Source organism: Globicephala melas, chromosome 1 (assembly GCF_963455315.2).
Source record: "Globicephala melas chromosome 1, mGloMel1.2, whole genome shotgun sequence".
Classification (NCBI taxonomy): Eukaryota; Metazoa; Chordata; class Mammalia; order Artiodactyla; family Delphinidae; genus Globicephala; species Globicephala melas.
Genome location: NC_083314.1, coordinates 80,308,810 through 80,432,114, shown reverse-complemented (window position 1 = coordinate 80,432,114; position 123,305 = coordinate 80,308,810). Strand labels below are relative to the sequence as shown.

The 123,305-nt window shown below is 43.8% G+C and overlaps 8 protein-coding genes and 1 long non-coding RNA gene across 13 annotated transcripts; 3 read left to right on the top strand and 6 right to left on the bottom strand.

The window, feature by feature from the left end:
- Window positions 1–8,558: 8,558 nt before the first annotated feature.
- Window positions 8,559–10,830, bottom strand: H2BC21 (H2B clustered histone 21). Its single transcript, XM_030846512.2, has one exon. It carries the CDS (start codon window positions 10,807–10,809, stop codon window positions 10,429–10,431), a length of 381 nt encoding a protein of 126 aa, XP_030702372.1. The 5' UTR covers window positions 10,810–10,830; the 3' UTR covers window positions 8,559–10,428.
- Window positions 10,831–11,135: 305 nt separating this feature from the next.
- LOC115847038 (histone H2A type 2-C) lies at window positions 11,136–11,810 on the top strand. The gene has a single exon (XM_060300048.1). The coding sequence runs from the start codon at window positions 11,136–11,138 to the stop codon at window positions 11,523–11,525; it is 390 nt and encodes a 129-aa protein (XP_060156031.1). The 3' UTR covers window positions 11,526–11,810.
- On the bottom strand, window positions 11,631–12,213 carry H2AC21 (H2A clustered histone 21). Its single transcript, XM_030846510.2, has one exon. The coding sequence runs from the start codon at window positions 12,077–12,079 to the stop codon at window positions 11,687–11,689; it is 393 nt and encodes a 130-aa protein (XP_030702370.1). The 5' UTR covers window positions 12,080–12,213; the 3' UTR covers window positions 11,631–11,686.
- Window positions 12,065–24,826, top strand: BOLA1 (bolA family member 1). The gene is made up of 3 exons (XM_060300027.2): window positions 12,065–12,286; window positions 22,148–22,365; window positions 22,735–24,826. Exons 2-3 carry the CDS (start codon window positions 22,333–22,335, stop codon window positions 23,149–23,151), a joined length of 450 nt encoding a protein of 149 aa, XP_060156010.1. The 5' UTR covers window positions 12,065–12,286; window positions 22,148–22,332; the 3' UTR covers window positions 23,152–24,826.
- Window positions 24,827–25,630: 804 nt separating this feature from the next.
- Window positions 25,631–39,811, bottom strand: SV2A (synaptic vesicle glycoprotein 2A). Its single transcript, XM_030846477.2, has 13 exons — window positions 39,667–39,811; window positions 35,001–35,970; window positions 33,515–33,695; window positions 32,541–32,692; window positions 32,295–32,428; window positions 31,540–31,629; window positions 31,190–31,300; window positions 30,913–31,001; window positions 30,069–30,233; window positions 29,725–29,858; window positions 28,656–28,862; window positions 27,904–28,063; window positions 25,631–27,484 (listed from the first exon to the last, which is right to left on the bottom strand). The coding sequence occupies exons 2-13, from the start codon at window positions 35,620–35,622 to the stop codon at window positions 27,301–27,303; spliced, it is 2,229 nt and encodes a 742-aa protein (XP_030702337.1). The 5' UTR covers window positions 35,623–35,970; window positions 39,667–39,811; the 3' UTR covers window positions 25,631–27,300.
- Window positions 39,812–47,993: 8,182 nt separating this feature from the next.
- SF3B4 (splicing factor 3b subunit 4) lies at window positions 47,994–52,559 on the bottom strand. The gene is made up of 6 exons (XM_030846382.3): window positions 52,464–52,559; window positions 51,861–51,989; window positions 51,065–51,607; window positions 50,291–50,497; window positions 48,601–48,774; window positions 47,994–48,397 (listed from the first exon to the last, which is right to left on the bottom strand). Exons 1-6 carry the CDS (start codon window positions 52,495–52,497, stop codon window positions 48,210–48,212), a joined length of 1,275 nt encoding a protein of 424 aa, XP_030702242.1. The 5' UTR covers window positions 52,498–52,559; the 3' UTR covers window positions 47,994–48,209.
- Window positions 52,560–53,362: 803 nt separating this feature from the next.
- On the bottom strand, window positions 53,363–61,611 carry MTMR11 (myotubularin related protein 11). 2 transcript variants are annotated; one of them, XM_030846378.2, is made up of 17 exons: window positions 61,286–61,611; window positions 60,834–60,924; window positions 60,270–60,391; window positions 59,975–60,035; window positions 59,218–59,360; window positions 58,668–58,746; window positions 58,404–58,539; window positions 58,066–58,153; window positions 57,818–57,906; window positions 57,608–57,732; window positions 57,084–57,150; window positions 56,821–56,891; window positions 56,119–56,285; window positions 55,649–55,822; window positions 55,071–55,253; window positions 54,343–54,636; window positions 53,363–54,040 (listed from the first exon to the last, which is right to left on the bottom strand). In XM_030846378.2, the coding sequence occupies exons 1-17, from the start codon at window positions 61,349–61,351 to the stop codon at window positions 53,894–53,896; spliced, it is 2,103 nt and encodes a 700-aa protein (XP_030702238.1). In that variant the 5' UTR covers window positions 61,352–61,611; the 3' UTR covers window positions 53,363–53,893. The 2 variants fall into 2 exon arrangements, with proteins under 2 accessions (XP_030702238.1, XP_060155996.1); XM_060300013.1 differs by lacking the exon at window positions 61,286–61,611 and having other exon boundaries at window positions 60,834–61,022.
- On the top strand, window positions 61,372–72,205 carry LOC115846976 (uncharacterized). The gene is made up of 3 exons (XR_004037129.2): window positions 61,372–61,672; window positions 62,062–62,149; window positions 71,141–72,205. It is a non-coding gene; the product is annotated as an uncharacterized lncRNA (long non-coding RNA).
- On the bottom strand, window positions 62,560–118,789 carry OTUD7B (OTU deubiquitinase 7B). Of its 4 annotated transcripts, none has more exons than XM_030846375.2 (13): window positions 118,521–118,646; window positions 102,862–103,075; window positions 88,056–88,205; window positions 83,977–84,165; window positions 81,868–82,095; window positions 80,269–80,370; window positions 78,589–78,716; window positions 74,293–74,405; window positions 72,491–72,618; window positions 72,032–72,181; window positions 71,335–71,449; window positions 70,287–70,371; window positions 62,560–69,053 (listed from the first exon to the last, which is right to left on the bottom strand). In XM_030846375.2, the coding sequence occupies exons 3-13, from the start codon at window positions 88,138–88,140 to the stop codon at window positions 67,845–67,847; spliced, it is 2,532 nt and encodes an 843-aa protein (XP_030702235.1). In that variant the 5' UTR covers window positions 88,141–88,205; window positions 102,862–103,075; window positions 118,521–118,646; the 3' UTR covers window positions 62,560–67,844. The 4 variants fall into 4 exon arrangements, with proteins under 4 accessions (XP_030702235.1, XP_060155990.1, XP_030702237.1 ...); XM_060300007.2 differs by lacking the exon at window positions 118,521–118,646 and adding an exon at window positions 114,696–114,896; XM_030846377.2 differs by lacking the exon at window positions 102,862–103,075 and having other exon boundaries at window positions 118,521–118,789.
- Between the last annotated feature and the right edge of the window lie 4,516 nt (window positions 118,790–123,305).

Genomic DNA, 123,305 nt, shown 5'->3' with positions numbered 1-123,305 from the left:
AATGTTCCCTGGTCAGTGAAACTCTCCGGGGAGGGCATTTATGACAATTGAGTTCCTTTGGAGAATCTGTCCTTAAGCAGATAAGGGGAGTTCAAAGAAAGTCTGTCCCTGCATTTCCTGTTTTTCGAGTGCCTACAGCTCAAAATGATCAATATGCCAAAGTAGCATATTCTGGGATGGCATGTTCTATGACCCTTTCAGTACAGTAGAACAGACCTCTCCTGACCTCAACCCCCAGTAAGAAACACATTTTACATGGCCTCCTAGTCACATTCACAAAAGAATATAAATTGCAACAAGTTTCACAAAATGATACTTACTATTTGTGATATACTCTGATATTTTCTCTTCTCTTCTTCTTAAAAAAGGGGAGAAAAACGTGCTCTCTATCAAGTAAACCGATTTCATAACCCACTAATGAGTTACAACCTATAGTTAGAAAAACACTGGCTAGAGGAAACTACAAAGAATAAAGTAAAAATCATTGTACTTATTCTTTAAAGTCAATATTTCTCAGAACATGCCTTCTGAATCTTTCTGTTCTTGCACACATAACCTGATGCCTGTCTTTATGGGGAGGTGATACCCACATGAATAGCGAAAGTGGAAGGCCTATTGTAGTGGATGATAAAGAGAGTGCAGGTTGAGCTCTGTGGGAGCTGAGAGGGAAAGGTCAATTCCAGCTGAACAAACAAGGGAACCCTTCCTGTAGGAGGTGATATTTGAGGTGGGTTCTCAGGAATATCTAGAATCTGAGATACATTTAGATTGGGAGCTAAGGAAGGTGGTGTAACCCAGGCAGAAAGGAGAGTGAAAACAAAGAAGAATTGTTGTTGGACCACAGGTAGCCTGGACAAAGGGCAGTAATGAGAAATGAGCTTTTCATACTGGGGACATCAGGGACCAGTTTTAGGGGCCTCAAATGCCAAACTATGGAGTGGCTAGGTTTTACTCCATGAACAATGTTGGGAAAAGTCTATAAGTAAGCAATATACAGAAAAGCAAACACAGAAGCTATCAAACTCATGTACAGATGCTTGAACTCATTAATAATCAAAGAAATGAAAATGAAAGCAAAGATGAGATATCACTCTACACCAGATAATCTGGCCAAACTTAGAAAGTTGGATGACCCAAGCATTAACCTGGAAGTGGTCTCATGGGAGTCCTGATGCCTTGGTGTTGGAAGTCTGAGCCTACCATTCTGGAGGGGAGCCTGGTACTACTTCATTCAATAAAGAATAAATGGACCCTAGTATTGAGGGTTCTTATCCAAAAGATATTCTTACATAGGTCCATGAGGGAAATGCACAATGATGTTTATTTATAACAGCGTGTTTGTGATGATGGGGAATTGGAGCAAATATGGATGTCCGTCAGCAGGAGAGTGGGGGGTAAAATGTGGTGTTTGCACATCCTGGAGTTCAATGCAGCACTTTCAGTCAACAGACTGCATGTTCACATCACAACATGGAGAGCAAAAGAGAGATGCAGGTTTTTGTGGGAGTTGAGAGGGAAAGGCCAATTTTTAACATATACGTTAGAAAGGGGGAAAGTAAAAAATAGAATAAAATATAAAACACAATACCACTTACATGCATTCTGAGAAAGTAGACATTTGCTAGGACCGAGAAAGTAAAAAATCTGTTCTGCCATTCATCAGGCTGAGATGAACGTCAAAGAATTAGTCAAAAATTAGCAGGAAACACAAGTCCCAAGGACATGCTGTAGCTATAAAGAGTCAGAATCCCCTTCTTTGAGGGACCGCTGCTTTCTTATTCACTGAGAAACTTTGTTCTCTTAAAAATCGTAGATTATCAGAACTTTGGCTGTGTGAAATCGTATCAGTAAGAATGAAATATCCCCCTCCTGCCCAGAGGACCTAAATCACTCTGAGAAGCAACCTTGGTTTTCAACCCAGGTACAAAACTTCAAACAAGCGATTTCTAAACACAACATTCCACCTTCATCAATACTTTGTAGTTTCCAAGGAAACAGGACCCTGAATGCACTTGAAAGCCTAGTTCTGATGTCCATCTTTTCACACAGCCCTGCTTTGCTTTAAGCCCATCAAAACTCTATAGTTTATCCTTCCCCACAGCTTACTATTGTAAGCTATTGTATGTATTGTACTTACTATTGTATTGTATGTTTTTCTTTTGTTGGTGAGACACCTCACAGTTTTTTTGGTGTGTGCTCTCCCTCCTTGAAAACAAGTCAATAAACTGGGCTTGTTAGACTTAGTCTAACTACTAATTTTTTTTCCCTTAGAGTTGATATAACTTATTTCAGCATTCCTAAATTGTTGATTATTTCTAACATTGTTAACTGCTATAAATGCTGCATCAACATCTTGCTTCTTTGACATTAGTGATGTAGTACAGTGACTAAAAGGAGACTGAATTTTTATCTTGCCTTGGTCACTTGGCTGATAGGATATGATTCTTGCTGATATGACTGTGTGACTGTGGGCACATTACTTAACCTCTCTGTGGTTCCATGTCTACATCTGTAGAATGGAAATAATAATACTACCTACCTATAGGGTTATTGTGAGGATAAAATGATTTAATACATGTAAAGTGTTTAGAACATTGTCTGGTACCAAAGAAGAATATATAGGCAATAGGAACAGAAAAAGCATATGCCATTCTAGTTTAACTTTGCATCTATTTAGTTAGTAGTAAAGTATGTTCTGCAACTTTTTAAAATTTTTGTTTTGAAATAATAATAGATCCACAGGAAGTTGCAAAAATAGTAGAATCCCATGTACCCTTCACTCAGCTTCCCCCAATGGTGACATGATTTAGAGTTGTAGTACAATATCAAAACCAGGATAATGACATTGGTACATTACCATTAACTAGTCTATAGACCTGAATTACTTTTCATAGTTTCTTTAAACTTCATTCATATGTGTGTGCATGTAATCCTGTGCAATTTTATTCCATGTATAAATTCTTCTAACCACCACCACAATCAAGATACAGACCTGTTCAATCACCTCAAAAGAACTCCACAATTTACTCCCAACCACCTCCTACCTCACACCCACCCTCTGGAAACCACTAATCTGTTCATCTCAGTAGCTTTGCTATTTCGAGAATGGGTTGAATATATAGTATGCGAGGATAATTATTTTTAATGCATAGAAAGCAATACACTTTTTGCAGGAACACAAAGAAGCGAAATTAGAATGATTGTCTGAAAGGGAGCAAATAATGAACATAAAAAGGAATAAAAAGAACAGGGGAAATGGTTCTATTAAATGCATACAGCAAATATAGTAAGACATCCTCAGATTGTTTGTGATTTGCAAATTTTAGAAAAAAAATTTGAGTAAAATTCAGGAGCATCAATTTATCCTGCAAGTCTCAGTCAGAATAAAGATTTAAAGGTCAGAATAATCCTCCCAAAATACTGCTCCTGACTTACTCAGGAACCCACACCAACTCTCCCAGGCACGTTCTACGTATTGTCTTCTCCACCTGATTTTGTTTCGCTCCGTGACCCAGTCTCCTAGCCTGGCTGAGGACCAAATCTGTAGCCGAAGCCTTATCAGTGAAGTTGACCAGTCAGGAAAATCACTTCAGAGAATACCTTCTTTAAAGTGGATGTTCACAATTTAAAGTGATTGTTTATTTCACAGGATTGGGACTAGTGGAGTCCCAGCCCCAGAACTGTAGGTCAGCTCATAAATCCCAAGGACTTTTGGAGTTTGTTGTTGTTGTTTAGGTTATATTATTGAAGATTTTAAAAACTGTTTTTCACAATTAACTAAAACAAGTTAAGGATCTGCTGTGTGCCAGGCATTAGGATAGGTATCTGAAATACACTATTTTCACCAAAAATATTATCATATCACTCGGGCTTTTTTTATGGTCAATAATCCCACACTGCCCAAATAACTTACTTCTGCTGACAGTGTTTTTAAGTGCACATTGATCAAAAATTCAAATGATATTGAAAGATGTAAGGAAAAAGTAAAAGCCTCCTTCTGGACTAACCAAATTCCTCTCCTGATGAATAGCCACTATTATTAGCTTTAATATATGAAATTCCAGAAAAATGTTTTACTTACTTACCAGTGCAGACACACCAATGCATACACACATATCCTTTTTTACTTATACCAAAACGGATCCTACCACTTTCTTTTCACCTGCTAATAGATATCTAAGTAGTTTCTATGTGTTTATTATTAAAAATAATACTGCTTTCTCTTAATTCCAGCTAATAAAGGAGAAGTGCTAGAATATTATTTTGCAGCCCCTAGTGATTTAAAGGATCTAAGTATTAAGCATCGATAGGTGTTGTTATCACAAAAAGAGAAGCAATTAGCCATTATGTCCCCTGATATGAAAATATATATATGTGTGTGTGTGTATATATATATATGGCACTAGCTATGAAGTAGTCTGGCCAGGGAGTGGAAAAGTGAACCTAAATCTAATCAAGCCTCTGATCCAACTACTAATTTACAGGAAATACAGAGACAGAAGATCATGATAAACTACACCAAGAAGTAATTGGCAAAATCTGAATTGGGAAAACTCTACAGGGAAAACAACCCAGTTTCTTCAACAAAGAAATTACAAGAAATAAAGAGATGGATGGGAAACATACATTAGAGTTAAAAGGCATCAACCAACCACTATGTGTAGATTTATTTGGCTTCAGATTCAGATAAAGTACTTTTAAAACATATAGATTAGATTAGATAGGGAGATTAAAATTAAAAATTTGAGCACTAACTGGATATTTGATAAATTAAGGAACTATTGTTAATTATTTTAGACATGATTTGGTACTATGGTCCTTATCTTTTAGAGACACATAAGGAAATTTTTATGGATTAAATAATATGGTGCCTGGGATCTGCTTCAAAATGACACAGGATAGATGGCCTTGAGTTGATAACTGGTTTGAGTTGATAATTGTTGAAGTTGGATAAGGGGTACATTGGCATCTGTTTGTGTATATGTTTTAATTTCTCAATTATCAAAAATTAAAAATACTTTTTTTTAAAAGCTGCTATTTACAATCCCTGCACACATATCTTAGAGTGATTTTCTAAGGGGTTTTGTTTTGTATTCATATATGAAAAGAGAATTTTGATAGTTATTGTGAAATTACCCACTAAAAAGTTTGCACCAAATTCTTCTCTCACTACTAGTGTATGAGAATACCTCATTTCTCTAGCCCAACCAGCTCTGGGTATTGGCAAACCTTTGCATCTGGCCAATTATGAATCTCACAGTCCCCCTCAGAACCTCATGGTCCCCTCAGAGCATGATGGTGGCTGGCATCGGCCTGGATGGCCTGATGAAGCCATTTCCACATTAAGGGAAGCCACTGAAATGAATGGACACTCTTTCGAGGGTCAAGGTGTCATCCGCAGTAGAGGTTGCTTGAACGGGTACAGATGTTTCCACAGGCACGCTGGCCCAGAAGCTAATCGGGTTCTTTAAAGTCCGTTTCCATATGTCTGGGCCAATCCCTCAAGGTCTGGCTCTACCTGCCTACCTCCTCACCCTCTAAATACTACCCATACTAAATTTCTTGCAGTTCCTCCTACCTCCCTGAGCTTGCTGTCTTTCACTCTCCTTCAAGTCCTTCTTCAGAGACGCCTTCCTTAGCCCCATCCGTGTTAAGTTAGGCCTCCCTCCATTACACTCTCTGTATCTGTACTTCTCCCAACTTAACACATGTCACATTTTATTATAGTCACTTGTATAATATCTATCTTCCCTTCTAGACACTAAAAGTCCAGGAAGGCAGAAGCCATTCTGTTCCGTTTAACCTTAAACCAGATTGCCTGCTATCTAACAGATACTCAATAAATCACTGAATGAAAGAATGACTTAATTATATCATACCTAACAATGCTCAGGAGTCAGAGTGGTCCTAGAGAGCCTTTCTTACAGAACTTAATAATATTAATAGATACTTAATAATTATTTATTAAATTAGCAGATACAGATTTTCAATCACCCATATTAAATAAATGATTAAACCTAGTCTCCCGAACCACAGGGACGGTCTTCCAGTTAAGGGTCAGTGTCTGAAACCTGAACAGAGCTGCCCCTCAGGCTTCCTCCCTGTGCCACAACCACTGATTAGCCATATTGTGAGCTATGTTAGCCTCCCTTTTAAAGGAGCGGAGTTCCCCAGACCATGCTGTGAGACCAAATATGGTATAAGAACTGCTGATAGTTTTACATTTTTTACTCTCATGTTTTTCTTTTGAAGGCCAAACTGAGTCAGAGAGGTAGGCCACCGTCTGTGCTTTAGACGACTACTCTGGCCACAGGACATAAAATGGATTAGAGACGTTCTGAGCCTCGGAGAACAAAAGTGAAACCCTAATACTTTCTCCCACTTGAATAAGTATCTGTGTATATGGCTCATCCACCATCTGAGTTCCTTCCCAATTGAAGGCAGAAAGTTTATTGTGCTCATCTGTGGAACCAACACGACACAAAGTTGGAGTGCATTAAAAAGTGGAGGAAGGGGACTTCCCTGGCGGTCCAGTGGTTAAGACTCCACGCTTCCACTGCAGGGGGTGTGGGTTCAATCCCTGGTCGGGGAACTAAAATCTCTCATGCCATGTGGGCGCAGCCAAAAAAAAGAAAAAAAAACTGGAGGAAGGACTGGGGACAACACAACTATCGATCAACAAGTAACTGAATTACCAGTTGCGGCTATACAATGGTATACTACTCAGCAATAAAAAGGAATGAACTACTGATACATGCACCGAATTATATACGAATCTCAAAACAATTTTGCTGAGTGAAAGAAGCCAGATACAAATGATACATTGTATGATACAAACTACCTATAATGACATAAAGCAAACCAGTGGTTGCTTGAGGGCAAGGATGGGGCCAAAGGAGGACATTGGTGAAGGGAGCAGGGGGGAAGAATTATAAAGGGGCACTAGGGAACCCTTTTTTGGGGGGGTGGATGGATATGTCCATTATTTTTATTGTACTCATGTTCTCATAGGTATATATGTATGTCTAAACTTAAAGTATACTTTAAACATGTACAGTTTATTGTATGCCAATTATACTTCAGTAAAGTTTTTTTTGTTTTTGTTTGTTTGTTCAAAGAAGAGATGAGGGTGGTAGAGAAATTAGTTGAGAGGTGTCATTTGAGGTGGAAGATTATGGCCTTGGCTTGAAAGAAAGCTCTGGTCAGGCCAGAAAGAAGGGGCAGTCCAGTCTAGCCCTGAGAAAGAGCAAACGGGTTTAGGGGAAGGTGACTAGACCATGTTAACTAGAGCAGAAATCCTGTATAGCAGTAGGAGATAGAGCTGTGGAAGAAGGAAGAGGCAGATTATGGAGGGCCTTGAATATCAAGCTTTTTAAAAGTGTGCATTGGGTTGTAGTTCCACCATTTACTTCCTAAACAATCCTGGACAAGTTATTTAACTTTTCTGAAATTCAATCTCCTTTACCTATAAAATAAGGATGAAATCCATCTTAAGTGGTGGCTGTGAAGATTAAATGAGGCAATGCTTGTCAACCACTTAGCAGAGGACAAGGTAAATATTTATGTGCTCAAGAAGTAGAAGCAATTATTATTATAACAAATATTGTTATTAACTCCAACTTAAGCAAATGTATACAGATGTTTGAGAAGGAGAAAGATCAAAGAGGTTCTTTAGGAGGATAAACCTCACCATCATTAATCACCTCCCCTCCAGAGTTAAAATACCAAACTCTAACACCTCCTTCCCCTTTCTCACTCTGTAACTTCCCAGTAAACAGTGGAGGAGCCCACGGTCAGTAACCAATGCTCTCTCACGTTAGTAAAAGTATTTCAGCTGGTGAGCCCTACAACTATGGGGACAAATAAAACTGAGCTGAACTATGGTTTCTGGAATGGAGAATGAGAGCACCCCACCCAAGACTTTCAGCCACCACCATAGACTTATATCCAAGGTGCATGCTAAAAAAAAAAGCAGGCGGTATTTCTTTATATTTTAATTTTAAAGCATAAATATTTCCCCCCAAATCCAGGTTTTCGGAGAGGGATCTTACTTTCTCAGGTCCGTTAAACATTGAACCAAGAGTTTATTCTCTGGAGAGTTTCTGAGAAGCCGCCTTTCTGTGCCTCAGTTTCCTCATCTGTAAAATGGGACATAATAATGGTAACTATTTCATAAGGTTCTTGTGAGGATTAAATGAGTCATTATGTGTAAAGGACCTAGAACGTCATCTGGCATACAGTGAGTACTCTGCAGGTGTTATAAATTTTCTTAAGGACTTTATTTCTTCTATCTTGTTTATAGTGCTTCTTGTTTGTGGTGATTTTTGTTTGGTTTTGTGGTCATGTATTTTCCAATTACTGAGCATTAACAGTGTCCTCATAACAGGCTATTTCAGCCCCCGTGCACTTCTGGAGTAGAAGTAAGTTTGGCTGATGGTTTATAAATATTCATCTTCCAAGTCAGAGGCACTCAGCTTTTCCACAGACCCAGTAGTGGTTGTATCTGTTCATTTCATTTAGTTAAAAACTATATTGCAGATACAATAATCCAGCCAAGCTTTTAAATTAACTGGTAACTTTATTAATAACAATAGCATCTACACACATCTGAAAACACACATGTAAGAAACATAAGATTTATTCAGTCTCTGATAATGTCTGGAGCCCATTTGGATTCATGAAACCCCTGCAGTTAACTCCAGGATCCCTTATCCAAAAGCAGAGTTGAATAACTCATCAGACCATCAGTGTCTTTATCAGAAAAATCAAGGCTTGGACAGAAAGATTCAACATTCTGTAATTACACGAAGTAAAACTAAAATACAATTGTCCTCGCATCTGAGGATACAAAGGTGGACAAGGTTAGCTGCATGACCAGTGGACCAATCACTTCGCTTCTCTCAATCTCGTTTTTAAAGGGATATTAATCTTGTCTATCGTATAGGGTCTCCTGAAAAGCAAATGAGATGGTGAACATAAATTAAAAGCTCATCTCCGTGAGGAACAAAGGATCAGGATGGAAGGATGTCATAAATAGAGAAAGGAAAAGGATTTCCAGTGACCAATGTTTTGAATTTAATGAAAATCCAAGAGATTAGGCCAAACTGAGAAGTATAAAGGAGGGACAAAACTGCCACCTCCCCCTTAAAGAAAAAGAAAAAGAAAAAGAAAAAAATCTTAACAAAGTCCTCCTCCCAGCTGTTGCCCTGAGGTGACCACGGACAGACTTGGGGGAGGAGCTCCAAAAACATTTCCATTTTCATCACGTCTTCACATACATCTAATGAAAATGAACCGCACCCATCCATCCACGGAAGCGATTAAAAAAGGAGTGGGACAGAAAAATTAATTAAACAAATACTAATTCAATAAGTACTGAAGTGTCCACTGTGTGCCCAGTACTGGTTGGCACTGACGATATAGAGGAAAACCAGACCAGCAAAGTTTCTGTTAAGGGCTTGAGGAGAAAGACCGTAAACAAGAATATAAACGAACAAGACAATTTCAGACCGCTGCTAGGAGGAAGATAAAATAGAGTGAGGGCCCAGGACAGGCAGGAAGAAGAGGCGCAAACTCCTGAGTGGATGACTTGGGAAGGTTTCTGAGAGGTGACGTTTGAGCCCAGACTAAAATGACTAGTGCCTTACAGTTACTTGAGGCCGAAACATTCCAAGATAAGAGAATTAAATGCAAAAATGATCCACCAACCAAAAAATAACAGGGATTTCAAAGCACCAAAGTGAGCGGTGGAAACCAGAATCTATGAATTCTGGAGCGGCGCGAGATTTTGAATATTCATGTCGTCCAATCAGGGAAAGGCTGAGACCAGGCAGCGCGGGTTCCGTCCTAAATACCCCGAACTACTGGTATCCACAGGAGGTCACGTCGCAGGGCGTAACTGGTGACTGGGCACCCAAGCAGCCGCCAAACTCTCGGGAGAATTCTTCAGGGCTGTGATGCAGTGTTCACAGGACTCGGGCTTACTTACATCCTGGGGTCCTTTTTTAAATGATGATGGCCGAAATCACTCACTTCGTTTTAGAACACCGATGAAACATACCTAACAGAGCCACCAGGACACAACAGTCTACAAGCAGAGGGTGGGAAGGAGCAGTCTCAGAATCCTAATTTAGAACTGACTGACTCATAAGAAAACGAAGCAGCACAGTGAGGGGTTAAGACTCGGCCTAGATTCAAAAGCAATACCAGTCACGCGCCAAGAACCTCAAGTCATAAGGGCCTAAAAAGCTACGTGTGCCATTTGCCATTACTTTCATCCAACTACTGCAACTTACTTTGTGAGAAGAGACTGAGGGAAAACAAGTGAACAAAGCTCTTCTCTGGTGATAAGGTGGGTGGCTCTGAAAAGAGCCTTTGGAAAGTCAAGCGGCCCGGCGACTTTTGCGAGCGCCGCGTCCCGGCAGGGACTCACTTGGAGCTGGTGTACTTGGTGACCGCCTTGGTGCCCTCGGACACGGCGTGCTTGGCCAGCTCGCCGGGCAGCAGCAGGCGCACGGCCGTCTGGATCTCCCGGGAAGTGATGGTCGAGCGCTTGTTGTAATGCGCCAGGCGCGACGCTTCGCCCGCGATGCGCTCGAAGATGTCGTTGACGAACGAGTTCATGATGCCCATGGCCTTGGACGAGATGCCGGTATCCGGGTGCACCTGTTTCAGCACTTTGTACACGTAGATGGAATAGCTCTCCTTGCGACTGCGCTTGCGCTTTTTGCCGTCCTTTTTCTGAGCTTTGGTGACAGCTTTCTTCGAGCCCTTCTTGGGCGCGGGAGCGGATTTTGCCGGTTCAGGCATTGTAGAATACAACACCCGTTAGCAAGGAAAAGTAGCATGAGAATGGGCGGGCCTGATCCTTTTATAACCACCGTATGCAAATCAAGGCTCCAAAAGTCTTACGTTTCCATTGGGCCATGTAGAGACCTTGCGTTATCAGTAATAGCTACGTAACAACACCGACTCTTGACCTTATTGGCCATTTCTGGAGCCAATTTAGGACCAATGAAAAATTCGTTCCTGACCCCACCCCTAGGAAAGCTTATAAAAGCTTTCCAGTTGCTGATCTTTGAATCCTGTTTGTTGCGAGAATCTGAGCTCTAGGCCTTGTAGCATTATTTTCAGTTATGTCTGGCCGCGGAAAGCAAGGAGGCAAGGCCCGCGCCAAGGCCAAGTCGCGCTCGTCCCGCGCAGGTCTGCAGTTCCCGGTGGGGCGAGTGCACCGCCTGCTACGCAAAGGCAACTACGCCGAGCGGGTGGGGGCCGGCGCGCCTGTCTACATGGCGGCAGTCCTCGAGTACCTGACCGCCGAAATCCTGGAGCTGGCGGGCAACGCGGCCCGAGACAACAAGAAGACGCGCATCATCCCTCGTCACCTGCAGCTGGCCATCCGCAACGACGAGGAACTGAACAAGCTATTGGGCAAAGTCACCATCGCCCAGGGTGGCGTTTTGCCCAACATCCAGGCCGTTCTATTACCAAAGAAAACTGAAAGCCACAAAGCCAAAAGCAAATAAATCCAGACAAAGTGAACCAAAGACCAAAGGCTCTTTTTAGAGCCACCCAAGTTTTCAAAAAAAGAGCTAATGCGCTGTTTCATGATCAGCCCTTCATTTGACACTTTAGTGGCTCTTAAAAGAGCCTTTGGGGTGAGTGGGGTTGGTGTCAAGCCTCCTAATTACTTATTCTTGCCAGGCTTGTGACTCTCCGTTTTCTTGGGCAACAAGACTGCCTGGATATTGGGCAAGACGCCGCCCTGGGCAATTGTGACACCCCCGAGTAACTTGTTGAGCTCTTCATCATTTCTCACGGCTAGTTGCAAATGGCGAGGGATGATGCGCGTCTTCTTATTGTCTCGGGCCGCGTTGCCGGCCAGCTCCAGGATTTCCGCTGTCAGGTACTCCAGCACAGCCGCCAGGTACACCGGCGCGCCAGCCCCCACTCGCTCGGCGTAGTTGCCTTTGCGCAGCAGGCGGTGCACTCGCCCCACGGGGAACTGAAGGCCTGCGCGGGACGAGCGCGACTTGGCCTTGGCCCGAGCTTTGCCTCCCTGCTTTCCGCGTCCTGACATTACGGCTAAAAATGCAGTTACAGCTTCTTTTTCAAAGAGAAGAATGTGGCAAGGATAACCAATTTGATGTAATTTATAAGAGCTACCGGGAGGGGTGAAGCGAAGTGGTTTGATTGGCTAAAAGCTGAGTCCGATCGAACAGCCAATAGGAAAGCGAAAAGCAGACTCTTCGTTTGCATCTTGTACTACGAGGAAATGACGGCCTTGGTAAGTACCTACCAATCGCTGTGAACCACATTAAAGCCCCTTATTTGCATGCCAGGATTTTTAAAGCGAAGGTTTTCAAACAACACGCTGTTTTGTTTTTTTATTGAGTGGCAGTTTTTTTCCAACTTAAGAGTGGTAGGTTTTTTTTCGCCAAGGGAAATCCCAAGAAGGACCCAAAAGGACTGCAGAGAGCCTCTGGCAGATGTAGAGTTACTCCCACTCAAGGGTACCGAATTCTGAAGCTGATTACCCCCTTGAGCCCTAAATTACCCTCCAAGTCCCTCCCTTTGTGGCTCGTCAAAGCTAAACTTCTTAAAGAATATAGTACTACTAAGGCCTCCCCCTTTCAATTTACTCGTTGCCTGCAGTGTGGCTTAGCCCCATGCCAGCCGCCACTGCTCCTCGGACTCCAGTTTGACCGAGGCTAGCATAGAATTAGTCATCCTCCTCTTTACCTCCCGGCGGCGTCCAAAACCGCCTTGAACCTGAAGGCGGCTTTCCCTTGGCTTTCAAAATGTCGCCCTTCGTCTTTCCTCATCCTGCTTCTGTTCCTTTGCCCTTTTTTTTTACCTATTTATTTATTTAATTTTATTTCTCCCCACCCCCACCCCTCAACTCTGGCAACACCAAATTCCTCTGCCCGTCTTTAAATCCCGGTGTCCAGCTGGGCTCTGCCTCCCTACTCGCCCCTCCCCCACACTCCTCCATTCTTCACTCTCCCCGAAGAGTCTTACCCAACTCCATGCTTTCAACTAACACCTAAATTTGTTTCAGAAGCTCAGACCCATATACGTGATTGCTGACTGGATACTTCAACCTGTTTGTCCCAATAACTCGACCTATCCAAAAGCAAACTCATCCAAACACCACCCCCCCCCCCCCCGCCCTTTGCTCTCTTTACCTGAATGGCACCAACAATCTTCCAGGTACCTAAGCCAGAATCCACTGTTCCCTGCATCTCAACAGCATATCCAGTGTTACTTATTTAACTTCAGCCTTTTCCTCCATGATCCTCTTGTTTGCCTCTCTTAGACTTCAGCAACAGCCCCTAGAGACTCGTTTGTGTAATCCTCCACCTACCTTCCATAGAAATTTGTCCTGAAAGTTCCATTTCTTTCTCCTCAGCTTCCCATCCCTGGGAGTTCTACATCCCCACCCCATTTTCACCCTTTCCTGAATATCCCATAAAGCTGAAACCGCTGAAATGCGTCTGGGGGCTCCGAGGAGCTTCAGTTCTTTATGTCTCAGCGCAGAAAGAATTCAGCGAGAGGCAAAGTGACAGATAAGTGACTTATTAGAATAGGACACTTGTGAGACTTGAGACTTCCCAAGTGGCTGGGTGAGAGGGTGCCGTGCTCCTAGAACTTAGTGGGCTACAGTTTTATAATCAAAGGAAAAGTGGGGAGGGGGAAAAGACCACCTTCTTCCTCATTCTTGAGTAGACGTCAAACTTCCAGCATTAGCTCCTCCTCCACGTGGCGGGGAGGGGGAGAGGGAGGCTCTTGTCCCTACTTGGTCAAGTCGGGACTGTCATGGTGCAATGGAAATGAGCCAAAAGGCGCTCATTTTCTAAAAATGGTAAATGATCTCAGGTTTCAGTATAATGTCACCCTTTCCTTATATTTTTTTGTTTTTAGTGTGTGGAGAGAAGCATGCCCTTGGAATCAGCTTACTGAGCTCACTGGGCAGGATGTGGGTCTCATGCCACCATTGTTTTATTGTTTTGGGGCATGTCTCATGCTTCTGTTGCATAGTTTTGTTGCTACGCAGGCCTGCCTGATTGAGTGATCATTAACTTAGAGTGGTCTCCCATACCTTTTTCTTTACTTACAATCCCCAGTGGGATTAACTATTTAATTACCTACTTTGTCCCTTCACTATGTCCCTATCAAAGACAGGAGGTAGAATGCTATAGAGAAAAGAATAAACTTAAATTTTTTTCCCTGAGCTCTTTTCTAGTGTTCCTCTTTTATCCTCACCTTTGTTCCACTGACATTTATTGAGTACATGCTACCTATCAGGCAGTGGGTATACAGATAATTGAGACTAGTACAAAGAGGTCTGTAATGAGATGCCTCTAGAAAATAGAGGAAATCTGGTGAACTCTGTAAGTTAAAATTAGTTAACATCAGCTATCTGTAGAGCTTACCCCTGGTAAGATGCTGGTATAGATTTGTGAAACACCCAAGTACAGTCAAAAGTAATGGGAGTGTTTCCTCAATAGTAGGATGCAACTGAAGATAATTCTAGCCAAACTGATTATAGTATTTCAGAAGATGCACGTGTTAATAGAAAGATATGGTCCACATACCATCTAAATGGGGCAATTACAGTAGGAATGTGTTGTGCTTCTCTAACACTTAAGAGTATGTGTCTGCTAGACACAAAGGTTTAGGCTGTTATAGAAGGTTCCCTGGTGAAAGCATCAGCTTGTTCTCATAGTCTGGGTGAAATGTTTCTGAAGACTATCCAACCCTCTTAGCTCAGGTTCTGCTCTCAATTAACAACTTTCCAATTATTCTACTTTAGGATAAAAATATGAGACTGAAAAGGGGAGAACCAGTATGGGAAGATATATCTATCACTAGAAGTTAATTAATTTGAATTCTGACCTATTCATCAATTGCTTGTGTATTTTGTTAGTGTAACTCTCTCCCCAAGAAGCCAATCAGCTCTGGAAGTTCTAATAGTGTCAATTTTTCAGCCCTACAGAGCACAGAACAAAATACAGTAGTAGGGACCCCATGACAACTCTGGTACCCTTCGAGGCCCTGCTTGAGGGGCCAGCTGACCTCCTGATTTCTTTTTTACTTCTATCACAGTGACCCTGTGCTGTTAGGAAGGGTAAAGGGAAAAGAGATTATATTAAACCCTTATTAAGAGATAAGCCCTATGTTAGGGGCTACCTATGAAGTAGATATACAGTTGTACCTCGGTACCAGGACCCCCAGTGGATACTAAAATCCAAGGATGTTCAAGTCCCTTATATAAAATGGTGTAGTATTTGTGTATAACCTAAGCACATCCTCCCAGATGAAGTATCTCTAGATTACTTTTAATACCTAATACAATGTAAATGTTATGTAAATAGTTGTAAGTACAATGTAAAACTATGTAAATAGTTGCTAGGGCAGGGCAAATTCAAGTTTTGCTTTTTGGGGACTTTCCAGATTTTTTTTAGAATATTTTCCATCTACGGTTGATTGAATCCTCAGATTCAGAACCCATGGATACTGAAGGATGACTGTAATTGTTTCACAGATAAGGAAACCAAGGCTCAGAGACGTTTAAGCACTTGCTGAAGGTCACACAGCCACTTACAAAGACATGATTAGAACCAAGGTCTGCCTGACTCAAAGACTGTGCTCATCATCCCTCCAAGCACACTACTTCACTAACTAGATTATGGGTTTCATGAAGTCACTTAACTTACCCAACCTCGCTTCCTGCCTCTGTTACAGAGAGAGGGAGAGCTGGAGAGCAGGAGAGTTAGAGAGTGAGAGTGAGAGAGCATGAGAGAAGAATGGAATTAGACTTAATACTTTAAATTCCATCTAGCTATAAAACCTTATTAGATAAGTCCAGATAGGCCAATATCCTACAAATTTTATCAGGCTCAGTTACTATCTATTGCTCCCCAGACCTCCCTTCCCAGCATTCTTACCAGAGCTATTAAAATATATAACAGAGCAGGCCATTTGTAAAAGTCATACACCATCACAAACAGGCTGGATCTTATCTCCTTTAACACCTCTGGGATTTTTAACCAAAAGCAGCGGAGTTCCTAACCAGGCAATCTAGTTAATCAAACATTTAGGGCATTCTGGGTCCATTCTATCATTCCAACCATACTTCTCTCCCTTCCCCTTTTCTTCCACCATTCCTCAACTCCACCCCCAGCCCCCTCCGTACTGAGCTTCACGTCATTCATAAGAGGAGCAAGGCCTTTCCACAGCTCCCTGCCATTGCACATGACGTTGCCCTTGGCTAGAATGCTTTCAGCCTCCTCTGGACCTGCAAAATCCTCCTCATCCTTCCAGTTTCCACCCAGATATCACCTCCTCTTTCATGAAGCTTCCCTACTGTCACACACACAGCCTCAGTGTACCCACATCTCTTTGTTCATATCCTGCTGATAGCATTTAAGCACTCTGCCCTGTGTTTTGACCTTGGTCTCACTTCCTTTCTGTGACCACTTCAAGGGACAGACCATGTCTTCTTCACCTTTAAATCAGGAGTCCTTTATTCCTTCTACCTGGCTCTTAGTAGGGTAATTAAATGTTTTTTGCACAAACAAATAAAACTATACTCTTAGAGAATTAGCATCTTCTTCTCTAAAATATTTCTCTTTAGTCAACAAACCACTCTCCAAATGCTAGCTAGCTATCAACAGTAGACTGTGGTAGACAGAAAATACAACAGAAGCTCATCAATTAAATAAAAATCATATACCCTACCATAATAGAGTTGTTAGAATAAATGAGAATTAAATATAAAGAACCTAGTACAGAGGTGGAACCTGCGATGCCCAAATGCTGGATTAGGAGGCAGAATAGCTTAATGGTTAAGAGCTCAAATTCTGCAGCCTGACTCTCTGGGTTTGTTTACCAGATCTGTGACCATAGGTACATTACTTACCTAACCTCTAAGGGTCTCTGCTTCCTCAATGGTAAAGCGAGAGTAGTAACAGTAGCTACTTCATGGACTTGTTGCAAGAATTAAAAGAGTTTATAAATGTAAAACATTTAGCATAGTACCTGTCACCAACAAAGCAGGGGATCTCAAAAATTTGAACAAATTTGCCATTTCAGAAATAAACATTGAGTTTATCCTATGACCACTCCTGGATATACACCAAACAGAAAACAATGTTTACATCCAACGAAAAGCACGTACAAGGATGTAGTATATTCATATACTGCAATACCACACAATGAAAATGAACAAATCACTGCCCCACACACGGATGAATCTCACAGACAATGTTGAGCAAAAGACAAACACAAATGTATTCATACTATGTGATTCTATTTATAAGAAGTTCAAAAACAGGCAAAACTAATCTATGGTGCTAGAGGTTAGAATAATGATTAACTGTGGCAGGGTGGTATTGACTTCCCTGGGAGCCTTCCGAGGTGCTAGAAATTTTCTGTATCTTGATATAGTGTATTCCCATGTAAAATTAAGCTGTGCGCTTAAAAAGTGTGCATTTCTTATGTGTAAATTATACATCAGTAGGGACAAATCAATTTTTTTTTTTTTTTTTTTTTTTTGCAGTACGTGGGCCTCTCACTGTTGTGGCCTCTCCCGTTGCGGAGCACAGGCTCCGGACAGACGCGCAGGCTCAGCGGCCATGGCTCATGGGCCCAGCCGCTCTGCAGCATGTGGGATCTTCCTGGACCGAGGCACGAACCCGTGTCCCCTGCATCGGCAGGCGGACTCTCAACCACTGCACCACCAAGGAAGCCCCCAAATTAATTTTTTAATGAACAAATACTGAAGTAATCATCATAGGAAAAAGATGAATACTTTGTTGGGCATCTTACTCCTCACATTACACATTAGTGTTTATTAGTTTTCGTTTTGTTTTCTTTAATTACACGAGGCGGCCACCATAATGTCTCAGTGCTTAAAGCCTCTAAGACTCTTAATCTGTCCATGACAAAGCTTCACTAAGTAGTACATATTGTCATGACTATGTTTTTATTAGAAACAAAGACACTAAACTTGCCCTAGGGAGCTTGCAACTTACAAAGCTTTCATTTATTTTTGCAACAGGAATAATAATGTCGGCCCTCTCTATTCACATACTAGCTCACTATCCATTCGGTACATTTTACCGAACACCCAAGTATGCCAACAGTGAGCCTGGCATAACACATGCAGTGAATACATTGCCTCTGGCCAGATCTCTCTTTCCACATGATTGGTTTCCTCTAGTCATTCAAATCTCTGTTTAAATGTCCCCTCCACAGCAAGGCCTTCTCTGACCACAGCCTCCCACCATTCCCCACCACTGTCACTGGATTAGCAAATTACAAGGCCCTCACCTAAAACAAGTCCTTCTTAGAGAGTCCATCTCTTTAACAGCACTCAAGTTGATTTACTTCTCTCTAGCCTGTCTCCTGCCTTCACTCAGATTATCTTGCACCAGACTACTGCCAAAGGCTTTTCTCCTCTTCTCCCTGCTTCCGCTCTTCCCATTCCCTTAATATATTCCTCATACACTAGCCACAGTGACCTTCTAATAGAAAATCTGATTCTTTTCTCACTTTATTCTTTTTCCCAGGTCATTTCACTCCCCTCACCCACTTCCCCGCCTCCCCCCCCCCCCCCCCCGCCACGATCTCATTTCGTCTTCAGCGAGACTCTTGCCTCACATGCGCTTCTCAGATGCTAAAACTAGTAGACAAAAGCTTAATGAAAAACAGAATAGTACATCGACTCAAAGTATCTCCTACAACTACAAAGGGAAAAAGGAAAATTTTACAATTGAGAAACCTGAGAGATACCACCTTAATCAATTAATCAGAATTATCATTAACAATGAGACAAATTGAATTATATGCCCCCTATATGCTTCAGTGAAAGGATTCAATATCACTTCTGCAGTTTTCCTGCCAAAAATGTATATCCTAAATCTGAATCAGAGTGAAGCATTCGACAAACCCAAGTTGAGGGATATTTAACAAAATAAACGGTCTGTACTCCTCAAAAATGTCAAAGTCGTGAAAGACAAAAAGACAAATGAACTCTTCCAGATTAATGGAGACCAAAGAGACATAACAACTGAATACAGCATGTGATCCTAGATTGGATACTGGCCCAGAATTTTTTTTTTTTCATTTTATATAAAGGACATTATGGGACAACTGGCAAATTTTGCATAAGATCTGTACATTATAGTACTGAATTTGACAATTACATTGTGGTTATGTGAGAAAACGTCTTTTTTTTTTTTTTTTTTTTTTTTACTAAATACATATTAGCAAATATATATTAGTCAGAGCTCTTCAGAGAAATAGAACAATAGGATATATATGGAGAGGGCAAGAGCAAACGAGAGAGAGAGAGAGAGAGAGAAAAAGAGAGAGAGATTTATTATAAGGAATTGGCTCACATGACAATGGATGCTGACAAGTCCCGAGATCTGCAGGGTGAGTCAGCAAGCTGGAAACACAGGAGAGCTGATGGTGTAATTCCAGTCCAAGTCTGAAGGCTTGAGATCCAAGAGAAGCAATGCTGTAGTTCCAGTCAAAGACTAACAGGCTGGAGACCCAGAAAGAGCCAGTGTTTCAGTTCAAGTCTGAAGGCAGGAAAGAAGCCAATGTCCCAGTTCAAAGGCAGTCAGGCGGGAAAGAACTCTCTTTTTCCAGGAGGGTTAGCCTTTTTGTTTTATTCAGGCCTTCAACTGATGGGATGAGACCCAGCCACAATAGGGAGGGCAATCTGCTTTACTCAGTCTACCAATTTTAATGTTAATCTCATCAAAAACACCCTTACAGAAACACCCAGAATAATGTTTGACCAAATATATGGGCGCCCTGTGGCCCAGTCAAGTTGACACATAAAATTAACCATCACAGGTAGTTAGAGGTAAATGGACTTATGTCTGAAACTTACTCTCAAATGAGTCAGAAAAATAATTATATATGTGTAGTTAGATACATAAAAAGAAACAAAGCAAACATGATAACATGTCAATATTTGGATAATCTGGGTATCAGGGTGAGGGGTATGCAAGAATTATTTGTACTGTTTTTGTATTTCTATAACTCTGAAAGCACTTAAGAAAAAGTTAAAAATAAAATACACACACATAGAACCATACATCCAACATGACATCTGTTCTTCGATATCATAAAGACACTTCAGGATCAAGTCCAAAACAGAACTGGGCACCTAGTCTTTCCCTTCCCCACCCTTCCAAACCTGTGCTTCTTCCAATATTCTGTATCTTAGGGAACAAATGCCATCCATCCAGATGCACAAACCTGATAGTTATCCTTCATACTTTCCCTCCCGTAACTAGCCCATTACCACATCCTGTGGGTTTTACCCTCCCAATGTATATCTTACAGCCACAATTTATTTCCATCTTCACCTGCATGACCACCAGCGTGGTCCAAGTCATCATCATCCCTCACCTAGACTGCTACACTAACCTCCCAACTGGTCTCCCTGCTTGCACTCTTACCTCCTCTACAGTTCTCCATACTGCAGCCAGGGATCTTTGCAAAATAAAAATTTAAAGATGGCTAAATTCAATGCATGATCCTTGATTGGCTTTCGAAAAATAAAAAATTATAAAGGCAGTAATGAGACACCTGGGGAAATTTGAATGTCAACTATATATTAATAACAGTATTGAACAAATATTAAACGTCTTAGGCGTGGTAATAGTATTACGCTTATGTAGGAAAATATCCTTGTCTTAGGAGATACACGTTTAAGTATATAGCAATGAAATGTAAAGATTTTCGCAACTCTCAAATGGTTCAGCAAAAATGATAACAATATTTTTATTATATACACACATTCAAAGAGAGATTAGGGCTTCCCTGGTGGCGCAGTGGTTGAGAGTCCACCTGCCGGGGACTCACATGACATGGGGTCGTGCCCCGGTCCGGGAAGATCCCACGTGCCGCGGAGCGGCTGGGCCCATGAGCCATGGCCACTGAGCCTGTGGGTCTGGGGCCTGTGCTCTGCAACGGGAGAGACCACAACAGTGAGAGGCCCGCGTACCGGGAAAAAAAAAAAGGGAGATAAAAAGCAAATCTGGTAAAATGTCAGTAAATATAGGTGAAGAATAAATGGGGTGCTCATTGTACTAACCTTGCAATTGACATTATGTTAAATTTTTTGAGTGTGATAGGGTATTGTAGTTATTTAAGAGAATATCCTTCTTCTTAGGAGATACATACTGGAGTACCTAAGGGTGAAATGTCATGCTGTCTGCAACTTATTTTCAAATAAAGTATAGAAATACATTTTTAAAGTATATAAGTATACATAAAGTACTTAAACATAAAAGTATATATGTATAAGTATATAATATATATAAATGTAAAAAACAGTGAAAGGTAGAGGATGCTGTTTTGCGCTGTTCAACTTTTCTGCAGATTTGAAATTTTTCAAAATTAAAAGTTGGGGAAATACATATATGGAGAAATCGATAAAATATTAGGATACAAAATAAAATACTGGTTGAATTGACGAGTTACATATCATCTTGGAAAAATCTCATCCTGTTATATCCCCACTGAAAACCTTCCCTAGCTTCCTACTGCTCCTAGGATAAAAACAAAACTGCCTAACGAGGCCTTCTCCCCACAGGCCTATACATTCGCTCAGCTTCCCATCACCATCATCTCTGCCCCGTGGGCTCCAACTATATCTAACTACACCCAAAGGAACCACTCCCCCAAAGTTCTCTCTCCTCCTGGCCTTTGTGCGTGCAGCTACCACACTAGGAGGGGCTGAGAAAGGGATTTTTGTGCCTCTTGTAAACTGTTGCCTTAAGTTTTCTCTTCTCCCCCCAAGTCTGGACGACATGCCTCCTTAGCATCCTGCTCTTAGTCCCATCACAGCCCTTAGCACACAGTATTGCAACTGTCCACTCACTGGTCCATCTTCTCCAGTGTTCTGTAAACTGCCTGAGGACAGGGCCTGTCTTACCTCCCCAGCCTCCAGGACTGGTCTGGCACACAATAATTATGTATTCAATAAATGAAATGGACTTCCATTTTCTTGTATGTAAAATAAAGGTGTTGGGCTAGATAATCTACAAGATGTATTGTCAATAAAATGAATCGAATAATCTCAATATCAATTGCACAGAAGTTCCCGTTTTCTTTACAGTTCCTCAGGTTCAGAGCCTCCCACGACCTCACGAGTCGGGGGAAGTAGAGACTACAGTTCCCGAGAACCCTCAGGACACCACGTGGTGGCGGCCCGGTCTATCGCGTAGCGAGGACTCCATTTCCCAGCGTGCCTCAGGACGCGAAGTCTACGTTTCGCCCGGAACTTCAGGAGTCCGGCCCTGAATGGGAGCTGCGGTAGCGAAGACTGAGTGCAAGGTAGAAGGGGCCCAGCCTGGGGTTCAGAGGGGACACAGGGACATTGGCTCAACCAAAAGCCCGGAGTTGCACATACCCTACTCTTGCAACCTCCAGCTCATTCTTAGCGAATCCCCTTAGTAAGGAACGTGCCTCGCGCGCGGGCTCTCTCTAATCCACCGCCTCCCTTCAGCGGCTCGCGGCTGGAGGCCAGATTCCCCCACGTCACACAGAGGAAAGAGGCGGTGCCTCGCGTCTCACTGTCGCGTCTAGGCGGGCTCCCAGTGTGGACGTTGGCCGGGGGGCGGGGGCTGGGGTGGTTGAGAGACTGGTCTCTCACCAAGAGCGAGGCCCTGACCCTCACTGCTCCCGTCCTTGTCTCTGCCGTAGCTGATGCTGAGTGGGCAGCTGGTCGGAAGCCTGTTCTCCATGGCTGGCCGCGTCTGTGTGTCCCGGGGCGGCGCCAGATCAGGGGCCATCGGTCCCGTCGAGGCCGCCATTCGCACAAAGTTGGAGCAGGCGCTGAACCCCGAGGTCCTGGAGCTGCGTAATGAGAGCGGCGGCCACGCGGTCCCACCAGGCAGTGAAACCCATTTCCGCGTGGCCGTGGTGAGCTCTCGTTTCGAGGGACTGAGCCCCCTGCAACGGCATCGGCTGGTCCACGCGGCGCTGTCAGAAGAACTGGCTGGGCCGGTCCACGCCCTGGCCATACAAGCGCGGACCCCTGCCCAGTGGAGGGAGAACCCTCAACTGGACACGAGCCCCCCCTGCCTGGGCGGGAGCAAGAAAACTCGAGGAACTCCCTGAACCCTGAGAGAGAGGGAGGACCGGGATCGAAACGGGTTGGGTGAGAATAAACTACTGGGACCTTCTTCCCTTCAATACAGTCTGGTATTTGTAAGAGTTGAGGACCTGGGCCCCATTCAACCGGCATATACAGGTTCTCTGGAGACAGCAATTCATTTCACATCAAGGTCAACCTAAGGAAAGCAGACAATCACTCACTACTGCTCTTGCCCTGGACTATTAAGGAAAAGCTGCCCAGTTGTTTCGTGTTAAATTGTGACTTAAGGAACCACCAGACCTTATGAGTTGCAAGTAATCCTGTACATTAAAAGAGAAATTATCATATGAGGTGAATTGCTGTGTTGTTAAAGGCCTGTTGAACCAGTGCTACAGATGTTCTTGGGAGAAGAAAGATACTTGAGGCCTAGCATAGTCAGGAAGGGCTTCATTAAACCAGAAAGGAAAGGAAAGTTGTTGCAGGCAGGGGGAAGAACCCAAGCAAAGGCGTAGAAGCTGGACTGGGCAGAGAGTTATTGGACAAGACAGCAGTTACAGACACATTTGAACTTCAGACTTGGGGAATGTTTGGCTTTCTATCAACCTGTCCATTTCCAAAAGGATTTACATTTGTTCGTGAGAAAAAAAAACTTTAAAAAAAAAAAACCACTAAAGCAGTGAAAAGATTATAATCTGGGAAGTAAGTATAGAAGGGGGAGAAAACTTTACATAGCCCTTTTTCTTATGAGCCTTCCAAATGTCATAATTTTGAGGGAAGCTAAGGTAATGTCTAGATAAGCAGCTTTCTGATGATCTCAATATGGAGATGGAACTTAGACAGTAAAGAGAAAGCTTGGTTAACATGTATCAACTGTTTCTGGCTAAAGAGTTTAGACTGCATCTGGTTGGGCAGTAGGGAGTCATTGAAGGGTGTTGAGGAAAGGATGCCAAAGAGCATTTTGGGGCAGATTGATCTGGCAGTGATGTGTAAGTGGGTTGGCATAGGAAATAGGAGGCACAGAGATTAACCAATGGTGCAGGCAGAACCCTGACCTAGAGGTCAGCTGTTGAAATGGAAAGGAAGGAGTTGATTTGAGAGTGACCATTTTTAAAAAGTCAGAAAACGGCTTGATTAGAACAGAAATGGACTAGAGTGAGAGGAGCGTCAATGGTAAACCTCAGGCAGTACTTTTCAGATTTCCTCACAGATAAAAATTCCCACGGGAGCTTGTTTAAAATGTGGATTCTAGGTCAACTCTCTTCCAAAAAAAGATTCTGATTCCACAAGTCAGGAATGGAATCTGGAATCTACATTTTTAAAAAACACACAAGGATTTGGAGGAAAGTTGGTTCTATTCTCAAGAAATATTACTCCAAGTTTTTGTTTATTTGTATTCATTTTTGGAGTTCTTAGATTTTTTAAATGTTTTTGTAAATATTATTTTATTATGGCAAAAACTCTTGAGATCTGTCCTCTTAACAATTTTTTTTAAGTGTACAATCAATACATTATCACTGACTATAGGTACAATGTCATACAGCAGATCTCTAGAGCTTAATCATCTTGCTTAACTGAAGTTTTATGCCTGTTGATTGGCAACTCCCCATTCCCTTCTCCCCCAGCCCCTAGTAACCAACATACCACTCTGATTCTATTTGACTATTTTAGATAAAGTGGAATCATGCATATTTGTCTTTCTGTGACTGGCTTATTTCACTTAGCATAATGTCCTCATGGTTTATCATAGCAGAATTTCCTTCTTTTTTAAGGCTGGCAAGTATTCCATTGTTATGTACATACTATATTTTCTTTATCCATTCATTTGTCAATGGACATTTAGGTTGTTTCCACACCTTAGCCATTGTGATATTCTGCAATGAACATGAGAGTGCTAATACCTCTCCAAGATCCTGATTTCAGTTCTTTTGGATAAATACCCAGAAGTGAGATCGCTGGATCATATGGTAGTTCTATTTTTAATTTTTTGAGGAACTTCCATATTTTCCAGAGTGGCTGTATCATTTTGAATTCCCACCAACAATGTACAGGGGTTCCAGTTTCTCCACATCTTTGCCAACACTTTATATAATAGCTATCCTGAGAGGTATGAGGTGGTATCTCATTATGGTTTTGATTTGCACTTCCCTGATGATTAGTGACATTGAGCATTTTTTTATATATACCTATTGGTCATTTTATGTCTTATTTGGGAAAATGGCTATTCGAGTCCTTAGCCCATTTTTTAATTAGGTTATTAGTTTTTTTGCTATTGAGTTGTAGGACATTACCCCAAGTTTTCAAAACTAGGAGACTGAGGGGGTGCTCCATCTGTAGAAGTGGAAAGGTCAGGATAGAGAGGCCAACTCAGGAAGTAAATGTGATGCATCATGTTACTCTGGCCTTCAGTTTAGAGAGAGAGGAGTTGTTTTTCCATCTCACGTCTTCCCCTCCCAGGACTGTCTCAGAGTTGGACGTAGGTGGAGGCAAAGAAGCAGACATAGATTTTAAGGATTTGTTTCCTTTTTATTTTTCATCAATATTTTCATTTTTTACATCAACAGAGTTGGGTTTAGGGTTCCCCAGGAAAGTAAGGGAGATGGATGGGTCCCTCCAGGGGGTTGCAGGGGAGAGGGCTGCATCCAGCAAGTGAAGGGTGAGGGAAGAGGGCACACACTCGTACACTGGGCACTGGAGAAGGCAGTCCTTTGAGCACAGACATCAAAGAGTTAAACAGTTACCACCTGGTTCATTGTTACAAAATGGGAGTGACCATAGGATGGGGGGCACCAGACACGGCATGAGGAGGGTGAATTTGTATTTTCTTTTTTTATTGTTGTTTTCACTTTTTTCCTTTTAACTTTTTTTTAACATTTACAAACAGCTAAAAACTACGACACATCACAGCTACGGTGGGGGAAAGAGGGCACCAAAGAAAGCAGCCACACAGAGTAGGGTGGGGCAGGGGCAGCTTAGCCTACAGGGGCTGTCCTGTGGAAAGGGTGAGATGAGGAGACTGAGGCTTCTGGTCCCTGCATTAGGAGTCCCTGGCTTACTGCCTAACCTCTTCCCACTTTACAGGAGTTGCTGGGAAGGCCCCAGTTCCTGCCCCGCCCCAGCTCCTTGTGCTTTTGATCTGCTGGTTGGACCATATGACTGGTTTCTTTCCCTCCACTGCTCCCCTGCCTGTGAGGGGACAGGTTGGAGGTGGGAGGGCTTCTGTGCTGTGCCTGTCTGTGCTATAGTGGGTAGAGCCTCTCATTCCAGAGGAGGCCTGTGCTTCTTGAGAGGAGGGGAGGAGATGGACCTTGTCAGGTGCCCTCAGCTCTCCCTAGACTGTGGGATTCTTATCCCAGCCTGGCCTAGGGCTCCTCCCACCCAGGCCCAGCACAGAAACAAGATTAGGGGAGGTACTGGGGGAGGCAGGGTTGTGTGTGTGTCCACTGAAGTTACCCTTGGCTTGTATCTGAGGACAGCATAACGACACCCCCACCTCACAGCACGCACACACACACACATAAATGTACACAAGCACTCACACACACAGTCCTGCTGAGCTGCCTCAGAACTTAATATATAAATAAATAAGAATCAGAAAGCTAATTTCATAAAATTCAGGCTTCTTACTTGTAGCCCAAATTGAGAAGGAAATGGAGGCTAGGGGGCTGAGGTTTATTGCTACTCCCCCAGCATCCAACAGGAGGCATGAGAGGGCACTTTACGGGCTTACGACTCTAAGTTCTTTTGGTCCGTGGTCTACACTAGGCCCCTGCCGCCGGCATAGCCACACGCCTGTGCTTTCACCAGGGCCCAGGCAGAGGGAATGAGGGGGAAGGCAGGAAGCCTGTTCTAGAGTCCCAGGCGCCAGGAAGAGCAAGGGCCTCTCTCCAACACTGGGGAGAAGTGTGGGGCCAAGCCTTCTCTTGGGCAAAGTCACGGGTGGGAGGAAGTGGGGGACAGGGCTGCACCCCAAACCTGGGATGGAGGAGCCTTCCCTGTAGTCCCTGCCCACGGGGTCACGCACGTGCACACACATACACACGAATACACGGCTAAGACACCAAACAGGAGCGGGGAATGAGGGCTCTTTGTGGCCAGGATGGCAGGGCAGGGAAGGGGAAGAAGGAATTGTTGGTCTCACAGTGTGCCTGCCACCCCCGAAGCCCCAGAGACTCTCACTGCAGCACCTGCCCCCGCGTCTCGGGCAGCTTCAGGGCCAGAGAACTACCAAGGGCAAGAGCAGCTGAGGCAAAGAGGATGGGGGCGGCCTTGGTGATTCCCACAAAGGATGTGAAGATGCTGATCCCCAGCACAGCTGCCAGCTTACACAGAGCATTCAGGAAGCCGAAGGCTGTGGTCCTGCTCAGGAGTCCCCCAGCGCAGCACGCAGGATGCAGGGGCCCGGCCCAGGAGGGAGACAAAGGGAAGAGGCATGGGAGGGTTTGTGGGGGAAGGGTGGGTAGGTGGGAAAGTGAAGGAGAGACGGCAGGCAGTGTCCAAGAGGAAGAGGAAAGATGGAGAGATTAGAGAGGTGAGGGATGCACATCAGGGAATACAGATAAATTGGGAGGCAAGGGGGAAAGGACACCAAAAAATTAAGTTAAGACTTCAAGGAGTGAATATAAAAGCTACCAACTTGTAGAGGAGAAACTCAAGGGGAATATGTACCCTTTTACCCCTAAAGATGCCTTTCCCAATCAGCCCCCTTCCTCACCCCTTTTCTGTCCTGTCCTGTGAGCACTAAACCTGCTGCCCTGCCCCTACCACACTCCAACTACCTCTTGTCCGAGGGGTAGAGTTCAACAGTCAACACGTCCAGCGCGTTCCAGGATGCAATGCTGACCCCCCCAAAAAGGCAGAGCAGAGCAATCATGGCTGACTCGCTGTTCCCAAAAGACAGGAAGAAGCAGGAGACACAGGACATCACGCTGGAGCCAGCTAGAGCCGGGGAAGGAGAAAGCAGCATGAGCCTGGCCACAGCCCACACTGTCCTGTCGACCAGCGTTGAGCACAGCCCAGGATGAGACTCTCTTTTTGCCAAGGTACCCAAAAGAAAGGCTTTCCACTCATCCCCAACCTCCCTTAAAATTGTCTTATTAACAATTCAGTACCAGCCATTTCTTCAGTGCAGGCTATGGGCCAAGCAACTTGATGATTTACACGCATTGCTAATAAGGCAACCTCATGAGACAGGTACTATCATCACCGCCATGTTGCAGATGAGACAGCTGGGCTCATAGAGGTAAAGTGACTTGCCCAAGGTGGAGCTGAGATTCAAAACAGATGACCTCAAAGCCTGTGCCCTGAACTTGCTATTCTGCCTACCTCCTACCCCCAGAAGAGCTTCCCCACCAGACCCCTCCCTGTCCTGCAGCCACCCCCAAGCAGAAGACGTGAGAGACAGAACCTTCTATCTTAGCTTCTGGCTAAGCTTTCCACAGACTAAGCTGAGAAGCCCAGTGACAGCCTTCCCCTTCCTCCAGCCCCCTAAACAGTTCCGACACACCACCAGCCAGCCTCCCCGCCTTACCAAGCATCCGGAGCCTGCCAATCTTGTCCATGAGCAGGGCAGACACAATGTTCCCAGGAAGCACAGCCAGCGTCCCCAAGAAGCTGACGAAATACACCATGTAGGCGCCTTCACCTGTCCCTGTCACGTCCAGTGGGCAGCCCTCCTTGTTGTGCAGGAATGTGCTGTTCACCAGACGGCTGTTCACAAACTTGTACTCAAACAAGTCTGGGGGCAAAGGCCAAGACAGGCGGACAGGGCAGATGTGAGAGGGAGGCTGCTACTGCTTATGCCCAGGGCTCTGCCTTTGAGGGGTTTAGCTGGGATGGCTCTCAGAATCATTCAGGACACTCATGGGAAAGCATCAGATAACATCACCATATGAACTAGAACTCTTTACAGCACAAAATGACCATAGTCTACCAAATGAAACAGTGTGGCTGGCTGTTTCCCAGTTTTCTCATTAACAGTGTCTGCTTCTTTCCCATTCATTCTTTTTGTCTGCTCTAGCTGACTACAAGCAGTAGCAGTGCCATGAATTTAGGATAAATTAATGAGCAAAATATTAAAAATCATTAAAAATCCTATCTATTATTTTTTCCTGCAAGGTGGAAAAACTCACCCAGTACTCCATTTAGAGGTGGGAAACCTCAGTCTAGCTCACAAAACCAGCCTTTCATGTGCATACAGTTTGAGAATCACTATTAAAGAAATGGATTAAGGCACTGACTCCCTTTTCTCCACCAAATATCCCTTTTATTGTTTTTCTGTTTCCCAAGGACACTGTTTTGAATGATTTTTGCCCTCTTCAAAAATGCATTAATATCACCACACTGAGCTGTTTCAATTCTAGCCAAAGGCAAAGAAACCTGCTGTTTTTGTCAGATGTTCTATTTATCACAGAAAAATGTTCAATTTCCATTAGATTTTTGTAATTATTGGTAGTAGCTAATAGGCCCCCATACCACCTCCAAGGCTCCAGAGAGCTCAGCTTGAGAACAGTGAGTTAGGAAATGAAGAAGGCTCCTTTTCCCTGGCGCAAGATCCACCCAAACCTTTAGTCTGTCAGCCACTAGCCACCCCACCTTACCAGTGTTATAGAACACGGTGTTGATGAACGTGCAGTTGCGGAAGAAAGTGTTGCTGGATGTGACATCCTCAAAATAACACTCCTCAAATAGGGAGTCCTCAAAGGACACTGACTTCAGACGCAGCCCAATAAACCTGTAAGGCCAGGATGATGAGAGCCACTTTCCCCTCATCCTTAAACCCTCCTCCAAGACTCAGTTCCTTAGTGAAGTAACAGGAAGCTGCAGCGCTGAGGAGAACCACGGCTCCTTGCCCCCAAACACCTTGTCTCCAAATCCCCAGACTCACAAAGGAGGCAAAGGGTAGAAGGGGTGGAAGGAGTGAAGTGCAGAGGTCCCCACATACTTGTCATTGAAGTACTGTCCCCCTCGGTGGATCTGATTCTCCAGGGTGAAGTTAAAAGTCACATGCTCTACACGTTCCCCAGGGAACACTTTGGTGCGAGCTGCATAGTCCACTGCTTGGAGATGGCGGATCATGTCGGGAAACCAGACAGTCAGGCCATAGTAGCTGAAGAGTCAAGGGCAATGGAATCAGACAGGGCTCCAGCATCAGGGCCACGCAGTCCAGAAGGAGGGCGAAATAGAGGAGTCAGCTCATGTTAGGACCTTGCTCACCTCCCCAGCCTCATCTCCTACCTCATCTCATCTTTCACCAATTGCTGTGGTTCTGGGGGACTTCAGGTTCTTCTAACCCTCCCACCATATTATTTCTTACCTCCCAGGCATTTGCTCTTCCTTCTGTTTAAAACAGTCTCCCCATCCCACCCTCAGCCTATCTAACTCCTATTCATCCTTTAGGACTTAGATCCCCTCCCCAGCCCACCCCAGATCTGGGCTGGAAAGCCTGCTCATGTGTTCCAGAAGCACTTCCCCCACCGTGGCACCCATCACACTGCTTTACAGCTAGTTTTCTCTAGCTCCTGGACCAAAATGTAAACTCCATGAGGACTGGGACCACATCTATTCCATCGCATCAGAGTACCTGGCACAGAACAGAAATTAATACTGTTCAGCCTGTAATATAAGTTTGTTGGATTAATGAGTGAAGTATAGGGTGGAGGATAAGAGGGGCTCTGAAAAGCACCTTCCTCATTATTCATCCCCTTCACTTCCATTTTCTCCACCTCCCTCCCAACCCACAAACCATCACATCCCCCACATACCACCCGTCCCACCCACCTCCTCACCTGAACGACATGGTGAACCACACACCCATCATCATCAGAGTGATGCGGCGATATTCTGGACCAAAACAGGAGAGGAAATTCCCCCAAACCTAGGTGGAACAGGACAAAGCCAGACAGTGGCTGCCAGCCAGTAGTTTTAGCACCTAAAAATCCCCATTCTTCTGCCCTACCACCTCCCTTCAGTTCACGCATCACCCCCACACCCAGGCTCAAGCTCCGCCTTCCTCTCCATCTCTCCCACTTCCTTCTTTCTCTCCACCATCCCATACCCCATTACCTGCCCTCCCAGGCTCAAGGCCCGGACCCCCCAGCGCTGGTACCAGGTCCCTGTGTCTGACTGAATCTCAATCAACTCATCCTCCTGATGAATTGTCTTAATGTGGGTTACCTAGGGTCAAGAGAAGGAGCGAGCAGTCACACAGTCTGTACTTTCCACCCCTTCCAGGTACCTCAGTTTCTCCCGCAGTAGCAAAATGGGAGGCAGGAGGTGGACATGATACCCTGAGGGATCTCGCTGAGGGAGAGTGTGGCCAGAGCTGCCTAGGAAGGTGGGTGGGGACTGCAGGAGGTATCCAAAGAGGGGCCAGGTGGGGGCTTGGAGGACTGAGGGGGAGGACTGTGGCTTACTGAGAAGACTCGCTCAGGATGCCCCTTGGCTCGCATGTTGGTGTCATGGACCTGCTTCAGTACCATCCAGGCCTCATCATGTTTCCCGTTCTAGAGCCACAGACACAATCCCCACATCCAGGTTAGCCCCTCCCTGACCCAGGGTTATAGACCCCCTCCCTCAACCTGGCTTATGGAATCACAGGACACAAAAAGGCTCCTACCCCCAACCCCTATGTGCCCCTATGTGACCTATGGGCACATCCATCATCCACTCTGAAAGAGCCCAAGCGGGAGTACAGCAAGATATCATCAGACTTGGGTAAGAGTGGGGGAATCCAGGGTCCTAACCCAGGTCTTAGGGAATCCCCTGGTCCAATGGAAAGAGAAAACTGAAAACAAGGGAAATGATGATGGTGGGCAAGCATGTAGTCAGAGAAGGGGCAGCATCCTAACCCTGCTGGATCAAGATAAAGTTGGAGGGGGAAGGAGTAGGCAGTAGATCCTCTTTTGAACTGTAAAGTCAGGGCCAGGGCCAGGACCTCTGCCTGCAAAACCTTAAGCCACCCATGGTTGAGCAGGTCCCATGGTTTCTCCACCCACAGAACTCCTCTGGAAACACATTCTAAGACAAAGGAAGCAAGATAAAGTCCCCCAGACCTTGGACCCTGTGAGGAAGGAAAGCAGCCACATAGGACCAAACCAAACCCACAGTGGGTGTTTGAATACAGGAGCCCCTGCTGCCCTTCCCCCAGGCCAGCCCCCGCCGCATTCACCTCCAGGAAGAAACGGGGGCTCTCTGGCTGTGTGGTCAGAGCCCCAATGGCAAACACAGAAGGAAAGGCGCAGACGAGGACAAAGACCCTCCAGCTGTGGAACTGGTAAGCGGACCCCATCTGAAAGCTCCACCCTGGCAGGGACAGAGTCACAGCATCAGCAGAGAGGCCAGAGGCTGGAAGGTCCTACCACAGGGAGCACAGGAGAGGAGGGAGTCTGGGGTGCATCTTCTGGGGGCTGCTCACCGTAGTGGGGGATGATGGCCCAAGCCATAGCAGCTGCGTACACTCCACCAATCATCCAAAACATGCAGAGCCAGCTCAAATGCTCCCCACGTTTCTCCTGGGCCAGAAACTCCGAAAAATAGGAGAAGACGATGGGGATGGACCCTCCAATCCTGGAGGGCATTGCAAGAATCCAGCATTGGAAAATGGCCATATTCTTGATCCCCTCCCTGCCCCACTGCTCTGGATCCCCAAGTCCCTTTCATCTTCCGGACCTTTTAAAGAGACTCTTTCTCACACGTGCCCTATAAGCTCCCTCACCACCAGCCATCAAGCACTCATCCTTGGGAATCTGGAAGACAGGCAGGCAGGTCTCGGGGAATGGGAAGGAACAAACATTGAATGTTGAAGATGACTACAGAGTTGGAAGGGAGGGAATATAATTACAGAAAAGAAGGGAAATCCCCAAAGGAAAAAGAGCAAAGAGGCAACTGAGGGCACATATATGGGAGCAGGCCAGAAGAGAGCTTGGAGACAATGCAGAGAGTACATGCAGGTGGCTGAGGAAGTGTAGGAGTTGGGTGGGTCAGGACTTCAGAGTTCTGGCAGGTGGGGGTATTGACAAGGTCTGTTACTGAATGTAGGAAATATTTAGACTCTGGGAAGGGGATAACTCAAGGGTCTACAGGTACCCAGGGGTGAAGCTGAGACCCACTAGGCCTCTTCATGGAGCCAGGCTCAGAATGGAACTAAAGCATAGGGTGGAAGACTCAGGAGTGAACCACACATGGAATGGCATTCTGGACAGGCAGTAGACAGGTCCTGGACAGGGAGAAGCTGGCCTGAAGATGGTGGGAAGAGGAAGGAATTCATTCATTCAACTCACACATATTTGAGGTGCATCTGGTGTGCCTGGCACTGTGCTGGGCCCTAGAGATACAACAGTGACCAAGACCCAGCCCTGCTCTCCAGGGGCTTAGGAAGTGGACACTCACCCGACGCCAGAAAGGAGGCGGCAGAAAAGGAAAGTGCCATAACCCTGGACGAAAGATGAGAAAAAGGCGAAGACGCTGTTGACTGAGAGCGATATGAGCAGACATTGTCTTCGACCCAGCCGATCAGCCAGCCCTCCCCAGAGGAAGGCTCCCACCATCATGCCCAGGTAGACAATGAGGCCTGGAAGGAGGAAAACAGGGGCAGAAGGGGTATGAGCAGACACATTTCAATTCTTCCACTTGCCAAATATTTAAATGAGCTGAAACTGCAGGAGCATGGATGGAGGATCTGAAGGACCTCTAGAAGCTAAGTCTACCCAGAGATGAGAGCAAGTGAGAGAAGATGAATTATGTGAGCAAAAATGGAAGGCCATCTCTGCAGGCCAGGGGTTCAAAGGCAGGGATGCAGGTATGGGAGATCCCTAGAATTCTCCTCTTTCTTTCCCTCATTCCTTCTTGCTCGCTCTTACTTCTCACTCTCTTGCTGTCACGCACACACATGTACACGCACACACATACATGACACCCCCATCTCTGGCTTGCCTGGAATGAGGAATGGATCTGCCTAGATTCTCAAACCCTCCCAGGGTCCCCTCTATTCTCTCTGCCGTGATGCCCTCAAAGCAGCAAGAGGTGTCTCTTATGTTTCCTGGGAAAGAAGCTCCATTGCTTCAATCTTCCCAGGAAATCCCATGCACAAAATCCATCCTTTACTCTTTCCAGCTCCAATACTTCTGGTCCTAAAACTCTCCTGTTTCTTACTTCCTTCATAAAATCAGAGTTGGAATTGATCTTAAAAGTCATCTACTCCAAACTCTACATTTTACCCAGGCCCAAGCCAAGCCCCAGGGAGAAGGGAACTGCCCAAGATCTCATGGCAACTTGGCGACAGAGCAAGACCTGATCCCTTCTGAGTGAATCTAGGGGACTTCCTCCCTCTGGGTCCCCATCAGGAAGGGCCATTAAAGACCAATCGCTGGCCCCTGAACACTCCCAAGGCTAACCAAGAGCAAGTGTGACCAGCTTCTCTGGCTGAAGGCCGAGGATTCTTCCCCTCCCCCGACCACCCCAAACTGACTCTCCTCATGTAAACCAAGGAATTTGGATACTGACTTCTTGTTCCCCCCCAAAGGGGAATGGATCAGGATAACAAGAGGGAAGGCTCTGAAGAAACATTAAATGGGGGCCCATCCCACCATGGCCACCTCCTGCAGAACTAAGCAGACCACCACCCAACCACTGGCCCAAGCCCCAGCCCAGCTGCCCTCCCTCAGGCCTCTCTTGCATAAGCAACCTCACCATGACCCAACCCCCAGAGGAGGGGGTGGGGGTGGAGAGTTTGCAGAGGAACCCTGAACCCTCTGGGGACATCTTGGGAGCAGGGTCCTTGGGAGCCCAGTGGTGAGGACAGGAGCAGTTCTCAGGAACAGGAGTGTTTCCAGAGTTTGGGGCAGGACGGGGCTAGAGTGCTGGTTGAGAATCTTACCCAGCATGCCTTTGTTGGAGTCAGACAGGCACATGTCTTTCTCAGCACTGGGCAGCACGAAGCCCACCACAAAGACCTCGACACCATCAGCCATCAGCGCCAGACCAAGCACGAAATACAGTGTCCACTGGAAGCGGCCATGGCCACACTCCCGTAGGATGGCTTCATACTGCTGGGCCAGTTCTTCCCGTTCTTTCCGCCGCTGTGCCTCTCCCCGGCCCCCACGGGGGCCCTCCCCATCACCCATGCCCCCCCTCACTCCAGCCAGGGGTGCCCCATCTGCCATCCGCTCGCCTTTGCCCCCAGACTCTGCACGGGGGATGCCCTGATATTCCCCCTCATAGATCTCATCATCCTCGTCATGGCCCTCAGTGGCATCACTAGACGCGCCACCTTCCTCCTCATCCTGGGCCCCTTCCCCGCGGTAATAGCCGTCGGCAGTGGCAGGGAAGTCATCATCATCGTCCTCCTCCTCAAAGCGGGAGTAGGATCTCCGGGAATATTCATCCTGGACTCTGTCCAAGCCCTTCACCACCTTCTTGGCTGCGTGCTTCTTGACTTCCTTGGCAATGTCTTTGGCCCCACGGATGAAAGCTGCCCGGTCTCTGAAACCCTCTTCCATGATGGGGCTTTGGGACTACTTCACCAGATTTCCTACACTCCTTATTCAGATTTTGCTCAAGGACTTGTGGAGTCAGAAAGACCCCGTCCCCCTGTTACTTAGATGAAGTGTGTTCGAGTATCTCTGGGCACAGAATAGGAGAATATAGGGCTTGGCCAGTGTGTGTTTAGGAGGGGAAAGGAGGGAGAGGAGCTTTGGCCCACACCCACTTCAGTTGGGTGCACTGGGAAGGGAGAAGGGGAGAGGGGGAACAGGAAGGGGAGGGGGAGCCAGGTTGCGGAGGCTAAGCTGGGGAGCCAGGATAACTCAGAAAAGGCTGCTACTTCTCTTCCAGGAGCTTCTGGAGATCTAGAAAAAAATAAGAGGGAGAAAAAGGAGGTTGTGAGGCGTAAGACACTGAAGAAGGCCAACAAAGAGCTCCTGCTGACACAGAGCCCCACCTGGGCCATGTGTTACAGAGATGGTCTCCTTGCCTCAAGTCCCACTCGGTAAAAAGAGATGACTACCTGGGCCTACTACGGGCCATTCAGTATAAGCCCCCTTACTTTGACCTTGGAGACTAGACCCACGGGATTTGCTCCAAAGTTACAGTCATCGACCCAGAACCCGTCTCACGACCCCCTGCCCCACATCAAGATCAGACCTTTTGCTTTACCACGCACCTGCCAAGAACACCAGAGGAAATAGAGAAACCAGAACTCCCTACTCCAGTCTGGTCTGGGTTTCTTACTGGGGGTGGAGCTTGGGGAGAAGGTAGAGAAGGAGCACTGAGTCCTCCAACCTGTTGCCTTCAGCCCACGGATGGCATCTGAAGGTGGGGCTTCCACAGTCCTTCCCTCAGGTTTCATGTTTATAGGCCTCACAGGGAGGGGTCTTCTCCCAACATAGCTCAGTGGGTGAAAGCTCAGCTTCCAGAGTCAGACACACTTGGGTTTGACTTCCTGCTTCAGCACTTACTAGCTAAGTGACCATGGGCATGTCTCTGAACCTCCAAACCTTAGTTACCTCTTATTTAAGCAGGGAAAAGTAAGGATTAAATGACATAATGTGTGTAAGCTCTTTACCATAATACCTGGCACGTAAAAATTGATGAATAAATATTAGTTATTACTCTTCACAGTGATAATAATGTACGGAGATGCCCTCTACTCCTTCACAAGATGCCAGAACAAAAGCCCTGTGGGTGCTCTTTAGGGTGAGCAACAGAAAGGGATACTGGCAAGGAGAAAGCTGGTTCAGTGCAAAGCACATGACAGTTACACGACATAAGTTGAAATCCCAGCTCTGCCATTTACTAACTGATCTTGAGAAGGTCACTTAACATCTCCAAGCCTCAGAGTCCTTATATTTAAATTGGGGATAACAATCTCTATTTCTCCAAGTTGATGTGAGAATTTAATCTCACAACAGACATTCTATTAGTTTCCTTCCTTCCTATTAGATTGAAAAATGTGAAAGAAGCAGCAAGCAGCAAGGGCAAAGCAGGGGAGTCATACTTGGATGCTACTGTATCCTCCCAAAACAGAGTCCCAAGACCCCTCTGTCTGTGTGCAAACGAATTCCAGCAGCTGGACCCACACTGTCTCCCTCCAGACAAACAATGGAAGACTCACAAAAAGGGAGATCCGGAACCTAAGGTCATGGAAAAAAAGGCAGATCAAAATCTAAGAAAGAGGTGATGACTGGCTATTGCCACCTTCCTTCAGGATGTCATAAATAGGCCCCCCTTTCACTAGTGGGGGTGGGAGTGGAAATGACTGATCAAACACATACATTTCCAACATGGGGGTCTAAGGTCTATAGTTGCACCTCATTCCCCTATGGCCTCCCTTCCTAATCCCCCTTAATCCTTTCTGCTCCTCCTCCAGGAGTCAAGGAAAAGGGAGTCCATAAATACCGCATTGCGTAGGAGGCTGATGTAGAAGGAAGGGGGCCTTGGACCTCCCCACCATAAAAGTCACCCTCCAGAGGCAGGCATAGGAGAACCCCCTCTTCCTTCATAGAAGCAGAGGAAGCAGGACTAGATTCTGATCAGAGATCATTCCCCTAAAAACGTCCTGCCTCCTTCTGCTCCCACCCATCCAGGGCCCTCATTAAATATCACACACACACACACACGCGCGCGCGCGCGCACACACACACACACACACACACACACACACACACACACACACACACACACACACACACACACACACACACACACACACACGAGATGGCCCTGGCAAAGAGGGTAAGTAATGCTATGTAGTTCAGAAAGAAGCACTGGCAAGCAGAGTCCTACCCCTCAGGTCAGATGTGGGCACTGGACCACGATGACCAGAACCAGTGACCCCTACATCACCTTCTTTTCTTTGCAGTTCAGGACCCAAACCATCCCCCATGAAAGAAGGGGAACAGTGGAATCCCCTTCGTGCATGCAATTTGCTTGCCTCTCCTTTCTTTCCCAACTAGAATCTCCCTCCAAACCCTGAAGGAGGCAGATGGACCCACCAGGAGCCATGCCCCTTGTTTGTTAACACTATCCACCCCTGAGAGGTACGGGAAGGGTAGAGAAGGCCCCCAGAGCCTCAGCAGGATATGATGGCTCAACAGCTAGCTCCCCCAGGGCCAACAAGCCCAGGAGGTCAGGATGGACAGAAGGAAGACAAATTCTTTGAGCTGGTGAGGAAGTGGTGTTATTTTTAGCCCCCAAAGCAGCACAGGGTGGCTAAGCCTGTGGGAGAGGAGACAGGACTCGGAGAGGTGGGGGTTAAAGGAGACAAGATTCAGGGTTACAGGGCCCTTTAAGGTTGGCTGACTTCACCTGACCGGAAAATGTGCCCAGGAGATTTTCTGCAGAGGATGGAGGGGCGGGGAGACTCTGAGCAAAAGCTTCCTTTCAGGATAACTGAATCAGTCCTGGATAAGTGGAGGAGGGTCCAGAAGCCCCCTCCCCCCCATCAAAACCCCTGACTTTGGAAGCCACCTGGATTTCCCAACCCACCCTAGCCCAGGTGACAAGGTCATCAAGAAGCAGTCACTTATCAAAACATCCATGGAGGGGGAGGCTCTGGAGCACCCCTCCCCATTACAGCTGGGTTATTGAGCCTCGGTCCCCACCCCAGGACAGCCAAGGCTGCACCTCCCCTCCCTACATGCTACCCTAGGGTTAGGAAGATGGAGTATCTGAGGGAAGAAGATCAAGGTGTCAGCTGAGAATGCCCAAGACGGAATACGGAAAGGCAGGGGCGCAGGGGGAGAACTCCACGCGCACACGCGCAGAGACTGCCCCTGCCATCATCTGCGGTGACCGTCCCCATCCCGTTCCGCTCTGGTGTAAGAGACGAGCCCCTAGAACTGACTGAACCGATTCTCTGAGCGCCTCCCCTCACCCTTGATTCTGCTGCTGGACGAGCGCCTACTCAACACCCCTTCCCCCCAACCCCGGAGCAACTGCCTCCATCCCCCGCCATCCGTGCCCCTCAGCCTATTCATCTACCACCTCTACCTACCCAGCGCTTCCGTTCATCATTCCCTTCCCTCCCTCCTTCTCCTGCCTTCCTCCAACCCCCCCCCCCCCCGCGCAACTCGAGTCCAGGCGCACAGACTGAGGCAGCATCCATTCTCTGGCCCCAGCCAAGGTCATTTATCACTCCTGGGGGGAGGCAAGGAGGCGGGGGAAGATGAGTTGGGAATTGGAGTTTGAAGGAACCCTGTTCCACCTTACAACCCCCAGCCCGTTAATATCTGAGGAGGGTAGTAGAGACTTGGTTAAGGTAGAGAAAAACACCCCTCCTCCCTATATATACGTAAATATATGAAATATATATATATATACATACATACACACATACAGACAATGTTTTTTTTCTCTCCTTCTCTGATCAGCACAGCAACCACAATAAACGTCCATTCAAACCACCACCAATTCCCTCAGCCTTAAAGAGGGACGGTCACCCTTCCCACAAGCAAAGCATCGGAGGATAAAATGGCTGCAAGGCAAGGCGAGGATGCTTCTGCCCGGGGCGGGGTGGAGCCCAGAGACTGAGAGAGGGGTCTTACCTGGGCTGGGTCCCCCGGATAAGGGAGTCCGGGTGAGGGCGGGGGTCCCGGCCGTGAGGCTGGCGGCAGCGGCGACTGCTCCGGGTACCAGGGGAAGCGGCAGCGCAGACCTGCCCCCCAGCAGGCTCCGGCCCCGCCTCCGCCCTCCCCCTCCACCCCCCAGTGCCTCTGAGCATCGGGAGAGACCATTGTTGGGGGGGGGGGCGGTGGAAGAAGAAAAGAGGATGGGGAGGGACTCGGGGCTCCGCGGAGAAGTGTTGACGGGGCTAGCGGGGCTGTCACAGGGACAGCTGGAGATGACACACAGCCCCTTCTAGTTAAAGACTAAAGGATCTAAGGAAAGTAAAACTGGTATCAGGGAGGCAAGTGGGAAGACAAAAAAGGAGATGGTGAACGAGGAAGCCCCTTCTTCAGCGGCCCAATCCCAGAATGGCAGGACCGATGAATTTCAGGGGCTCTCTCTTACTTCAGATCGCCTCCCTTCCCCTTCCTCACGGTTCCTAGCCAAACTCCTTTGCACAACCCTCTCCTAAATCTGGAGTGCTCACACTTAAAGTTTACCTGGCTGTTTTAGAGGAAGCAGGAATAACAAGGTGTGGTTTCTATCCCGAACTGCCAGAGGCAGAAACTCCTGGATCCCTGCCATCTCCTTCCAGAAACAGTCCAGATTATTTCCAATGCAGACCTCCCTGTCCTCCATTCTGCTGGCGACAGCAGAGTTTGGAGAAGCTGAAGCGGTTTAACAGGCCTGACCAAGTGGGCATCTCCCTTTCCATTTATTTGCTCCAATGACTCAAAAAAGAACTCCCTCAGTACTCTTCCCCACTTACTACACACACACACACACACACACACACACACACACACACACACCCACACTTCTGCTTCCAGGGCAAGAAGGAGTGACACACACACACACACACACACACACACACCACACTTCTGCTTCCAGGGCAAGAAGGAGTGAATTGGTTTCAATTCTTTCCTTTATCTTTCCTTTGCCCCTGTACCAGTAACCTGGGCTTAGAGATCCAAGTCATACCACTTGGTGAAATCTTTGCTCCAGAGTGCAGGAGCAGGGTGCTTTGGGGATGTTCATACTGAATGTGTCTACCTATTCTAGGTAAGGTCTTGGGTTATCTACACAGAACACTGACCAGGGGCTCTGACTTGGGTTCTCACTTCCAATAAGCTATGGGCTCTTGGTCCAGTTCTCTGCCTCTCTGAACCTCAGTTTTCTCATCTGGAAAATGAGGGTCTTGGACTAGATGCTGTATCGGATCCCTTTTATATTTAATAGTATGTGATTCTGTTTTCCTAAACATGGAGGTTTCAAAATGCTGGGATATGTTACATGGAGAGGGCTGGCAGGCTGTGTCCCAAGCAACCTGACAGATGGCATTTGTGGTGTTGAATTTACCACTGACAAGGATGTGGGCCTTTGGAGTTTCGCATACTCCAAAGCTACATCTTGGAAATACTGTTTTTTGCCAACAAACTTTATAATTTACTAAAATATAAAACCATAATACATAAGCATAATTTACAGTGAGAAATTTAACTGTCACTCAGACTGAAGGAAAACTCATGTCTGCATGTCCAGCACATTTTCTCCCTTAAACCAAATCAGAATAATAATGTCAACATATAAATGCACAATGACATAACTGAACAGGAGTAGTTGTATCTTTAATGGCATCTGGCCATCCCCAGCAAGGAGTCGTGCCAATGGGTTCAGAAAACTCTTCTTTGGCTACGGTTCTCCACCCCTATCTCTTAAGCTATGGGCAGCCTTGCCAATGCTCCTGGACTACTCTAACTCTGCTAGTTAAGGCACTCTTTCCAGGATGGCTCTTGGAAAGGCTGTGCCCACGTGGGCCTCATGGACTCTCCCTTTACTGGCTAGCATTCACTGCTGACCTCTCTTCAGGTTGACATATTCCTTATTGAAATACGTTAATATTTTCAATTAGGTCATAGCCAAGTCCTGCTGGCAGGGAGCCATCTCTTCTCTTTAAGGTTACTTTGCATACTCTCTACTTACCCATTACTAAAATAGAAATCTTGTACTCTTAGAGAGAAAGGTTGTATATACTTTTCAAGTTCTGAGGAAAGACCATCATTTTTCCCTAGAACCAAGGACCCATGCACCTCACCAGCTACTCCTTCACAGGCCCCTTTTCTGGGTCCATTAACATTAGAGTTCCTTAGGGGCTCAGTCCCGGGCCTGTCTCTGCGTCCACCTACTCTCTCTTCTCCTTGATCACTTCAGGTAGACCCAGGACCTTAATGCTGCCTATATGCTATTAATTCCCACATTTCTATCTCCAGTCCAGACCTTTCCACCAAACTCAGAATCACCATCTGTCAATTCAACATCATCACATGGGTATCTAAAAACCATCTCAAACCTAACAGACCATAAACAAACTTCTGAACGAGTTCCTCATCTTTTTACCAAGGTGTTCAGGCCAAAAACCTTACAGTCATCCTTGTTTCCTTTCTTTCTCTCTTCCCTACATCAGCAAGTCTGGTTGGCCCTACCTTCAAAATCTATTCTGTATCTACCACTTCTCCACCACTGCCTTAGTCTAAGCCACCATCATCTCCTTCCTTAGCTACTGCAACAGCCTCCTAACTGGTTTCCCTACTTCCAATCTTGCTTACTTAAAACCCATTATTCTCAGCAGTCAGGGTGATCCTTTAAAAATAAATCAAATCTGATCCAACAAATATGCTCCCAAGAGAAATGAGTGCGTATGTCCCATAAAAAGACAAGTATTTTTATAGCAGCTTTATCCATAATAGTCAAAAACTTCAAATGTCTATCAGCCAAAGAATGGTTAAACCTGGATAAACAAATTGTGGCAGCCAAAGAATGGTTAAACCTGGATAAACAAACTGTGGTATATTCATATAGGAAATACTATGTAACAAACTTAAAAGACAGAACTATTATATACAACGGCATAAAAAGATCTCACAAAATATTGAACAAAAGAAGCCAGGGCTTCCCTGGTGGCGCAGTGGTTGAGAGTCTGCCTGCCGATGCAGGGGACGCGGGTTCATGCCCCAGTCCGGGAGGATCCCTCGTGCCGCAGAGCAGCTGGGCCTGTGAGCCATGGCCGCTGAGCCTGCGCATCCGGAGCCTGTGCTCTACAGCGGGAGAGGCCACAACAGTGAGAGGCCCGTGTACCGCAAAAAAAAAAACCCAGACCAAGAGTACACACTTTATGATTTCATTTATGTAAAGTTCAAGAAAAAGCAAATTAATCTACTGTGAGAGAAAATAGTGGTTACATGGTGGGAATGTGCTACATTTAAACCTAAATGGTGGCTAAAAGGGTGCATACAGATGTAAAAATACACTTAAGATCTGTGTGTCTTTCTGAATGTATTTTATACTGCAAATTTTTAAAAAAAGCTTTAATGAGATTTTTCATTCTCCTTTCCTCAGATCCTCCAATGCTTCCCATTATACTAAAAATTAAATCCAAATTCCTAACCAAGATCTAAAAAGCTGTGCATGTTCTGGCCCCTACCTGCTCCCTCCAACCCTCTTTCCTAGGTCTCTCCCAGGCTTCAACTCTGCTTTACCTTCACTGGTCTCCCTGCTGTGCCTCCAACATGCCCACATCTGAGGACCTGGGCACTGGGAGTCCTGCTGCCACTGCTGGGAACTAGTCTAGACTTGCTCTTACCTCCCCCCACCAGACAGCTCTCCTCCACAAATGGCTTAAATTGGGTGTGGGAAATAAAATTATGGAGCAGAAGGTGATCAATAAGTGTACAGTAATCATGGTTAACATTGTTAGAGCATTTACCTGACTTGGGCACTTTTCTGACCAGTTACATTGATTAACTCACCCCACCTCCTCATTAACCTATGAGATGATCACCATTTACAGATGAAATTGAGGCACTGATTAGTTAAGTAGTAACTTGATATAATCACACAACTCAAAAGTGGCAAAACTAGGATTTGAACCAAGGCAATATAGATGCAGAGCTCTTATTCATTTTAAATGCATCCATTTTAAGTGTATAGTTCCATGTGTTTTAACAAATGTATACACCCATGTAAGCAACCTTTTGATCAAGATAAAGAACATTGCCCCTAAAAGTTCCCTTGTGCCCTTCTGCGGTCCATCTCCCCATCCTTGGCAACCACTAATCTCCTTTCTGTCACCGTAGATTAGATTTGTCTATTCTAGAGTTTTATATAAGTAGATTCATACAGTATATAGGTCTCTGGCTTCATAGCTCTGGGTTTCAGAGCTTTCCAGGGTTTTTAACCACTGCCTTATACTACTTCGTGGTGTAGCTTCTTTCACCACTTACCTATCAAACTGGCTACTCCTCAGGACTTCCCTGGCAGTCCAGTGGTTAAGACTCTGTGCTTCCACTGCAGGGAGCACGGGTTCGATCCCTGGTCAGGGAACTAAAGATCCCACATGCTGTGTGGCATGCCAAAAAAAGTTTTTTTAAATGGCTACTCCTCAACATCAGCCACCCATCTATATCCTATCACTGCTTTTACGCACGCCACTCCAAGCACACGAGATTGTCAGAATGGGGAGTGTAAAGAGGGACAAAACAAGGTCAGTGACAGCCCCTCTAAGATACCATAAAGTTCCAGTGAGAGAGGCTAACAAGTGAAGCACCAAAATTCCTATCCTTGAAGAGCTTATAATCCAGTTAAAGAGAGGGGATAGCTTATATATAAAGCCAGTAAGTCACAAAGCAAAAAATTCATTCATTCAACAAGGACTTATTCAGTAAATATAAAATAGTATAATGTGACTAAGCAATTGGCTCTGGAGTTCAGACAGATCTTACTTCATCTACCACTTCTTAGCATGTGACCTTGGTCAAGTAAATTAGTATCAGTTTCCTGATCTTAAAATTGGCATAACAGCAAAATCTACCTAAGGGGTTGTTTTGAGGATTAATTGAGATAATGCATACAAAACACTTAGTACAGTACCTGGCACATAGTAAAAGTTCAATAAATATTAGCCATTATTTTTACAATTATTGTATATGTTAGGCACCTTTCAACACTCTCGGGAGATAGAGATTAACAGAATGAGATTCATTAAAGGTTCTTAAGGGATTCAGTTTAGTGCAGGGATACTTAGACCGGGATCCATGAAACTTCTGGAATTTTTGCTTCAGGATATTGGATATATATGCATGTATGTATTTTTTCTTGGGTAGGGTCCACAGCTTTTGTCATATTCTCAAAGGACTGTCCCATGACCTACAAAACACTGAGAACCCATCGTCTGGAGCATGCATTCTCAATGGGGGTGGTATCGCCCCCCCCCACACAAGAAGTCAAAAATTGGTTCAGGGATGGGAATCTTAGATATTACAATGTTTATGTCCTTCCAAAGGGCCATAGTACATATGCAGAGACACAGAATATTGGTGATATTAAAATTTCATGCATAGGGGGAGGGCAATTAGGAAAAAATGTCAGAGGATGGGCAAACACTAAAAAACAAACAGATGTGCAAACTGAAGTACCTAAGTGTACAAGCAATACTAGCTCTGTTCAGAGAATTGCTGAGTACTAGAGTCTGAAAGAACCAGAGGGTGGAGAGATAAAGGAGAGTTTAGGGGAGTCAAACTCAGTGAGTAGTGGAGGCACTCAAGAATCACTGAACGAAGAAAAGCTCAGAGATTCTGAGAATGAATGCCTGAGAAAAAAAGTGGCTCCAAAGAGAGAAGTAGGGAATTCAGCAAAGGCACTAATTTATTCCATGGTGTGAATTCATCAACACGATATCAGATAACAGCAGAAAATACCGCATAGGGGGAGTTCCCTGGTGGCCTAGTGGTTAGGATTCTGGGCTTCCACTGCCGTGGCCCAGGTTCAATCCCTGGTCGGGGAAGTGAGATCTCAGAAGAGTCCATTCATTTGATAGGTAACCTGAAGACAGAAAGGACACAGAGACTGAAAAAACCCTCCCACCACCTGGGGCTGCTTCAGTGCTGTGCCGGGTTCCAAGTGCTCCTGGGACCTCAGCTTATGACCACATACAGCAGAACTCTGAAATTACGAGGTCAGTTTGTCCCATTATGACTCAGAAGACCGGCATCCAGTCATGATGTGAAATATCACATCTAATCTTCCAAGTTTTTTTTTGGCTGCACCATGCCGCATGCGGGATCTTAGTTCCCCAACCAGGTATCGAACCCATGCCCCCTACAGTGGAAGCGGAGAGTCTTAGCCACTGGACTACCAGAGAAGTCCTTCCCCCAAGCTTTTGACATATGGAATCAGACATCCACTAGACGACCCAACCTGCATATCTCACAACACCCCTCAAAGTTGGCATATCCAAAACTGAACCTATCGTTTTTATCCTGCCCCCCTAAATTCTTCCTGCTGCATACTCTCATCCTTGATGCCACCCTCCCCTTCATTCACTGTATCCTATCTAATACCAAGTCCTAATTTGCCTTTTAAATATCTCCCCACTGCATCTCTCCCTTTCCTTCCCTACTTGTCACAGCCCTCATTTAGCCCTCATCTCTCACCTGAATTGTTGCCAGATGCATAACTTGTTACCTTGCCCCCAGTCTTCATCTCCCCCACATCTACTTTCTACAGTGCAACCATGGTTCTAAAACACCAATTTGTCATCCCCTTGCTTAAATCCCTACTGTGGCTTCCCATCATGGATAGCAACTTCCCAACCAGTGTGCCTTGACAATGATGCTCAGTTATTAATTCCCTCAGCACTTTGGACTGCTAGGCAGGGCCTGGGATCGCTAGAATTCTTAAGCCAATAGCCTCGAGCCTAAAGAACCCTCCTCTCTTTACCTCAGTGTGTTGCTTGAAATGGTTCTGTGCCCTGATGTGAAAAAGGGCTGAGAAGCACTGATCTTTGGGAGCTCCCTAACTGGCTCTGACCTCATCCCACCTCCAGCACAGAACAGTGTTATTAGCTTTAGCGAATTACATACCATGTTACTCGTCAATCTCTGCTTCTGCTCAGAAACATCCCATCCACCTGGAATGAGCTTCCCTTCATCTTTGTCTGAGAAGCTTCTAACCTTCCTTTAAGATTATATTCAAGTATCACTTTTTTTCCAGGAAGTTTTCATGCCAGGACTTCCATGCCAGGTTAGATACCCTTCCTTACGCTCCCCAAAATATTTTGTTTCCTATGTGTCAGTCTACCCCCTCGGTAATGATCAGACAGCAGAACCACCTTGCTCATCTTTGCATCTTCAGCGGCCACCAGCATGGAGCCCTTGTATGTACGTTACATGAATGAGAATGATGCAAGAGAACGAGAGAGCTAGGCTCACCTTTTCTTTCCTAGAGTTTAGTTCGTGGTTACGTAAGAGCTTCAGAGAAGGGGGTGATATAACAGGATTAAATGTGGCAAAGAACAGAATAGGCCATTGGATTCGGTCTAGTTACTGCTCTAGTTACTGAAAGTCTGAGCACAGATTTAAATATGATGGAAATCAGGTCTGGAAGGACTGAGAATGAGGAAAAAATAGGAATAAGATACAAATCCCTTACCCAAGATACCTGGTGGTATGAAGAATGAAAGAAAATGACGGCTTACTGAGTTCCTACTGTCCCATTTCAATTGTTTTGCAATCATTTAAGACATTTATATGGTTCCAAAGAAAACCACATTAACATAGTACACTCGGAGAAATCCAGTTTCCTCCATATCCCTTCCCTTCCCCCAGTGGTAACAACTTCCATTAGTTTTTGGTTTATCCTTCCATTTTTAAAATATAGACAAATGTATATATTACGTGTCACCCCTTAGATAAGGAAACACACTATACATTGTGTTCTGCGTGTTAGTTTCCTCACTTAACATATCCTGGAGCTCTCTCCAAACAGTATGTAGAGTCTCCCTCATTCCTTTTTTACTGCTGCTCAGTACTCTACTGTATAGATTTACCAGTTTATTCCACCATTCCCTTACTGATGGATACGTGAGTTGTTTCCAATCTACTGGTATTACAGATAGTGCTGCAATGAATAGCTTTGTGTATGTTACTTTATATTTTTGCCATCATATCTCCAGGAACTTTACTTCTGTTCTCACTTAATACTCACAATAACCGATGCCATGGATACTGGGTCTCCATCTTATGTATAAGCTTGATGTAAGGAAACAGCTGCTGTAGTACACAGCAGTCCAGCAACTGCAACAGCACATTACAGAGTAAGCCCTTAAAACATGGAATAAACACCCTCACTCCTACCTTACCATTCTTCTCCCAATATACGTCTCTTCTTAGAGAAAAAGAAGTTATTTTGCCAAGTTAAACACCACAAAGAATAAACAAGGAGTTTAGTTTTATTTTCTCTGTGCATTTGCAAAACACTTAGGACTGACACAGAAAAAAATAAAACCTCCTGTGAAAAAAATTACACTTACAAAAGGAGGCCTGAGAGGGATTAGCGCCTTAGTCCCTGGGAGCTACAGCAACTCTGATTGGTCCAAGGAAGTGAACAGATATTGGGAGGCTATAACAAGAGGAAAGGCAACGAGAAATCACTGAGGGAGAGGGCCTCGAAGTGGGCCTCGAGGGGGAACTGGAGGCCGGGGAGTGGGTCTGGGTGGAGGGAGGGGCCCCCGCTGGTAGCCATAGGGTGGAGGTCGTGGAGGGCCAGTGTATCCATGAGGGGGCATCAGTGGAGGAGGTCCACGCATGCCATGCGGAGGCATAGGACCTGGGTGACCTGCAGGAAGAAAAGGAAAACTTAGTACAAACAAGAAACAGGAGACAGTTCACACTGGGACAATGCAGAGAGAGGACAGACAGGGAGACAGTGAAAAGAAATCTAAGAAAGAAAAGTAAGGAAGTGCAGTGGATAAGAGGTGTGACAAAAGAAGCTGCAAGAATGCCACGTGAGGATGAGGGAGGTGGCTACAGCCTACTCACCCATGGGAGAGCCGAACGGAGGCCCTCGGGGGGGCATGCCCATTGGAGGAGGTCCAGGATGAGGCATTCCAGGTGGTGGTCGGGGTGGTGGCTGCCCCCCAGAGCCAGGGGGCCCAGCATGGGGGTGTCCTAAGCCATGAGGGCCATGGTGGGCCAGCTGCATCTGAGACATCCCTATGAGAACAAAACAGACACAAAGAGAAAGGAGACAAAAGGAAGTTAGACAAGAGGGCAAAGAAAACGAGACAGGAAGAGAAGAAAATGGAGAAGCAAGTGACATCAGGAAGAAGAGCATGGAAAATAAGGCTGGTAAAAAGTGCCCTTATCCTTGACTCCATTCCAAGAGAACAAACCAACCAACTACCCAATCAACTCCCTGCCCCCTGCAGCTCACTTGCTCCTTCCATGATTTAGGCACTGTAATAGTGCTGCAACAGTACATAACAAATGGCGTGATTATTCTACGGAGTAGGATTTGGGAAGGTAACAGAGATGCTGTCTGAGCGAAGATCTAATTCTAAAGGATGAAAAGGAATTTTTCAGGTGGACAGCAGAATGGGAACAGAATATTCCAGGCAGAAAAGATTAGCATGTGCAAAGCACGTGGATGATCAACAGCATAGTATGTGAAAGGAAATCCAGTAACTCAGTCATCAGGAGCAGCGTGCAGTCATAGGAGTAAGGGGAAGGAGCCAGATGGTGAAAAGCCTAGAATGCTACGGCAGTGAGTTTGGGTTTCACTCTGTAGATAAAAGGGAGCAACACAAGAATTTTGAGCAAGGGTGTGTGAACATCTGTATTTTAGAAAAATTACTCTGTGGAAGTCGATGAAAGGTAGACATAATTAGAGTCAAAGTGTCAGGATATTACTACAATAAATTAGGTGTGAAATAATGAGGATATGACAGCCTGAACTAGGGCACTGGCCTAGTGGAGGTCGATGCCAGATATAAATAAGACTTGGTATTAAGAGTGGGGTGACAGGGAATAGTCAAACATAACTCCTAGATTTCTGAATCAAGCACCTGAAAACAAAGAAAACTAGAGAAAGAATAGGTTTGAAGGGGAATGGCAGAAGAATGGAGCTGTCCATTAAACACCAAGATTAAGGGTATGGAATGTTAATAACCATGGAACAGAGATACAGATCTAGGAGGCATCAGTGTACAAATAATGGAACTATGCAGAAAAGAGAGCCAAACACAAAAACCTAGGTACAAGCAGAGAAAAAGGAACCCATTAAGGTGGATGAGATTAAGGATTCAGAGAGATAGATGGAGAATCCAGAAAAATCAAAAGAGACAAGATTTTCAAACAGGAGGACATGGCCAGTTTCAAGTATAGCAAAGGTCAAACCAGATAAGGAGCAGAAGTGTCCCCTAGACCTGGCAATTAGGTCACTGCTTTTGGGTGGAATTCAGAGGAGAGAATGGAAGTAAAAGTTAAGGAAACAAAAAATAGCAAGTATAGTTATACTCTTTGGTAAAACTGAAATAAGAAATGAAGACAGGGTGGTAGTTGTTAAAGTAAACAGAGTAAAGTATCTTGTATTTACTTTTACAAAAGAATGTCTGAAAGAAAGGAGAACTCTGGGACTATTTATTATTGCTGAAGGACAAAGAGCAGCAGCATAAGTGGTGATAGAGCTCCTCTACCAACATTCCTCTCCTTCCCAGCAAAGAACACCCACCTGGATGGGGCATCCCACCCGGTGGGAATGGGTGAGGATGTGAGTGTCCATGTCCAGGATGTCCAGCCCCTGGGGTTCCTGCTGATGGGGGGCCATGTCCTCCAGCTCCAGGAGGCATAGGTGGTGGGGGCATGGCTGGGGGTATCCCAGGTGGAAGGGCTCCAGGAGGCGGTACTGGTGGTGGGAAGGAGCCAGGAGGAGGCATGCCTATAGAGAAAATGTAAAAAGAGTTAATGACAGTGAGAAGAGAGTGCCTTTAGAGAGCCTGTTCCAATCTGGCCTCTCCAAGAAGGATGAGCTCTTTCCTCCTCCTCCCAGCTCTCTAAAGTCAGAAGCAATGCTAGATGACTCAAACAACACCTTCTGGAGAAACTCAACAACTTGCTTCCCTCCACAATCATCCCTCCACAATCACCCCTCAGTCCCTTTCTTATCACTTACTGACTCAATGTTCTTCCCTTTCCAGGTTCTTTTTCCTTCTCCTTACCTGCCAGCCCCCCAACCCAAGACAAACAAGTTTTTTTTGTTTGTTTGTTTTTGTTTTTTGTGGTACACAGGCCTCTCACTGTTGTGGCCTCTCCCGTTGCAGAGCACAGGCCACAGACTCCGGACACACAGGCTCAGCGGCCATGGCTCACGGGCCTAGCCGCTCCGCGGCATGTGGGATCTTCCCGGACCAGGGCACCAACCCATGTCCCCTGCATCGGCAGGCGGACTCTCAACCACTGCACCAACAGGGAAGCCCCCAAACATATTTTTTATCAAAAGCTTTACCTGGTGGAGGAAGCCCAGACCCCAGTGATGATACCACAGGATTCGGAGCAGAGGGTGGAGGGGGTGCATCTGCAAACAGTTGATGAGGGCGGTCAGCCTGGGAGAGTGGGTTCTGTGCTGCCAGAAGTCGTTCAGCGGCTGAGCCATGGCGTTCACCTTTGGAGTCCTTCTTGAAAGCATAGGACACGGTGATTGGGCGGTTACAGAGGTACTGCCCATTCATGGCCTCAATCGCTGCATCCGAAGCATCAAATGAAGCAAAATTAATAAAGGCATAACCTTTGGAGTTGCCTGTGTCAGGGTCCCGCATAATCTTGGGGGTTTGTAAGATGACCCCAAAGGCGCTAAAAGTATCATAAAGCAACTTCTCATCGATCTCTGGGTCCAGGTTCCCAATGAAAATGTTGGCCCCCACATCCAGGTTTTTGTTGTGAGCTGATGCCTTGTTCACCCGTATTGGTTTCCCATAGAGTTTGATCATGTTCATGATCTTAATGGCATAGTCAGCATCTTCCTCACTCAAGAATTCCACAAAGCCATAGCCTGGGGGAGTGGAAAGAAGAGGTTAACAAGTGATTCCAAATGAGGTATAACTCATTTGCCTTCTGAAGCACAAAGAACAAGAAATAATAATCTCACTTCAACTGAGAATGGTTCCAGAAACAAACTGTGAGTTAGGCTTAAGAGAAAAAAATCCTTAGTTTGCTCATTCCAAGACAGCTATGAATACTGCTGGGGGCCTCCTGGAGCAGCCTGTCCCCTCAAAACATAACTGCAATTCTTGCCATGTACTCACCTTGGTGCTGACCAGTGACTCTATCCTTTGGCATGTGGGTGTTGACTACTGGCCCTGCCTGGAGAAATAGCTCCCACAGCAGTGGTTCGCTAACCTTCTCATCGAGGCCCCCCACATACACAGTGGCATCTGGAGGACAGGATTAGGAGGTTAGGGCAGAGATGAGAGGAGATAGGGAGGTAACGGGAACATGAAGATGGAACCCAGGCGGGGGATTTGGGGGTTGAGACAGGGTATAGGAGCAAAGAGGGAAAGAGAGAGAGAAAAAAAAAAGACGTTAGCTTAAGCCCTTACACCTCCTCCTTTCCAGAAAACAGATAAACTTCTTAAGTCTAACTTAGAGTTCTAGAGCAAATTCACTTCGTAACTTTTCTTTTTCTTTTTTTTTTTTTTTTTTGAGTGGGAAGGCAGCAGGGGATTGGACATAGCATCACACCTACAGGCCTCAGCCTGCACCCGTCCATCCCGTCCCCAGCAGGCATCGGGGTAGGTCTGGCACCCTTCGGAACGGCCCAATCTCCCGCCCCGGAGGAAACACTGCTAGCCCTAATCGGGGCCCCCCAAACTCCCTGAGTTCATTCCGGGCTTGTCCCCTCCAGTCACCCTGGTTCCGCTCGGAGATCGGCCCGGCCGCCATGGCGAAACAACTCCCGCCGTCTCCAGACAACGATCCCGCCCCCTGACCTCAGTCACAACTTCCACTTCCGGGGCGAAAGCTGACGTGAGGCGGTGGGCGGGCCCTAGGCAGGGGAGGAGCCGGAAGCGGCCGCGGCCATCTTAGGAGCCGCTGATACTTGAAGCGGCGGAGGTGACGGCGTTTGAAGTGCGTCTGGGAGTTGTCAGGGCGGGGCAGACGAACGGAAACGCCCAGACCCTCCTAAGGCAGTGCTAGACGTTAAAGGGTCACACTGCTCCCGAAAATGTCAATTCAAAAGCTGAGAGAACAAAACTTCACTTTTCATGTATTTTGTAGCCTTCTTTCGTTTCCCAGAGAAGAGTGTGCTGAGGAACCCCCCAACGCAAGGCGTGGAGGCAGCTGTCCGCCCCGACCCGCAGCCTTTGGACAGATACGGCCTCACAGCCCCGGCCTGGGCTTGAGGTATTTCGTTTTTCCTCAGCCAGGGGATTGCGGAAGGTCTGAGCTCGCCTAGGCGTTATTGCATAGAGAGTGAGGGGAACGTGAGGCTCAGAGGTGGAGTGATAGCAAAGCTGAAGGATGGTTGACACAGAAGCCCAGAGTCCTCTGTCTCAACGTCCAGAGCGCACCCTGACGCCCAGCAACGTCTGGGTGTCTTTTGACCCATCTGCACGGAAGAGAGAACCCAAATTGCCTGTGAATTCTTCAGAGCCTCCCCTGACCCATCCCCTTATTTCCTTAGCAATATAATATGGTCGGTACCTTCCTCTCTTGGGTCACACCCCCTTCGCCCACCCCACCCCCCACCGCTCTCTTACCTAGATTCCTTTATTCAGACACAAGAAACAATGCCAGCAGCGTGTATAAATATTGTGCTTTAATGAACTCCTTAAATAGAAATGTCACGACAAAAATATACAATTGGAAGAGACAGGGTGTCTCCCATACCCATGGAAAACTGTAAAGGAAGAAGTAGAAATCGGAATTACAGGAACAGCAAGAGGAGGTGAGAAGGAGGTCTGTAGGCCATCTTGTTGACACTGATAAATGGTATCTCTGATCTCACAATTTACCAGCTCAGTATCCAAAATTTCCATCCAAAAGGGATGGCATTGCCCTGAAAAAAGGATGCGATCATATTCTGGATTGTTTTTGTTTGTTTTCGTTTCTTAATTCTTCAAATCACAAGAAACTATTTAAACCAAACAGGGCAGAGTAAGAGTTGGATAAGGTCAGCACCACCCATCTGCAATGGAAACTCAAGTCAGTGAGCTTGTTTAAGGGCTGGCGTATGAAAGCTGAGGCAGCAAGACCAGGTAAGAAAATTGAAGGATTAGACAAAACTCTCCCTCACCCCAGACCACCCGCTGCCCTGCCCATGAGAAAGCCAGCAATTTCAACGGGACTGGGACATAATGGTATTTGGATTTCTTTTCTTGGAGTGATCCTCAGGAGATATTCTTGGTGTCCATTTCCTTAATAACTCCTGAAGATGGGCTAGCTCAGCCTGAAGGCCAGAGATCGTGGGAGCTGAGAGTCCCATCTGGGGAGGGGGTGAAGAGAGGCAGAGAGGAATATTATTTTAGCTGCAGCTCTCTGCTCCTGGCATCCTTAATTCTCTTTCCCCCTCCAACTATGCCCTAGTTTCCACTTGATATTAGTCGCAAGCAGTTTCCCCACACTCCCAGACCTATCCACTTTGATACCAACAAGAATGGTACCTCATTTCCCAGACCCCCAGCCCTTTCCCTTTCCAGCTCCTGGAAATATCTGGTTTCTCCTAGAACTTCTGGTTCAGCAGTCAGGCCCCTTCTCCCACTCCCAGTCCCTGTTTTTCCTTCTCACCTGGACCTCAGGCCTTCCCCTCAGGTAGCAGCGTCTCCAGAGCCTGATTTGGGGTCCCAGATATCCAGGCAGCAGCAGCCCTGGGGGTAAAGGGCAAGCTCCCCAATGTGAGGGGAGCCCCCACTCCTGATCAGCCAGGCTTTCAGAGGAGATAGCAGGTCGAGGGAGCCAACGAGAAGAGACTGCCAGCAGGGAGGGACTGTCCCGCCAAGGACAGAGCTGATTCAAGGGGGTCAGGGCCCCTCTAGAGAAGAGCCACACGGAACTGGGGGGCCCAGGAACCATGAAGCTTGGCTAAGGAGGAAAGGGAAATCAACTGACAACCTAGAAAACTGATGACCCCAGTTTCCCCAAACTGGGTCAGGAAGGAATGTCCAGCTGCCACTCACTCAACACTGCACGTGTGATCAAACTACCAGCCTCTGCCCTAGAACTCTTTATCTGCTCTCCTTATTAGCCTTCAGACTAGGCCTCAGGACTGATTCAAGTTGATTTTAGGGAAACATAAAAATGTTTGCATGAGACAGGAAGACTAATAAGGATGAGGAGGACAAAAAAGATGCTTTATGTTAACTTTAGGATTTCTGTCTTCCTGGGGACAGTCAGGTACTATAAATGCCAGCTAACAGAAGAGGAGTGAGGACCTCAGACACTGTCTTTTCACTTCTCACCTAGTGGGATGAGCCTGTGAGAGAGTCAGAAGAATTTAGGAACTTTAGACACCTCACCTGCTGTCTAGGGAGCCATGAATCTGGGCAGTGTTCTGGGTCATAGCCAAGATTATGGAACTGTAGTATCTGTTCCTTGCTGTAGCGTAAGTCCCAGTCCCAGACAGATAGCTGTGGGTTAACAGAGTTCCCAGCTGGGGGCTGGGAGTACCCTGCAGTATAGACTTGTGTATAGGTGTTGAACTGGATAGAGGAAACAAGAAAAGGATGGTTAAACAAACAAAAATATATAATCCTTCTCCCAAGTCTAGAGAGAAATCATGAAATTCTCATCTCTTAAGAATCAGATATAGGGTGAAAGTCCCGTCCTGAAAGTGAGCATCAACCTCCCCCTTTCCCATCCACAGACCTCACTTTTCATAATCAAGACTAAACTTCAGAGAGTAGTGGGGTTTTCTGGGGTTTTTTTTGGGGGGCGCACTGCACAGCTTGCGGGATCTCAGTTCCCCAGCCAGGGATTGAACCTGGGCCACGGGAGTGAAAGCCCAAAATCCTAACCAGTAGCCCACCAGGGAACTCCCAGAGAGTTCTTCTTAATGGGGGGAAAAAAAGACAAGTCAAAAATGGAACTCACTGACCTGTCCACTCTGCTTTCCACGCTCCCAGGGAGTGTCTCTCAAGAATGTAAGGGTGTCAGGAACCCTGACGCTGTCATGAAGAGCAAGAAGGAAGAACTCAGAAAATTCAAACTCAGCTGGAGACTGCTGGAGGAGCTGCCAGACGCAATCAAGGAAGAGGAGAAACACTGGGGCCTGAGAAGAGGGAAATTAAGAGGTTGGAAGGGGTTATGGGGACCTAAATGGGGAGGATGACAAAATAACAGGGGATGAGGGGCACAGGAACAGAGGACACTAAGGAGGTCAGGGAGTGGAAATCTCAGTTGAGGTAGGGGGTTGTGGTCCCTCACTCATCTGGGTCTCCCTTCAAGCTTAGCCCAACCTCAGAACCCTTTGGACCTAATTCGCCTCCGATGGATTTTACTATTTAATTTTCTCATCCCCGTACTTCTTAATAATACTCTCCCAGTACCCTCCCCAAACATTCTCACCTCTTCACTGGCCCCAGTTCCCCCAAGTCGGGTCAGGAAAGGATGTCCAGCTGCCACCCACTCTCGCTGCACTAGTGATTGGAAGCCAAGCAGTGTCCGGGCTTCAGGGGCTGAAAGCAGCTGGACGAGTGAAGAGAGGAGGCCATTGAAATCACGATCACCGCGCTCTGGGTGATAAAGAGGGATAAGGGACAAAGAAGGAAGGCCAAGAAACTAGGGCAGAAGAGAGTGAGAAAAAGAAATATGGCAAGAGGAAGTGAGCAGCACAGAGGGGGAAAGTTTGGGGTAGGTAGGATTGAGAGGGCACATAAAAGTGAAGAGAAAACAAAGACTTTGAGTGATTCACTTCATACACTCCACCGAGATAGAAATACCCAGCTTCACATGTAGGAAGCAGAATCATAAATGTCCAACCAGCTTCCACATTTTCCTTCCCACCCCAACCCCAATCCCCATCCTCTGATGGAAGGACAGGAACAGAGGGCTGAGAACCCCTCTGTTAGGGACCACAAGCTTAGTGGGGAGGCAGAAGTAGCACTGAAGGATGAGTTAGAGCTGATGGGTAGTTCCTAGCAAAACGAGAGGATGCTAGCACTGGGAGGGGACAAGGAAGCTTTATAGGTCTCCCTCCCTGAGCAGAATCCAGTCAGGTGAGTAAAGAGAAAAGGCAAGGAATGGAGTGGGTTGGCCCAAGAAACTCACCTTGAAGTACTACAGAGCGAACCCTGGATGTCACTAAGACTGAGATGTCACTAGCCTTTCGAAGACAAGACCTAGAGGAGTGGGTGAGGAAGAGAAGGGGAGAATAACAAGCCTGGAGGAAGGGAATGATGGGTCAGGGGATACAACAGAGACAGACTCCCAATTCCTTCCCCCTCTCCTTCTAAGGAGAAACAAATAACAGTCTTCTTGGGGAACCAAGGAGAAGAGTTAATGGAAGACCATTTAGGAGTCAGAGGGAGTACCTGACGTAGTCCAACCATCGTGTTCCATCCAGAGCTGAGAGCCATTTATCCTCAGCCACAGATGAATCTGAGAGAGAGTAGAGGAGTCAGAAGGGCAAAGAGATCAGGAGAACTGGGAGTTCAGGATCCAGAATTAAGAAGGGTCAATAATAAGTTGGGTAGTGGTTGGGTCTGGGGTTAGGAATGAGAAGTAACTATAAATGGCTATGAGGTTTCTACAATTAAGTTGTGGCGATGGTTGTACAACATTGTATATACAATGAAATGCATTGAATTGTACACTTAAGTTGGGTGAAGGGTGAATTTTATGGTACATAAATTATATCTCAATGAAGCTGTTTAAAAAAAAAGAATATCTCGGGGTCAAAAAGACAGGAAATCAGTGAGTCTGTGGGAGATGGGAGTTGAGTAGAAAACTAAGGATCAGTGGGTTGAAGGGGTACTCATCCACAGCAGGCAAAAGGGTAAACCAGGTTAGGGTCAGCAGACCTAGAGATGGGGTAAGGGGTCATAGTTTATCTCACCAGGCAGGCAGAGGGCCCTCAGCCTCAGGTGGGCAAGTTGGACGTCTGCAAGACTGGGGAGCTCATCCATAGTGTCTACCAGGACAACGTCTGAATGCCCAGCCTGGAGCATCGACTCCACTACTCTGGAGGGGAGAGAGTCAGAACGTAAGGGAAGCTGTCTGCCCTGAATATCTAACGCTTGATTCTTCTCATCAAACCTCCCCTCACCTGATATCATCCTTGTTGGGGTCACTGGCTGTATAGAAGCCACCACAGCGGAGAAGATCACTACCCCCAGGGTGATGCCAGGACAGGCGCTTCATGTGGATGAGAGAAGGATCATTGAAGGAGAAACTCCTAGCCCCACCCTACCCTTGCCCCCACACTGACCTCACAGGGATCCCCTCCCTCCACAATGACCCGTAACCTCCCATGACCCTCTAATTCCCAACCGTTACCCTCACCCTCACACTGACCGGTCCACGGCTCTGATGGAAGTGGCCAAATGCTCTCCTGACCTCACTGTCCAGAGTTCGGTTAGGGACCCAGAAGTAACGGGGGAGGCTGTGAAATTGAGAGTTATGTCACAGCTTGGCTCAGTGACCTCATTATAATGCGAACCTGTTATTACAAGGAAGCTGCTTAGGAGGGGATCATTCCAAGGGATCTCAAGTTTAGAGATCTAGGAATTAAAGGGGATAGCTTTGCGGATGTCCTAGGAGGCTGGAGTTTGTGGGAAGTCCTAGTTTTAGAGGATCAGAGAAGTGTGGGAAGATTGAGGGAGCAGCAGGGGTTGGGTGGACTGGGGGATCACCTGGTGGCTACGTCGAACCTCTCGTTGACAGTGCTGACCCTCCAGCCCCTGGCCCCCTGCTTTTTTCGCTCAATCTCCCAGTCTTCTGATGTCTCCAAGAGGGGAATAGGTGGTTTTCTGGAACCAGAACTCTGGCCTAGGGCAGGAGGGAGGCACAGAGGAGGAGGAAGAGGAACCAGAGCCAGCTCAGCTCTTTTGCCTTCAGCCAGCTTCTACTTTTTCAGACTCTCTACCCTTTCCTTATCCTAAAGCCCCCACACTCACCAGCCTTGCTCAGGGTTATCCCTGCATACTGTTGGGCTTGACTGTTCTGAGCTCTGGCTTGGACAATGGCCATGGTCACCTGTAGAAGAAAGGACATCCCATCCTTTGTCTCAGACTGAAGTGAAAAGAAGGAAATAGGGCTCATGTGTTGCTCCACTGTCTTTGCTGCCAATAGAGAAGAAAAGCGAAGACAATCCCTAACGAAGGGAGCTTCCACAGGTCATGGGGACTGGAGTCAGGGGAACACATTTAGGACCAGAGAATGACAGAATGGTAATTCTGGGAGGAATCTTGGGGATAATCTTATGCAACCCTCCCTGTTTTTCAAAGGAAGAAACTTGTCCGCAGTTACACTCCTGATAATTGGCAGAGCTGGGCTAGAATTCAGGCCTTTACTCTCATTATACTATCATTTTAGTCACTCCTTGAGAAGAGAAGCAGAGAGAATGATGAGAGGGATCTTGGGAGACAGGGGACTATTGGGAATTTCCAGGGAAAGGATGCCAAGGTTCTAAGGGGAAGAGGGGTCCTTGGGCTGGAGGCCGCTTACCTGAAAGGCCTGTGGCTCTAGTCCTCCAGCCTCAAAACCAACTCTGAGTAGCCGGAAGTCTTGGCCATGAATCAGAATCTCCTCAGGGATAAATTTAAGCAGGGACCCTGGACGGAGGAGCTGGACTCGGGACAGGCCATTCACTGAAGTCAAGAGAGAGTGGAGTGAAGTAAGTCAGAAAGAGAAAAAAATACCGAATGCTAACACATATATATATATGGAATCTAAGAGAAAAAAAAAAAAGGAACCTAGGGGTAAGATGGGAATAAAGACACAGACCTACTAGAGAATGGACTTGAGGATATGGGGAGGGGGAAGGGTAAGCTGTGACAAAGTGAGAGTGGCATGGACATATATACACTACCAAACATAAAATAGATAGCTAGTGGGAAGCAGCCGCATAGCACAGGGAGATCAGCTCGGTGGTTTGTGACCACCTAGAGGGTGGGATAGGGAGTGTGGGAGGGAGGGAGAGGCAAGAGGGAAGAGATATGGGAACATATGTATATGTATAACTGATTCACTTTGTTATAAAGCAGAAACTAACACACCATTGTAAAGCAATTATACTCCAATAAAGATGTTAAAAAAAAAAAAAAAGAGCTAGAGAGCGGTACAGCCATGGATCAGGGTCCCTCTAGGAGGAACTCTTCCAGCCCATCCCACTCCATCCACTCAGGCTGTCCTCTGAAAATAAAGGAAGGATGAGGGGTTCCGATACTCCCAGTGAGCCCCTTCACCAAGCTCCCACACTTACCAGCCTCTAATCGCCCAATGTTGGCCAGGGAAAAATCATACTCACTGCTCAGGGGAGTCTCCTAGAGGAAGCACATGAACTGATGCTAAAGACATCTGAAGTCTCATTCTTTCTCCTACCTTGGCAGCCCTAACCTCCCTAGAGATGGTCCCCATGGACAATCCCTGATACTCTCAGAAGACAGCCCTTAAGCATAACTCTCACTTTCTCACTTCCTGTAATGTTTGTCTACATTTTCTAGACTCCCCTACCCACTTCCCACTAGTTGTCCTTTGTGCTGCCCTAACCTTCTCACCTCACTCCGCTGCCATCCACAGGGCTGGAAGGTGACCCTCAGGTTGCTGCAGATCAGGGTTCCAGGCAGTTCAGGTTCCAACCCTTTCCTCACCCCTGGGGCCCATGCTAGGATCTGCTCCCCTGCAGGGCAAGAAGGGAAGCCAGGTTATGACTGTTCCCAGTACTGCCCACACTTGTATACACCCACTCCTCTCAGACAGGAGGATCTAAAGAGGAAAGATTAAGATCCTCCCCTAACCCCACTAGAATGAAAGCTTAGGAGGAGAGAATTTATATTCTTTTACTCTAGAGCCTAGAAAGTGCCTGGGACATAGTAGGCACCCAAATATTTATTGAATAAGTAAATGAGAAGAGGAGTAACAGGGTCAAGAAAACAGAGAGACCATCAAGGTCCAAGCTCCCAGCCAGCCCTGGACAGAGAAGAGAGCAAACCTCAGGCAGAAGCACTTTGAGCCAGGAGAGGAGTACAGAGGTACCTTTGGTGAGGTTTGAAACAAGGTCTGAGGAGCATGAAATTTGGAGGAGTCTTTGGAGATCAGAAGTATTGGAAGGGCATTATTACCTGGGAGGCATCCAGAGGCCAGGCAGCTGCCAAGCTGATGACTCCTGGGCTCTGGCATCCCACTCCCCTGGACAGACTTTGGTCCAGAGAGCTGCGAAGGGTGTAGGGTTAATCCCTAGGCCTCTCCAATCCTGGGGTCTGGGGTTACTTCAGCAACCACCTCTGGAGGCCTACACTCAGACACTCAGGATAAACTGAGATCAGTGGCTGTGGGGAGCTCAGCACGGGGCCGGGGGGGGGGGTTTGGCAGATAGTTAAGGGAGGAGCTGGTTAATGGATAATGAGACAATGAACTTGAAACTGCAAAAAAGACCAAGCTCCATCAACTGAGGTTGATATGAGACACACCCTCCTCCTCCTCTAGATCCTTTTCTTCCCTCTTTCTCCACACCATCCCCATTCACACCCTCTTGCCAATGCCCCCCTCGCGCAAGCCCGTTTCCTCTCCTTACCCCCATCTCTGGCTCCTCCTTCTGGGGGGTGACGTTGAAACTCTGGCCCCGGCCCCCCCACCACATTTCTCTGGCTCCATCCGGGGATGGAGCGGTCAAGGGTGGGAAACCTCGAGGATGCTCAAGCCCCTTGGGGAGAGGCTGAATCTTGTAGATGGGAGGAGGGAAGTCAGGGAGAGGGGCAGGAGGAAGATTCAAGGGAAAGGAGCATTTAAGGTGCAAGGAGCACGCTTTGGGGTCTTTTGAAAGGTGTGTCCAGCCCAGCTAGAGAAGGCTCCTCGGAAACTTCAGTCGACTCTGGAGAGGGCGGGAGAGATGCCCAGCCCCTTAAAGGAGAATACACACAATTTTGGAAAAGTGGAGAGGAAGTGGAGGAGCCTAAGAAAGGTGAGGAAAAAATGGGGGAGTGAGAAAATACCCAGATTCCCCGCTTTACCCCAAACCCAGATCCTATTGTCTTCCTGTTCATGAGCATTGGAGACTGTTTGAGGGGAGCAGTAGTGCCAAGTATTAAACTGGAATCATTGGGCCACTTCCCTGGACTCTCACTGATGGCTTCCCTGGGAAGCTGTTTTTGTTTTTTTGTCTTCTTAAAGGGGGTGGGGGTGGGGGGAATGTTAAAGTAGTGCAGACTTCCTTGCTGCCTCCCCTTACAGACCTAACAGAAGTGGTTGAGAAGAAATTTATTAATGGAAATTGGCCCTCAGGGTATTTTTGCCTGGGGAGGGAATTAGGGAGGGGGGTGAGTTAAAGTGTTTTTGTGTATCCTTCTCCAGAGAGCATGAAACATATCTCATGTGAAGGGTCCAGTGGAAAAGTAGGGAGAGAAATTGAAACATCTGCAGGATACAGACACAGGTACAGGTATGTTTACATGCAAGTTCTGGTGGTGGGGGTGGGAGGCTCAAGGAAAAGATCCACTTAATCCAACACACACACACACACACACACACACAGACACACACACACACACACACACACAACCAGCTGGAAACTAGGGCCCATTCCAGGTACAGGAGCCCTCCCTCCAGCCCAGACATCAGATCTCCAAGTTAATGATTCATGTTAAGGACTTTGAAGGCTGAGGGTTGGAAACCTCTGTTAAGTGCAACAGTCCCATCCCCCCACCCTCCCCCTTGCAACCCAAGAAGCAAAGATGGGTGGGGAGGGCACTAGGAGGGAAGTAAAGGAACTGTAGGCAACGGTGACTGGGGGTAGGAACGCAAAACTCTAACTTTAGGTATGAAAAAGACAGAAAATAAAATACAAAGTAATGAATTCACGAGCTGCTGTTTTATTGATTTTGAGTTTGTACAGAGGCAGCAATTCTTAGGTAGGGGCCCCAGTTTTCTAGTGACAACTCTCTCTTCCCCCCACCAGCACACACACCCTTCCGGCCTCAGCTTTAAAAGTTCCCTGTCTTGGCTGCAACTGTGGAAATAGTGAAGATATTCTGAGGCAGGGAGTCAGTCTGGAACAGAGAGGCATACACCTGCTAGGAAGGTAGCCCAGAAGCCTGATTCTAGAAGTCTTAAAAGCTACCAAGCCCCGCCACCCCCACCTGCATTCCATCAGCCTCAATCTCTTGGGGGGAAGAAAATATTTCCCAAGGTCTGTGGCAATAGGAAGAGCTGTGTACCACAGTTTAAAAATCCATTATCCACTTTCCTTCTCCCCACCACCCTTCATTCAAGAGCCTCATTCTATTCTTTAATACTTGAGGTGTAGGAGCAGCAGAGGAATACAGAGAAAAAACATCAGGGGAATGGTGGAAGGTCACAGGCAGAAAAAAGATGGGTGACTTGGATCAGCACCTCACCAGGAATGCAAAGGGGGCAGCAGCTGAGGGTTAACAGGAGGATCCCCTCTGTCCATTCTACACACACCCAGTAGAGGTTTAGTGGATGAAAGGAAGGGTGAAGAGGCAAGGGGCTGTATCAGATTTTTCCATTTTCAGAATCCTGGTCTGGTTGCAGGTTTGTGCCAGGAGTGAAGGCTGCTGGGAGGGGCAGCTAGAGGAAGGAGGTGGAGCTGTGTGACTCACAAGATGAGTCACAGATCCAGTTATAAGCACAGAAAAGAGGCCAAGGTCCTCCCCACCCCCACTCCTCTCTGCGCCACTGTCAGCCAGCTTCCCTTTCTCTTTTCTACTGCCCCTTACCCAAGTGGCCAGTGAAGGGAGGTGGCATGGAGAAAGTCTCCATGGGGGATGTCATATTTTGCTAGTCAACTTAAGTTCAGGAGGCAAAACAGCCTGTAATTTGCAGACCAGGTATCTACAAAGTGAAAGAGACAGACTGCCTACATGAGTCACTGAATCTGTTGTTGAAGGGCCTGGAGGGAAAAGGAAATTAGAAAAATCTGGGGTGCAGGTGATTCCAGGCCGAGAAGGGGCTTCTGATTCTGTCTTCTCACCTGTGGTTGTGTGTCTGGGGCACTGACTCCTTAGAGAAAGAAGAGAACACAGAGTCCAGAGGTGTCCAAGTAACTGGGGACAATTATCTTTGAACCTCCTTTATTGGGAAAGATAAAATGTGACTGGAACCTTGGACATGTGGCTGTTTAGAAAGTAGTAAGAATAGCAAAAGCTAGGTTCTCAGAATTCATTCAGCTCCATTCTTTCCAGCTCAGTATCATTCTCAAATATACAACAAAAAGTCATTGCTAATTTCTGTTGTGTTGGTCTGTGAGCTTTAGTTTCACTTGAGAAGAAACAGCCAACAGGAGAGGGAAGGAACTTCCCTCCAGGCCCTGTACAGCACTGAGTTAAACACCATCCGCACTCCATAGAGACTGAATCTTAAAAAAAAAAAACAACAAACTTTTAATATAATCTTTTACTTTTGTTTTAGAATCCAGTGTGAGGGGAAAACGTTTGGTTAAATCTTATAACTCTCAATAAAACCAGCATAGATTAAGGGAGGAATTTGGAGGCCTCTCCTATAGTATACTTGCTCCATCAGGGCTGAGATGGAGAACGTAGGGTGGAGGGGTAGCACTGTCTTAAATCAAAAGGGGAAAAATAAGAGCCCTGAAAAATCTTCCCTCTCCAATAAAAACCTCAGTAGGTACCCCAGTGCCTGGATTAAAGGAACTAGGTGCACTTATTTAAGCCTGAGAGATTATCATCCCTCATCCAGTGTTGAGGGGTCTGCCTCCCCCCTTCACCCACACCCTCCTTAACTAAGGAGTTTGGCTCATTTTGAGTGCACATCATGTACTCTTCTCCTCCCTTTTCCCCAACACAGTAATTGCATGAGCTTGCCTCTTCCACCCCCTCATCCTCCCCAAATACCATAAACCAACTAGAGTCTGTCTTCATTTTGCAGGCATTATTTTTTCACCACCCTCCCATTCCACAGCCCTCTCAAAGGATGAAGCAAAACAAACTTTACTCATCCCTATGGAAAAACATCCATTGACTCAGGGTCCCTCATCTTTAGAATAGAGAGGGTGTTTTTTTTTTTTAATGTGTCAATAAATAGTTACCTTCCCAAATTAAAAAAAGAAATGTATTTCTTAATGAAAAAGCTAGAGGGTCTAAATAAAGCTCTATTTTACCATATTCACCCCTAGGCCACCCACCAGAATTTCCACCTTTTTTATTTGAAAAGAAGTCAAAAGCAATTGGGATTGATTCATTTATAAATCAGAACAAAAGCAAACATGACACAAGGTTTCCGTTTTTGTTCATTTGTCCTCAGTTTTTAAAAACAAAAGTATTAACTAGAATCTAATAACAGGTCAAATCCAAACACAGCAGTCCAGTGGAGAATCAACTTTCCTGGTTTTATTCTCTGGGAAAGTCCCTGGTCTGTTTCCATTTCTATTGGTCCAGGCCAAAATCCTATGATATAGATGGATGCCTATGGGAAAGCTAGGTGAGCTATGCAAATTCTTGGCGTGGGTTTGAGCCACCTGTTGTTTGGGTGCATGTTAGGGGATGAAGTTTATAAGGTGGTGGTCTCACCAGTGCTGTTCTAACCCTGGAAACAGGGTAAGGTGAGCAAGGCACTCACTTTGGGCACAAAATTTAAGGGGTGCCCCAAAACCCAGTAACCAAGATACTATTTTAACACAGTATATTTTGAAAATCAAAACTAATGTAAAAAAATCCACAATGACTAAAGTATCAAAATTTTAAATAAAGACAGGATTCAACCCGTACTTGCTCAATTCAGTGTTCCTACTCTCACTCTAACCCCAGTCCTGTTGGATTCTGTCTTTTTTAAGATTCTGATATTTTGCTTGTCATGGATTTTTTGCATTAATTTTTAAAAATACTGCATTAAAACAGTATTTATCTTGATTACTAAGTTTTTGGTATCTCCTTAAGTTTTGAACCTGAGGGGCGTGCTTGTCTCACACTAGTCCCAGTCCTGCCCAGAAATATATACATACCCTCCACCCTCCTTTGGAACCTATCTCCTTTGACCTCATCTCATTGCTTCCTTAACACCAGGTTTGTTTTCAAATAAAAGTCTAAGAATTAACAGCCATGGAAATTATTAAATCAACAATCAGATTTAGAAAATAAGTGACTTTTCAAGTTTGTTGAGGAGAAAGGAAACTTTCTAAATTGTGAGCAGTTCCAATGTATAGGACAGTCTTGGCTGGCTTTGTTACCAAGGGGGAGATGGGATGACAACTTTCCTGATTGGGCAGAAGCAACACAGGGCAAACACGAGTCCCCCTAACACACACACCCAGCCCATGTCTGCCTTGGATCAAATGTGGGGATTACATTCCACAGGATGGTTTATGAGTACATACCTCAAAAGAGAAATCCAAATACAGAAAAATAGCCCCAATTAACACTCTGGACACTTAAGTACACTTATTCCCCTTCCTCATATGCACCCAGGAGTGTATACAATTGCATAGTTGAGTTTTTTTCCCCCCAGAAAAAAAAATTTAAAGAAAAGGGAAAATTGGCCCAGGATAGGTCCTCCAGTTTAAAGCTCTTAGAAATGGTGCTGGCCAGAGCATAGGCTGGCCAGACTTGTGCTTTGTGCAAAATGCAAAGGAGCTCCCCGCTACTGTGTCCACAGACCCACTCCCATCCTCTGGGGAAAAGGATGGCGGGGGGGGGGGGGGCGGCAGGGGGAAAGGGGGAAACCCAAAAACAGATCAGCTCATTGGGAGTAATCTGTGATCTGTGGTTATAGTTCACTAAAATATATTTCTCTACCTTTTTATAAATTGCCCCTAGCCCCTACCCCAAGTTTCAACATCAGTCCTATTATCAAAAATATCTCTTCTTACAAAGTATTTTTATTATTTTAATAAACTAACCACAGATTAAGGTCAGCTATGGCTTAACAAAAGAAGCCGGGACGTTAAGTTCATTCTCCAAAAGTAGAGAGGAAGGAGAAAGAATCACTTAAATAGGAGGAAAAAAAAATATTTTTTAAAATGTTTTTGCTTGCTGGGGTCTTTTTGTTTCTTTTCTTTAAAAAAAAAAAAATTCCAAAAAATAAGTTGCTTTCTACAGAAACACAGCAGCAGAGGATGGTAGTGCTCTATTTAGGTTTTTGGTTTTGTTTGAAACAGTCTGGCCAAAAGTCTGTCCTCCTCCCACCCCCCTCCCAAGGCGCACTCAAACCCCAATATGTGGTTATTGCTAGTAGTTAAAAAAAGATCACCTCTGTACCAATTCACCTGGAGAAAATTCAACACACACAGCTGCTCTTCTCATCATTCTCTTGCCTTCCCCAGAGGGAACTTTTGTTGTTGTTGTTGTTTTTTAATAAAATTAAAGTCTTAAAAAAAAAATCACAACCTTCTTAGCTCAGCCCTCAAAAAGGATGAGAAAAAGATAGGGGGCAATTGGCAATCTCCTCCCGAACTAGAAGGGATGACAGATAGCTGTTTAGAAGGAAATCAAACTCAAGAGGAAGAAGATTCCCCTTTTAAGTTTCTCCCTTTCCCATCTCACTAAACTGATTTAAGCCAGCCCCCTCCTAATAAGCATCCATAAGCACATGTTACTGCCTTGTCTTTCCAGATCCTTCAAGAGGAAAAATTTATCCAACACTAAATTTCTACCTTAATTCAACTCAATAGAAAATTTGACTAATTTCCCAGTTTCCCTCCACACTCCCAACTCCACCACCATGTGCTTTTTTCCAACCTAAAAGAACTTTGGTCTGTTTTTTTCTTTTATTGACTGAGAACCTCCTTTGCCAGTTCCTCCCCCAGACTTCTGCCCACCTCCCCACCCCCTCACATCAAATCTTCCCTTACACTTTCCCTTAGGTCCTGGGATGGACCCAAGGGATTATGACACAGAATTACCATCTTTCCCCGCTTGTACCTCCTCAGTACCATTAAGTCAAGATGGGCAAAGGACCAGTAGAGCCCTTGAGGCACCATCCAGCCCTGACCTGCTCTTGCCAGCCTGGCAGCTCTCCAGAGCATACACACTTAAAAGTTTCTGGCCAGGTTCACACAAACATTACTGCATTTGCCCCATCAACATGGAGGCTGGGTCTCATGAGCCAATTAGTTGAGCTTAACTTTCTTTGTTTAGCCCCCTTGCCCTCCAGGGTTTCCCCATTCAGAACCTGTGCACCAGCAGCTCCCCACCCGGTTCACGTTCCCTTCTCCTCAGTTCTTCCCTGTAACAGCAGGAGCAGAAGTTGTTTGTCTCAGGGTGTCCATAGAAGCTGCAGTTCGGTTGTTTGCATTTGGTCTGGGTTGGGGGAAGCCCCCGGGGACCTCCAGCCCATCCATCTGGCTCAGGGGGCTCTCTGTAGCCGTTGCTATAGGAATCAGCCACGCGGAAGTGGGGTGGTAACAATGCACCCCTGTGAACTCCATCCTTGGAGTGACTGCCTGGCTCCAGAGAAGGGATGCTGTCCTGATGGGGGTAGGGTCGCCCAGGAGGGCACTGTCTGGGGAAGGTGGCATATGGTGGCAGGCCCCCCCCACATGGCCCCCCTGCCATCTGCCTCCGGGGCTCCTGGCAGTGGACTCCACCCCCAGAAGGTCGAGGGATAGTAAAGCCACCAGGGTAGCCAGTAGACAATGCCACCGCCTTGGACTCTGCTGGAGGGGCAGTCAGCAGCTCCTCCCCGCCATCTGGCTCTGGCTTTTTGGCTGGAGGAGGCCCACTCCCTACCCCTCCATTCATGATCTTCCTCTCTGCCTCCTTCTGCTTCTGCTCTGCCAGGAATCTCTCCTCAGCATCAGAAAGGTAGCGTTGGATCATCTCCTCCTGATATTGGTGACGGTGACCCATCTTCAGGGTTCCAACAAAAATAAACTTCCCCTCCCCTTGCATTGCAATTCTCAAAATGCTCAGGCTTTGCATCACCTCCTGGCTATACTTGCTCCCTCCATTACCAACAGACTCAGATGTGGGCTTCTCAGTTACAGGCCCATCCCCAGCTGCCTCCTCTTTGCCACCCTTCCAACTCTTCAGTGAGTTTTTCTTCTTCTTCTCCAGTGTCTCAGTGCCACTGCTTACCCCCGACCCTGTTCCCATCCCTCCAGGCTTAGAACCCTTGCTGTGCATCAGGCCTCCCATGTTCTTCTTGAGCTTGCTGCCCAAGGTTTTGCCAAAGCTGCCCAGTTTGTTAGCCACAGAATCTGCTCTTTTCTTGTCCTTTTCCCGGTCTCGTTTTGACTTCTCTTTCCGCTTGCTGCCCTCATTGCTGGCAGAACTGCTGCCAACTGACTCCTTGTCTGATTCCCCAGACTCAGGAGTGGACCGGGGCTCATCTCCAGCTGAGGCTGTCGGGGACTCAGGCTGGGCCAGGGGAGCCTGGAAGAGACAAGAAAGTGGTTGACAGATATAGGATGGATAAACAACAAGGTCCTACTGTATAGCACAGAGAACTATATTCAATATCCTGTGATAAACCATAATGGAAAAGAGTATTAAAAAAGAATTTGTATATGTGGATAACTGAGTCACTCTGCTGTACAGCAGAGATTGGCACCACATTGTAAATCAACTATACTTCAATAAAAACAATTTTTTTTAATTAAAAAAAAAAAAAGAATGTGACTGACAGTTATCCCATTGGTTTGGGTTGAGGGAAGCCCCCAGGAACCTCCAGCCCATCCATCTGGCTCACGGGGCTCCCTGCAGCTGTTGCTATAGGAATTAGCCATGTGGAAGAGGGGTGGTAACACCCCTATGAACTCCTTCCTTGGAGTGACTGCCTAGTTCCAGAGAAGGGTTGCTGTCATGACAGGGGAAGGGTCACCCAGGAGGGCACTGTCCTTCCCCAGCTCATCAGCTCTCCCATGAACCAGGGAAAGAGGTATCTAATATCTAACTTTTATCTCACCCCCTGCAATTTGATGCCCTTCTGTAATAAGGGGATACCAAAATGAAGCCTGGATTTTGCTCTTCTAGAACAATGAGCAACTATACAAATATATGGCCTCTGGGTGAGGAGGGAGAATATTCTATAGACACTAGAATGGCCTTTATTATAAATTTCTCTATGCCAAATTCTGCTCAAAATTAATCTCAAGGAAGGCTTGAATAACCACCCCAAGCCTTAACCATTCTGCATCCCCTCAAGTTCTAGACATTCAGCACTGGAGTCCATCAGTTGGCCCTTGCTCCTGTGTTCCTGTTCTATGGATAATAATGACATCCTCAGAACCTACTGTATCAGGAGCCCTTTAAGCTATTCTGTCTCCTCTGGTGCCCAACACAGAGGTCTATGTACAGAGGGCTTGGAACAAAGTAATAACAATCTCAAGTTCACCAAAAAGTTCAGAAAACTTTTCTTGAAGAATGTGTTTTAGTATCAGAAAGAAGAGCCTGGCCGGTGAGAAGATATATAAAACAAAGGGCACTAACACGTAGAAAGGCAAGAAAAAGTGTCGTTTGGAATTTATCTGATATTTTCTAGGTATTCCTAACCTTGAATCATAAGCCACTACTCAGAAGAGACTCAGAAGGAACCACCACCAGATTTCCTTGTTCTCCCTGACATGAAAATGAGGACATGCAAGGTGGGGTGGGAGAAGTCCTCACCTGTGCATCCGAGGACACTGGGATCCACTTCACATTCATGTAGCCATGCAGCAGATGCAATTTGACCTCTAGGGACAGGATTACACTGTGAAAAGGAGAAAAAAAGAATTTCAAAATACTGTGACCTTTAAAAAGCAGAGCAGTGTGATCCATTTGGGAGGTAGGGTGGGAGAGGGCTACATGGCTGGGAACTCAGACAGGGTTGAGTTTGAATTAGGGCTCCACCAGTTACTAAGCTTTATGACCTTGAGCAAGTCACTTCAACCTCCCTGAAACTCAGGGAGGGGTTGATAATGGGTATAGATAATAATATCTATCCTGCAAGGTTGCTGTGAAGATTAAAATAGTATTTGAAAAGGGCCCAGCACAGTGTCTGGAAACTAGGAAATACTTCTAAACGGCAGCCACTATTATTGTTGTTGCTGTAAGTATTACTCAGAAGGAGCTTTTCATAATTAGGTGAGAACTATTTAAAAAGCCATAAACGCTGGGTTTTTAAATCAAACCGTCTCAGTTGGGTTCAGTTTTAGGAGCCCGAAGAAGGCGGCACTGGCTAAGAGGTAAGGGAGGAGCTTTTACATTCATAAGCTCTTATGGGAAGTTTGGAGGCAGGAGGAAGCCAACTTCTGGGAGGTGGCAGGGGGGCGGAGAACATATTTTTCTTGCTGTTTAAGTTCCAGAAAGGCAAAAGCCCAGACCAAACTGTTTTGGTCAGCTATTTAAAACCCTTCTCATTTGGGCTGGGAGAAGAAGTGTGATTTGATTATCTTGATTTTCTGATCACTGTTTTGGGGATTCTGCAAGAACACTCCTCATACTGTAAGGAGATCCCAGGATTCCCTTGTCTTTCACAGGGAGAAAAGGCAGCTGCAAGAGTCCTGGTGCCCAATCTGTCTCCCTCCTCTCCATCTTCCCAAAGACACTGGAACTAGGATGCGACTGTCTTTGCCTCTGAGCTGAGGAAAAGTCCCCGGGAGACGGACATCGGACATCATATGTGGAAGAGATCGCAGCTACAAAGCAGATAGAAAGGCTAGGCTTGCCTCACCTGGCCAATCGGACATTGTCATTGTCATCTTTGCCCCACTCCCAGCCCTTTCCAGGGTCCACAGCAAAGTGCAAGGGCAGCAGCTTATGCTCTGAATCTGTAAGTGGGATCACAGCTGGGAAGGAAAGAAACATGATCAAGGAGTCTCTTTGAGGAGAGAGGAAGGCAACTGAACACAGACCGACTTCAGTGAAAAGGAGGCTGAACCATACCAAAGGTCTCTAACTGCAGTCACTTCTCAGTTCGTAACATGTGAATTACCTTAGCATTTAAAAACTTAACAGGCAGGTTTTCCCTTGTAACCCAGCACACAATTTAGGCCACTAATCTCCATGACTTCCCACCAGTCATCTAGCACCTATGATGTTCTTGCCAGTTAACGGAGATTCAGGGAATTCAAAGTCATTATCAAGACAAATATAGCAAAGCATCATTTGGAAGGTACTATGACCTTACTGTATTAGCTCTTTACTCCAGAGCAGGGAATACAGGCTGTGTTTTTCTCCAAACCTTTTTTCTTTTTTTAATTTTAAAACCTCTGTATATCTTATAGCTTAGTAAAACAGTATCAACATGCACTGTCTGAGCTTGCATGTCGCTTAATTCTTTCCTCCTACATTCTCTCTCATTTCAGTTTTTCGAAGTGAAAATAAAGCGGATCAAAAGACACCAGAGACACAGACATTGCATTCCGCACCTTGTTCCTTGGCATTCTCCTTCTGTTCCATGGACACAAGTGCAGAAAAGTGGGCCTGATCATAGGCGAGCACCAGAGGGGAGCGGTGACACTGGCTGGCTGGAACCTCCAAGGGCAGATAGATTCCCCCAAAGGGAATAGGGGCAAATGCTGCAGGAAACCACGGAGATTATTATTAAGGCTATATTCTTGCCTAGTGGGAAATCCCTCCACCCCACTCTGCCAATTGAGCCCCCCTCTCATTCCAACCCATGTTTAATAATTCTTTCCTAAGAAGCCACATCAATTAACCTCAGCTGCTTTACTCTGAACCTCCTGAGAATTTTGCCTTGTTCTAATTTATACCTCGTTTTTTCCCCCAAGGGTCTATATAACCCCTTTCCTGCCCTCCTTCCAGTGCTTAGCCCAAGGCTCTGCAAATAGGGCTGCTCAGGGTAGAGTGAGGACTGACTGACTCACCTTCCCCACCAGAGTCCCTCAGCATGGTGTCTGCCACAACAACTATGGGCCTCCTAAGCACGTGGGCAAGGACGAAAACATGGAATTCTTCTAGGCTCTCATACACAGGCTCTTCTGAACTCTCCACCCTAGAGTTGCAGGAGGCGAGAGAGTGGAAGGGGTGCAGTGGCAGGGAGAGGGAAGAAAACAAAACAAGAAACCCATGAAGACCAGCTCTGCAAAGAGGAAAAAACAATGTCCCTTCCTTGTTTTCCAGTCTTAAGGCTGTCACACACACAGCTGATTATTTTTTATGCTACCATGGCTGTTTCTACTTCCGTTTCACAGATGGGGAAATACAAGAAAAGAAATATGAAGGTTCAAGAGTTAAAGTAGTGTTAGGAATCGGCACGTAATCCCTCTCTTAATACCCATCTTGTTCAACAACCTTCCCCAATTCTTTGTCCAGTAGCTCAGTGTACAGCTGTGTAGCTTCATCCTGCTTATCACTTTATGCACCACAACGCACACATCACACTCACCATGTCCTATCAAAAAAGGACAAAACAAAACACAACAGGAAAGAAACAAAAATCCCTCCTTCTATGTTCACTTGAAGAACAGCCTCACCCATCTGCTTAGTAGCCTAATCAGAAATCTGTGAAATATTTACTGTTCTTTATATTTCATCTTCAATTAATCACCTGGCTTGACCAATTCCATCTTTTAAGTGTCTCTTGTAACTGTCTCCTCTGGCCTATCTGCAACCCACCACTCTTGCTCACACCCATTACTACTACTCCCCTCCGCTTCATCATCCACTCTGCTGTCAGTGTGTTCAAATACATGAATTTGCTCCCGTCACTCACAAACTCACAATTTAGTGGCTTCCTGCCCCCTAAAGCAATGTTATTCAACATTGGGTGCTTGCTACAAATGCAGATTTCTGGGCCTCACCTCAGTCCAACTCAACTGGACTTCCTTAGGGTGGAAGTCCAAAAATCTGCATTTTAAACAATCCTCCCAGATTATTCTTACGCCCAATAAAGTTTGGATAGGTTATAGTTTTTTAACTTTCTAACTATAGAAAAATTTAAAATTTTAAACATATTCAAAACTAGAAAGAATATTATACTAAACTCTCATGTATCCATCACCCAGCCTCAACGATTATGAACAGATGGTCAATCTCGTTTCACCTAGACCTTGATATATTTTCCTAGGGATGGCCCCCACACCCACCCCACCCCACCAGATTATTCTGGAGCAAATCCTAGACATCACATAATTTCATCCATGAATATTTCAGTTTCAATCTCTAAAAAATAAAGGACTCCTTTAAAAACGGCCACAATAGCATCAATACCACACTTTAAATACTTAACAATAATGTAAACATTATTCACATTTCCCCAACTGTCTTATATATGTCCATACATTCCAGCTGGTTGATGTGTCTCTAAAGTGTCTTTAAACTTAGGTTCTTTCTCCCTTTTTGTTTTCTTTGTCTTTATTTATTGAGGAAACCAGGTCATTTATCCTGCAGTTTCCCAAAGTCTGGATAGAATACAATTTTAATTCCTTAGCATGGCACACAAAAATCTGGACGGCCTAGCCTCATCTACCATTCTGCGCCACATACTCTATATTCTGGCAATACTGAACTACCTGTATTTCCTAGAACGTACCATGCTGTTACACCCTTCTGTGCCCTTGCCATGGCTTCTCTTCCTCTCCTTCTAACATCCTCTTAGCACAGAGCTCTTTGGACACTGAGGACTCAGCAAAGATTATTTCCTGCTCCTCCAGTTAGACATACTTACCCACCACAGTTGGCTCCATTGGTACCTAGATGCATGCGGGGTTCACTTGAGGCAAGCTTGATCAGCTCATTCCATTCCTTCTGCCACTCATCCTCTGTGTATACCAGCCCCGACTGTGTGAAAGACAGGCAAGGAATATCAAGCAATTAGAGGCTAGGTTCAAGAGGCAATAGCCATTCCAACTCACTCGTGTTACTCCACTCCCTATTCTCTTACCACTTGGCTAACAATTTTTACTACAAAGTCCAATCTCTTCTCCCTTTTATAGTCAGGATCCATGAAAGAATGTCTATGATCACTCACACTTCTTCCATTCTTTTCTGACCCACTGCAGTCTAGCTTCTGTATCTGCCCTCCAGCCTATGCCCCCTCCCTCACCCCCACAAACTACTTCACCTAACTGACTCTAGCAAAGACAATTACCTTCTAATTGCCAAATTCAGCAAACTCTTCAGTTCTCATCTTTCTTAGCCTTCATGTGGCATTTGATCTCCTCAAACTTTCTTTTCGTTTAGCTCACACAACACTACTTTCTCTTACCTCTCTGAACTCTGTCTACCTCAAAAATATTGATGTTGTGTCAATGATTTTAGCCTTGGTTCTTTCTAGGTTATCTTTTCTACTACTATAATCTCATCTACTGCTATCTACATGCTCAGGATTCAAAAATCTTCTTCTCCAGCCCAGATTTCCTCTTAATTTCTATGTTCACATCCAGCTGCCTACTGAAGACTGCCACCTGCCCATGACTACCTCAAACTCTGTGCAGTCAAAACTGAACTTCTGCCTCTTCAAAAACCCTCTCTTCCTGTTTTCCTACCTTTGTAAACAACACTATCACCCAAACACCCAACTAGAAACCAGGGGGTTATCTAAGACTCCTCTCCTTTCACCCATCCCATACCTGGGATGGGTGAAAGGATTTACTAACCCTTTAGTCAACAGTTATTAAGCATGAACTACAGCAATGGACCCTTAATTGGTTTTACTACTTCCAGTCATACATTCTTACGATCCGTTTTCTACAATGCTACCAGAAAGATTTTTCTAAAATTAAAATATGATGATGTTTGCTTCCTGCTACAAATTAAGACCTGTCATTACCTCTTAGATACAGTTCAAACTCCTTAAGCATAGCAGAGACTCCACTTCCTGGCTCCCAACCCACTTCTCTAATACCATTTAATTAGTCATAGTTCCTTGAATGCACTGTGTTGTTTTATACTTCTGAGCTTTTGTCTAGGTTGTGCCTTCTGCCTGGAGCAGCCCACTCCATATCCACCTGGTGAATAATTTCTCAACTGTCAGGAAAGAACTCAAGTATCACTCCTCTATGAAGCCCTTTCTAAATCTCCCTGGTACATCAACCACTCACTCCTTCCTTTGTGCTCTCCCTCCTCAAGTGCTATGTAGACTTCTATCATAGAAGTCATAACCTGTTACTTTGTTGCAATTATGTATTTACATGTCCATCTCCTACTACTACTCCTAAGAACCAGGACCATGTTTTATGCAATATGCCTAGTACCTACTATGTGATCAGTAATCAGTAAATACATGCTCAGTAAAACTATTAACTTTTTATTAAAGGAGTAGAAGGAGTAGTACAAAGAATCTTAAAATACCATATTGGCTTTAGGATGTATATGATGATTTGGAAGAAAGTCTATATTATTAATTATATTTGACCTATATAAGTGTTAAAATGAGTTTATACTTTAAACACACATTGACATAGTAGAAAGAATCACACTGGAAACATGAGAAGTATCAGAACAAATTTAACAGGAATTAAAGAGCTATTGTGACCACATTTTACTTTAACAATAAAAAAATAGACAAAGCTATTTTCAATGTGTAAAATTCTATCACAGATTTTTTCACCTAAAAATACAAAAGAACAATGCACAGGTTATATATGGGGTGCTCTGGTCACTCTGATAAATGGTCCCTGATACACATTCATGAGGATCTGTCTCCGTCTTGCTCTCACCTATTTTTGTTTGCTGTTTTTATACACACAGCCACTAGGTGGTGTACCCTTCTAGGCTGAAAATGTTCTTACTGTGTTTTACCACCATTTTTAACAACAAAACAAGGAGGCCTGGGAAATCAAAACCAATTTAGTTTGTTTGGTGTTTGGTACTGGCTAAAAGTAGCTCCGCAGTCCGTCACCCCCTTCCCCACCCCACTATAATGCTATGAATGGTCTGAGCTAAAACAATTATCTTGTTTCCATGTGGAACTTTCAATGTGCTGAGCAAAAGGAGTAAAAAGATCAGTCCTTCAATATCTACTATCCTCCAGGCATGTATTTCCATTTGAGGACTTTGAGAGGGAATAGGTAGCTGACCAGGAATAGAACTTGGGTATTTCTGGGTCTCCTGGCTAAATACCATCATAATCTAACTTAACCTTTAAAATAGTAACTATAACAGCTTAATATAGCTGGAATTGGGCCTACCTATCCTCTGACTGTGGCTATCACGTCTACTTTACTAGCTGGCATGACCTGGTTTGGTCTTTTCCTGTCTCTGAAGTGGTCAAATCTAAGGTTCAGGTATAGCCTGAATTCAACAATGAGGAAGGCAAACTCTAGGCTGGCTCTAGCTCAGACAAAAAAAGCTCTCCACATAGTCCAGCTCAGCTCACCAGACTGCCAGGGGGTTTGGTGTCAATAAAGAATGCTGTTTACTTGGCCTTGCCCCTGTGCATTTCTTTCCCTCAGGAATCTTCCGGGGCAGACTGGCTGATCAAAGACCGGATTCTGATCTTAATATCATCCTAATTTTAAGGTTGAGTTCTTTATTTTTGAGAAAGAAACATAACACATTCTACTTCCATATTTTAAATCTTGAGAACATAAAATTCTAATAACTGAAACAAACAAAAGTCCGTTAGTTCTATATTATGGCCAGTTATGATAGAGCAATAAAAAGAGAAGGAAAAGAAGCTGGAAATTAAGTTTCTGAAGATATTCCCATATTAATGCCAGAAACACCCAGCTTTATATACATGGCAAAAATAAAAAAGATATACATGAAGAGCAGGAGATAAACATAGAAGACAGAGAACCAGGGCAAAAGGAAATAGGAAGACTCATTATCTTTATTTAACTGTATAACGTCATTATTAAAGGGAAGGGAATCGGCAAACTTTTTTCTGTAAAGGGCCAGACAGGAAATATTTTAGGCTTTGCGGTGGGGCAACGTGCAGCTTCTATATTCTGCTGCTGTAGCACAAACACATGTAAATGAATTGAGTTGGGGAGGCTGTGTTCCAATAAAAAATTTTTTTTAACAAAAACATTTGGTGGGATTTGACCCACAGGCCATTTTTTTTTTTTTTTTTTTTTGCGGTACACAGGCGTCTCACCGTTGTGGCCTCTCCCATTGCGGAGCACAGGCTCCGGACGCGCAGGCTCAGCGGCCATGGCTCACGGGCCCAGCTGCTCCGCGGCATGTGGGATCTTCCCGGACTGGGGCACGAACCCATGTCCCCTGCATCGGCAGGCGGACTTCCAACCACTGCGCCACCAGGGAAGCCCTACAGGCCATATTTTGCCCAGCCCGTTTATAGGAATGGAAAGTACAAACAGTCCAGTGTTACTTTTTTCTTTTTTTTTTTTTTTTTGGCTGCGTCGTGGTGGTGGGGACTGAACCCGGGCCATGGCAGTGAAACCGCCGGAGTCCTAACCACTGGACCCCCAGGGAACTTCCCAGTATTGCTTTCTTATACGAAAGTAGCCTTAACATTTACTAAATCCCTGAGAAGTACCAATTAAACTCAACTCAACATCTGCTGAACTTCTAATAGAAGTACCATTCAAACTCATGCTTTTACAATTTTTTAACAGATAAACTGAACATACAAAACACGGTATATATGGCCAAAACTATTTTTATGCATTTACATTTCTATAATGGTTGAAAACATAAGTCCTTAAAAATTGGTCTAGCCTTATTATATGCAAAAACACAAAACAACACAAAAATCCTATGAGCTTGTCGTATTTCATTTTGCAAAAGACTGCCACTAAAGGCTTACTGAGTGCCTATCGGGTAGAAATGCACAACGTTAGATACCTCCTCTACAAGTCTCCACTTCCCCACACCAGTTCTCTATCAGAAGGCATGTACCCTATGGTGGTATCTGAATTTTCAACCATTTCCAGGATTACAAGAGGAGTGACACTGACCTAAGCACCTAAGTAGGAGACATTTCCTACTGGTAGGCACTGAGCATTTCCCCTCGGTAACTTTGGGAAACAAGGTGCTCCTGCCCAAGCTCCCTCACCTCTTTATTCTGCTGAGTTTGCTGCCACCTCCAGCGCCGTTTTAATGCTTCCTTCTCCGCTCCCTTCTCCATTAGTGCATACAAAGCTTTCCGTAGCATCAAGTCTCGATCATGGAAACCCCACATCCCTATGGCAAGAAAACATTATGGTTAAGACACCCTACCTCGACTCAACTCCACTCATTAATTATGATACACAGACCCTGGCATGAAGGAAATCAGGCTGAAGCCCAGGTTCAAAGAAACCCCTGCTGTGACTTGGGGGAAAGGTAATCAAGAAAGAAAAGATGTTCCTATTCTGGAGGTTCAGAAACTTTGAGAACCTGAAAGTGGGGGATATACCACATCCTACAGACTCCTGACAAGAAGCCTTTACTCATGATACCAAGTCTAACAAATTAAAATACAGAGTGGGAATTCCCTGGCCATCTAGTGGTTAGGACTCCTCACTCTCACTGCCAAGGGCCTGGGTTCGATCCCTGGTCAGGGAACTAAAATCCCATAAGCCTCGTGGTGCGGCCAATTAAAAACAAATTGTTTTTAATAAATAAAGTAAAATACAGAGTAGCAGCAGATAAGATGGGTCTGGCACATGGTAATCAGCATCAAAGCTTGAGGGGTGGTTGGAAAATGGGGACTTTTTTTAAAAGCTAAGGCAAATAATATATTGAATTATAAATAGGCATAACAATTTAAAGAAAACAAGTCAATAATTATGTAATATATTTGTATGGTGACAGATGGTAACTACACTTAACATGGTGATCATTTTGAAATATATAGAAATATTGAATCGCCATGTTGTGTGCCAGGGTATAACAGTGTTGTAGGTCAATTATACTTCAAAAACAAACCCACAGAAAAAGAGATCAGATTTGTGGTTACCAAAGGCAGGGGGAATTGGATGAAGGTAGTTAAAAGGTACAAAGTTCCATTTACAAGACTATTGAGTACTAGGGGTACAATGTACAGCATGATAAATATAATTACACTGCTGTACATTATATATGAAAGTTGTTAAGAGAGTAAATCCTAAAAGTTCTCATCACAAGGAAAAAAGAATTTTTTCTATCTCTTTAATTTTGTATCCATGAGATGATGAATGTCCACTAAACTTATTGTAATCATCTCATAATGCATGTAAGTCAAATCACTATGCTGTATAAAACTTATACAGTGCTGTATGTCAATTATATCAATAAAACTGGAAGAGAAAAAAGAAAGAAAAAGAAAAATACATTATTCTAGATTAGACATACATTAAAAAATAATAATAAACAAGTTTCACAGGGGACTGATGAAAACGTATCTTTTTTATATACCAAAAGAATAAATACTTAGTGGAATTATATGCATACACATACAGTATACTGGTTGCTTACTGCTGCGCATTACTTCTGGGGGCCAGTTCTCCGAGTGGGACTTGTGCTAAATCCTATGTACTCCATACGATTTCTCAACAAGACTGAAAAACTAGGGCAGGGCTCTCTTCCATCTCCTCCTGCACCAGTGAGCATGCACGCACACACACACACACACACACACACACACACACATAGCCTTGCTCTGAGCCATCACTTCTGTCTGAGATCAAGAATAGTCGGATCAAGCCCTCTTCACATGAGATTTAACTACTGCTTCCTTTCTATGAGGGAATGAAGGACCATTTTCAAGACTCACCAAGAGAGGCTGCGTGCAGGAGGCAGTTTCCATCTCCAGTAGTTGCTAAAGGAAGGAGCCTCTGACAGGTGGGGTCCACACTCACCCACCAGTTCAAACGCCCTACAGAAACAGGACGAAAAGGAGAGCAGCAGATGATGCATGAAGTTCTCCCTACTTCCCTATTTCTAAAACAGACTCCTAATTTGCCTCCTCTAGGAAGCCTATCCAAAATCAAACCATCACTCTATTACTCTGTGTATCTTCTTCACTTATATCTGCTTCATCAGAATCTGGTGAGCACAACTGGTTAGATCAGTTCTTAAGTAGGGACAATTTCGTCTCCAAAGGGACATTTGGCAACATCTGGAAATATGTTTGGTTGTCACAAGTGGTGGGGAGATGCTACTGCCATCTAGTGGGTAGAGGCCAGGAAGGCTGCTAAACACAATATAATGCACAAGGCAGCTCACACAACAAAGAATCATCTGGTCTTAGGTGTCAGTAGTGCTAAGATTGAACAACCCTGGGTTAGATGATGAGGCCTAGGTCATAGGTCGAAATCTGTGTTGGCTACTTGGTCTGGCTCTGATTTCTTCACTCTGGTCAAGAGACCAGCAGACACTGTAGCAATAAAGGTCAGCACAAATCCATCATCAGTAAAAGAAAAACAACCCAACATGTATATTCAAAGTGTCATGCAAGTATCATCTGCATATATGACAGTAAGCATGTCACCATGTATGTGGTACGACTTTAAAGACATGAGCAATAAGACAAAGTACTTAAAATACCCAAGAAAATGATTCTCAATTCTGTAGTGATCCTATAATTGCTGATCCATTACTTATATAAGGAAAATAATTTATGAATAATGCTTAAAAGTTTTTTTGAATTACTGGACAGTCTACTGAAAGAAAAACTGGCCTATAATCACAGCAGTCAGATAAACTGCTTACTACTTAAAAAACTGTAAATAGATGCACATGATTAGTATAGAAGGGCACAAAATGAAAAACAAGACCTTCCTTTCTGTGCCCCCACCTCCCACCGCCCCTGTCCTTCTTCCATGGGAGGTTTTTAATAACTGACTAGCTTTCCCAGAAATCCCAGCTGCCTCACCCCAACATACCAACAAATTTTAAATATAATTTAAGACAAACATAATTGTAAAGGTAAATAAATCTTTTGGGAAAGGTTCATATAAATAAATGTGACTTAGTTTAATCACCACTTGCATCATGTACAGCACTGGTTCTTGGAACCAACCATCTACAGCATTGGAACACACAAGGTGTTCCAGAGCCAATTATAATTCATTTGTATTTTTTTCATGTATTGAGTTTTAGGTATTGATTTGTAGGCCTTTCACATGTGTATCTGGTTTCCCTCCAATCAAACAGGAAATTTCCAGAGGAAAGTGTCTTATTTGTGTCCTTTCTTTAACTTGAAGAAGCACCTAGCTCAGTACATGTCTCTCTGACTGACTGCCGAGTTTAACTGCAGTCAATCAGATCGCAGGCTTAGACTGGAAGCCGCTTGTCAAGCCCAGCCCCTCCACATGGCTGCCTAGACGTGGAGAGCAGAGGGAAGAGCATGGGAAAGAAAGTGCTCACTGACCTGCCTGCTCCAAGGCAACCAGCATGGACTGCTCAATGAGGTCTCTCTCTATGAAGCTGCGAAAGTCTTCATTGTACACAGTGAGATCTGGAAGCTGGAAGGCACAGATGGGCATTTCCAGGGGGTGCTCACTGCTCCCCCCACCCCCACCATTGGAGGAGACATGGGACCGGGCCAGGGAAACAATGCTGGAGCTGGCGTGGGAGATGCCCCTAGACAGGCGTTTTTCTGCAATGAGAAATGGAGTCACCTTAGAACAAACACAACCCACTCAGAGAACTTTCCACTCATGAGGTGATGGTTACCTCTTGACAAGGTTTCCAGTCAGGGAAAAACTGTAAGTCTAACTGGCTACCAAATTTCATGACCCTCTTTCTCATGCCAAACACAGTTGGAGAAACATAGAAAGTGGCCTTTTCACAGGCACTCGCATTAGCACCAAATATACGTTCCTCTTTCTACCCTTTTGCCTGAACTTCTCTCCACGACACTGTCTTCTTCCACTTCCATTTCCCAACATAATAGGGACCCTTCATTTGGCAACTTAGTCATTGTTTGGTGGGAGGAAGAGGGAATAAGGGAAATGGAGTTTCATTTGGCTACACTGAGTCAAATAATCTCTCTGATAATTTTCAGGGCCTTGGAGAATGTAGAAAAGGATTTCCGTTATAGAAAATTAATGACAAATCTTACACATTCAGGAACTTTCTTATCTACCATCAATAACATTTATTTACGTTATTTACTACAACTATTCTTGATGCTCATATTTATCAGAAATTTATAGGTACAGTCAATTCTTACTTAACATACTACAGAGGAAGGCGGTAATATAGATAGTGCCCCAAATTATTTCATTTGTTTTGAATACATGGCACTTATAATTCTCCAGCAGATATTCCAGTGTGATAATAATTTGCTCAGTATAGTATTGAAATTCATTTGCATGGCTTGAGTTATATAATGACTATCAGAAAGAGCTAAAAATTATATTGGGTATCAGGTCTTAATCCAATATCTGCCAGGGATGATGCATAAAGTAAGTAGTTAGTCTAAAGTTATTTTATAGTGTTATTTTTTAAACTCTTTTTAAAGGTATTTTAAAAGTACCACATGCCCATGGTAAAAAATCAAAATACTACCAAAAGGTTTGAAGTGTTACAAAGAAATGTCCCTCTCATTCAAAATTCCTGATCCCTTCCCCAGAGGCGATGTTTTGTATCCTTCTAGAATTTTTTTGCCATGCCGTGCGGCGTGGTATGTGGGATCTTAATTCCCCAACCAGTGATTGAACCCGTGCCTCCCTGCAGTGGAAGCACGCAGTCCTAACCACTGGACCACCAGGGAATTCCTAGAATTTTTTATGCACATAGAAGCACAAACAACTTTTATAACAATTTTTAAAAACATAAACAGGAACATGCTATATATATTGTTCTGCATCTTACCTTTCTCAATAGATTTTAGAGATTTTTCCAAAATAGCACATCAAGTTCTACTTAATTCTTTCTAATGGCTGCCAAGTATTCCATAATATGGATGATTACAATTTATTTAACCACTCCTCTATTAATGGATAATTAAAAGTTGTTTTCAAGCTTTAACTTTTAAGCTTTACACTACATGTCTTTGTGTCTATTTATGAATTAGGTAAGTATGTATTTATTTAAAAGGATACACACCACACACAGACACAGACACACACAACACATATATGATAAATTCCTAGAAACAAAATTGCTGAGATAGAGTATACGTGCATTTAAAAATTTTGACAGATGCTAATAAATATTAACAAAATATCCTCCAAAGGGGCAGATGATAGTGATCCTTTGAATTCTATCTTTATGTGTACCTTATCTCAACAATTAGATCATTATTCTTCTTCCTCTATCTCTTTGAAGATGGCATTTATACAGGATGGCACTCAAGATGCAGAAAGTGAGGGGTTCCAGCATCTGGACAGACTGTCACCTCTGATCATTTGGTTGGGGAGGTGGGGGAGGAATGGAATCATCTCTAAAGGATCACTAAATTCTCTGACTGGTCAGCAGCTGCCTCCCTTTCTTTCTACTCCGCATATGGAAACAGCCCTCAGCACCCCAATACCTTGAACGATGTCATCTTGCCGCTGTAGGGTGGGTCGGGGAGGGCGAGTAGACTCTCTATCAGAAAACCCTTTCTCAGGGGTCCTGGAGCCACCACTCCCCTCACTAAAGGGTGGGGGCAGGTTCCCAGCATGGACCTGACGTAGCTGTTCAAAATCACTGAGGGCGGCGCTCACATCCCAATTCTTTCCTGTCAGGACACAAAGCAAAAAGTGAATTGGGAGCTAAGAGTATAGAAAAATTGAGGAAAGATACAGAACCATCATTCTAAGCATCTTATCAAAACCAGCGAGCATATACTCATGCGTACCTCAGTCATTCTCCTTTTCCTTCCCCTACTTTAATTTCCTTCATAACACTTCGATCTGGAATACCACAACTTCTTTATTTACTTATTGTCTATTTCCTAAGAAAGCCCTGTGTGCATACAGAATTTGTTTCTCTGAACTGAAAGGGCCCTTGGAGACCTAGTAACCTCATTTTACAGATAAAGGAAATGAAGCCTAAAGAAGTAGAGTTACTTGCCCAAAGTCACGGGTAGTTCACACCAGGGCCTCAGCTGGACTCAAGCCCAGGTCTCCTAATTCTGAGATCCAGAGAGTTCTGAGCCTAGATGTGCTCTGGGGTGTCCTAAACCACCTGAAACTGTATACAAAGTTATAGGTATGTGTGTTCTAAAGAAAGAGCTGATAGCTGCCATCAGGTTATCAAAGGGAATTGTTAATTCCCCTCAAATTTAAGAATCACTACTCTGCTGAAGAAAACACCCGAAGGATAGATTTGTCACAGCAGATTTTTCAGTTGCTTTCTCCAGTTACATTAGTCAATAAATAACATATTGCATAATTGTTCACACTTCTTTCTGTTCTATTCCATTTGTCACCACCTTAATTCAATTCCTATATCACCTAGTGTCCCACCTCCAATCTACTCTAAAGGATCCCATGAGATTAATCTTTCTACAGCACAATTCTGATCATTTCAGTTCCATAATCAAATTTTTAGTGGCTTACCACTACCTACAGGATAAAGTTTAGCCTCCTTTGTCTGACGTTCAAGGCTTTCTATGACCTAGCTTACTTTTCTAACCTTTCCTCTGTGCTTCAACTTCCCTGGCTATGAAAGTGGAAGTGATACCACATAGGATTGTTAGGAAGATTAAATTAACTGAAAGCACTTAAAACAGTGCTTGGCACACAGAAAGTGTTATATATGTATTTACTGCCATTGCTGTTATGCTTCTTGTTATAATTCTCCAGTTAAGCTGTATTAATCATCCATGCCAGATGAATTTATTTCTGAACCATTAGCTTCACCACTTGCTCCAACTCCCTTTGCTCACTCTACACTCTGCGTCAGTCATACTGGCCTCTTTGCTGTTCCCAGAAATGTGCTAAGCCTGCTCCCACCTACAGCCTTTCCACCAACTATTCCCACTGCCTAGAAGGCTCCTTCTCCAATATATCTACACAATTCCTCATCTCCTTCAGATATTTGCTCAAATGTCACACTCTTAAAAAGGCCTACCCTGACTACCCAACTAAAAATCACAACCTACCTCATTATTCCCCTTACCATTTTCCACAGCACCTAACACCTTATACTATGTACTTTACAACTTACTTGGTTATCATGTTTATTGTTTATTGACTATCTCTCAGGCTAGAATGTAAGGGCAGAGATTTTTGCTTGTTTTGTTTTGTTCAAGCATCTAGAACCTAGTACATAATAGGTACTCAATAAATATTTGTTAAAGAATGGAGGACTTTTGTTCTGAACCAATGAATGAATAAATGATTTGTCTTGAGCACTGGATAGTTATCTCCAACTGTCTGCTAAAGTCCTTAAAATCAGGTCCTCCTAACAGTCAACATGTCTAAAACTGAACGTCCATCATCTTCCCTCCTAAAGCCTGCTTCTTCTCCTTCTTCTATAGTCCCTAAATCAGTAATGGCATCACAACCCCTCCAGGCCAGAAACTACAGTCATTTCAGCTCTTCACCATTCCTCAGACCCCACTCCTTCTCTTCCCTCACTATCTACTCAGTTCTCAAGGTGGTTTGTACCCTTGAGACATTTCTCAAATCTATTCTTTCTTGTCCATTTTTATTGTCACTACCCCAATTCAGGTCCTCATATTTTCACCTGGTCTTTTGGGAGGGGGCTCCCTAGTCTCTCTACTCTTAGTCCCCTCCCCTCTATAATTTGTTCTTTACACTACAACCAGGGTTAACTTTCAAAGGAAAAAGCAAGAGACAGAAAGATAGAGACAGAAAATGAGGATCAGATCCTTTGGTTCCCTTTCTAAATTATACCTTAAATCTACCCACTTCTCACTCTGCTGTTACCACTGTAGTCCAAGTCACCATCACCTCTCACCTGAACTATGGCAACATTCTTAACTGATTTTACCACTTCATCTCTGGCCACCTTCCAATCGGTTCCATATCTTTTATCAGTACACTGTTCAGAAACTCAAACTCAATCATTTCTCTCCCCTGATTAAAATCCTTCACCAGCTTCCCACCGAACATACACTGAAATGCACAACCCTTACCATGGCCTACAAAGGCCCCCCATATTCTGCTTCCTGCTTATCTAACCAGCTTCCTACCACTCTTTCTTGTACTACTCTTCCTACCTCGCTCACTAGCAGTGCCAAACTCTCTCCCACCTCAGGGTCCTTGTATAAGCTACTTTTTTTTACATAAACACTCTGTGCTACATCCCTTTGTCTTGCTACTCCTGTGCATCCTTCTGTGTTCAGTTCACATGTCACTTCTTCAGAAAAAGCCTTTCTGAACTCTATATCCAAATTAGGTTTCTCTCTTAAACTTCCACAGCACCCTCAACTTTTCTTTCATAGTATGAGTGTGTGTGCACATGGGTGTGTGTGAGAGAAAGAGAGACGACATGCAAGCATTAACTTGTAACACACTTGTTAAAAGCCAGACTCTGAAACCAGATGGCCTAGGTTCAAATCCTACTTAACTTCTTGGACCTCAGTTTTTAAGCTGTAATACTGGGATAATAAAACCTATTTTGCAGAATGGTTGTGAGAATAAAGTAATATATTTCAAGTGCCTCACACATATTGAACACATAGAAGTGTTCAACACATGTTACAAGAGGAAGAGAAGGCATTTGAGCTGAATCCGGAAGGATGAGGAAAATTTCAAGAGAATAATGGAGGAAAGGACACTGCAGACTTAGGAGACAACTTAATATGATCAGGGAAAGGAAACAGGTCAGGCCTGGCTGGAGCACAGGAACTGTGGGAGGAGGTAGTAGGAGATGAAACTGAAAATACAAGTTAAGGGCAAAGCCATACTGAATTATCAAACTAGAATTTAAACCCTGATCTTCCGTTTCCAAACCAACCTTATTCTCACAGGTGCCTAAGTAAATGTCATATTGCCACACCTTACTAAGGGCTGACAACCTAGAAAATTACCTATGTGTGCTAAGAACTTGCTCCTTCCCCCACAGGCTCACCTATTTGCGTCATTATATATTTTCACCAAAAAGCATCTGTTAACTATGACTCCAAACAAAGAATCCTACTGACATGAGGCCAAGCCTTAAAGGACCTTAAAATCTAGAACATTCACACTTACGTATACATACAGATATAAGTAAACAAAAGCAGCTAAATGAAAACATTAAATTAATCCACTCTATATAGAATGACCCATACAAGTTAGGGAAGGAAAGACAAAAAACATGAATGATCCCAAATATGAAAATCTAATCATTTATACATAAAAAAGAAGTCTTACAGATCTAAAATTATGGTTTTAGTGGATTAATTATTAGTGGACTAATATCAAATTTCACTTGCATTACCTGAGCTTAAATTGACAGTGGAGAAAGCTACCCAAAAATTCAAGGTGAAAAGGGAATTTTGCATTTTAAAATTATGGTGGGTAATACACAAAGTAGATTATTAGAAGTAACTTAAATGTAAGGCCTACCATACACAAAGTGTCTTTCTGTTCACCTTAAATGTTCCAAATCATCCTAACAATAAATATCACATCTTATTTTCTCTCTTCTCATTCTCCCCCAAAGACTCCTTACCTTCCAGGAGATCTCGGGCCAACCCTGGCTCTGCTCCTGTGGAACGGACAAAATCTGACAGGACAGCATCCATGTCCAGGGTCATGTGATCATTAAGTACTTTCAGGCAGCTGATGTAGGGAGGACATAGATCAAAATTCAGGCCTCCACCTGAGGAGGAAATAAACACATAAGGCCCAAATTACACTGGAACGGGATGATCATAGCCCAATTTCAGCAGCTTCCTAACCAAATGGGGAAACTAACTATCCTAGCTCATTCATTTCAGTAGAATTTATTATAAAGAGTAACATTTAGTTTCCTAATTTCTCATTAACATTAGTTTTTTTTCCTTTTATTATATAAGTTTCAGGTGTCTAGCATTACAGTTCAACATCTATAAACACTACAGTGATCACCATCACAAGTCTAGTTACCATCCATTACATACAGTTCACCCACTTCACCTATATTAATTTCTTAACTACTACATTAACCACAAAACCATAATACCACTCCAAATAATGCTCTTCCTCTACCTTTCTAGAGTATTACATTTCTAGCCATCAGTTTGCTTATCCAAACTAATGGAAGGAAGCAGCAGACTACCACCCTGAAGAATTCCCCCCCTGCATTATTCTCTTACATAGCGCCTGTTTATTTCCTTCTTGGCACTTGATATACCCTGAAATTATTTTAGTTGGTTGCTGTCTAGCCTCCTCCTCCAACGTAAAAGTTTCTTGAAAGTACAGAGCTTGTGTGTTTTGTCCACTAATGTATCCCCAGCATGTATCCCTTGGCACAGTGCTTGGCACACGGCTCTCAGCAAACATTTTACTGAATGAATGAATACTATACACTGAGTAACTTTAGAGTTGACTAGTACTCTGATGCTAGCTGAGGAAATGGGAGGAGCAAACTGATATCTAAACTTAATCAAAATAGGGACTTCCCTGGCGGTCCAATGGTTAGGACGCTGTGCTTCCACTGCAGGGGGCATGGGTTCGATGCCTGGTTGGGGAACTAAGATCCCACAAGCCGAGCAGCGCGGCCAAAAAAATTTTTAAAAATAAGAATACTCAAAATAAAACAATCTGCGATTATGCAAAGCAGAGTGGAGATCCCAAAGGTTCATAACAAACGTCAATCTTTGTCCACTAACTTCATGAACCCAGGAAACATGCCTTTCTCCACTCAGGACAAATGACCACCAAGTAAGTTCACCTGAAAAAGATCGCTTCTTTCAGACTTGACTTTGGCAGAAACTATGTCCCTGACCTGTCGGCCTGGCACCAATCCACATTCCTCTGAAGTTAGCAGTCCCAGCGGAGGGAGCAATAACCGAGTGAAAAACAACTTCTCACCAAAATCTGCCACTTCAGACAGGTTTACAGTTCTCTGTAAAAGAGGACTTGTTGGTAAAGTCACCAGGCACATACCTGCCCCACCAAACCCACCAGTCCCCTGCTTTGGCGGAATGCCAAAAGTAGAGTTCTCAAAGGCAACAGAGTGGCTCAGATGACTGTCTCTTCAGAAGCATCTCCTTCTAAACAACCTAAACTCTAAGGGTGATTCTCAGGTACTTTTTCATCACACCTCCCCTGACCCCAAGACACAGATTCTTTAGTAGTGTGATCAGATCCTAATTATCTAAATTCCTTAGAAATAGTAAGGCAAATAAAAAGCAGTGATTTGTGGGTTATAAAACCAGTAGGCCATTAACTTAATAACTTCATGTAAAAATTTTTTTTTTTTGGAGAGAGATGGCAAAATATAAAGTATTCCTTCTTGTACTGTTCCATGAGTACAAGAGGTCCAGGAGCAGAGGGACATGTTTAATTCCTATTCGTGCCGCAACATCTAGCACAGCATCTACATTACTGTCGACAGTCAATAAACGCCTGATGAATAAATGATTAAATGACTAACTGAACCTCCACATCAGCCACCACCAAACCAATCAATTTGAGGCTTAATTCAGAAGATCAGAAATGTGAGAGTGGGACTTCCCTGGTGGCACTGTGGTTAAGAATGCGCCTGCCAATGCAGGGGACACGGGTTCAATCCCTGGTCCGGGAAGTTCCCACATGCCGCCAAGCAACTAAGCCTGTGCACCACAACTACTGAGCCTTCACTCTAGAGCCCGCGAGCCACAACTACTGAGCCTGCAAGCTGCAACTACTGAAGCATGCGCGCCTAAAGCCCATGCTCCACAATAAGAGAAGCCACCGCCGTGAGAAGCCCGCGCACCACAACGAGGAGTAGCCCCCGCTCACCACAACTAGACAGAGCCCGCACCCAGCAATGAAGACCCAACACAGCCCAAAATAAATAAATAAAAACAAAAATAAATTTTAAAAAAAACATAAAAAGAAGAGAAATTCAAGGGTACTTCATCTTTCACATCACCCCACTATTTCTAATGGTCTGTCCCAGTCCCAATCCATCTCTCAAAGTTTTACAAACTCTCCTTTCTAAAGAGACATCAACATACTGACACTTCCACCACCCTCGTATCAGAAGAGTTCTACCTACACTTATATATATTAGCTGGGTGACTTTGGTCAAATTACTTACAGGGTGTCAGTTGCTTCTTGTATATCCTAGACTTGGATTCGATGACTTCTAAGATTCTTCCCAGGTTTAAAAAATGAACTTCTTTAGTTCACTACAGCCTCAGAAACCATGATCCTTACATTCTCTTTTGGTCTGCATATTATCAATGTCTAATTTACTTCCATTTTAATATCACAACTGTCAGAAAAGACTACCATTACATAAAGAACTTTTGGCCTGAGATGCCTCAAATTCAAAATGTTGTTGCTTTTAAACAACTTAGTTCCTCAGATAAAATACTTAACAATTAAATTCCTTCAAAATTCACAGATGAATGAGTGGTTTCCCTTTCCTCTAATACAGACAAGAATTCCTTCTTCAAGCCCATTTTAGTCACTGTCTTAGGTCACAGGGCATGGTAGCAGCCCAAATAACTTAAACACATGAATAATCTAAAACCAAGAGCACAGCTGCAAAATGAATTTCAACCTTCTCTCTTAAAAAAACATGCAAAGGAACTTGGTAAAGCCACTCTAATAACTTACTGAAAGGATGTGGGAAATATACAGTAAGTACACAAATAACAATCAACAAAAAGGTACTCAGCAGAAGAGAGGAGTTGATTAAGCCACAGGCTTATAGGCAATTTCCCAGCCAGCCAGAGGCTTTTGAGTGAGAGAAGCCAATGAATACCATCGATGTCATGGCATCGTAGACCTCATATGCCAAAGTAGTAGGATATTCTTTTAAAAAAATATTTTTAGGGCTTCCCTGGTGGCGCAGTGGCTGAGAGTCCGCCTGCTGATGCAGGGGACGTGGGTTCGTGCCCCGGTCCGGGAGGATCCCACATGCCACGGAGCGGCTGGGCCCGTGAGCCATGGCCACTGAGCCTGAGCGTCCGGAGCCTGTGCTCCGCAGCGGGAGAGGCCACAGCAGTGAGAGGCCTGCATACAGGAAAAAAAAAAAAAAAAAAAAGTTTTAAAATAATATTTTTAAAAAATAATTTCCAAAAAAAAAAAAAAAGAATTAATTCTGAGTAAGTCATCTGAAAAATAAATAAATAAATAATTTCAAGGTCCAACATTATCTAGAATGACTTGCTCAAAAATTCGAAGCACTAAACCAAACTTCTTGGCAGCCCATTCTTATATTTGATGTCTCCAGGTGCATGCCATGGACTCCACCCTAAGCCCACCCAACAGGTGAGGACTGCAGCTTTTGTTACATCACCACCAACACCTGGCTTGAGCTTCTTAAATTCCAAATGGGAATATCCAAGGCAATGACTAAGACTCATAGTCCTTGACTCAGCACACAGGAAGGAAAAAAAAGAAAACAAAACACTGGCTTTCAAAATGAAACAGAAGAGGTACTCAAATATTTGTTGATTGAATGGTGTTTAGACAAATCTAAAATGGAGTCAAAATCCTCCAACCTTCCAATTGGTGGGACTTTAGCAATTATTTAAACCAATGTCTGCCCCAATGCAAGAATCCTTCTATTGCATCTCTGACAGATAAATCATCCAGTCTCCACATGAATACAAGCTCTGATGGAGACTCATTTCTTTGCCACAATGTCCATTTTATTGTTGGACAGCTCTAATTGTTAGAAAATGCTTTTTTAAACTAAATCACCAGCCCCCTCTCTCTCTCACATAATGGTCCTTGATCTCTTCTCTAGAACAATAAAATCTACTCCCAGGAATGATGGAATTTTCATGGAAAAGGAACAGATAAAGCATTTCTTTCCATAAAAATGTGTTGTAGGTCAACACTGCAATGTTATCATAAGCCAGCCAGTGCCTTTTTTTTTCTTTTACAAAATTCTTCCTTATATCAATACTTGCTTTTACCTGTATTCATTCATAAATGTTTATGCTGACCCTACAGTACAAACTCAACTAGTGGAATAAATGAAGTCATGTACCTTGTTCAAAATTCACTTCTGCTGCTATCTTTGCCTCTCATCCCTACTTCCACACTTTCATGCCCTCTTGAAGTGATGACAGCAATCAAGAATAAAAACTAACAAGTTAATATTAAGTAAGCACTTTCAAAAACACTATCTTATTCATTAACAACAAAACCCCTAGAGCAGGCTTATTATTCCCAGTTTACAAGTAGAGAAAGGTATAAGGTTTGAAAAGTCAGGTGGGTTACCCAAAGTCTGAACCCAGATATTTTGAACACATGCTCTCTCTACTGTACCATGCTGCTTCCCTAGGGACTAAGTCATTACTGATTCCCAGAACTGCACTGATTCTTATCCATTCAATTCTTTCACCATAGGAAAGGGCTGTGCCTATCTCTCAGTGTTTATTAATGACTTAGACACCTGCCTTATATTTTCCTCAGTTCAAAGCCTACCACCTTCCTGAGCAATTTCAACACCCACCTGCATAATCCATCCAACATTTCTGCCTTAGAGTTTCATAACCTCATCAAATGCAAAGACCTCCATCTCCACTTCAACAACTCAGTCCTGGACCCTGCCATGCCCTGAAACCATTCCACCTCTAAATCTTCAACTCCTAACATCTTACTCTGTCTACAACCTCATCTCCCTCCAGCTTTCCCTTACTACTAAACCTGCTACCTCACCTCAAGACATCCTCACCTCAGACTAAGACATCCAATTCCTTAACCACCTTATTCATTAATTCAACAAAAATTCACGGAGTGCCTACTCTGTGTCAGGCACTACGGTCAGGACTAGGAACACAACCATGAACTAGACATAATCTCTATCCTCACAAAGCTTCCAGTATGGAGGAAAAAACCCACAAAATTTCACAATTATAATAGGGAAAAATATTGGGGGGAGGGGTGTTATAGCCTATAGGGAGTCAGGAAAAGCTTTCCCAAGAAAGTGACATTACACCTAAGGACTGACGAACGAGTAGGCATTGGAGACAAACTAAGAAAGAAAGAATGCTCTTAGCAGAGGAAACACATATCAATGTTCTGTGGCAAGGAGGAACACAGAAGTGAAAATGGTGCAAAATGAGGATGAAGAAAGGGCCTAGGGCTTCCCTGGTGGCGCAGTGGTTGAGAGTCCGCCTGCCGATGCACGGGACGCAGGTTCGTGCCCCGGTCCGGGAAGATCCCACATGCCGCGGAGCGGTTGGGTCCGTGAGCCATGGCCGCTGAGCCTGCACGTCCGGAGCCTGTGCTCCACAGTGGGAGAGGCCACAACAGTGAGAGGCCCGCGTACCGGGAAAAAAAAAAAAAAAAAAAAAAAGGGCCTAGTGGACCCTAATGAAGATTGAGATTTTATCCTAAAAGTAATGAGAAGGCTTTGAAGGGTTGTAGGCAGGGATAGGACATGATCAGATTTAAATCATTAAAAGATCATCCTGGTGGCAGTGGAAATAGTTTGTAGGGAACACAAGTGGATTTAGGGAGACTTGTTTAGAAAACTGCTGGAAAAGAGATGATGGTGAGCTAGACTAGGATGAGAGCGGAGAAGACTGAGAAAAACAGATAGATTCCACTTTGTTCCTTCTTACCAACTGAACATAAACACAATGAGTGATGACTTTATTTTCCTGTAAAAACCTATCCTTATCCTTCCATTTCATTGGCCCAACCTGGATGGACCCTACATTCAACTTCTCTGCTACTAAATAGGGCTACTGCACAAGACAAGATCACATAATACTACAGAGTAAAGTGACTACAGATATATGGCGTTCCATCTCATTCCTTTCAGTGAAACACTGCAGTCTTTTGCTTGACTTTGGTACCTAACCAGTCTTCTCAGCTACTACCCCACACCTTTGCCATTCTCCCTGAGCCTCCCACCAAAACCTTATTACCTCCCTTACTCCTGGTAGATGACCTTCCCTCTGACTTCACAGAAAAAATAATGAAACGAAGCAAAAGGAGTTCCTTCAGGCTTCCTCCTCTGCCCTACCTGCTGGCTGCTATTCTCTTCTTCCCTGCAAAACTCCTTAAATTAGACTACAGTCACTGATGCTACTTTCTCATCTTATGGTCAGTCCTCGACCTATTAAAATGGGCTTCTATAGAAAGACAACGGCACCACTGTCTTATAGATAAGATCATCACCATCCTCCTTACTGCTTATCCAAAGTATCTCTTTGTAGGGACTTCCCTGGTGGTGCAGTGGTGCTCAAGCCCTGGTCCAGGAAGATCCCACATGCCGTGGAGCAACTAAGCCCATGTGCCACAACTACTGAGCCTGCACTCTAAAGCCCATGAGCCACAAATACTGAGCCCACACTCTAGAGCCCACAAGCCACAACTACTGAGTCCGCGTGCTGCAACTACTGAAGCCCGTGCGCCTAGAGCCCACGCTCCACAACAAGAGAAGCCACCACAATGAGAAGCCCACACACCGCAACGAAGAGTAGCCCCCACTCAACACAACTAGAGAAAGGCCGTGCGCAGCAAGGAAGACTCAACGCAGCCAAAAATTCATTCATTCATTCATTCATTTAAAAAAATGCATTCACAGTCCCCAACTCTTTCAACTCACCCAGGAATCCCACAGGCACTTCAAGCTCAGCACATTAAAAAAATGAGCCCATTCTCTATCTCTGTCCCCCACCCTTTCAAGCTATTCTTCTTCTGGTATTGCCTATTCTAGCAAGTGGTACCACCATCCCTCCTATCACTCAGGTCACAAGCCTGGGAACCACCCTGGATTTCTCTTGTGCCTTATCCTCGCTCACAAATAGTCCTTTACTATGGTTTACTAATTTTAACCTTAAAAAATTCTCAAATCCATCCAACACCTTCAGATGTTCATAACCTGGACCCCAGTAAGTAGCTTCCTAATTTCTCCCTCTTCCTCTCTCCAGCCACTTTTCACAATGGTTGCTTGTAGAGGCTGATCAATCTAAAATACAAATATGATAGTATTATATCCCACTGCTCTGAATTCTTTATTGGATCCTCAGTGACTAAAGCTTAATATCCAAATTCCTATACATGACAAACAAGGCCCTTCATGATCTAGCTCTACCTAACCCTCCAGCCTTATCTACCTCCCATCATTCCCCTCCTTGTACTGGTAGTTCCCCAAGCATATACTACGTGATTCACATTTCAGTTCCTTTGTGAATGTTGTTCCCTCTGCCTGGAACAACTCCTGGCCTAGCAGGTGAATTCTTATCTCTTCTTTAAGGCTAACTTAAGTACTACCTCATCTGCAACACCTTCCCTGGCTTCTCAAGTTAAAGTGCCTGCTTCCTCCTTGGTGTTACATCTTGTACTCTACCTCTATCATATTCTTTATCACACTGCACAGTATTTGTGTTTATTTACATGTCTCTCTCCCCACTAAACCATGAGCAATTTGAGGGCAGGAATCTTGTCTTGTTCATCCTGTATTCCTAGCATCCAAGCACCTGGGAGGTACTCAGTTTTTGTTCAGATGAACTGAATTCTACTTGTACAGTATCCCACTACACACACACACACAAAACAGTATTGTCGATAATCAGATAATCGGTGTTGTAAACAGGCAAGTCATCTCAAAGTGTTTATAGTGTTGTAAACGCTGCTCATCTCAAATACATTTGCTTAAGATTGTAATATGATCTTATTTGCAACAGATTTCTCTCCCTAAACATTTAGCTCAGACTAATATTAAAACCAGTCTGCATGATCTGAGTGCCCAACTACTTAGTAACAGAGAAAAGTGACTTAAAATTAAATACCGACTGTAGATAATACAGCTATGTTAAAATGCGTGAGAAACTACTGACCCTACATTCTCCCATCTACAACATTCCGCAAAGTGTCCACATTCTCACACTATACCCACTCTCCTGGTCCCAGTGATGCATTACAGCTGTGTCTGAGTACTCTCCAACTCCTCCCCAAACTCACTGGAAAACCACAACATTCAAGACTGTCAAGAATTTTCAAAGGTCAGCAACTCCTCCACGTCTATGATGTCAGTCCCAAGGAATCCAGACAGGGAGAAAGAGGAGGGACAGAAACCCTTAGACTTTCACACAATTCTTGACTAGGTGGGCGGGAGAGATGAAAGACTGTCTTGGCAGATTGTTTTTAGTTAATATACATCCTTCCAAGTGAAAGAAACAGAATATAACCTTCTTAGAAAAAAAAGAATTGACCGAGTTCCATACTAAAGGGACCTATATATCACTAAATGTTATAACCCAGAGATAATAAGATGGGTCTAAATGGAAGAAAAGAAGGAAAAGAAGTAATATGTGTTACAGTTTTAGACACTGTTTTCATTTAAACTTCCAAACAACTCTTAGAGGTTTGTCTGTATTGTTAACTCCATATTATAGATGGAGATGTTAAAGCTCACAAAGGTTAGATAATCTACCCAAGGTTATACAGTTTTAAAAAGTGGTAGAACCAGAATCTTTATGAGTCCAGCCAATCTGACTCCCAAGACCAAACACTTGCACTAAATCACACTTAGTCCAGGGAGGAGGACTGAGGAAACACAGGCAGTCCACCATGTGAAAGTCCACCCTCACTGCTTCAACTCCTTTCAACTCCACCTGGAGAGAGAGAATAGGCTCTGGATTCAGACAGATCTAGGTTCAAATCCCTGATCTACTACTAACGGTGGTGCAATCATGGGTAAGTAATATGACTGTTTTGTGCCTCTGTTCCTTCATGTTAAATTGGGGGAAATACCTACACTTCAGACCTCTTGTTAGGATTAAATAACTTAAGATATGAAAAGCCTTTAGGGCAGTGCCTAGCACACAGTAAGTCCTCAAAAAATGTCATTTGCTTTCTTGCCTAATTCCCTCCCACGCGCTCTGCCTCACTCCACTGTGTGCCCAACACAGCCTCTGTATCTCTCCTTCAGAAGCTCCCCCTACTTCTCCAAACAAACCCTCCAGTCCTACAACTGTTTCCAAGGCACAGTCTTAACACATACACATTGTACATGCTCTATCACTCCCATTCCAGTGTCTTTCAACTCCTCAAGTCCTCAAGAAAACGTCGTAAAGGGAACTCCCTTAGTTGCATCTTCTACTGGATGGTCCCTCAAAAAAAAGAGCAAAAGAAAAATGTCTGTCCTCTCCTAGAGGTACAGACATAGCTAAATAGCTCCTTCATCCCCAAATCTCCAGGAACAGCAATTTCACACATATTGACCGAAATTCTAATGCCTTAATCTACCAGCCCTATCTCCCCACCTTACTACTCTCCTCATTCCAGATTCAAAGACTCTATAATATTCACCTAATCTCATGCACAATGTCTATTTTTGGATTATTGGAAGGAATAATCCTATTCACCCTGCACAATTCTGAGATGTTTTCTACCTCCACTACAGTGTATACTTGGGGAATGTCTATTTTCTCCCCCAAAAACAAACTCAAGAGAAAAAAACTTAACCCGATCATATAATTTACCACTCCCAAAACAATGTTATTGTGTATACACACCAGTAAGGACTCAAGAATTGGCCCCTGGACTTTATCACTACAACTGGTATGTGTATGAGTCAGAACAAGATTTAACTATTTCTTTTCAAAAGTTTCTAGTTTTTATTGGGCTACAAACAGCAAAATAAATTTCTAAGAGACAAATCCCATAAATAGCCAAATGTTAATATACAAATGAGACAGAAGTTCACAGAGAACTCCTTATGAGCTGGTATTTGTCTTTTCAGTGCTACTGATAAAAGGCTCCCTGGATTACAGTTATTTGGGAAATTTAATAATTTGGAAGGCTTGTACAATGGAAGTGACCTTTGGAAAAATAAGGGCAGAGACAGTCACAGAGAAAGTCTATTATTGTAATATTGGCACAAGAGTAACTTGAATAGAAACAGAAACCATGTTAATGTTTATTTTTTTTTAGATCCAGACCAGTATGTCTATTTGCCACACACAATGAATTTTTTCTTTTTCCTTTCAGCTAAGGTCAAGGATAGCCCAAGGTTTGATTCTCAGTAAGTTCAACTTTTAAAAGAATAGCCTGTAGGGCTTCCCTGGTGGCGCAGTGGTTGAGAGTCCGCCTGCTGATGCAGGGGACACGGGTTCCTGCCCCGGTCCAGGAAGATCCCACATGCCGCGGAGCAGCTGGGCCCCATGAGCCATGGCCGCTGAACCTGCGCGTCCGGAGCCTGTGCTCCGCAACCAGAGAGGCCACAGCAGTGAGAGGCCCGCGTACCACAAAAAAAAAAAAAAAAAAAAAGAATAGCCTGTAAAAACAGAAGTTCTACTGAGCCCTTAAAAATAGGACTTACCTGGTGGCACAGTGGTTAAGAATCCTCCTGCCAGTGCAGGGGACATGGGTTCAAGCCTGGTCCAGGAAGATCCCACATGCTGCAGAGCAACTAAGCTGGTGTGCCATAACTACTGAGCCTGTGCTCTAGAGCCCACATGCCACAACTACTGAGCCCACATGCCACAACTACTGAAGCCTGTGCACCTAGAGCCCGTGCTCCTCAACAAGAGAAGCCACCACAAAGTAAAGCCCGTGCACCACAACAAAGAGTAGCCCCTGCTTGCCACAACTAGAGAAAGCCCGCACAGCAATGAAGACCCAATGCAGCCAAAAATAAAAAATATATAAATACATAAATTTATTTAAAAAAATATTCTCATTACTGAACTTTTTTTTTTTTTTTGCAGTATGCGGGCCTCTCACTGTTGTGGCCTCTCCCCTTACGGAGCACAGGCTCCGGACACGCAGGCTCAGTGCCATGCTCATGGGCCTAGCCGCTCCGCGGCATGTGGGAACTTCCCGGACCGGGGCACGAACCCGTGTCCCCTGCATCGGCAGGCGGACTCTCAACCACTGCGCCACCAGGGAAGCCCTGAACTTTCGACATGAGAGAAAAATAAATACTACAAATCAACAGAGGCTAGTCTAATAGCAAAACACACTATTTCTCTAGAATCAACCCTCAAATATTCAGTAGCTGACAACCTTCTCTCCCCTTCTTGATTCCTAACTACTGCTCATTTCACTGTCAATTACAGAACTTCCATTCAAGGGAAGAAATAGCAGAAGGGAAAAAAATTCCAATTACTATCCTATCTGAGATTAGTTATCCACAGGAAATTAATTCACTTTGTAAATTCCTTCTGATAAATTAATTTCCTTCAGCATACAACTACTAATTTTTATAAAAGCCTCAATTAGAAAATGAAATCTGCGTTTTATAAAATGATATAATTCAGTTCAAAGAAAGACACTTTTTATTACTATTTTTTTTTTTTAAAATTCTCCACCTGCAAGTTCCACTGTTCCATCTTTCCTGGCTATATCTAATCCTCATTTGAACTCCTACAGGTACAATATGTGAAAAATTCAGTGGCACTTGCTGTTATCATATATTGCCTTATCATATTAGTTGGCCTTCCGGAAATTTACCTCGCCAATTTGACTAACAGTCATTCATTCAAAATTTACCAAGCCGGGTCCACCACAGCCTGGGGATACAAATGAAGAAGAGAAGCCAGAGTCCTACCTTCAAGGCACTCCAGTCTGGTGTGAGAAATCTAAACATGCTTTTAGTGCCCAGTGGGGTAGGAAGAGGTATTAGGAGCAACTAGTTTACCTTGATGGGTTAGGGAAGTTTCTCAAACTTAGTCTTTAGGATGTGTAAGGCTGGAGGACAAGATACATTCTAGGTAGAATTAAGATCCTTGAGCTTGGCACCTCTCTTTTATACTTTTAAAAATTCTAAACAGGCCTAACAAACTGCTTGGCACATAGTAGATGCCCAACAAATATTTGTGGTTCTAAATTATTCATGGTAGTCCATGTGTGTGGTTAACTAAGAGCTCATCTATACCTAAAATAGGCTGGTGAATATTTACGGGTTTCAAATGTCACCATTCACCCCATAGACATGTAAAATAAAGGTCTATATGAACAAATACATTTGTACAGCTGTCTGTTCACTAAGAATAGCTTCTCTTTCGCTGTAATTTTTTGTTTTTAAAGTACTTTCACAAATATGGCCTCATTTAATAACAATTTTAAAAATTATATACCCTTTGAGATTTTTAATCCCCTCTTTTCTGATGGAAAACACATACACAGAGAGAAGCTTACAAAGCTTGAGTGATACCCAGATAGCAAGGAGCTTGGACCTACATATTCTGAATTTGAATACAGGGTTCATATCAGTTCTCCAGGGATTTATAGCAAAATGAAATCAGTCTAGCCATGCAAAGTCCACAAGCTGAAGAACTCTTTAATACTTTGCTTTTATAACTACTATCCACATTCACCCACACTGTCTTCTAGCCACCACCACCCTCCCCATCCCCCAGCAATCCTGCCAACACACACCTATTTCTATTTCCAGGTTAGAGTTAAGAAGCAGAAACTCCAACCCAGGGTATCCTGAGCATTATTTGGGTCTCATTCATTTGTATAGGTTGTACCTTTTGTGATAATAATTTCTCTTTTAAAAGCAAGCAAGCCTCTGGTGGCACAGTGGTTAAGAATCCATCTGCCAATGAAGGGGACACGGGTTCGATCCCTGATCCAGGAAGAACCTACATGCCACAGGGCAACTAAGCCCATGCGCCACAACTACTGAAGCCCACGTGACTAGAGCTCATGCTCCACAACAAGAGAAGCCACAGCAGCGATAAGTCCGCGCAAGGCAACGAAGAGTAGCCCCCGCTCGGCACAACTAGAGAAAGCCTACGCACAGCAACAGAGACCCAATGCAGCCAAAAATAAATAAATAAACAAACAAACAAATTTATTTTTTAAAAAAAGCAAGCAAGCCTCATATTTATGCACATAAAATTAGTTACAAGCATATAATACAATCTGACAAGTCTAGTCTACCTAGTTATACACTTCTAATATATTTACATAATTAACATTTCACATTCAGGTCTTATTTGGAACAAGGCTGGTGGTAAGGTACAGAAAGTCAGTCTATTTTCCTTGTTTGGCACTCTAGAATTATGGACTTTAGAACTAGGATATCAGAGATCATTTCATTCCATACCCTCAAGTTACAGATAAGAACACTGAGAACCAGGTGAGTGAGATTAAGTGACTTGCCCAAAGCCGCACAGCTAACTAGCGAGATAACTGTGTATAGAACATAAATCTGTTAACTCCCATTCCAGAAATCTTCACTTGACTTCATATATATTGATAACTTTCAATTCTCCATGTAATCTGCACTGTGGATTGATATATGAAAATGTCTTTTCCTCCTGCCACCCAGATAAATCTCTTACTTCTACAGATGTATATCAAAGAAAAAAATGTGTACCTGGGAAATTTAATCACTTAAGCAAACCATATTGGAGAAGGGAAATCATCTATAAAGAAAATCATGAAAACATGCTCAAATCATCATTTTTGTTCTGATCGTCACCACTAAAAATATAAATTGGATTTGAAAATACTGTATTCTTTTAGCCTTATATCCCTAAGGTCTGAAGTTCTGTAAAATTTAAGTTTTATAAAATTATAAAATTATGTATGACATAGGGAGAGATTTTTTCTTTTCTACTGATAGTTTGAAGCTATAATACACTTCTCATACGTTAAGAAATCACAGCAATAACTAAACTTTGAACAGAATAAAACATAAAAACCAAGAGATAAAGCACCAACCTTTAACACATTACTTCTCCTTGTCCAAAAATGTAAAATGCCTGGAAGCATCAAAGCAATCACTTTCCTCGCATTCACATTTATTCATGTTTATTTGCAGAAAAGCTACATTTCTTCTTCCTCTTAGGAAGGGCCACCATCGGCACAGCAGCACCGAGGTCACACAACTCTCCCCTTATGAAAACTTTAACCTCCTGACTCAATCATTCAATAAGCACTTATTAAGGACCCCCTCAGTGCCAGGCAGTCTGCTAAGCGGAGGGGACACATCATGCATCAACTAATAAGGCATTATCCCTGCTTTCTAGAAGTTCATCTAATGGGCTGGTTCCAGAGAAAACCTTAAGATCAGTATCAGCTAACTTCCTTTATTCAACAAAGATTTACTGAGTGCCAGGCCTAGAGACAGAAAAGGATGACAAGGAAATTTTTTAAAGTAAGAGGTTTTTTCAAAATTTGCTGAACAAGTTGCTCTTTTGGATTATAAAAATCACATGTTCTTCTCTAAGAACACCAATCATCAGAAGTTGACTGTAAAGGCTTTTAATGATAACACCTAACCAAATATTTTGGTCAAAGGCACTGTTTCCTCAATCTTCCTACACTGGGAGGCCAGGCAGATACTATCCTGGACCAACATAATTTTGTTATTTATTATAAGATCCATAATATAGGAATGTGGTTGATCTTACCAATAAACTGGGATGAGTTGTTTCCTATGTAGACAGATGCTTCCAGTAAAATGTACTATAAGCCTCTAAGGTCAAACAGATGATAAATCCTGTTAAATTTTCTTGCCACCACAGAGCACCAGGTATAGTATAGGTAACCCTTCATGAAGACATAGCACCAGGCCAAGTTTTCAGGGTGTCAGGTATCTGCTTTTCCTTCTCCCTTCCAGAAAAACTACAAAAGGTATCAATTAGTACACAAGTCATCTGGCAAATATCCCATTGTCCTCTGAGTTCTTCTCCTTGAAATTAATCCAGGAAACCAACCCCTGTAAAAATGAATCCCATTCCATTAATATTTTTAATGTTATTATTAGTAATGATGGTGGTGGTGATAGCAACCACTAGCTCTGTGGTTCACAAAACACTTTCAAATATATTATCTTATTTACTAAAAAAAATGGAGAGGGGATAAAAGGAAATATCATAGGCAACTGTCTCAAATATCAAAAATCAAACCCAGTTTAACTGAATTGAAAAGCAAGCATTTTTAATTCTACCAACGGGTCAAGAAGTTATTTCTATGAAAAAAGCAAAGGGTTGACTCTAGCAAAGCAAAATCACAAATACCCCCTTATATGCCAGGCCTAACTGATTCAATTTATAAATGTTAAGTCTCAGCAAGAATCTGATATTATAAATCTTTGTTACCCCAACCCCTTTCCCAAATGCTTTACCCACAGGTAAAGGCTCAACAAATACTCTTCTAAAGAAGGAACAGTTAATGATGAGGAAGCTGCCCTAGGAAGACAAAGTGATAATACTCAGCATTCAAGTATCTTTTTAAGATTTAACTAACGTTTACTGTGCACCAAATCAAGTATCAAGCACTAGGCTAGACACACCCACATAAATCATCTCATTAACCTCATGAGCCATGCCCAGATATTCCTGGAATCCAAATACTAAATTGACTGGATCCCCAATACTAAATAGTTTTGACACTTACAACCTTGATCCCACCTTATTAATCCCTAGAATTCAACTACTGGAATTTAGCTCATCACTCTCACAGACTTAACCATCTTTTAATGCTTTCTGCTAGGTAATGCTCATGAAAAAACTCCCTGTGCCTGTTTTTAAGCTCCTAACTCCAGAATACCACTCATTCCAGATATGGCACATGGTGATAATGGCCATAATCTAACAAGTATTCTCTTGGATCACACTTGCTAAAGAATAAACCTAAAATGCTAACAAAACTGGATTTCAGCTGGGCAGAAGACATTGAATATTAACAGTCTTCTCAACCTCGAGACTATTTTCTAGTCCTCTGAATACAGAAAGTCTTCTCTATTTGAATGAACTGTGGAAAGCAAGTGTGACCCAAGAGTCACATACTCATCAGAAAGAACCAAGGGAAAAAGAAAAAAATATTCCAACTGGCATGACCACATCACGAGGTTAACAACACATTACTCATCATTGTGCTACAAGAAAGAACTTGCAAGCGGGCAAGGAAGTCAAGGAAACAAATAAAACTCTCCCAGTGCTCAAAGCACAAACACATCCAAATGCCAAAGCAGGTCTCACTGTCCAGTTCATGCCCAGGTATGAGTGGGTTCAGAGAGAGTGGGTAGAGGGGAGGGGAAAAGAGGAAAAGCATTACTGTGCAGGTGTGCTTGCCAGCACCAAGGCAGATTTATTTCTCAGATTCATCAAGAGCCTTTTTAAAAAGAAATACTGGGGGAACCCACCTATTTTTATAGCTTGATTTGTGCAATTACAGAGAACATGTAGTACATGTAAACAGTAGCATATTGTATTGATAATAATTGTTGCAGACATTCCCTTTGGAATCCATCAGTTCTATACCTAAATCCTACCTCTGCCACTTTCTTGCTATGCGACTTTGGGCAAGTTATTTAACTTCTCTGTGCCTTAGCAGGAACCTCATCTGATATTCACTGTGATATCCCTCAGCACCTTAAACAGCGCCTAAATATTCTGGTGAATTAATATTTTATTAACATAGTAATAAATACTTTGGATGAATTACCTGCAAGCAGGTATAAGAATATCTACCTAACTTACGGAATTGTTATCAGTATTAAATGAGATGATTATATAAAACACTTGGTATAGCTGAGGGTAGGGTCTTCACTATTAAATAGCAAAGTTTTCTTCCCTTTATTCCCCAGGCAGGTCACAAGTTATAAAAGAAGAGTCATGGCAAGGATTAAAATGGGATAAGAATTGTAGAAGCCAAACATTGGAATATGTTGACTACAAGGGAGCTAACATAAAATCCAGGAATATTTAATCTTGGCTGATGAAATTACATAACAGTGCCAGACCCTTATAGTAGATACATAGTGTTAGCTGATCCAGAAAATGCTATTTTGCATCTGCAGGTATCTGTTACCAGATAGATAAAAGCCTGGTAGAAAGGAAAAGAAAAGGAAAGGAAAGGAAAGGAAAAAAAAGGGAGTAAGAAGGAGCCACGGGCTTCCCTGGTGGCGCAGTGATTGAGAGTCCGCCTGCCGATGCAGGAGACACAGGTTCATGCCCCAGTCCGGGAAGATCCCACATGCTGCGGAGCGGCTGGGCCCGTGAGCCATGGCCACTGAGCCTGTCCGTCCGGAGCCTGTGCTCCGCAACAGGACAGGCCACAACAGTGAGAGGCCTGCGTACCGCAAAAAAAAAAAAAAAAATAGGAGTCACATCTTAAATATACCTGACTACATATTTAAAAACAAAACATAAAGGATTCTTCAGAAAGCCATTCAATTCTCTAAAAACACACCATTAGCAAAAATACCCTATTGATTCACAGTATTTACTGCCCTTTTTAGGTAATAAGATCTGTGTAAGGAAACTGTTCATAACTGCTGACAGGGTAAATAAGCTTGAAAGATTTGGGTCCAAAACTCTCCTCCTCCAAAAAGACTAATGTGGCCTTTGAGGCTACTTCACCTATAGTTTGTAACCAAAGCAACCTAACTACATGCAGGGAGAAGGACTATTTTATCTTGAAAATTGGGGTCAGAGAATATATGCAATTAAATCCAAAATCTGAAAGAATCTTTTTCCTTGACTGTGAAGAAGTGAAACTCAGAAGAAGATGGCTCTAAGAAACCTAGATCACTGTTACATTACGAGCCTGACAGAAGTATACACATTTAGCGTCTAAATATAAGGAAGATCTATGCAGAACTGAAACAGCTTGTGGTTAAACCTCATCATAATGTGGTCTTCAACTTCCCATTTCACTTCCAGGCATTTGCTCTGTGTTTTTAACCACCTGACCCACCTCCTCGTAAGCCGTATGATATAATAGAAAGAGCACTGAACAACAGTCAAAAGAATGGGCTCTACACCAAGTTCCACTACTTACGAGGCATGCACACCAGCCACTTAAACTCTTTGTATTCAGTATTATCTGAGTGTTGGGCTAGACTCAGTGCTTGCTTCCACCAGGGTATCCCTTTGGAGAGTAGATCAGAAACCAACCAAATCCAGCTCCCCTACTGCTATAACCCAGAATAAATAAAAACATGAGCATTGTTCTTATCTATCCTTTTTCATAAAAGCAGTTACCAAATTCTATTTAGTTTTCTTCAAATCACATGAGTCTCTCCCCTTTCTCCATTCCCATCACCCCTGTAGAGACTCTTTTGTAACAGTCCTCTAACTGCTCTCTCTTCCTCCATTTCACACCACACGGCTGAATCAATTTTCCTAAAATACTAATTTATATATACAATTCCCTGCTCAGGAATTTTTCACTGTAAGGATAAACCAAACTCCTTGGCCTCAGATTTAAGGCCCTCTCCAATTTACCTAACTCTCCAACTTTATTAATCTCATTGCTCTCCTAGGTGAAACACTATGTCTACTTGTTCTGCCTCCCAAGCAAGATGGGCTCAGCTCAAAGTTCTCATACTTTGAATGTTTCCCCTCTATAATTACCCAGTCTTCTCTCTTCTCTAAGGCCTAGATTATCCTAAGGGTAAAAATTTTCCCTACCCACTCCCTCTAAACTTCTGTATAACTCTATATAACTGTATCCCTCACTTGACACGTAATGCCCATGACTTTGTATTACTATTTATCTTTTTATGCAAACATTCAGTCTTCATAACTTACTAAGTTCTTGATAACTTTAACTCTTTCTATACCTGAGGCCTAACTTTTCAGAGGGCAGATATCTAACAAAATGTTTGTTGTTGAGGGTAACTACCTTGAACAAGTCATTGAAATATTCTGGGCCTCATGTTCCTCACCCAGACAATGATGACAACATGTAAATTTCCTTTCCATTCTAAAATGCTACGTGAGATTATACATAATACTACATAGCCTGTATTTCTTTTTTTCTAAATATGTGTGTGTAAATATATAACACTATGTCCTATTTTAACCCAGAATATATATTCCCAAGGGGCCAAGTCTCCTACTACTTGTTTAGTTTATTTATTGGGTAACACTTCCTTGGCATCTCCTCAGAGCATCTTGTCCAAATTCCAGTACACAGCAGGTGTTCAGTAGAAAGGAATTTATAGTCTCAGCCAGACAGCAAACATCAAGGGAAATCTGCGTAGATGATTTTTTTCAATCTTACTTTCCATAATGAACTAGTATATTACCAAAAATTACAAAGATGATGTGAGAGAGAAGGAACTTAATATTAAAATGAGAGGTCACCTTGTGTCAAATAGCTAGGAATTTATTTTAGGCATCCAAAGAAACTAGGATGCAGCCAATCTTAAGTCTAACCCTCAAATTCTATTTGCAGAATTCTGAGGAGTGTGTTAAGTCTCTATCCCTGGACAGTAAACAGGGACCAAGTATTCTTCATATCAGATAATCTTGTCCTTAGTACTGATGGAAAATTTCAGAAAATGAAGAGTCCAAACACTCAGCCAGGTGAGCTCCTAGTTCAAAGAAGATGAAAGCAAACACTCACAAAGGAACTCATTAGAGCCTTAAAGTTTTTAAATGAGAGCATGCTATCCAAAATATTTTTGTTAGTAGCATTATATTTTCCCATTGTCTTGCCTTCATTCCTCACTTGGGACTATCTTCATGTAAATATCAAGACTTACTCATTCTAAAGCCTCAGAGGAATTCTTTTCTTTTCCTTTGAAGTCAGTTATTAATGATTCAAAAGGCACTAGCAGACCAACTCATTTAAAATGACCTAACTTTTCAAAGAATTATTTTAGAACACAAAGCTGATACTTTCAAAGCTGACGTCTATATATGATGTTTTCCAAGTAGGTATGTGGCCTGGATACAACTTTGATATAGTTTAGGTACAAGGTTTATAAAGAATTCTAAGCGGTTTTGAACGATGAGAGGAAACAGAACCTCTTTAAATTTTTATACATATCCCTTTTTCCCATTTCTGCTCCTCTGCTAACTCTCGCTCTCTACTCTGTTTCTTTGCTCTTTCTCCTGATTTCCGCATTCCTCCTCGCTCTTACCCTAAGAACTGTTTGGGGAACCATGGGTAAGAATCTGGTGCCAGGAGCCAGGGTTCTTACCCTCTTCCCTGTTAAGTCTCCAAATATCAATAAAATCAAGGGTCACAAGCAATTTTCTCTTCCCACCACCAGATCTCTCTTATCAAGACTAGAGAAGAGACATGGGGGTGGCAGGAAAGGATAGTGGGGTGGTCATCTACTCAAAGGAACTGCAAGCTCATTAAAGCCAATTCAATCAATTATATGTAGCTACTGACAGCGTAAGTTTTCATCTCAGCCTTATCCTCCAGGTACTCTGGCCTATAACCTTCACACATTCCCCTACAACCTTCCCAAATATACTAAATGTGTGCTGAGAAATAAGAACATTTTATCAAAAATTTGAGCTAAAGATAACTACAAAAGATAATCGGTTGTAAATTAAAGTTCAGAAGTGCATTTTAGAATTATAAATAGATTTGGAATTAGCCCTCAGAAAGGTCCATAATAATGTTCTTCAGAACTCCCATAGGAAATCAAGACGTGACATGTTAAGTTTAACTACAGTTTAAGTTTAAGCAATAACCATTAAATATAAGCTTAAGCAATAACCATTTAACATAATAACCATTAAACATAATAACCATTTAACATAACAACATAAACATAAGTTTAAGCAATAACCATTGGTGATACTTTACTTACTTTACCTCTAAAATTGCAATTTCATTATAGTTAAACTTAACATTTAATTTCTTCCTGGTGGGGGGAGGGAAGGGCTTCCGTGAGGCCTAACAATGTTATACTGGTACTACACATTCCACAATTAAAAGCTTAAAAATATTTTGCTGAGATACAATCTGGTCGCATCAATAAAAAAGGTGCTGTTAAAAGTATAAGTACATATATATGTACAAATGTGTACATTATTTAGGCTTTCTTTTTTAGAGGCCTAAGAATTCCTGTTTCTCAGCAGTATTCATTAAGTGAACAGATAGGCTGCTTTTTCCCAATGCCAATATAAATCTCCAGTGAAGGTGTCAAGACCTTGATGACAATAGCAGAATTTGATAGCTAGTGAAATGTGTCTGGCCACAGGAGCACATTGCCTCAAATACCATCAGGATCAATTCCCAGGAGTTTCCTCATTGGGATGATATCACCAATCAATTCCTATTTCATTTTTCAGGGAATGTTTGCTCTCATCTCCTACAGGAAGTTAGTCTTGACTGCTCTCAACTTTTATGTGCATTTCTATATAATTTTCAGTGCTGAATGTTTCTTTATAAGCTTTATTTTTCATTAGGGCCACTATATCACTCATAATTAAACAGTTCACCAACTCAAAGGACTGTCTTTATTTTTTTATTCATTAGTTAACCATTTAGTCACTAATAGCGACTAAATGCCTACTATGTTTATGTTACTGTGGCAAGCCCCTGAGGGATACAAAGATAAAATAAACTACTTATCTGCTTTCAAGGAGCTCACAGTATAGTAGAAGAGCCATGCTAAGGGCACAAATAAACTAAAATACAAGAATATACAACCACCACCAGATCAGTACCAATAAAATGATAGGCGGATTCAGAAGTAGGAAAGATCGCAGCCTGCAGGAGAAAAAAAACAGGAAAGTTTTCATGGAAGACAGGGTTTAAACTGGGACTCTGATGGGTAGGATTATTTCATGAGGCAAGTGGGGAGGACAGTAGAGGAAAAAGGCTTCAAGATTAAGGTGATTAAATGAACTAGATCTACATGTACACAAATGTGAAAAACAATGTTGAGAGAAAAGGTTGCAAAAATATACATGCAGTATGACTCTATTTATGATTTCAAAATAAAACTATATGTTGTTTGTGTCTGTATTACACATTTTTTTAAAAAGTATAAAACATGAAACGGAATGATACATAACAATTCAGAACAGGATTCATTTCCCAAGAAAGAAGAAGGGGATAAGGATGCAGAGTAGGACTTTGGCTATATCTAATACCTAACAGAGAGTGAGAGATCTAAAACAAATATGACAAAATGTTAATATCCATTAAATTTGGGTTGTGGGCTCAAAATTGTGTTAGGGTTTTTTCCCCTGAACTTTTCTAAATATTTAAAATATCTTAGCATTCAAAATTTTTTAATTAAGAAAGGGGCGGGTAACTGGAAGAATAGGGGGGTCATTAACACAAAAATAATCAGGAGCAGGTTGGTTCCCCTAAACTTTAAGGGAACAGTTGATAAGCTCAGTTTTAGACTGAAGAGCGTCCTTCAGATCCCCCACCTAGTGTGCACAAAAGGCACTTAGAACAGAGTGAGGTGGAGGCTGACATATATGGACAGAAAGGAAGTTTTTATTGCCATCCTAGGTCAGATAACTGAAGGCAGAGAGAACCACCTTCCCACGTAGCTTAAATGCCCTGTAACCAAGTCATCTGCCACAAAACAAAGCCAAGGAAACTTCCAGTTACACAGGAATTCAGATAAAGACTCACTGTGAGTAGCTATTCCATGCCGCCTCTCTCCCCACCCCTCCCCCAAACACTCATAAACAAAAACAAAATGTACCCTTGCCCACTTGAGAAAGAATTAAGAATTGGCAGCTCTGCTAAAGTGGACAGTATCCAATCCAAGGCCCTTCTCTGGAGATGTTGACAGAGCCCAGAGAAAGGAGTAGAGAAATCATAATTCAGTTAAGTTTCGATGAAGACTTACCAGTGGAAGGCATCCATCCTTCTACATCCTCTCATGTCCCAACTTTCCCCAGGGGAATCTAAGGACCTCTAAGATGTCCTCTATCCTGTTCTGTTTTTCTCCAGCAAAAAAGACTAAAACGCAAAATCCAAACTCTTACTTCACGCTTTAAACCCAAATAATTTATTTACCTTCACAAAAATCCAATGAAATTAAAAACATGGGGAAGAAAGATTTAGAATCCAAGTATAATGACAAATCTTGTTTTTTAGATATACTTTTTTCGGTGCCCAATTTATCATAGCTTATTTCTTTTATAAAAGTTTCATTAGTACAATTTAAAATTAAGTTTAAAAGAAAACTTGAAGGCAACTTAGCAGGAGAGATAAATACATCTACACACACAATAACACAAATACCCTGACATTCTTCTACATTTGAAGCACTACCGCTGAAGAATCCTAACATCCTATTCACTCCACTCCAGGGCATCCAACTGCCCCAGGTCAAAGTCCCTATTCTCCATGGTACTCTCAGAACAGATCTTCCTCAGTCAGACCTGGGAAAATACCACTGTTCACTTTGGACTAGTAAAAAGGACAATGGAGTGAAACGACAGAAGTCCTTCTGTCTTCTAGCTCAATGCAGTGTGGCAGAATGGAACAAACACTGCAATGGGACTTGTGAGGGAATGAGAGAGGTGAGCTAACATTTATTAATCACCTACCTCATTACAGCCACTGAAGACTGAATTCCAGACCAAGCTATCACTTCACTACTTCTGTGATCCTAAGTAAATCTCAGGTATTCCGTTTGAAAATCAATGAGGGAGACTAAGAAGCCTAACAGTCCCTCTAGTTCTCTGATTCCATGATTCCACAAACATGATCACTCAACAACAAACGTATTACTGTTAAACATAATAAAGTTATTTTAAAAGTCTTTTGCTTTGTTCCTCTCCAATCCACCCTCTATATACCACTAACAAAATAATCTTTCTAGAACATGAAAATTACTTTATCACCCAATGCTTAAAAACCCTTAAATGGCTTATCATTTAGTGTAGCACAAGATAAAGCTGTCCATGATCGGCCTTACCTACTTCTCCAGCCTCTTCCCCGCCCTCCAACCCTGTCCTCCAGCCATAATAATTACTTAAAAGTTACCTGAAGAAGCCTGACTGTTTCGTTCCTTTAAGCTTTTGTTCATGCTGTTTTCTCAGCCTGGAGTGTACTTCTCTCTCTCATCTGTAGGGTATATCCTTAACTCATCTTTCAAGACTCAGCTCAAATATCATCTCCTCTGGGAGGCACTTTCCAACCTCTGAATGTCCAAGGCAGAACTGACCTTTAGGCCCCCACTCTGCCCCCTACATACCTCTAACACAATACCTATCACACTTCATTCCATCTATATACTGACACATCTCTCTCCTCCCACTAGACCCATAACCCCCTTGGACATTGAGATCTTGTCTGACTCATCTGCTTCCTTAGTGCCTAAGACAGTGCTTACAAGAGACATTCAATGGGTATTTGATGGAGTGGGGAGCAGAGGAACAGAAAACATGAAAGGAGACAGAAAAACTCAATTAAGATGGCCTGAAGAGTGGAGAATAGTAGTATTTATCAGTACCACTATCTTTGGCCTTCTGCTCTTTCCCTAAACTCTAGTCTTCAGAGAGTTTATTCATCTTCTTGGCTACAGCTACCACATCTATGCTGATGAACTGCAAAACAACACTTTCAAGCATTATTAACCCTCACCGCTCCACCAGCTGTAGGCTCTTCTCTAACAACTGGAACACCTTTCATTCGGATGTTTCATTGCCACTTTAAATCCAAAACATCTCAAACTGAACTCATCATATTTCCTTAAGAAATGAGGAAACCTCCCTAACTTCTTTACCCCAGTCAGTATCTCAGAAACCCAGGCTTAAAATGCTATCATTATGTTTGATTGAACACTCTCCATCATCTTCCACATCCAGCCCGCACTGATTTCAATTTTTTCCTTCACAATCTCTTTGTCACTCTTTCCCCTCCTTAACCCACCCTCCACAACTCTAGCTCAGGCCTCATCACCTCACACATCCCAGCTGCTAATCTCCCTTCCCTCCAAGCCAATCTATTTCCCAATATCATCATATTACAATCCTAATAAAAAATTCTCAGTGGTTAGCTATTTTCCATTGTTCAAGATCTAAACTTATAAGCCTGACTTTTAAGACCCTCTATAAACATAGCTCCAGACCATCCTAACCACCTGTGTTTTACTACTATTCACTGCGACTCAGGTCAGTCTCATCACTGCCCCAAGAACATTCCAAGTACATTCCTGTGCCCAGGCTTCTGCTTGATCCCTCTCAGCTCCAAATTTAAATGATTTTTTTGTTATTTGCTTCATTTTCATTTCTTGTACCTAATACAATTTTTTTTAAGATCTGGAGTAAGTCACAATTCCTCTGTGACATCACTCATAACTACCTGAGTACTCTACTCCCAAAACACCTATGGTATGAGGTCTGTATTATGCAAATGATAATACACTTTCACATTTTAAATTTTTCTCTGGCATAAAGAGGCTCAATAGGTATTCATTCCTTCCTATTCCCCTTACTCCCAACTAGGCTGTAAATTCTTCAAGGGCACAAAACTGTCATTTTTCCTAATCCTCCATACCACTTAGTAGAACTAAATTCACAGCAGGATCACTAAAAATAACAGCTTAGTAGTCTCTCCTATCAAAAACTATTTCTTATAGTATAAGGTATAAGAGATAATCCTAAAAAACACAGTTAAAAATAATCCTGAACTAAACTGTATAAATTAAGATGACTGATTTTTCCACCTCTGAATTTTAGCTCAGAGATACTTCAATCTCCTGACTTAAGTGGTAAATAATAATCCTGTGCCCATGACATCACAAGCACATAGTTTGGTAATGATTATGAGAAGGCTGGGGGTAGGCAAGGATGAAGGAAAGCAAGTCAACTGAAAGAACAAGGATGGAAGAACAGCTGTGTGATTTTTTTGTTTACTTCTTAAGTGTGGACTTCTCCTCATTCCTTTTTCTTTTTTTTCTTAAATTGGCCACATTTTCAAACAAGTTTACTCCAGGAGGAAAAATCTAATAGATTTTCAAAGGAGCTAATATCTGAAGAGCCTCTACAAAGCCCAAGTCCTTCAAAAAAAAGCCAGCTTAATCTTCAACAATGCAGTATCACGCAGTAGGACTCTTCCAGATATTGTGTGTAAAGACTTATTCAGGCTGCAACATAGGCATCTTCTACCAATAGCTCTTAGGAATAAGGCAGACAGCCTGAGGCCACATTGGACACACACAGATTTTGAAAAGAAATTGGTCTTCATTAACATACTCAGTATAGCCCAGTCTTAATTACCCTCATATGGACTTTTCATTTTATGGATTTCTGAGGCAAAATCTTTAATCCAAGACTGACGTTTCTTCACCATCAGTATACTTTCCTCACTATCAGGTAATTCAGGCTTAGAAATGCCAATTCATTTCATCAGTATGATCCCCAAAACACTAAAATAAGTCTGGTTTTTAAAATAATGCATTTTCAAACCAAGAAATTTCTTTCTGAAGTTCTGAATTACCTAAACTAGTGCTCCCTACAATAGCAGAGATAACTGAAAGTTCAATGCACTGGAAACATGACACTGCCCTTACCATAAGCTCTTGAAGAGAATCCAGACATAGCCTTGAGACTTCCCCACAGGTTGGTACAACATCAGACAGTCACAAGCAGAGCTCAACATAGTGAGTAAGGTGTGTAAATACAAAAATTTCTACAAGGAATCTTACGTCTCCTGGCTGATCTCTTTAGGCCAGGATGGTCCAGAAGAGAAGTAGGAGAGTCACAATTTACCGGTGCCTGACTCCTTGTCCCTGAGTTCTTGGATCAGAGGGCTCAATACTTCTCATTAAAGCCATCCTTTGTTCAAGGACCTACAATGACTCTATTGACCCTTTCATCAACACCCAACAGAGTCTGGCCTCTGAGTCCCCTCCACCCTCTCGCCTGCTCTACCCATGACTTGACCAACCCACATTCTCTCCAGTCATTCTCATTTATTCTCCCCACAAACACAACTTAGTCATTCATACCATCATTGCACACTGTACATTCTATACTTTCTGCCCAGAAGATCTTTTATCTCCTTTTACTCCTAACACAGAATAATTATTTTATTTATTGGAATGCTCACACCTATTATATAGATAAGGATGGAGAAGTAAATTGCCCAAGGTCACATTAGTAAAAAGTAGAACCACAAGTTGAACCAAGATCGTCTAACTCCATAGCCCATGCCTCATTATGACTGTAATCCATAGCCTCCCAAGTCCACTTCAAATTTTACTGACTCAGAAATCTTCCCTAATTTACTTCATTCATACTTTGTTACTTCGAATTTCCTAATCTCTACATACTCCATTTGTAGCACATTAAACTTGGTTTTGTTTATATGTTTTTTCTTAAATGTTAAAGCTTATAATAGTCTGCTTTCTCATTTACATACTGCCTTCCCCAACATCACCCTTGTCCCAAGGGCAAGAACACCTGTTTTTACAACTTTTATATCTCCCCAAAGCCTGTCACTGACACTTGGAAACTGCCTTATCCACAGGAGTGTTCAGTCATTATTCAGCAAGGATTTATTACTTAAAAAAAAAAAATCAACTTCCTTCTTCTATCATATTAAAAAATCAACTAATTTCAGGCATTCATGATAAAACTGTCCTGCATCTGCATTCTAGTTACACAGATTTTAATTGTCTGACTTATCAGGGGCTGTTGAAAAGATTCCAGGCTGCCATTCCACAGCTCCTAAGTTTGCATAGGAAAGATACTGCTGAAGTCACACTTCAAAGCATTGTTTCAGGATTTTTCCCTTGATGGGATGAATGTCTGGCGTAAGGAGAACGTGTGCTCCCTTATAAAGTCCTCTGCCAGCATACTTAGCATGCTTGAGACATTCAGGAACTCTAAAACTTTAACAAGTGGCACTTAGTTCCCCCGTAACAGTCTGAAAACTTATTTTTAATACTGAGTTACTCCATCATAATTCACTTAGTTACATATATATTGAATCTCAAAATTCCAAACAAAGCCTTCTGAGAACTGAAAACAGTGATGGGCTATTGGGCTGCTACACTTATTCCTAGAGTTTATTCACTCCTTCAATCCCCACCCCTAACCCCTGGAATAATATATGTAGTTCAACTAGGGGAAGTTGCTAAATACAGATATGAATTGAATTTGCCAGATATCATCACTAATATTGGCACGAACTAACTCATAAATTAAAACAACTATTGATAGTCAACAGACTCTGGAACAGCATGTGTGATTTTTAAAAATTAGATATTACCCTTCAAATTAAGTCATTTTCAATAGGGGTCCCAAAAGAAAGAGATTAACGAAATAAAGCTTCAGGAAAATTTCCACGTTGTTGGTAACATAACTACACAAAGTCCAACTAGTAATTAACATTCATTACTGGTCAACTTGCCTTATACAAGTCAGTAGACAGCCCTTTCTTTGGCAAAGGTTTACTTTTTTTCTTCACAAAGGAGTCTTTGGCATTAAATGAAAGGGATAAGTCAAAGCAGGCAACAACAACAACAAAAATAGTAATAGTTTGGAAACTATCTTCCTTCCATCTTTCCTTCCTGCTTGAATGCGTACTGTCCAAAGTGGATATCTGTTCAACTCTAAATTATTCATGTTAATGGATGATTATCGATAGAAAGGTGCTGATAATCCGAAATGGAAAAAATCGAAAAATAATCTATTTCAGTTTTGGAAAATCTTTTCAGCGTATTTATCATTTCAATTATTCCTAGCATGAGCTAATATGTGTATTCATTTGTAATCTCTAAGTACATAGTAACTGGCCACTAACTCAGGGAGGTGCTCTGAGGCATGCTGCGTAGCTAGCGGAAATTAGAACAGACTGGTATTCAGCTTCCAGATGAGCAACATCAATTTCATTTATTTTACAGTTCTGTCCAGCCTTCAAAATATCAATAGACTAGCACAGCAGGTTGGTTACTAACCTTTAAAAGAAAGGCTCGGAAAAACAATGAGGACAAAGAGTATAATTGTTTGCCCATAATGTATTCATTTGTAAATTATGCACAGCAAATGTTTAATTACAAGTCTGATTCTCCCTAGGCACCCAGCATAAGCCCCTGCTGTCTTCTCCATCCCATCAAGAATGCAATCTCACTTATTAGGAAAGAAAGTTTCTGTTTTTTAAAGTAATACAGTATAGAAAATGTTTTTTAAAAGATTTAGGACTAACTACCCTTTTGGACCCGCCTTATCGACTACCTCTTCTCTCTACTTTGTCCTTTCCCACTTTAGAAATAGGTTGAAAGACAAAGGGATCCAGCGTCCTCTAAGATCTAAATATACAGTATGAGAAGCCAAAGACTGAACATTACCTGTTTCTGATTTTCTATAAAGTATTTTATACATATATGTACTAAAAGTCAACTAATTTTTGCCTTTGCATTCATGAAAACTCCCTGAAAAGCTGGGGAGAACCTCTTACAGAAAATTTCTTTGAACCTAATTTTTATATCTGTATTGTGCCCAGAGAAGCCACCTGGGCTCCAGAGAGATTATCTAGACCGTGGGGGGGTGGGGGGGAGGGGTGGGAAAAAAAGAGGAAGAGAGAGAAGGAAAGACGGAGTGGAAGAGAGAGGCGGAGAGAGAGACTCAGAGCGCTGGTCCTTGTGAGCCGACAAGCTAAAAATACGCCGGCCCAGTAAACAAATCCCGTTCCATCCCGACCGGAGCCACACCGTTAACCTAGTAATTATGAGAAGAGGAGTGAGATCACGCAGCCCCCGGCTTACTCATCATCAGCTTCTAAAGTTTCCATCGGCTCACAGCAACTTTTCTTTTTTCTAAAGTTCATAAGCCTGCCCTAGAACCAACCTCTCTCTCTCTCTCTCTCTCTCTCTCACACACACACACACACACACACACACACACTTCTTTTTCGCTCCCTTCCTCCATTACTGGACGCACCTCAGTTTGGCTATCGATAGGGGAGAACAGCTTGTTTTCTTTTCATTTTACTTTTATATTGAGACTTTAAAATGAACTTTATCCTACAATGAGGGTAGTACCCTGCACTCCTAGCCACCTTAAAACTCCACCATCTCTCCCCGAAAGTCTAGCTGACAAGGGAGGACCGTCCAAACTGCCCAGCACAGTTGACGAAGGGAGGCCACGAACGGGGAAGGGAGGCTGGGAAGGCGGGACGCAGGTGAAAGGGAGGAGTAACCGCGGAAAGGTTGGGGCCAAGCAAGGAACAGTCAGGGCGGAGAGGGGGTGCCGAGAGGAGATGGCTCAGGGTGAAATATAATCAGAAAGGAGATGGGGAACAGTGGCGATCAGAGGGTCAGAGTTTGGGAGTCTAAAGAGGCGGGAGGGGCGGGAGCAGACGGGGGAGGGTGACAAGGCGGGGGCTCCGTTACCCTCGCGGCTCCCGGGGCAAGGCCCTAGGCCGGGGCGGAGCGCGGGGCCCGGCTGCCTCTCCTCATTCCTCTGCTGTGACCCCGGGGTCCGGCCGGCCCCTCCCCCGTCGACGATGGAGGCGGAGGCGGTGGCAGAGACTGAGACCGCGGCTGCTGTTCCGCACAGGATCAGGAGCTGGAGCCAGACGGGACTGATCTGGACTGGCCTCCCCCAGTGGCTTTTTGCCTGCTCCACACTCGACTCCGGCTGCTGGTTCAGGATCGGTGGTTTTCGGCCGTCCGGCCGGAAACAAGCGCCAGTTTCCGGCCGGAGCGGGTTGGTGGTGACACCCAAGCGGCCCCCGGGCCTCCTCCCGCCCAGCCCCGCCCCGCCCCACCCCGTAGCAGCCCCGCCCTTAGCGCCACTCCCCTAGCTGCGGCCAGTTTGGCGCTTGCCCCGTGCGTGACCCCGTGTTTTCCTGGCCCGTGTACCTAAAGCCCCTGTTCTGGAGAGTTCTTGAACCGGAGCTGGAGGGCTACTCGGTGGACTCTTGAGACTTTGAGGTGTAGTTAGTTGGACACAGCCCTTTGGGAAGAAGCAGAAAGAGGCGGGGTAGTTCTAGAAAGGTGAGAGGGATGAAAATACTTAGACTGAGAAGACTGAAATTCTAGTTACTCTACGCGATCATTCTGGACTGACCGGAGGAAAATTAACACTTCTTCCAGACCAATCTCCACCCAGTTAAGCACTCTCCCTCCTTCACTCCTGCAGTGAACATAGTGTAAGATGTTAGGGGAAAACCCGAACGAACTTTTTGGCCAACCGCATACTTTTCTCTGTAAATACTCAATATTTATTTACTTGCATAATGATAATACCCTATTGACATATCTGCCTTAGACTGTTAGCACAAGCAAAACAAGTTATGTAGTGCTTTTTTGGTAATACCTTTTAACAGCCTTGCACAACAACCATGCTGTAGCATAGTTCAATTCACAAATATTGAGTCCCTACTACGTGCAAGGCACTGTGCTCATTGATCCTGGGGACACAAAAATGAATAAGACATAATTCCAGGCATCAAGGGTCTTACACTTTAGTAAAACACAAAACTGTATTGTATAAGGCAGAACTCACATATGTGCTGTGTGATTTACAAGGACCTATGGCTATGGGAACATAAGCCTTGCCTGGCACATAGCAGACCTTCCATATTTGTTGAATGAATAAATATTAGACGAACGTGGACAGTTTCAAGTAAGAAGAGCCATTTAATAAATACCTCTTTATGACAAACACAAAGTGCAGCCAGCCCCTGCTATAATCTGACCAAAGAAATGCTAAGTTTTTTTAAGTTTATTTATTTTATTTATTTATTTTTGGCTGTGTTGGGTCTTCATTGCTGCGTGGGGGCTTTCTCTAGTTGCGGCGAGCGGGGGCTACTCTTCGTTGTGGTGCGAGGGCTTCTCATTGCGGTGGCTTCTGTTGTTGCAGAGCACAGGCTCTAGGCGCGCGCGCTTCAATAGTTGTGGCTTGTGGGCTCTAGCGCTCCGGCTCGGTAGCTGTGGCGCTCGGACTCAGTTGCTCCGTGGCATGTGGGATCTTCCCGGACCAGGGCTCAAACCCTTGTCCCCTGCATTGGCAGACGGATTCTTAACCACTGCGCCACCAGGGAAGCGCAAGAAATGCTAAATTTTAATTCAGATTCCTAACATTGTGGCAACTGGTTTGCGTTTTCAAAATGTTGTGCCCATTAGGCCTATTTAAAAACAAATATTACAGTCAACTTTTCTGTCCCCTCACTACTTTCTGAAGTCTTCAGTTTCTAAAGGTAAAGAGGGGAGCATAGACACTTTAGAATTATCCAGCTCAAGACTAGAAAATTGACATCTGAAACAAGAAACTTCCTAGACAGCTATATCTCTTGGGAATATCCTGGATTTAGAGTTGAAGATTTAGGGCCTAGGGCTATACCAAGGCCAAGTAGGTCAGAGTACCTAGCATGAGGCACATCCAGGACCAGCAATACAGGTTGGCAGGCAGAGGCATTTGGGGGACAAGCATGTGGGGACTACAAATTTTGGACACTGTTCAGTGGCAAATTTGAGAAGGAGTAGGATGAGACTTGGTCACCGAACTCCATGGATCACACCCACCCTTGCCAGCTAGATCTGAGGTAGGAAGAAAGGTCCACAGATGAGGAGCCTCAAAAATTTAAAGCTGTCTTGTTTCACCAAGGCCCTCCCAGGACCAGGTTAGGCCCATCTGTTAACTACGTCTTTCTAGTCTTAACTCCACTACCACAGACTTATTATGACCAGGTATGACGTTCAAAGGCCTTCTCCACCTCTCAGTACAAGGCTGACCTTTACTTTTGGCAGTGACTACAAAAAGTTTCCAAATTTGAAAGCTGGGCCAAGTTGCTGATCAAACTCATTTAAGTGACCACACTTTATAGGCTTGCCTGGAAATTTAGGGGCCAGGAAGTGATGGGGTTGCAGTTGCTTTGTGCCTGTTTCTTGCTCTGACCATCCATCACTCATTGTTGTTTGTGCAGTTGCTCAATGGGCTGCTTGTTTTGGGTCAGCCCAGGCTGTATGCGTAGCAGTGTGGTCAGCCGGGCTGGGAGCCAGGCCACCTGGGTTCTGGTCCCAGCTCAGCCAGCCCCTAATCCATTAAGTGATTCCCTATTCCTATGTGTCAATTTCTCTGCCTAGAAGCAGGGGACCTCTTTTGTAGTGATGTGCAGCCATTCAGGCTGTCACTATGCTAAATGCTCAGAAGCAGCTGTCCAGTGTCATTGTGGGAAGTCAGAACACAGGTGATTATTTTTTGCTGACAGGTAGAAAAACAGTAAGGGAAGTAAAAACAGCAGAGAAAACCCTACCAGTATACACAGGGTCACACAGCCTTATCTGCCATTCAGTACAAAGTTCTCATCCACCCTAAAGGCCTGTTTACTCATTTTAGCAATTCTAAGGGCTACTCCAAGGAGCTCCCTGAGTTTTCACTTCACTTTAAGCAAGAGCAGAAAAAAACAGAGCTTTGCCTTTCAGCAGAGAAACTAAAAGGAGAGATTATTTCAACACCTGGGCTAATGGATAGAGTAGGGGGAAATGTTCAGAGAAAGCTATTTTGCAGCTAACCAGGAAAACAAAAAACAAACAAAAAAAGCCACCCGGCAATTGTTTGCATTTATATGCTTTTGTGGTAGAAAAGAAAATCAAACCAAAATAACTTCCTTTCCACTACCACCACTATAATTTAGACCAGTGGTTCTGTGGAGTCTTAAAAACTACATACCGTATGTGCCTAGGAACCTCAGATGACTAACTCAGAATTCTTAGGACTGAGGACCATGAATCTATATTTTTTAAAAATATCCACAGTTCTTATAAAGTGAAACGCTTTCCTACTCTGTAACCCAGCAATTCCACTCGTAGGTATTTACCCAATAGAAATGAAAACAGATGTCCACAAAAAGCTTTTATGTAAATGTTCATAGCAGCATTATTCATAATAGACCCAAACTGGAAACATCTCAGATGTCTACCAACAGAAAAAATACACTAATCAAACAATGGAATACAATTTTAAAAATATGGACTCCCTTTAAACACAACAACATGGATAAGTCTTAAAATCATTTGTTGAGAAAAAGAAGCCATTTATATGAAATTCGAGAACAGGCAAAAGTAACCATGATGATAGAAATCAGAACTGTGGTTGCAGGGACTTCCCTGGTGGCACTGTGGTTAAGAATCCACCTGCCAATGCAGGGGAACATGGGTTCGAGCCCTGGTCCGGGAAGATCCCACATGCTGCAGAGTAACTAAGCCCATGTGCCACAACTACTGAGTCTGTGCTCTAGAGCCTACGAGCCACAGCTACTGAGCCCGAGTGCCAGAACTACTGAAGCCTGTGCACCTAGAGCCTGTGCTCCGCAACAAGAGAAGCCACCGCAATGAGAAGCCCGCGCGCAGCAATGGAGAGTAGCCCCTGCTCGCCGCAACTAGAGAAAGCCCGCACGCAGCAACAAAGACCCAAGGCAGCCAAAAATAAATAAATAACTTTATTAAAGAAAAAAAAAAGAACTATGGTTGCATATTGGGGGGAAGTGGAGATTGAATAGAAAGGGGGCATGAGGGAAATTTTTGAGGTGACGGAAATGTTCTATATCTTGATGAGGTAGCTGTTACACATGTACCTCAAATTGTGTACTTAAGATCTGCACATTTCACCATGTGAACTTTACCTCAATTTAAAAAATAGAAAACAAACATCTTGGGTTCCTTCATAACACTTAACCAAGTTATAAATTTACATTTACTTGTAGATTATTTCATTGATATTTGATTCATCAGTTAGATTGCAAAGCTCCACCAGATATGTTCACCGTTTTATCTATAGTACCTAGCATAGTGCTTTACCCATGGCAGTCATCCATTACATATCTATTGAGTGAATGAGTGAATGAATTGGCAGTTGAGAACCATTGCTTTGGTAGTACATATCAGACTCTATTTTATAATAGAGTCACATCTAGACTCATAATAATATAACTGGGTCTATTTCCAGGCCTTCTATCTGCTCGCATACCATTGCTAGATTACGCTTCCTAAAATGCTTCACTGATATTTTCTCCCTTTTCAAAAGCTGTAGCAGCATGTTGCTTGCTTAACCACTGTCCATCCCCCTTCCCCGCCCTTGCTTATAGAATCCTGATCATGTTTAAGCAGCCATCCTTCTCTATGTGGCCATGGGCTTCAGGGGAGATTGACTCCAGTGTAGGGGTGGGGGCTGAG

Coding starts and splice junctions, on each gene's coding strand:
- LOC115847038 (XM_060300048.1), top strand. CDS start 11,136: ATGTCTGGCCGCGGAAAGCAAGGAGGCAAGGCCCGCGCCAAGGCCAAG.
- H2BC21 (XM_030846512.2), bottom strand. CDS start 10,809: ATGCCTGAACCGGCAAAATCCGCTCCCGCGCCCAAGAAGGGCTCGAAG.
- SV2A (XM_030846477.2), bottom strand. CDS start 35,622: ATGGAAGAGGGTTTCAGAGACCGGGCAGCTTTCATCCGTGGGGCCAAA. Junction 30,234..30,912: donor TGGTTCACCATGTCGTTCAG/GTGAGGAGGTGG, acceptor TTGACTCTTCAG/CTACTATGGCCTGACTGTCT. Junction 27,485..27,903: donor CTCTACCCCTCGGACAAGAG/GTAGTTGGAGTG, acceptor ACTCCTGAGCAG/GACCACAGCCTTCGGCTTCC.
- OTUD7B (XM_060300002.1), bottom strand. CDS start 114,723: ATGTCTGGATTCTCTTCAAGAGCTTATG. Junction 72,619..74,292: donor AATGGAGCCAACTGTGGTGG/GTAAGTATGTCT, acceptor CTGCAACTCTAG/GGTGGAGAGTTCAGAAGAGC. Junction 69,054..70,286: donor CAGTGTCCTCGGATGCACAG/GTGAGGACTTCT, acceptor TGTCTCTTCCAG/GCTCCCCTGGCCCAGCCTGA.
- BOLA1 (XM_060300027.2), top strand. CDS start 22,333: ATGGGAGCTGCGGTAGCGAAGACTGAGTGCAAG. Junction 22,366..22,734: donor TAGCGAAGACTGAGTGCAAG/GTAGAAGGGGCC, acceptor TCTCTGCCGTAG/CTGATGCTGAGTGGGCAGCT.
- H2AC21 (XM_030846510.2), bottom strand. CDS start 12,079: ATGTCAGGACGCGGAAAGCAGGGAGGCAAAGCTCGGGCCAAGGCCAAG.
- SF3B4 (XM_030846382.3), bottom strand. CDS start 52,497: ATGGCGGCCGGGCCGATCTCCGAGCGGAACCAGG. Junction 51,990..52,463: donor GATCTCCGAGCGGAACCAGG/GTGACTGGAGGG, acceptor CCTGTCCTCCAG/ATGCCACTGTGTATGTGGGG. Junction 48,398..48,600: donor TCCGTTCGGCTCTCCCATGG/GTGAGTAGGCTG, acceptor TTCTTCCTGCAG/GTCACCCAGGTCCTATGCCT.
- MTMR11 (XM_030846378.2), bottom strand. CDS start 61,351: ATGTGGTGGGGGGGCCGGGGCCAGAGTTTCAACGTCACCCCCCAGAAG. Junction 59,361..59,974: donor CATTGGGCGATTAGAGGCTG/GTAAGTGTGGGA, acceptor TCTTGACTTCAG/TGAATGGCCTGTCCCGAGTC. Junction 58,540..58,667: donor GATAACCCTGAGCAAGGCTG/GTGAGTGTGGGG, acceptor CTCCTGCCCTAG/GCCAGAGTTCTGGTTCCAGA.